We start from the raw sequence: 137980 nt of genomic DNA on the forward strand, positions 1-137980 counted from the left end.
GTACAATCCATGGGTCTGGCGACCAGCGCGGCAGGGCAGGGGGTGGTGGTAGGTGGGGGTCAACAGACACTCCGACCTGACATTCCAAGGACCAGAGCCTCCCGGCCCGCACCCTCCTGTTCCAGGAAAAAGTTACCAGGACGTTTGGGTTTAATTATTCTTTTTTCCTCTCCCCCTCTTGCCAAGGGGGCAAAGGAAAGCAGACAGCAGCCTAGGGTGGGGCCATCCAGCCGCTGATCCACTCCCACCACGGGGCCTGGGCAGGGGGCTGGCGGCCAGTTAGGGGCTGCTGGCAAAGCAAGCGAGGGGGCACTTTCCCTGTCTGACCCAGTGTTTCTGGTTTTCCTCGCCCGACCCTTGTCCTGACCCATGGCCTGCCACGGAGTGAGTGACCTGGGCTCACGGCCACTCAAGCTTTACCGCCTGCTTCCCTGATCCCTCAGCGTCCCCAGCCCTGACCCCTGGGAGACCCTTAGTGTTCTTTCCCTCCCCATCTTTCTCCTGCTTATCAGCCCAGGTAAGACAGGAAGACAGCAAGAGAGCATAGGGACGAGAGGCAAGGGCCATAAGACCAGGCTGGGGTGAGCCATGCTTCCTTTGTCCCGTCGAACGTTCAAGGAGTCCCTGAGTGGGGGCACGACTGGCCTCACTCACAGTGAACAAGGAAGGACCCCACCCAGATCCCCTCTTCCCAGGCTCTTTAGACAGGGGAGGATGCAGAAGCCAGACGAGGCTTGGCGGGGCTCACAGTCAGGCCGCAGCTGTTCTCCTCGCCCTTTCCCAGCTGCTGGGAGCTCTGGCAGCCTCCACCACCGCCGTCAAGGAGCCAACCCCTCACCCCTCCTGGGGTGTGCACCAGGCACCTTGATTTGGGCTCCAGTTCCTCTCGGGTGCTGCGCCTGAGCCACGACAAGAGCAGGTGGAGCCCACCACTGGCTCTCCACGCTGAGGCCAGGGGGCCCTCCCAGGTAGGGGTGCCTCTGGGAGGAACCCTTCACCATCCCCATCTCTCCATCTTGGTTGCCATAACCGGAGGCTGTGCCCAGTGCTTGGCGGGCCCAGGGTAGCCCAGGGGGTGAGGCGCGGACGGCAAAAATCTGGGCAGGGATGGCGAGGGGGAGGCAGGAGGGCCCTGGCCCAGAGCAACAAGGGCTGAGCCTCAAGCGAGGACCTGCTGGGTGGCAGCAGGGACCTGCCTGACCCACCACCCTGGGTCCAGGGGCTGTGACTTGGTCGTCCTACCACCCTCTGCTTCTCTACTCTTGTGTGATACCTGCTTTCTCTCTTGGGGGCCTTCTCTCCTCTGCTTGACTCTGCCATCCCCACCCTATAGACACGTGGCCCTGAATTCCATCTGTGACCCTCGAGTGGCTCAGGACCCCAAGCTCATCTCCACGCACCTGGGGAACAACCTTATTGACCCACACCACCTTCTCCTGCATCGGGGTCTACCCAGCATGGTCCTCTGGCCTCAGCAGGGGGAGGGGGCACCGGAGGGCTCCTAGGAGCACCCTGTTCCTTTAGGACTGGTGGGGGGGGGGGGCAAGCCTAGCTGCACTTGATCTTTGCACTACCGGGAGAAAGATCTGGAAGACACTGCTGCTTCAGATGCTCCCCCTTCCCTTCGACTGCTGAGGCCCCTTCACTCAGTGTATCGCACAGCAGCCCAGCGGGGTGGTTGGGACTTGAACACAGTAAATGCATTTCCTTCAAGCCCAGGAGCCTCCACCAGCCTGCCCCTGTCTCTCCTGGATTTAAGCTGCATTTGTTCTGCAAAGAGCCCCCAGGGAATAAACACAGCCTGGATCCAGAAGCTTCTCCAAGAGCATGCCCACCCTTACCTGCCCTGGCCAGGGTACTGAAGTCACCCTCCACAAGTATGCAGCAACTCGGCGGTTCAGACAGCATCAGTATCTCTCTTCCAGGAAGCATCCCTGTCCCAGGTGTGGACCCACAGAAACAGTGAGGAGGAGGAGGTGCCTGCCCTTTGTTCTAAAGCCGCCGTGCTCACACCGGCACCAAGGCCGGGGACGCCTTGCCTCTCCCTCTGCCCCGAATCCAGTTTCTAGGACCCTTACCCTGGTTCCCCCCAACCCTGGTGCATACATATCCCCCCCTGGCCAGTCTGTGGGTCACCAGGGCCCCACTGAAGGGCCTTAGGGACAAGGGCAGGCATGCAGTGACGTGGGTCCGGATGTACCCCTGTGAGACCTGGTGCCAGGGAAGGGTGGGGAGGGCGTGGTCTGTGGGAGGCCAGGCCTGGCCCTGGGAACCCAGGGGTGACTGCCCCCTGGCCAGCGTCGCAACCTGTCTGCCTGGTGGGGGTGGCAGGGGCAAAGACAGGCAAGCTGTGAGAGCTCGGCCCTGCCAAGCCCTGAGGACAGGACAGGACAGGACAGCTGGGTGGGGACACAGGTCAGCCTTGAAGGCTCATGATGCTGGGGAGGCCAGGAGCAGCAGAGAGCACAGCTGATCTAGCCCCTGGCCCCAAGGCGGCGGAGGCTCATGGTGGTCTGGGGGCCAGAGAGACAGCTAAGTGACAGGCATCAAGGACGCAGAAGGAGCAGGACCTGCCCTAGCTCTCAGGGCTCCCCAGCTGTGGGAGGAGTGAAGGAAACGGGACCAAGTACCCACTGCAGAGACCTTGCCCAGCCACCACCAACGGCTGGTGTCTGGGCCTGGGAACCTCGAGTCTTGTACGGGTCCCATCCTACAGCCAGGCCCCGACCCCCAACCCTCACCCCCGCTCTACCCCCAAATTTTCAGCAGAGAAAGGGCCAGACTCAGGCAGGGGGTGGGGAGAGGCCTGGGAAGCTTGGGAGTGTTTGCTTTGGACTCATCCTTGCATTCCTTCTTCTCTGGGGCCTGGGCCCACAGATATGGCACTTCCTGTTTGGGCTGGGTCAGAGGTCAGCAGCCCTCGAGGCGCTGGCCCCTGTGGGAGGGAGGGTTTGCTGCTTTCCCAGCTCTCATGACCCCTCCTCCCCAGCTGGCTGCCCGGCCTGGTCCCCTGCTCTCCTGCTACGGTCAGACCCTGGTCCCCTCGTTCCCCAGTCACAGAGGTCAGGGCCTGGCAGGCACAGGAAGTTCAGGCTGGGAGATGTCCCTCCCTTGCCGGCCTCTCTGCCTGGCAGCTCTCACCTCTACATGAGGCCCAAGGGCCTGGGACAAGTAAGGTCCACATCCCAGGGCCCACAGTTTGTCAGGGCAACCTGGCCTTGAGCTAGGACGAGAGGGACAGACAGGGGCAGCCCACAGGTGTTACTGGGGTAAATTCCACTGCAGCCTGGAAGCTCCTTGGCCTGTGGGGTGCTGTCAGGCGGACTGACCCCAGGCCTGGAAGCCAACCCTTGACGATCCACCCGCAGATGCGGCCAAGCCCCCATGGGTGTCGGCCACTAGGCTCCCCAGAAGCCCACTAGGGCTAAGAGGAAAGGGTCAGCTCACAGGAAGTTTACTGGGAGGCTCTTGGGGACACCACCTCGGGGAGGGGAGGAGAGTAGCCCAGGAAGAAGCTGGCCTGTATCCGAGGATGGCCCGGCCAAGCCCCACAGGCGCTCATTACGGAGGCTGCTGTGCAAAAAGTACAACTCTCTCATGAGGGCTGGGAGCTCACAGCAGGGGTAGTCAGCAGCTGCAGGCCAGGGGACTTCCGTCCTAGACGGGAGATGGCTCACGCAGCCTGGCATGGCCCCAGTGGGATGTCCCCAGACAGAGCCCCAGCCAGGGCAGCGAGCACAGTATGTGTGATGCCTGCTGGCAGGACCAAGGCCCCCCTTCACCACTACCACCCCACCAGCGCCCCGTAGCCGCCCCTTCTCCACCCATGTCCCTGACCCTGTACGCGCTGCTCGCTCATCAGCCCTTGGGTGGAGACAGGGGTACTGAGGTAGGGGGAGGGAGGGGATTCGGAGGGTAAGGACAGTGGGGACCAGGAAAGGGACACATAAGCCAACAAGTGCCATTGTAGAGAATGGGGACAGGAAGAAGACATGTACCAGTTGGGGCTGGACCGACGTCTCCTTCCAGGACCTCAGCAGAACCTTGTATCTCTGCCCACCCCTCCCAGCCACAGTCCCGGAGTCCTGGCCATCAGCTTCCAAATTCTTCTCCAGCTGGCCTACTCCTTTCTAGCCCTAGCTACCCCTGGTGAGGGCCAGCCTCCCCACTCCTTCGCCAGGCTCCCTGCCTAGCTTTCTGCACATTTGGTTCTGGGACTTCCTCCTGCCTCATACCCCACGTGGTGGCAAGCTCGGTTCGAGGCCCCCCGCATCCAGAAGAAACAAGCTCAGGAAGGAGCCAGGCTGTGTCTAACATGGGGTGCCCCAGGCCCTGCCACCCCCAGCCCCTATCCCTGTAGCAGTCGCCAAGATGGCAGCCACGCAGGGCCAACCCAGAGACACTGGTTGCCCAGCCCCCTCCCCTGTGCCTGTCCTTCCACACAGCCCCCACCAGAGCCTCCTCGCCCAGCAGGCAGCAGGAAGAGGCAGGCACACTCCTGGGGGCTGGCCTCCCCCTGGGGGAAGACCATGCGGGTGCCGGGGCGCCTCATGGCCTCCCTGAGTCTCATTGGCTTCGTGGACAGCCCAGAGATGCCTCCCTCATCTAGCCACACCCAGACCATGCCTCGCTAAACATAGCCAGACGCAGGCCCCGCCTCCGTGGAGACCCCTCTGGGCCCTGAAATTACAGCCCTGGCGGCCTGGGGCAGAGAGCCGCTGTGTGATTATGTCCTCAGGGAAAGGTCAAAAAAAGCTGTGGCATGGAGAGTGCCATCTTTCACTGGCCACACCTTAGCTATCAGCACTGGGAAGCTTCCAGAGAGTGGAGGCTCGGCGCACTCCGCAGCAGCTCAGCTCCCTCTTGGGTACGTCCAAAGGGTGGCCTCCATCGGGGATGGTTCCCAGCCCCCTGCACCCAGACGGTCTCCTGAGCCCAGTTAAGTATGTTACCTCACGGCTCCCAAATATCCAAATGTCTGAATGTTTGACTCTAGCCTCCAAGGACGCTCCGGGTAGGAGGGGCTGCTCCCTGGTGACAACGGGCCTGGCTCCCCGACTGTCGCTGACCCGCCACTGAGGGTGTGGAGAATGGGAGTGGATGAGGCCAGCAGACTGTGAGTGAGGCCCACATGTGAGGCCGTGAACTTGGAGATGCTGGCTTGGCTTCAGGGGCCACGGTGCCCAGGAGCCTCGAGGGCCCTCTCAGAGATCTTGGCTAAGTCCTGGGCGGGGTCACTTGCTCAAGAAGTGACCTCCATGCGTGTCTGAGCTATGACCCTGCTGGGCACCTCCCTGTTCTGTGGCCCCGCCCTGAGCACAGAAGCCAGGATGCGCTGGGAGAAGCCTGACCGTGTGGCTTCTGGTCTGGTAGCACGTGTGTCGGGGCGGGCCGGAGAATGGGCGGGCTGACTGACTGACTCGGTGCCCAGGGAGGGGACAGAGAGACAGATGGGAGATCTGAGGAAGGAGTGAGGAACCAGAAAGAACAGACGGGGGGGGAGGGGGTGGGGGGGGCGACGACGTGTAGAGGCAGACACAGCCCAGCAGCAAGGCCAGGAAGGCCAGAGAAGGGGGCTGGCAGAGGGCCCCTGGAGTTCAGGGCCGTACTGTTCTTTCCAGGCCCCAGAGGTTCATGGGACCAGCAGCTGGGTGGGCTGGAGCTCAGGGGGAGCTCTCTCAACTGCTGTTGCCTCGGTAGAGGCCCCTTTCAAGTCCCTGGACCTTGACCTGGGGGCCACGTCCCAGGCTTCCAGACTCTACACTCCAGGGAGCCCCACCAGAGGCAGGGTTTCCCACTGAAAGGGGGGCCATGACCCAAAGCCTGCCTGCTGTGTGCCCTGCTTCTCTCCCGGACCCCCCCCCCCCCCCCCGGCCGGGCCCCCCTCCCCCCCTCTCAGCTCCTTATCCTCCAGCACACGCCCCATTGTCTTAACACCCTTGCCCTTGCCTTGCCCTTGCTGGCCCTCCTGTCTCCTAACTACTACCCTGCCCTGCGACCTCCCTGCACCCTCCCTGCACTCTGGGGCTCTAGGCTGGCTCCTGGGGAGCGGGCTGGGACAGTGAGGGGAGGGCCGGATGCCCTGAGCAAGGATCCAGCAGGCTTGGCCAGCCCTCCGTAGCCCTTTGAGAAAAGTGTCCAGACTCGGGCTTTGGGGGCCTGTCTGGTGGTGTCCCGGAGGTCCAGGACATGCTGGGAGAGGGCCCTCGTCCCCCACGAGCTCATGCTGACCAAGGCTGGGCTCCGCCTCTCACAGCCCCCCTGACCCCTGTGACTTGGCCAGCCCGGTGTACCACGTGTTCTTGCGGAGCTAAGACAGCTGTGCATGGGCCTCCACAGAGCCTGGGGGCCTCAGGAAATGCCTGCGCTTCCTTCCGGCCTTGCCCTCCATGCCTGCCCTCCCCTCCCTCCAGCGGCCTCCTCCCAGCCTGGGGAAGCCAGAGCGCAGGGGGCCACAAGGACGGGCTGCTCCCAGCTGGGGTTCACGTTGTTCCTGGGCTCGCAGGGGAAAGCGGAGGCTTGGGGAGAGAGAGCAGGAAGGGGAAGGACTGGGGAACTGAGGTGCTGCCTGGCTGGTCTGGGAGTGGCCCCCAAATTAGAGGGCCAGGCTGGCCGAGTGACTCAGGGGCAGACTGCAAACCACAGACACGAGAGCCTTCCAGGCGCAAGAGCCGTATTTAAGGAAATATTGCCCCAGATGCATCCCCCATTGTCACCCGCAAGCTCCCTCCGGGGGCACGCCTGGCCAACACCAACACCTCCAGGGCTGTGCACTGTGCAGGGGACACTGCAGCTGCCCCACCTAACTGGGGTGATACTCTCTCCCCGCTACTCCTCGCTGTGTGCTAGTCCTTTCACTGCCAATGTTCTTCTTCCCTCCTTTTTCTCTTGTATATTTTAAGTCACTTCCTCTAGGAAGCCGTTCTGAACCTCTGGTGCTGGATGTAGGCCTGGGAAGGCAAGAAACAAGAGTGCCCCCCACACACAGGGCTCAGAGCTCAGCTCCGGAGCTCCCAGAGTGCCTTTCCCCAGCAGAGCTCCAACCACCGCTGGGACTCCTGGAGGCCAAGGACGTGAGTGTGGGCTCCTGGGGTCCCAGCCCCCGGAGCAGGGCAGGGCCAGTGGAGGGCGGCATGGGCAGGCGCACAAGGCCAGGTGGGGCCTCAGATCCAGCTAAAGGCTCCTTGGGGCAATGGGCGTGTCTTACATGGTGGGGTTCTTTTCCTTTTTAGAAAAAGCTTTATTAAGATACAATTCACATACCATAAAGTTCACTTATTTAAAATGTACTATTCAGGGCTCCTGGGTGGCTCAGTGGGTTAAAGCGTCTGCCTTCGGCTCTGGTCATGATCCCAGGGTCCTGGGATCAAGTCCCACATCGGGCTCCCTGCTCAGCGGGGAGCTGCTTCCCCCTCTCTCTCTGCCTGCCTCTCTGCCTACTTGTGATCTCTCTCCCTCTCACTCTCTGACAAATAAATGAACAAAATCTTTAGAAAAATAAAATAAAATATACAATTCTGTGGTTTTTAGCATGTTCAGTGTGCAACATCGCCATTGTCAACTTTAGAACACTTTCCTCAGCTGGCAAAGAAAACTGATATCTTCAGCTGTCACCTTCTATCCCACCCCCCACCAACCCTTACCCCCTGGCCCTAAGGAACCTCTCATACTCTTTCTGTTCCTATAGGTTTGCCTATTCTGGATGTTTCACGTGGAATCATACCACGTCTTTTGTGACGCGCTCCTTTCACAGAATGCGGTGGCGGGGCCGCTGCGACTGGGGACGCCGAAGCTCAGAGAGTTTGAGTGGGTCGCCAATAAACAGTAAAAAATAAACAAACAAGCAGACAACGATTCCCCTTGTCTGCAAGGTCATGTGTTCTCTCCCGTCTCCAGGTCCCAAGCCGCCTCAACCGTGAAATCAAGAGCTCCCCTCCCAGACCTTCTCCTCGGCCTGGAAGCTTCTTGCAGGCGGGCAGCGCAGCTGGACCAGGACACCCTGTGTCTCCGGTCCTCCACCGACGGCACTGAACTGATGCTGCTGCGCCTGGAAGGGGATCCGGGCCCAGCCATATCCCCAGGCAGAACCTTCTAGACCCCACCCACACGCGGCTCTGGACAGCAGGCCAGGTGGGCAGGACCCCTGTTCTCCCTTCTTGGACCCATCTGTCTTTCACTTCCCTCAGCTTCTGCCTGTGGAGCCTGTCGTCTCTCCATGCACTTTTCTCTTTTGATCTCGGGGGTGTTCTGTCCCAGCTCCTTGCCTGCCCCTACTTTTTTACTTTCTTCCCTCTGTTTCCTTTGCGGACCTCAGCGCTGCTCCCCCCGTTGCTTTCTGGCTCTGTGGAAACCCTCCCCTCGCCCGTGGGAGCCTTCCTCAGTGCGGTGTCAGCCTGTAACGGAGGCGGGCTGTGGCCCGGCCCTGCTGCATGCCGGCTGCACAGACCACGGGAGGAAGGGGACCCCGCAGGACAGGGAGGTGGGCTGCTAAGGCCCTGGGCTCTAGACACGGGGGAGCTGGGCTCCCAGTGGTCACGTGGGGCTGTGGGTGATGGTGGCCTCTTCCTGGGACATTGGGCAGGCCGGCCCGGTTCGCCGCTGTCAGCGGCCGGCACAGGGCTCAGCCCTGAGGAAGTGCCCACCCACAGAGCCTTCACTGGCTCCCGGGAGACGCACGATGGAGCAAAGAAAGATGACTCACTTTCCCACTCTCAGCTTGTCTGAGCCTCAGGGCAGGCAAGCTAGGGAAGACCCCCAGAGTCTGTGATGCCTTCCCGTCAGTGCCCAGCTGAGTCTCATCTCAAGTTCACACAGAGAAGACCAGTCCTCTTTCTGAGGGAAAAAAGATGAGTGGGGTAAGGGGACTGGGATGGCCAGAGTACCTGGGAGCCTCCTCCAGCCCTTCCAGAAACGCACAACGGCTGCCTCCCTGACTGCCGAGAACCACCTCCTTGCTCGGGAGGCTCTGGGCGGGCTCAGGACGGGATCCCAGGCCCCGCTCCTCCCTTCCCTTTCTGCCAGTTCCCGCCCCTCTCTGGGCCTCAGTGTCCCTATCTGGGCAGTGGAAAGTTTGACTATCTAAGGCTGTGCCGGCCCAGAGACACCAAGGGTCCTTGTGTGAGTGAGTGTGTCCCTTCCCCATGCGCCTGGGGCGGGGGGTGGGGGGACGCTAGCCCAGCCGTCTACAAGAAAATTGCTCCCTTTGAAGCTTCCAGGGGGGCCTGGAGGCCTGCCCCCTCCCTCCCTTCTTCCCTCCCTCTCTCCTTCCCTCTCCGCCCCACCAGCCCCCTCCCTCTTTTCCTCCCTCCCCGCCCCCTCCTGCTGTTGTCCCCTCCCTGTCAGCCAGCCCGCCCAGCCTTTAGCCTCCCTCCCACTGCCTCTGTCTCCCTCTCTCCACAAACTGCCCGGGAGTGAGCAGCCGCTCTCGGAGGGCGCAACAGAGACGGACAGACGCACTTACTGCCTGACAGCCAAGCCTGCCAACTAGCCAGCTTGTGCCCGGCCGCTTGTCCTCCCCAGGTAGGGCCCCCACGCCATTGTCCCTGCTGTCCCCTCCTTGTCTCATCCCTGGTTCCACTGCCCTCTCACCATCCTGGAGATGTCCCCTGTCCCTACGGCCCCCACACCACCCCTCCACATCCCTACCCTTGTCCCTGTCACCCACTTACCTCCCTCCCCTACTCCCAGGCTGCCTGCGGTCCCCACAATTCCCACGCCAATGCTGTAGGCTCCTGGCCCACACCACTTTGTCGCTGCCCTGCGGCTCCCTTAGTCCTTGCCCCTTTCTGCATTTTCTGCCCCCCTTTCCTCTCCCTTCTGGCCTCACTCAGCAACACTGCCTGCCTTGCCTGCCTGCCCCCCCCTGCCTCCTTGGGTTCTTCCCCCTTGATTGCCCGCCCTCCCAGAGCATGGCCCTGGCATGGCTGGGTGGCTGGCATCCCAGCTCTGCCAGTAGCCCTCTTCCTCCACTGAGAGTCCCTGAGTCCCCGAGAGCTCCCTGCACTTCGGCAGCCGGCCCTGCCCAGGACTAGTCCTCGGTGTGGGCTCACAGACTTGGTTTCCCCGGCACACTCCAGGCAGCCTAACCCACAGGCCAATTCCCTTCCTCCACCTCCTCCTGAGTGAGGGGTGGGTCCACATGGCCCTGACCACAGGGTCCCTGGGTGTGGCTGGCTTGGTGGCTCTGTTCTGCCTGTCCCCAGGACCCTCTTGGATTGAAACTCAGAATGGGGTGGGGGTGGGGGTAGGCGGAGAGAAACTCAGGCAACTGGGCCATGTTAGCCTGGGCAGGCCTGGCTTGGGGCCCTGGAGGGCTTCTGGGGACCCTGGGGAGGGGTGAGGCCACAGGTCCACTTCCAAACTCAGACATCGTTGTCCCAGCATGGGTGCCTTTAAGGATCAGTGAGGTTCAAGAGCTCTGTCCCCCAAAAGCAGCCCCACAGACTGGTGCATGGGGCCACTCCAGATTGGAGGGAGAGCCCCAGGTAGGAAGCAAAAGCGTGGCTGCAGGGTTGCTCCCAAAGTGCTTTGGGAGGAAAGGAGTAGCCCCTGCTGGTCTCACTCCCACACCCTCCAATGTACAAAGGGGACAAGTGAGGCTCAGAGACAGGCAGGAACCTGCGCACAATTGCACAGCAAGTCCGACACAAAGCTGGGGCCAGGACCCAGGGCTCCTGATTGACAAGCCCTGGCAATCGACGCTGTACCGCCCAGGGAAGCCTCACTTGGGCACTGATAATGACAACCTGCGGCCAACTGCATGGCACGGGGATTGGAGTGGGAGGTGACGGGGCCACTGGTCCCTGACCTGCAAGTTCCCAAGATGGCTGGCACGTTGAAGGGACTGCCAAGTGACCCAGGAGAGGAGCAAGGCAGAAGAGAGCTCTGTGCACGTGTCACCAAGTGCCCTGGAGGGTTGGGGGATGGGAGCACCCCCCTCAGGGCTCTGAGGGTGGGGCTGCGGCTCGGGCACTGGTCCATCAGGGCTGCCCAGGACGGTCCTGCGGAGGGGAGCAGGAGGCCCAGGGTACTCTAGGGCAGGGTGGTGGGTTAGGCAGTGCAGATCTTCAGGCCAGGGAAACTCTTCTCGAACCATGTTTGTTAAGGGCCACTCTGGTCGCAGATATGGCCAGTCCTGTCCTCAGCACGCTCCTGTCTCCACGCCCTCCACCCTGTAGAGACTGACCGGCGTTGAGACAGGCTGGAGATGCTCAGGCCTCCCTCAGTGCCAAGGAAGTTTCCCGGGGAGGTCCCTGCAGGGCCAGGGCTGGTGTGGAAAGAGAAGGCGCGGGCCGCCGCGACCACGCAGGGGAGTGCCTCCTGGACACATGCAGCTGCCGGGGCCTTCCGCTCCCTGAGACACAGGCTGCCCTGACAGAGGCCCCTTCATGTGAAAGCCGCCCATGTCTGGCTATGGCGGGGCAGTGCGGGGTAGCCCTGCGGGGAGGGACGGTGGGGGTGCATTGAAAGGAAGGCACCGCACTGGACGGCGAGAGCAGACTGAGAGCCTGCCCCCCACCCGCCCACTGGCCTGCCTTTAAGCCCTAAAAACCCAGGTCACAGTGGGCATTAATCATCCCACCGCTTTTGTGCCTTGCCCTGGAGCAGAGACCCGTGTGCCCGTGTTGTACATGGGGAGCCTGAAGCCCAGCTTTTTCACTGATGGGCTGGGGACAGTTCTGGGCAGGCTCATTTCAGGGGCCCAGAAAGTTGGCCTGCCAGTCCTCTGACCAAATTTCTTCCCCATCCTACCAGTGGCCCTGGCCCGCTGGAGGAGCATAAACGAGGAAGGCCAGGAGGAAAGGGGGTGTTTGAGAGACCCCAGGGCGTCCAATCCAGCGCCAGTGCCAAGTCCCCACAAGAGGGCAGAACCTTTCAATAGGGCCTCCCATCTCTCCCAGCTCCCCTGCTTCCTGGGCCCCCCACTGCCATCCCTCTTTCACTCCCTGGAGAAGCCCTGTGGAGACAGCACAGCACAGGACAGGACTGTCCCAGCGGTCACTTGTCCTTACCTGTCTGGGGACACAGTTGTGGCATGACAGAGTAGCAGTCTCCCAGGAGGCCCCTGGGGCACACAAGCAGCAGGCAATGGCCCAGGTGGCGTCCACCCTGCCCCCATTCCCCCCGCCCCGCCCGCAGATGGTCCCAGCCCCAGCCTCAGGGCCTCTGAAGCCTCATCTGCTGAGCGGCTGGGTCGTTTGTCTTGCACGTCTCTGGGGACCTTCCAGCACCCCTGATTGTAAGAAACATCTTCCCACCCCCACCACAACTCCCTCCCCACCCTCCTCATCAGTCACCCCAGGGTAAGAGAGCTTGATCTCTGCCCGGACCTGCCTTCTGCCACACCTGTTGGCCCCAATGGTGCGAGGGGACACACCAGCCCAAGGGTTTGGCTCAAATTGAGGGACGGGAGGAGTGATGGTGGCTCTCCCAGGCACCCTCCTTGTGAGCCGTGGAGTTGTGGGGGCGGGGTGTGAGCAAGAGCTCCCCCTAAAGGCAGGGTCCTGGCGGCTTTGCCCCCTCCTGTCAGCTGACCCCGGTGTCAATCAGTACCCCACCCCTCCATCCTGTTCTCTTCTGCTCAGACACTGGGGCCCACAGGACGCCTTCTGTAAATCCCACCTTAGAGGGAGGCAGTAAGGGGCCTGCCCGCAGGGGAGCTGCACTGGGGGAATGGGGAGGGTGTCTGCTCGGTCCTGCTCCCCAGGGCCTGAGACCCATTAAGGCTCACTGGCCAGCCCTGTGGTCAGGCCAGTCTCCCAGTGGCCCCTGGGGTGGGCGTGGGGCGGGGACCTAGGGGCCACCTCCTCTAGGGGGTGGGTGGCTGGGATTCATCCCCCTCACCTGGAGCCCTCAGCCCGAGAGCCCTCCCCCCCACCCCGTCAGGGCCTCCTTCACCGCCTCTGGGATTCCAGGCTCCTGGGAGCCGCCCCAGAGCCACCCCATTTGGCTTCTGCTGTCCCCACCAACCGCCCTGCTCTGGATCGGGGCCGTCCACAGGGTGGCCGTGGAGGATGCCTTCTCGCCTGGGGCCCAGCAGCCTCAGTTCCCACAGCAGCCTACAGAGCAACATCATGGCTTTCTGGCATTCCGGAGGAGCCAGGACACAGATGACTCAGCAGCCCCTCCCTGTGGTAACACATCTCTCGGCTTTAAGGGGCCGGGGTCTCTACCCAGTCTCCTAGCTAGGGCTCAAGGCCAGAATCCGCAAACATCAGCCTGGGGCCGAGCTGCAGGGCTCCCCCGTTTCTCTCCCACCATCTGCCCCTTGACAGACAGCTGGATGGCCAAGTGGAACACAGCATCTACCAGCCTAAGTGGCTACAGGATTTGGGATTTGGGGAACAGAAGCAGGACTTGAAGGAGAGAGACAGAGGGCAGCCCTACTCCCAGGAGACCGGAGGCCAGCGTGACTCTGAGCTCCTTGCAGCCTGAGTCCCCACTCGCCCTTGATTATGGTCCACCAGGGCCTCGGAGGCCTCCTGGCCGAACGGAGGTGTGCACGGGGGGAGCCCCTGGAGGGGCCTCCTGGGCCAACTACAGACATCTGGCTCCCACCCCCAGCCAGATCCCCTGGAGGAGAACAAGGAACCCGATGCAGGGAAGGGGCTGCCAGAAACCCTGGGAGGGAAGGACCTCACTTGGCCTGGCCCAGCCAGGGAGCAAGGCAGGTGGGACGCCAGGCTCTGGGAACCAGGCTGAGAACCTCTCCCTGTGGGGTCTGGTGCCTAATGGGACAGAAAATGCTCCAGGGGAGCTCTCCGGCCTGGCTGGGACGATGGCTTTTCCATGCCCCTGCAGACCTGGAGCAAGCGCCCAGTGGCTGTGCTGGGGCCACGGAGGGGCGGCTGGCCCTGCACACGGTGGGGAGCTACCGCTGGTGGCAGTGAGAGAGAGGCCAGAGGGTTCATGGGGTGGCAAGCAAGGGGACAAAGGGCCCACAGAACAGGGCTCAGCTTTCCCGCAGCATCACCTCCCAGTTCAGCTGAGGGAGCTGCTCGGGAGTCTTTTCCAGGGGCCCAGAGGCTGATCCAGCGCCCTGCACAGCCTAGGGAGTACAGGGTCTTATGGCTTTGGGACCTGTGGCACAGCCGCCAATGACAGAGGATGGGGCCAGGCACATGGGCAGGTAGACAGACAGACTGACAGTGAAGTCCAGTTCCACCATTTCCTTACTGAGTGACCTTGGGCAAGAGTTTTGGGCAAAGTCTGAGCCTCAGTTTACCTATTCACCAACTGGTAAAAACACCGCTTTCTTCTTTTGGTCTTTTGGGGCGGGGGGGTGGTTTGTTAAGAGATCATTTAAATCCCCCACCCCATTTCCAGGAGATGATAGCATCCACCTTCTTCCTCAAACAATCCAGAACACGCTGAGGAGGAACTCAGGGTCTCTTCAGTGAGTGGGAGGAGAAGGAAGGACACCTGCGAGAGGACCGGGGAACTCAGGACCCTCAGCTGACCTGGGTCCCCTGCTGCCTGGCTCCTGGCTAGCAGTTTGACCCTCCTGCTTTCCAGAGGTTTCCTCTGCAGAGTGGGGGAGGGATGGATGGCTTTCCTGAATACCGAGGGGAGAGAGGTCTGGCGCGCCAGCGCCGGCCCCCCTGCCGGCTCCCCGGGACCAGCCCCCTGCAGCCTATGGACCGGCTCCCTGCTGAGTCCTGGCACTGGCAGGTCGGAGCTCTCCCCGACGGCTGACAGAGCCCGGGGCCCACCGCACGTCCAGTCCCCCGGGGAGGCCAGGGCCATGGCAGGAAGGAACAGATACAGACGACGTGGGGCTCAGGGCCTGCCCCCTCCCCACTCCAGCCACGAGCCCCTCACACGGTCACCCCCTCACACGCACACCCCTGCATAAGCTTCAGCAGACCCACGGGGGGGCACATGTCCCCTCTCTCTGCTTGGCACCCAAGTGAAGAGGGTCGGTGGGGCCCAGGAGGGTGGCAAGGAGCAGCTGGGAATGTAGCCTGTTGTTTGAAGCTGGTCCCTGAGGGCTTTGGTGGACAGAGGAAGGGGGATACCCTGTGCTGCCTGTCCCCCTCCCACCCCTCTGCATCCACATAGTCCGAGGGCTTTGGCAGGGCTAGGTAGACGGTGGTGTGCACACCAGAGTTCAGGTCGGGTAGCTCAGTGGGGCCAGACGCCCTGGGCTGAGGTCTCGGGACGGTGTCCGGCGTCCGCGACTTGGCAGCGGCCGGCCACACACCAGACCTTAAGCCCTGCTCCCGCCACCCTTGGCCTGGCTTGAATGCCTGGCACAGCCCCTCCATGTTCTCAGAGGCTGCCAATGCGTCGTGTTTGGCATTGACCGGGAGCCCCGCTCGGAGGACTGCGCTGGCTTTCAGAGGGCTAGACAAGGAAGGCCCTATGGCTCTGGCGGCGCGGGCTCCGGGAAGCCCAGCCTTTTCCCTTGCTCACACCTGTGGGCACCGGGCCGGAGGCCTCATGGCCATGACCACTTCTTTCCTCTGCTCGGAGGGGGGAGGGGTCCAGCAAGCTCCAAGCACGCTTCGATGGCGCTCGAGGCCTGCCGTGAAGTCCTCCGGGACACCCCCTCAGGTCCACTGTCCAGCCAGCCCCCTCCTCCCTGGGTGACTCTACCCGCTACATCTGCTGCCAGCTCCCGGAGTGGAAATGAGGCTCTGCTGGGAAGCCTGTCCAGCCCCGACCCTGCCAGCCTGTCCACGGCCTGGGCCCGGGAGCGGGTGGTGGGAGAGTCAGCCCCACCTTGTCCTCAGCCCCTGTCATAGGGCCCCCAGTGGAGGGCCTCCAAGCCCTCAGCTTTGGGCTCTCCCACCACAATCGAGGCCGTGCGGGAGCCCAGGGCCGCAGCTCCGTGTCTCCATGGCCCCCAGACACAGTGACATCAGGCATAGCTGGTCTGAGCTGATTCTTCTCCTCTACAGCCCCCGTCCCCCTGGGACAGGTCCCAGGAGCCCATGTGGAGCCGGGGTGGCCAGCTTCCCTGGATGGCCTCCCCAGTGCCGTCCATCCTCTAGTCTGGCGGGAGGGCCAGATATGGGGGCTGAGATTCCCTGCAGAGACCCCCCCCAGCCCTCCCCAGCCCTCCCCAGCCCTGACAGGCCACCTCTTCCCACAGCCTCCCTGCTCCTGGCCAGACCACCCCAGCCACCCCCACCTATCCAGGTGAACTGTGGCTCCCAAGGCCTTCCAAGTCTCCCACTGGGCGGTCCAGCCCTGACTCATCCCGCCTGTGAGGTAGCGGCTTTGGCAGGGGTGCCAGGCAAGAAGGGAGCAATCTCCTCCCTCTCTCCCATTCCATCTTGCTCTCCTGCCTCCATCCTCCCCTTCCTGTTCTCTCCCACCACTCCTCCTCCTCCCAGCTCTGGGCGTCCAGTGTCTCCCAGGCGAGGGCCCCAAGCAGCGGCCCAGGCCTACCCTGCTCTGCCCTGGAGGTCGCAGAATCAGGGGAAGAAGGAGGGACACACTGCCCAGGTAGGCAAGCACAGGGCCTTCTCCCTACTTGGTCCCGTGACCTTCTGGGGGCTCCCCTGGGTCCTGCCTGGCCAGTCTGGGGCTGGCAGAACCTGGGGTATGATCGTGGGGTGTGGGGGCTTGAAGGAGATAGGCATACTGGGTGCTCCCCCTGGACATGGGGGTCCTTACTTTGCTGTGTGACCTGGGACAGGCACGCAGCTTCTCTGAGCTTGTCACTGCGGGCCACACTCAGGAGGGCTGTTGGGAGCTACTAGGGGTGCTCTGGGGCTGGCTGTCCAGCTGAGTCCACTGAACCATGTCCTGGGTCCGTGACCTCCACCAGCCAAGCACACCGCAGCCCTGGGTGCCAGAAAGGCTGTTGCATACTCTCCTGCTCTGTCCTCGGGAACGGTGGGAGCCAGGGCAAGCTCCATGACCCACCGAGGGGATGCCTGAGTGTGAAAGGGGGTGGCAAGACTGGGCTGGATGGGAACCTGGAGCATAGAGCAGTTGTGTCCAGACCCAGAAGTGGTGCTAGACCCCTGGCCTGCTGGTCGGGAAGGTTCCAGGGCAGGGGGGGTGGGCAGCCTACATCAGCCAGCCTAGCCCCACACCAGCTGGGCTGGCCCAGGAATGCAGCAGGCAGGGTCCTCCACTCCCTGGGGACCCCTTCCACGTTTCCACCCAGTAGGGAGGCTCAGGGGTCACCCAGCCCCACTGAAGACCCTCACAGCCCCTCCCCTATCCAAAATGGGCCCCAAGTGAGGAGGGTCCCCCTGGAGTGGGGCCCGGTGTGGGTCTGCAAGGAGCCCCTGGAACCTGGCCAGTCTCACCGCCCACAGATGCCCCCAGAACAACCGCAGACACCAGAGTCTGGGAGGGAAGCAGGGCAGGCCCACTTGTGCCTGTGTAACAAACAGGGAGATTAGGCTGCTGGGACTGTCCCGGGAGGTCTGGGTAGGTGAGGCTGGTGGGACCTTCCCACAGGGGGCCGCTGCATGGGAGAAGGAAGGAGGTGGGTAAAGACGGGCACCTGGGGCAGGTTTGGGCAGGACAGCTTCCCCCTCACGCCCACCCCGCTGCCCAGCCTGGGGGAGCCTTCAGACAAGCCTGAGCCCGCCTGCCACCTTGGCAGGAGCCTGGTCCCCTCTGGGGGCCTCTCCGGGGGGCTGGGCCACGGGCAGAAGGCAGGCAGGAGCTAAGTGCGAGCCCTGGGGCTCTGCAGGCCAAGCCAGGTGAAGTGTTGGGGGCCAGGAGAAGGTGCCGAAGCCCTGGGGAGCAACAGGGAGGGTGGTGGGGCCGTGCCCCCTCCCCTCAGTGACTTTGCCCCTGTTCTCTCTCTCTCCCCCCACCGCACTGCCTCCAGGGCTAGCCCGGCTCTCAGCCCCGCGTGCCCAGCCTGGTGTCTTGGCCTCTTGACTTTTCTTCGAAAAATGTGGGTGTGCTGCAAGGGGGAGCTCAGGCAGGGAAGGAAGTGACTCACGGTGGTCTAGCTCAGTGCTGACTGCGCCCACATCGTCCTGAGCCACAATTCAAACCCAAATTCTTCAAGGCCAGTATGGGGCGAAGAGTTAGTTGCCTTTCTGCCCTCCGTCCGCCTCCTCCACTCCGTTTGTTCCCCTCACTGACCAACCCACCCTGGGGCAGACTGCCAGCTGACTCAGTGGTGTGTGGGGGACAGCGGGGGAGGGGGCCAGCGCTGCCAACTCACCGACTGGCAAGACGATGCATCGCCCATGAAAGCCAGCATCCTGCCTGGGATCAGAGGAGAGCAGAAGGAGGGGTCCCTGCCTGCCCACATCCGCTCCCTCTGCTGCCCCCTTTCCTGCCGCTCCTACCTTGAGGTCCGTGAAACCTAGGCTGCTGGTGTTTGGAGGTTTGCCGGGACAGGGCCCGGAGAGCAGGTACGAGTGCCGAGTGCCAGCTGGGCCCTCCTGACAGCCCCTTCCTCCTCCCAGGCATGCCCACCATGCTGCCTCTGTGGCTCCTGGCATCCTTGCTGGCCATGAGCCAGGCCCTTCCCTTCGAGCAGAAGGGTTTCTGGGACTTCACCCTGGACGACGGGCTGCCCATGCTGAATGATGAAGAGGCTTCAGGTGCTGAGACCACATCAGGGGTCCCGGACCTGGACTCCCTCACGCCCACCTTCAGCGCCATGTGTCCCTTCGGCTGCCACTGCCACCTGCGGGTTGTTCAGTGCTCTGACCTGGGTCAGTCCCGGGACCAGGGGGAACGGGTGCATGAAGGCGCAGGCCCAGCCTGAGTGCCCCACTGAGGAGACACGGGTCCGTCCTGTGGGAGGAGCCTGAGAGGGTGGGGTCCGGGATGGGGTGAGCCCACACCGGCGTGGGGATCCTTGTTTCCACGTGGAATGGTGTCCATCTGTCTGGCTGCAGGTGCATGGGGAGTGAGAAGGGCCTTCCTCTGTGGCAGAGCCCCTGCGCGCGTGTCTGTGTGCATGTGTGTGAGTGCGTGTCCCCGTGCTCAGAGTCACTCACGCGGGCGACGGTGGCCCTGGCCCCCAGGTCTGAAGGCTGTGCCCAAGGAGATCTCACCCGACACGACGCTGCTGGACCTGCAGAACAATGACATCTCCGAACTTCGCAGGGATGATTTCAAAGGCCTCCAGCACCTCTATGTAAGCCCGGCCCAGCCCTGAGGGGCTTCGAGGAGGTGGACCGTCTTCCCCTAACGAGTTGGGTGCTTGTGGGTGTGTGCACGCATGTGTGCAGTGCGAGAGGGGCCTGGGGGCCCATGGAGTCCTGCGAGAAGTCTGCACAGCTGCAGGTCCCAGGTCGCCCTCGAAGATGTCAACAGCCGTAGCAGCCATAAGCCCAGGGCAGAATTGCTCAGCCCGGTTCCCTTCGCGGCTGAAAACTTTCCGTTGTATCGGGGCATCGCAGCAACCCGAGAGGGACAGATTTCGTCATAGCCAGGATGCAAGTAGGGAAGTTGAGGCTCAAAGAAGGGGGATGCCGTGCGAGGCAGGAATGGCACAGCCGGGCCTGGGGGACCTCCTCGAGGCTGCACTGGCAGCCCCCACTGATCACCAGCCCAGGGTGGGTAGGCAAGGGAGGGAGAAAGTGAGGAGGGCGGGGCGTGGGGGGGGTCACGGGCACCTTCACTCGCCACACCCTCCCCGTCCCAGGCTCTCGTCCTGGTGAACAACAAGATCTCCAAAATCCACGAGAAGGCCTTCGGCCCCCTGCGGAAGCTGCAGAAGCTCTACATCTCCAAGAATCACCTGGTGGAGATCCCTCCCAACCTGCCCAGCTCGCTGGTGGAGCTCCGGATCCATGACAACCGCATCCGCAAGGTGCCCAAGGGCGTGTTCAGCGGGCTGCGCCACATGAACTGCATAGGTGAGTGCGGCCGGCAGGGGGCGCTCGCGACAGGGCCTCTTGCAGCTGGGGCGGCTCGGTGCCCCGGGCAAGCCTGGCGGGCCTCCCAGAACATTCTGAGAGCCTGCCCCGGGGCTGCCTCAGCAAGATGAAGAGAAACCTAGGGACCATAGAGAGAGGGAAGGAAAAGGGCCAGCCAGCTGGGGACCATCTGGGACCCAGCCAGAAGAGCTAAGCAGGCTGGGGTGGAGCCCCACCTTGACCTCTGGCTCCCCTCCCTTTCCTACTGCTTCCCCTACCCCCGGAGGCCTTGCCCCTACCTCCCAGCACCCTTGGGAGCTAATGGTCTTGAACAGTTAGGAGTCTGCAATCAGCCCAGTAAGGTAGCAGAGCTGTTTTCAGGGGCAACTGGGGAACCAGGGCCCATCGGGCCAGCCCAAGCCAGGAAGCCCACAGGACCTGGAGCTATGCGGGCGGCCACCCAGATCCGGCACCAGGGCTGAGCAGGGCCTCTCTCCTAGAGATGGGCGGGAACCCCCTGGAAAACAGTGGCTTTGAGCCCGGAGCCTTCGATGGCCTAAAACTCAACTACCTTCGCATCTCTGAGGCCAAGCTCACCGGCATCCCCAAAGGTAGGAAGGTGGCCCCTTTCCCCCACACTGTCAGGCCTCCATGGCACAGATGGGCACGGATGGGGGGCGGGGTGCTGGAGACGTCTGGAACCATCAGTCAACTCAGGGAGGGCTTTGGTAGTCCTGTGCTCGAGTCTGCCCCCCACCCACATACAGACCAGGCCACACACGTGGCCTCCCCTCCTGCACTCCATCAGAGCACCCTCTCTTCCTGGCAGATCTCCCCGAGACCCTGAATGAGCTGCATCTGGACCACAACAGAATCCAGGCCATCGAGCTGGAGGATCTGCTCCGCTACTCCAAGCTGTACAGGTGTGCCGGGGGTCCAAGCGGGGCGCGCCGCCCCCTGCTCTTTTCGCCTCTACCCTTTGGTGCATCTCGCCTGCCCTCCGCAGATTGGGCCTGGGCCACAACCAGATCCGCATGATCGAGAACGGCAGCCTAAGCTTCCTGCCCACCCTGCGGGAGCTGCACTTGGACAACAACAAGCTGTCCAAGGTGCCCTCTGGCCTTCCGGACCTCAAGCTCCTCCAGGTGAGTGTGTCAGCCCCCGCACCAGCTGCTGTAAGACAGCATGGCTTAGACCTTGCTGTGGTCTGGCCAGCTCCTCCCGCTCTCTCTGCCTCCACCTCCGCATCTGGAAAGAAGCAATCGCAAGGATCCGTGCCGAGGAAGGAGGGAAGGCGAGCGGGGACTCCACTGTGGATGGCAGGGAGGGCAGGTCATGGGCGGAGAGGTGTGAGGCGTGAGCAGGAGTTGGCCTGATAAATATTGTAGCTCAAGTGTTCCTAGGTGGGTGGGACACCAGAAAGGCATGGCAGAGCCTGGGAGGTCAGGGGACAGTCTGGCCATGGGAGGTGGACAGATTTGTGGCAAGATAGGTTCAGCTCGGGGCAGGATATAGACTGATGGGGGAGGTGCAGGGTCTTGCCTGGGGTTCTTTCAGGGACCCCTGTCCCTGGCTTGGCTTCCAGTCTCTTCCTCGGCCCATTCACACTCTCCAGGACACCTGTCATTCTCACAGGCTATGCAGCCAGAGCCAAGTCCCAGACCAGCCCTGCCCGGGTGAGGGCGTGGGAGACGGGTCAGCCCAGAAGCAGCCGCAGGGAGGCCCAGGCCCGGCTAAGCGCGCCCTCTAGCGGCCGGTGTCCTCTCTGCCTCTAGAGGGCGCAGTTGCAGTGTGAGCGCCTCACCACCGTCCTGGCGTTCCCTACCCGCTCACGCCCCCTGCTTCCTCTGTCCCTCCGCTAGAGAGGGACTTCAGGAAGTTAAGGGCTGCTAAAAAGCAAGCACCCCTGGGTACTGGAAGGAAGAGGAGGTCATCTGCTAGCTCTTTCTCCTCTCACACCTATGGGTCTCTGAAGGGAGAGGCTGCTGCCCAGAGCCAGGCCTGGAGTTTGGGAAACTCGGAGAGAGGGCCAGAGACCATCCATGAGCCCAAGGAGCCATCTTCCCTGCATGGAGACTCACACCCCCAGGTCCCTCACTTCCCACCCACCACACACCACGTCTGGGTCCCTCGTTCCAGCCCCCGGTCACACACCAGTACCTGAAATTCCCCCCACACACCACCTGACACCCATACCCAGGCCTTGGTTTGCTGCCCCCAGCCTTGGAAGAGTCACATTCTGGCCCTCAAAAGGGCAAGCACTACAATGAAAGCACCCCCAAGGGGTGGCCAGGTGGGACCCAGCTGGGAGGGAGGGCCCAAGCCTTCTGTTATCTACCCTCGACGTGGCCCAGCCAGGCTGGACCAGATTCCAAGCGCCGTGGTGGTAGGGGGCGGGGGGGGGGTGAATCCTCCGCCCTGGCACTGGGCCTGAGCCACGTCCCTCTGCCCCCAGGTGGTCTATCTGCACACCAACAACATCACCAAGGTGGGCGTCAATGACTTCTGCCCCGTGGGCTTCGGAGTCAAGCGGGCCTACTACAACGGCATCAGCCTCTTCAATAACCCTGTGCCCTACTGGGAGGTGCAGCCGGCCACTTTCCGCTGTGTCACTGACCGCCTGGCCATCCAGTTCGGCAACTACAAAAAGTAGGAGCAGCCAGCAACCGCCGTGGTGGCCTGGGCGGGGTCTCTAGAGAGCCCAGCGGACATCCTGAAGGGGAGGGCAGAGCGAAGGAGCAAAGTCAGTGCCCAGCTGCACCCACTCCAGCCCCGCCCTCGATCCTGGACCCCAGCTCGCTGCCTCCCAACGCCCTTATCCTGGCTCCCAAGCATGCAGATGGGGCACAAGACCCAGCCTCCATCACATGTCTCCAGCTTCACAGCTGTCCCTGCCCCCGCACCCCCAGCATAGCCACTCAGAGGCACCCTCATAAAGCTCTCTTCCCACTCACCATGAAATCAAACTGCCCAAGGCTCCAGCCCAAGAGAAACGGGCCCTGGGTCAAGGGGCCGGGAAGGGGCTAACAAGGATGGAGACAGCCCACCCCATCCGCCTGGGACACATTCCTCCTCATGTACTTCCAGCTTCCTGGGCCTGGCCTGCTACCCTGGGCCTCCCATGCCCCCCCAACCCTTCTGCAAGACCATGGCCCATTCATCCAGGCCTCCTTGCCCTACTGGCCTCTAGACCAGTATTTGCTTCTCTGGCACTCTGGCTCTTTCTCCCCCTCTTTCTGTCTCCATCTGTCTCTCTCAGCCTCGCTCTCCTCTCTCACATCTCTGAGCTGGGTCGGTGTCTGTCTCGCTGGGCTTCTGCCCAGCCCCTACCCAGGCAAGCTAGGGGACAGAGGGCAGCTGCCTCCCAGCCTGCCCTGCCCAGGCCTTGAGCCCAAGTCTGGACAGTCCTGGAGGGGACCAGCTGCTGGAGGTGATGCACCCCGCATACACCCCATAGTCTGAAGGGGAGCATTGGCCCTGGCAAGGGCCTGGCATCCTACTGGAGCCCCAGCCAACTGTCCTTGTCCCTCTTTCCCCCCATGACAGCTAGTTGTCCCCTCCCTTCGCCTTCCGGCCCCCTGGTACGGTGGGGCTGCTTCTGAGGTCGGTTGTTGTCTTTCAATTAAAGAAACACTGTGCAGTATGGCTCTGTGTGCTGCCACTCATGGGGTGGCCCTGGGGACTGGGCAGAGAGGGGAGAGCCACAATGGGCCATGGTGGCTGGCTCCCAGACTCTGCCCCTCTGTGCCCACTCTGAGCTGCGGGCTTCTTCTCTGTTGCTCTCCCTGCCCGCAGGCGAGAGTCCTCAGTGCCTCCAGATCTGACACTGGACAAGGGGGCCCCTTCCGCTTCCTTCGAGGTGCTTCCGTTGCCCTAGCTGTCCTTAGACGGGGCTCCTAAAGCAGGCCCGGCTGAGGGAGACTCTGCCCTTCCGGAGCAGAGCATTTGCCAAGCACCTGCCATCTTCAGAGCCCCAGATTAGACCGTCACTCTGAGAGGGGGCCTGGAGATCCCAGGGGCCCTGCCAGCCTATCCTGATAGGATCTGGGGGCTCAGAACCATGCGAGATCCAGGCTATCAAAAATTGTGCACAGCACCCAAGTCAGCACCAGGGGGCGCCACCTGGCAGGACAGGCCTCAGAGACCAGGCAGCAAGCTGGGCTTGCCCACCCGCGCTGGCCTGGCCTGGGTCCCAAGCAGAGCCTCCCCCACGGCGGGTCCCACTGGGTGCCGGCAGAGCCAGGCCCAGGTTGCCACGCTCTGTCACTGGCTCCCAGGAAAGCATCCAGGACGGAGCCTGAGAAAGGGCAGCATGGGCAGAAAGGGCAGCATGGGCCTGTGAGGAACCATCCCCGGAGCAGCGTGCCCTCCGACGGCAAGGCCGGCAGACGGACGTGGCGGCAGGCTAGAGCCTGCTGCTCGTCCTCCGTTCCCCACAAGGGGCCCTGGCCTCAGGCAGTGGGGGCCGGGGCTTTCCCGGGCAGCCAGAGGCCGCCGATGAAAATAGAGCAGGCAGGGCCCATGAGGAGTGCCAGCCCAGGAGAGAAGGAGCTCAGAGGCTCCACGTGCTGGCTCCAAGCACAGAGCTGCATGCCCTTCCGCCTGGCCTGGCACCAGGGTGCCCGGCGTCCCTGAGTTTCCCCTTTTGGGGACAGGAGGCGCCGCTCAGCATGGTGGCCCCGTGACAGAATGTCAGCCGTCGGCATCATAGCACTATTCTGGGCCATGTGCTCCACAGCCCAGCAATCTCTGCTGAGCTGGGCAGGCTCGGGGCAAGGGCACTGGCCAGGGGCCAGGAGACTGGGCCTCGTCAAGTCCCCTCACTGGCTGGGAAGAGGGACAGCCAGAACTGGGGCCTGGAGGACACAGAGACACGGAGTCCTCAGGCCATTTGCCAGTCTGGGGCACCGAACTGTGTCAGGCAGGTGCCACGCAGCCCCCAGAGACCTCCATCTTCCCTCCCAGCCTTGTGGGTCACCCGGCACAATAGGGGACAGCGCACCCTGCAGGCAGGACCCACACTCTGCCCAAACCGGAGGCCCCCAAGGCACCCAGGGGACAACTTGGGCCCTGCGGCAGGAGCCCAGGGCTGTGAACAGGGCCACACCACAGAAGAGCTGATGAGTCCTGGTTGGAAAACTGTTCCACGCCCACAGCAGTGGGCACAGACCTGGTCTCGCTCCGCTGTCAAGTGTGCTGCAAACTATTAGATGATGGCGACAACGACCATACCCAAGTTGGGACTGCTTGGGCTCAGGAATAAAAGCCAGGGCACCATGAAGATGATCCGGCCTGGTGCCCCAAGAGGGCCCTCCTCGTGGAGCTCGGAGCCTGGCTGCGGTCATAGGGAGACACGGGGTGAGCTACAGGCAGATGGAGGGGCTCAGGGGGTCCAGGTACAGAGCCTCCGCTGTGCCCCCAAAGCCACAGCAACCGAGGGAGGAGGAGCCAGCTTCCAGCCGCTGGACTTGGGGACAGATTGGACGTGGGGTGACAGGCAGCAGGCAGGCTGAGGGTGTGGCACCGCCCCCCCCCCCCCCGCCGGTCCGAGGCCCCTGGAGGAAGAGGAAGGGGCCGCAAGAACAGGACCTGAGGGCCAGGAGACCCCAGGCGCTCTGGGGGTGTGGACGCAGCTCAGAGGACACATCTAAGTGAGAGAGCGAGCCGGGGCAGGCACAGGTGCGCAAGCACACACACAGGCGCACACACAGGTGCACACACACGCACCCACACACAGGCCCTGAAAGTCACGGGAGCAGCTCACTCAGGGAGGGCTGTCCTATGGGGGAGTGGCTGCCAAGGAGCATTCTCAGAGACACGGGGCTGGGGTGGGGGTACATTTCCAAGTACTTACTGTAGGTCAGGCGCCTTCTGGCCGTAGCGGGGCCCAGCTGGAGCCTAAGCTGAATCCATTGCTTCGGTTTAGACAAGTTAGGGCTTGTCGGAGGGGCGGCCCGCCAGGCGTCCCCAGACCATGGCCGGGGATGGGGGCAGGGCACCTCAGAAGGTCAACCCCTCCTTGAAGGACCCCAAGGGGCAGCTGGAGGGGCCGCTCTGAGAACTTGTTCATTCACTTCTGGTCCCCCCTGGGGTCTCCAGGCCCCCTCCCCGTGGGCTCTGGTCTCGGGAGGGCGGGGGCTGAGCGAAGAGGCAAAGCACGGAGCCACAGCGGCCTGCGGCCCTGGAGAGCCAGGGCAGCCCTGACATTGGGGGGGGCCCAGGGCCTGCTGCTAGCCCAGGAGACCGGAGCCTGGTGGCAGGAGCAGTCGTGCCCAAAAGGCCATCTCGCCCTTGCCAGACCTGAGCTGCTCCTGAAAATGAGAGAGGAACTGGGGTAGAAGCTATTGAGACCGAGTGCCTGCAAGGTCCTAGGGGAGGTCTGTGGGCACCCAGGACTTGTTGGGGGCCAGGTCAGGGGCTGATAGGAGATTCCTGGAAAATCAAGGTGTCAGCAGGGCCATGCTCCCTCCAAAAACTCGAGGGGAAGCTCCTTCCCGCTTCTCCCAGCTTCTGGTGGCTCCGGTCCTTCCTCCGCTTCTGGCTACCCCTCCAGGCTCCGCCTGTCTTCACAGGGCTTCCTCCTGTGTGTGTGTGTGTGTGTGTGAGAGAGAGAGAGAGATCTCTTTCTGCCTCTCTCTTATAAGGACACTTGTCACTGCATTTAGGGCCTACCCAGATAATCCGGGATGATCTCTCCATGTCAAGATCCTTAACTTAATCCCACGTGTGTGCGAGGGCATTTCATAGGGCCGCAGGTGTTGGCTGATCTGGGAGGCCCCAGCACGATGGTGGCCCCCAAGACCTTGGAGGAGGGGAGAAGGAAGGGTCTATGCTCTCATTTAGGGAGACAGTGGACACTCAGAAAAGAGAGGGCCCTGGGGCCGGGCCAGGAGTTCCCCTACTTCAAGGCTGGGCTGAGGAATTCCTGTCCCCAGAGGAGACTGTGACAGCCACACCAAAAGTAGCAGGAGGGAGACCAGGCAAGGGGGAGGGGAGGCCGCTGCTGGGCGCAGGAAGAGGGGTGTGGTGAAGTGGTGCCGGTTGGCTGAAGACCTGGGAAAGAAAGCAGGCGGCAGTGGGGGAGGGGGAGCGCTGGAGGCAGGTGACAAGGAGGGGGTGGTCAGTAGGAAGAGGGAGTGTGGGTTCCTTTTATGCAGTGAGTGGGCAGGCTGGAGGGAGACGGGCCTGAGGGCGGGCCTCTTGTTCTTGGCTTTGTTTCTTGGGCCAAGAGCACCTTTGAGACGTCCTGGGTGGAGGCAGCTGACCATGTAAGAGTCAGGCCTGGGGCTCCTGAGGGGGCAGGAAAGGGTACCAGCACAGCGGGGACTAGGTGTGGGGCTGGAGGAAAGGAACAGAGGAGGGTTCAGAGAAGCAGGGAGGTCTGGGCCGCTCAGCCAAACGCCTTCTCCTGCCGCACCCCGGCCCGAGTTGCAGGCCTCCCTGGAGCTGCCCCCTTAGCATTTCAGTACAGGACACAGGCCTTGATGTAAGGAAGAACTTTCTAGAACTTTCTCCCCACCCACCTCTGTGCAGATGGAAAAACCAAGAGGGGCTGGCCAAGGAGCAGAGGCCATTGATGACAGTGGGAGAGTTTCCCTGGCACCCAGGCTCCCTCACATCCCAGGTCTGAGACCTCTCTCTTGACCTCAGGCCACAAGGCTGGGGACCAAGAGTTTTGAACCACAGGAAGGGGGCCATCCCCTCTCCTGGCTCATTAGCTTTTTGGGGATTGCCATTTGCCGGAGACTGGGCATTTTCAGGACACCCCGTGGAGCTGTGGTCCAGTCCCTTCAGCTCTACTGAAGGCCACATACCTTGTTCCTTGGCCAGCTGACTTTGGCCACAGTGGGCCTCATCACAAAGGCGTGTGGCACAGCCAACTCCGGCCCGGGCTAGCCCTTGGCAGTACCCTTAGGAAAGGGGTGAAGGGGTGGTGGTGAGTGTTCCTTGCCTCTGATTTTTCTCCCCTCGACTCATTTCTTCCCTCTGGGTGTTCAAGGGCGACCCCGGCAAGAGGTGGGAGCCGGACGGACTTCACATGATGGCACCAATGCCCCCACGTGGGCAGGAGCCATCGGCGATCAGTAGGTCCCCTGATCCCGAAGGAAGGCGGTGATCCCGTCCCAAGGGAGTCCCAGCTCTTTTCTTCAGCCACTCCTGGGCCTGCGAGTGTGAGACTCTCCCCTCCCACTAAGCACCCATTTCTTCCCCGTTCCTCTCCTCCCCGAGCTGCCAACACATGTCTGCTGACCAATAACTGAACGTTTGCCAGCAGCCCAGGACCTCAGGCCAGGGACCAAAGGACATGCCACCAGGCCAGACTGCAGGAAGCCTGCCACACTGGGCGTGGGGACCCAGCTTGCATCCGTAGGATAGAGGAGGCCATAGGCTCTCAGGCGGTGTTCCCACCACTCAGGGCTCCTCTCCCCTTTTGCGGATGCCCTGGGAGGTGGGCCGGCACCTTAGCTGCACAATGGGCTTCAGGTGGGGTCCGGGGTCGCTCTGAGTGTGGGGCGGCAGGAAGAGCAACTCCAAGACGGTGGGAGGCTCCACAGGCAACGCTGAGCTCGAGAACAGAAGCTTCGGCTCTGGGGCTGTGGGGCCAAGGGAGCCAGACTTGCTGCAAGCCGCACCTGCTGGGGCAACCCCCCACCTGTGGGGACACCTGCAAACCCACAGGAGAAGTGCACAAGTCATGTGTGCAAGTACGTGTGAACGAGCATGTAAGCGTGTGTGAGAATGAGGGTGTAAGAACATGGGTGGACAACTGTGTGAGGCTGGGTGTGAGAGCTCGGAGTGTGAGTGTGTGTGAGAGTGTGCACAACTCAACTGGCGAGCGTGGGCGCGAGCATGCATGTATGTAAGTAATTGTGCATGAGTGTGAATGCAGTCAACTAGGTATATGAGTGTGTACAAGTAAGCGAGCATGACAGCATGTGACTCTACATGAATCGTTGGGTGTGAGCGTCTGCACGTTGGCTGGTGAGTGCTCACGAGCATGTGTTGGCACCAGTACGTGTGACTGACCTGTGAGTGTGTAGCGCGTGAGTGAGCAAGCGTGGGCTAGATGAATACGGTCTTGTGTGTAAATGTGAATGCGATTGAGCACATATGCATGTGTGAGTGAGTAGGGGGGTGAGCATGTGTGTGTGACAGAGATACATGAGCATGCCGGCATGTGTGAATGAGTGTGTGTGTGTGTGTGTGTGTGTGAGAGAGAGTATGCGTGTGACCTCTGCCTGCACTGAGAGGTACCAGATGTCAGGGGCTGTTCATGGAACCAGCTGCTTCCTGCAGGAAGGACAAACTCTGGGGAGCAGACCCTTCAAGTCCTATAGGTCTCTGTCACAACAAGCACCTCCTCCTGGAAGACTTCCTTGAGCCCCCCAGCACCATCTTTCGCTCCCCCCATCAGTATTCCCTGAGGGCTCTTACCCCACTTTTCTGACCGCACATTCACTCTGCCTGCCAGCAACCTGTTCTGTGGCCCCTGCTGTGTCCCCAGTGCCCAGCATGGCCCTTGCACACAGGACACCTTGGGGCTCTGCTTGTCCGAGGCAAGAAAGAATTTGTGGCTATGTCCAAGTGTCTTCTACCTGCCTCATTCTTGCACTCTGAGCCCTGCCTGCTCTGAGGTGGTGAGGCCTACTGTGGGCCTGTCACTTCTCTTTCCTACGCTCAGCCCTCTGGGGATTCTGATGCCCTCAGATGGTGGCAAAGGCCTCCTCTGAGTCTGCAGGCCCCCACTGTCCCTGGAACTGGGAAGCTTGGGACCCTAAAGACCGGGGGCACCTGGCTGCAGGGTGTCCGTGGGCACACACTCGATGACGGCCCAGGGACGTGCCAATGTGTGTTGGTGGGGATGGGTCTTCACTACATCAGGGCTTGTCTGTGTCTGTCTCCACTTGTGCCTGGAACGTATGTGTCCCTGTGCGTCTGTCTCGGGTGTCCGTCCACCTGTGTGCAGTAGCTCTGCGTCCTGTGTAATGGTGTTTATGTGATAACCTTTTGGGGTCACCAACTTTGAAAATCTGCCATAAGCTCCAGTTTCCTCCCCAAAGACGCTTTTAGTTGTCATACTCCCAATAGCAGGCAGCTCCAAGAGCATCACGACCCCCTGGGAAACCTCAGGCGCCCAAGAAGCCCTCGCTACCAATGAGCAACCCAGCTCCACACTCCACCTGACTGTGAGGGAGAGGACCCCGAGGACAGGGGTCTTGAGAGGGAGCGGCAGTCCGGGTGCCCCAGTCACATGCTCATCGCTCTTTCCCTGCGCTCCCAGGTGCCAGGGCCCCCAGGTTTCCAGCCGAGCCCACCTCTCATCCACTAGCGCCCTCCGGGGGCACTGGCAGACCCGGAAGGACAGGCACCCCAGCGCATCCCGGGGGACAGAAGGGCGCGCTCCAGGAGCGTGGCTCTGGAGCCCCGCGGCCCCCGCGCGGCGCGCCGCCCCCCGCGCCCGCCCCCCCCCCCCCTCTCCTCCCCCCCCCCCTCCCCCCCCCGCCTCCTTCTCCTCCCTCCTCCCTCCCTCCCTCAGCGCTCAGAGCTGCGGCTGGAGCCGAGCGCGCCGCGTCGCCCGCCGCCGCCGGTGCGGAGCGTGAGGAGCACTCGGCCGCAGCTCTCGCCTGCCGCGGAAGGTCGCGCCCGGCGCCTCCGGCCAGGTCGCCCTGTGCCCGGGCCTTTCCGTCCTTGGAGCGGATCGCTGCCCGCCGGGAGCCCGTCTGCAGCGACAGCAGCCGCTGGAGCAGAGGCCGCGGCGTCGGCCGTGCCCGGGACCGGGTAAGTGGTGCCTGGGGCGCGCAGGCAGGGGCGGGCGGGGCAGGCGGGGCGGGCGGCCCAGCAGGTGGCGCGGCCGGCAGGTGGGGGGACGCGGGTTCCCGCCCACCGCACCTGCGCCCCGCGTCCGGCCTGCGTGTCCTTGCGGCGCCGCGCGTCACCCCGGGGGCCCTGGGCTGGCGGGCAGCGCCCCGCACCCCGCGCCCCGCATCCCGCGCGCACGCGCATCTCCGCCGGTGGGGGTGGTGGGAAGGCCGCCGGGGGCTGCGGGCGGGGTCCTAGGCGGGCAGAGCCTGGCCTCCGGGGCCTGGGCTAGAGCCAGGTTGCGCTGTGCACCTTCCCAGAGTCTCTCGACACCCCCTCCCCCCGCCCCGCGCCCTCGCACTGTGTCATCTTCCCCCAACACACTGAGAACCCCCCACGCGTTCCTACACTGTCCCCCGCACGCCCACACAGCTGCCCAGCAGACCCTGCCACCTGCCCGGGCAGCGCCAACAACAAGCCTCCCAGGCCACACTTGGGTAACTCCTTTTCCATCCTTCCACGCGCAGCTGTCCTCCCCCTCCTCACCTGTGTGACCTTGGCCAGATGGCTTCTTCTACTGGGCCTCAGTGTTCTCTGGGTTTAGGATTCTGGAATTTGGAGGCTGGTGCGGCATCTCCCGAAGGAGGGAGACCTGGGTCTCTGCCTTGGACGGGCAGAGTCTCTCTCTAGGACCTGGTCCCTTTCCTTCTGCTGGTCCCTGCAGGCTTAGCAGCTGGCCCTCTGAGGAGGGGTAGCAGGTAGGACAGAGGCATGGCCCGGGGCTGAGATGTAGGGAGTCTTGTGGTGGGGGCTGGGAAGAATGTGTGGAAACAGTACCTCAAGGGGCAGGGCAGGACCAGCACCCCTCAACGAGGAGCTTGACGCCCCCTGGGGCCAGGCAAGTGAGTGTGCCCCCTCAGTATTTCAAAGATGAGGTCATTGAGCTTCGGACCTAAAGTGGGTTCCCGCTGGCCACAGGGAAGTGTTCAGCCTTGACCCTGGCCATCTCAATCTCCCCTGGCTCCCAGCCTGGAAGGCACCCCCCCTCCGTTCACCCACTAGCTCTGTGCCCCCTTCACTGCCATCACCCTTCAGTAGTCCGTGAGCATTATAAGGCAGAAAGCCCTTGAGTGCCCAGCATAGGCCTGACTCCAAGTGGGTACAGGTTTCTGTGTGGCACGTTCACGACCTTGACCTCACTGAATCTGCAGAATCACCTGATGAGGGAGGCAAGGCTGGGCTCTTTGTTCCCATTTCTCAGTTGGGGTAATTGAGGCCTCGAGAGAAAGAACTTGGCCCTACCTTGACTGGATGGATGGATGGATGGATGGATGGGGACACTGCCAGGAGCCTGGTGGGGCACAGCGCCTCACACATGTCCCAGCACCATTCTGAGCAGGTTCCTGGACACCCCCCCCCCGACCCCCGGCTGAATCTCTCTATCAACATCACATGTAAGGCGCGCTTTGCACTGCCCCCTTTCACAGTCGAGGAAACCAAGGCCATGTGGCTGGTAAGCAGGGTGCTGGGAGCCCCTACCAGAACTGGCCCACAGAGGAGAGGGCTGGGGGGCTGCCAGGGCCTTAGGCTGGCAGAGTGTCTGCGGGTGGAGCTGGCCCCTGGAGAGTGAGCCAGTTGGAAGGGGCTGGACAGTTTCAGTCCCAGGGCATTGATTGTCCCTGCTGTTGGCCTGGAGGACAGGGACGGCCAAGGACACAGCTAGTCTTGATCAAATCAACCTGGTCCCTGCCCAGTGCTGCCAGGTGGTTCGAGGAAAGGGGCAGGCAGCTCTGGCACAGAAGTGTGTGTGTGTTGGGGGGGGAACGCAGGCAGATGGAACTGGGGTGGCGTGGGAGGGGGCTTTGCACAGAGCCAGAAGGAAAGCCATTCCTTGGGGAAGGAAGCCCCCAAGGGTAAGAGCACCCTGGGGAGAGAGCTACAAGCAGCAGGGGTGCGGCGGCAGGACCCTGGCGGGCGAAAGTGGCTGGAAGGGGGCGTCTTGGCCTAACCAGGAGCTCTATTTGGGTGCCAGCTCTGGGCTTGATGGTCTTTGTGACCTTGGCCAAGTCCCTTCTCTGCTCCAGGCCTGGGGAGGGTAGGGGTGGGTCTCGGAGAGTCCGCTGACATTTCAGGATTCTGAGCCGGAGCTTCAGAGGTTGAATCATTTGTGAGCGGAGAGGCCAGGCCCTGAGTCAGTGAGCGCTCTCCGTCCCCGAACACCTTCTCCCAGCCCAGGAAGGCAGCCAAGGGTGCTGGGGTCAGCTTTGGTCCCTCCCCCTCCCCCAGCGTGGCTTATAGAGGGGGCCCCTCGTGATCCCGGTGGACAGGACAAGTTTTAAACTGAGGGCTGCAGTCTCCAGCAGAGATTACGAGCACATCAGATAACGGCAGTAACGGCAGTAATAAAAACGGCACTCGCCTTGTGCCGGCTACTCTTCTTCCCAGGGCTTTGCGACACTCCCTCGCTTCACCGGAACAACAACCGAGTGAAGCAAGAGCCGTTACTATCCCCATTTTGCAGATGAGCGGACTGAGGCCCAGAGAGGTTAGGCAACTTGCCCAAGGTCATGCAGCCAGCAGGTGGCAAAACCGAGATGGGAAGCCAGGCCAGTAGTTGTGCACGTGAGCTGATTATCGAGGGCACCTCTAGCCCAGGGAAGACCCTGCAGCTCCGAAGCTGAGCCAGCTGGGCCCCCATCTGTCCACTGAGAGAAATGGACAAACCATGGATTTATAGCGATCCAAAGCAAGTTGGGGGATGATCTACTCTTCATTAAGTCTGCGTGGCCCCTCCAAGTCACCTCTACGAGGTGACAGTCTCGGTGTGCGTAAATGGCAGCTGATAGACGGGGACCTGGGCTGTGGCAGCAAATGTAGATGCTCAAATCTGACGGCATGCCGCCTGAGAGCCTCATCACTGCCGTCTCCGAGTTGGGCCCAGGAGCCAGGCTCTGGCTGTACCTTTGCTGGGCAGGGCAGGCAGAGACCTGGAACGTGCACATATCTCCTCCCCAAACCCATCATTTCCCAGAAGGCTCATCACTGCTCCTCTCTTCCCTGCCCTGCCTGGCTGGAAAGCCCTCCCCTGCCTGTGCGCCTTCTGTTGGGTGGGAGGTGCTGGAAGGTGGCCTGGGGTACCGCCTGGAGAGCGGGATCTGAGCCCACACGTCACCAGGATGGAGGGAAAGGGGATCTCAGATGCAGGAGTGAAGGCTGGGCATCCTGCATTGCCAAGGTTGGGAAGGGGATGAGGTCGAAGGCCCATGGCTGAGGACGTGGCAGAACCCACCAGAGCTACAGGATGAAGTGGAAAGGTCCAGGTGGGAGGAAAGTGCTGGAGAGTTCTCATGATTCTCACCTCCCTGGGACTGGCAGGGGGCTTGGAGCACAAGAGGTTTCCAGAGACTTGGGTTGAAACCAGAGTTGGGTGGATGGGGTGCTAGGTCAGTGTTATTGGAGAGCGCCTGATGTGAAGTGGTCCTGAGCCTTGGGGTCTGTAGGTGGGTCCCTTAGTAAAAGGAAGCCCCTTTTATCCAAACGAGTAGTTCTTTCCTGCAGCACCAATCTTGAGGCACCGTGTGGGGCTTTGCAGTCCAACACAGTAGCCACTCGCCACAAGGGGTAATTTAATTAAAATTCAGCAAAATTTAAAACTCAGTTTCTCAGCCTCACTAGCCACACTTCAAGTGCTCAGTAGACACACACGGCTATTGTATCAGACAGGGTAGATTGAGAACATTTCCATCATTCCAGAAGGTTCCGTCACATAGCGCCCCTTCAGAGCTAGGGCAGACTCCAGGCCTCATCCGTACCCTGAGCTCACTGCCCTGCCCATCCCCCGACGGCTCCTTGAAAGGGAGTGGGTCAGTGGGTATGGATGGCTCTGGGCAGCCTGTCTGTCCCCTGGAGAGTCTGGGGGCCTCTGCCACCACTGCCAAGGGCTGGCTCAGGTGCCCCCACAAACATGGTGAGAGAGCGCCTCATTCTGGGAGCAGACCTCCACGAGGCCCTGGCACATACTAGCTTGGGGCAAATGTGGATCTGGCCTGGCTCCATTCTGATTAGGCTCCTGCCATGTGCCTCAGGCTCGCTCACCTGGAACATGCCGGCGGGGCCATGCAGCTCTCACAGATGGGCGAGGTTCTTGGGTTTAAAACAACAACAACAAAAATAACATTGACTTCCTTCCATTTCAAAATAATGCTCTTAACATGAAGATTCATAAAACACGGAGAAGTAGAAGATGGAGGAACTCCCCCATCCCATCCGCAGAGCGCCAGCCGGTGTTTCCATCTTATTTCTTTGCAGATACCGTTTATTTTCACATTACTGTAATTACACCACGGGCACGACTGTGTGATCTATTTTTTCCTTCACAGAAGCACTTTCTTTACTAATATAATCCCTTCCTAAATGAATTTTTTCAAAATGGATATAGTTTAATTTTTTTTTTTTTAAGATTTTGAAAGCAATGAAGCACTTATTGCAAAACTCAAGAAAGAACTTGACCTGGGCAAAGAAGTGACTCCAAATTTATCCAGCACCCGGGACGTACCGAGGCAGTCCTTGGGGCTGTCATTTACCATTTTAAATGGCCGAATAATACTCTCTCAAGAGATGACCATTTGCTTAATTCTTTGGCTATCTGCGAAGACCCAGGCAATCAGACCCGCTTTGGGGTCATACGTGAGGCTCTGCCGAACATCTTGGTGGGTGATACTCATCCTGTCCCGAGGAGCGAGCGCCCAGACAGAAGCTCTCTCTGCCAAGCTGTTCTCCAGAAGGGCTCTTTAGTACATCCGAAAGACTGACTCACGGAAGCTTTGCCAGCGTTACATGTTATAAGCAAACAGCCGGGCATGAGTATCTGGGGCCAAAATTTCTGCTTCAGTGTCTATTTCTTTAATTGCTCATCAGAGTGAGCAATTCCCCCACACGTTTATTTCATTGTATCTCTCTCTCTCTCTCTCTCTCTCTCTTCTAGTGACCTGTCTTTTCTCACCTTTATTTGTTGAGACACTAGGGTTTTTCTTGCGGGTTTAGACAACACTTTACTCATGAACGATATTGACAACGTAGCATACTTGTTGCAAGTGATTTTGAAAATTCTTTGTTCTTTGCCTTTGAATTTTTTTCGTGTACGAGATAAACACTTTCTGTGTCACCCGTTTTTGTGATTTCTTCCATTACTTCCGGGCCTGCAAAATCCCTTACAAAAATCTGAGAGCCATCCATTCCTTGGTCTGCCCTGCATGTGTGCGTGCACGTGCCACTGTGTGATGCCTCCTTAGTCGAGATGGGTTCTGATGTGGAGTAGGGCCTATTTCTGAGCTGCCCATCTCGTTCTATGGACCTGTCTGTGGGCTCACACCTTGCATCTTTTAATACCTGACCTACAGGTCACACCTTAGCAATCTTAAAGCAGAACAAACCTCCTTTGCTCTCCACAGACACTGCGGGTCTCCCTAACAGACACACACAGTGCGGGCAGGAGAGTGTGCTCCGAAGCAAAGGCTCACAGATGAGGATGGCCAGACAGCCCAGGAGCACCAGAGCCTCCTGATTAAGAAACGGAAAAACAAAGCTGGCAAGCCGGGAACCGGGGAGCTGTGGGAATCGCCCTCTCGCGGGCTGCCAGGACTCGGGACTCAGACGGTCTTTGGGCTTTCTTCGGGAATCATATCTCTGGCTTGCCCCCAAGGCAGGAGTATTCCAAAGAGCTACCGCAGTCCGTTTTCCCCCTAAGCGGCCTGGGAACACCAGCAGTCCCTGAACCATCCCGACCCTGGGCATCCACGGGCGCTGCCGTTTGGGTGCAAACCCTGAACCGGGGTCGAGACGCGTGGAGCGTAGGCTCTCTGCCGACCCACTGTCTGCATGATCGATCGCTGACACGGGCCTGATGGTGGCGTGGGATGTGACCAGGCACGGAGGACCCTTCTCCACAGTCGACCAGCCTGGCAGAAAGCGCTCAGCGCCCCGGGTGCGCAGTGTGGGGAAGTGTTGGGGCGAGTGAGTTCTGGGCCACGTTCAAGCCTCCACCTGCCACGCCAGGTCCAGGGGACCTGCCCTGACACCCTCCCCTTAACGGGCTTCAGGTCTGGTCCTCCTGAGAGAATTCAGGGGCCGAATTTCCCATCTTGGTTTGGAGCCTAGGAGGGAGGCACTCAGTCCAGGCACAGGCAGTCTGGGCTTCTCGGGCTGCTGGGGTCCCTGAGCCCTGCCCTGTGAGTGGGGTCACCTCCGCAGTCAGAGGAAGGCTCGTACCTGATTAGCCCAACACCTGCAGTGGGACAGGAGCATAGGACACAGGCACAGGCACAAGCCAGGGCAGGGTGCCCCCCACCCCACATGCTTCCTCCTTCCCGTGACCCCTGGGTCTTTGCCAATGGGTGGGGGTGTGGGGTATGCTGGGGGGAAACTCAGACCCCACCACGTTCTTGTCACAGTCGAGGTGCCCCAGCATGAGAGGGGTCCTGCAGGATCTTCATGGAGTCCTCGCAGGCCTTTGCAGGAAATGCCTTCTGGCTTTGTGTGCTGGGGTCCTCCGCCAGAAACAAGCTTTCGGTCTCTGGCCGGGCTTGATCTTTCAGGAGATGGCAGCCAGGCCCTTGGTGACCTTCAGGTCCTGCCAGAGTCGCTGGTCATGGTTGGTAAGGGGGCCTTGCAGATAGCCCTCCCTGTCCATCACTCTCCTCTACCAGCACGTTTGGCCGCAGGTGCTCCTCCAAAGTTAGCCTGGAAAGGTGGTGCGAGCGCGTTGGTGTCTGGGTCGTAGACGGCCAGCTCTACTCAATTCCCATCTTTAGTCTGAATACAGCTTCTCTGCTTCACCCAGCACCCTTGCCATTCCCCTCCCGAAGGAATGGCTAAGGCCAAAGTCTTTCCTAAGTGCTTGGAGTGATCTGCACCTAAGCTCCCCATGTGGTGACAGTCCTAGCCAGCCCTTCCTGCATGTCGTGTTGGCTCTATGGACCTGGCTGGATCCTCCAGCCCAGTCAGGTCCTACAAGGGTGGAGCCTAAGTTTGCCCCCACATCTCCCATCCCCAACTGACGCCTGGTCTTCCAGACTCTCGCTGGCCACAGGGAAGTGGGTCTCCTTCCCTGACAGTCCTCCTGGCCCCTGACCTTGACCCAATGACTCTCCCCAAGCCTGTCTTCCGAACGGCTTCAGCCTATTTCCAGAAACCAGATCCTCTCCCCTCCAGAACCCACGGTGGGGCCCCTGTGGAGCCTATCCCCAGGAGGGATGTGTGTGTTTCCCGGTCGTCTCCTTGTATTTAGTCACCCCTGGGCCTGCAGTGTCCCGTGGCCATCAGCTGCCCATAATTTCAGTGGTTTGCAGCTGGCTTAGGGGATTGGAAGCTGGTGGGGGGCAAACAATGTGGTAGCACAGATGGAGTTGGGGAGACTTGGGGGAGGATTGGGATTAAGGACCCCCCCATTCTACCCCTGTGTCCTCTACGAAAGCCAGGAGGACGGGGCTCTGCTGCCTCCCAGACCCCACTTGGAGTTGGAAGCATGCCCCAGAGGCCAGCCACGGTGTTCCTGGGTCTCCGCCCACCTGCCCCTCCTGAGGCCACAAGCCAGCCCCCGCCCCCCCGCCATGCTCTGTGCTTTGCGGGGCAGGCCCGGGACCTCACTACCCACCAGCTGCTTGTGGGATAGAGCTGGAGGGGTGTAGGCCACCATGAGCCAGACCATGAGTATGGGGGGGAAGGGGCGCCGGCTCAGGCTCCCTGCTGCAATGCAGTCCCCTCCTGAGCGGCTGTAATTGGATAATTAGTGTCATTACAGCTCTTGTCTCCTGCTCTCTCTCTCGCACTCTCCTTCTCCAGCTCTCGCCTTCTCTGGCAGGAAACAAATGACCGCCTTCCCCAGGCAGAGTTGCGACCCCTGTAATGACTCTTCAAGGCCCCAGCTGGAAAGGGCCCTCTGAGAGCCACCCGTGGGCGAGTGTAGACTTCCCTCGAGAAGCAGCCTGGGGAGCTGGTGGTCGCCACGGCGTCTAGCAGTCTTCAGGAAGGATTCATGGCCCTGGCCAGCTTGAAGTTGACCCCAGAAATGGGGAAGCCTCCAAGCATCTCCTGGTGCCAGCCCCTGACGAAGCAGAATGTTCTGGCCTGGCTAGTGGAGTCCGGTTTGGACCTATGAATTCTGGGATCTGGGTGGGCTCAGAGAGAGCTCAGGGCTTTGGGCAGGTGGAGGGCAGGGGGGCGTGGCAGAGGGAGGACTCGATAAGGGGCATCCCCTACCTCATCTTCTTTCTGGGGAAACAGGCACCCAGGGGACCTTGCCGGGTGTGCGGATGTGGTGACACCCTGTCCCTAGAGCTCACAGCAACCCAGCCAGCAGGAAGAAGAATCCAGATGTGAGAGTGGAGACCCAGGGAGGTTGAGTGCCTTGTACCGGCAGGGACAGCCAGCCCTGACTCCGGTGGCCTCACTCCCGAGCCCTGAGGTTTATGGGGACAGATTTCCTGTCTAGCCACTTTGTTGAACTCTTTTAATTGGTTCTAATCATGTGTTCATTGCTTTTCTGGGGTTTCCTGGGCAGTCACTTGGCAGAGGAGAAGTGTAGAATTCTCTGGAGCCAGACCACTTGAGTTCATGTTGGCTTCTGCTCCTTGCCGGCTGTGTGACCTTGAGTGAGCTCAACCTCTCTGTGCCTCAGCAGCCTCAGCCCTAAAGCAGGGCCAGTAGCACCGAACAAATTGGTTACAGTGTAACTCCATCCAGCATGGAGAACAAGGTTTCGTGCCGCCCAGGTGCTTGGCATTGCCTGTGACCAGACTGTTATACTGTCTCTTTCAATCCTCTCACGGTTCTGTTTGCCGCTTTGGCTAGAACTTCCAAGACAGTGTCCAATACACACGTGAGAGGGAGCCCCACTCTGGGCCATCATGTGTCCCAGGGAGCCCACAGAAGTGTGGGCCTTTGTTAGGTCGTGGAGACTTCGGGGAGGCATGGGGGGGCAAGGCAAGCAGCTGGTGACACTCCTTCCCTTTAAGGACACAACCGTGCCATTGACCCTATCGTCCTTCTGCCCTATGTGTGGTCCCAAGTGTAGTCCAAGAGGAAGCTGCGTCCCTGTCCCTTTGCTTGAATCCCATCGGCCGGGACCTAGTGTCACATGTAGCTGCGCCCGAGTTGGGAGAATGTAGTCATTTTGCTGATTAAAAATTAAAATACAACGTTGGCAAAGAGGCGCAGAAATCGGGGAATGTCTAGCAAGTCTCTGCCACAAAGTCCTGGGGGTTCGTTGGTGCTTCCTAAAGCCATCTCGCACAGACGGAATGCAGACGTGGAGGCCAGGCCTTCCCCAGGTATTCTGGCCTGTTCTGGTCTCTCCTGAGGACAGGGTGGGCTCAGTACCTCTAGAAAATGCGCATGGCGAGTGGGGCCGCACTTCTTCCAGGTAGAAGGGCAAGAGCCGGTGGCGGTGGCCACCAGTGAGCCCAGCTGCGCAGCTTCTCTGCATCTCTGCCACCTAATGGGAGGACCACGGAGCTGCAGCAGGATGTGGATGGTGTCAGAGGTCACTGAGCGCAAATGGAGGGGTAGGGCAAGCGTGGAATGGTCCGCTAGGGTTTCCATTTCAGATAGTGGGATGCCTGCCATCACTGGACCCAGAGCAAAAAGGGCCGTGAGACCCGCTCGGTTTCTTGATTGTGGTTAAATACAGAGCCCATCCACTGTGCCACCTTAGCCATGTGCAAGCACACAGGTCCGCGGCACGAAGCGCATTCCTACGTCGAGCAGCGCGGTCATCTCCACGATCCTTCCCCAGAACCTTCCCATCTTCCCAGACTGAGGCTGGACACCGGCGCCCCCTCAGTCTCCCCCAGCCCCCACCCCGGTGCCCACCGTCCCGTGCCCCGTCTCTCTGCGCCCCACTGCTCCGGGCACCGGGTCGGATCGGACTCCCGCGGCACCTGCCCTTTCGCGTCCGGCGTCCCTCGCTCCTCGGAATGGCTCCCGGGCTCAGCCGGGTCGCGGCCGGTGTCCGAGCTCCCGCCTTCTGAAGACGGAAGAACGTTCCTCTGCGTGGAGAGACCCCGTTTGGCTTCTCCGTTCACCCCTCGATGAGCCCTCGGGGCCTTTGGGGCTGCTACTGGGACTCATGCTGCTACGAACATGGGTGCACATCTCTCCCCAGCCCCTGCTTTCACTTCTTTTAGGTACAGACCCGGACACGGAATTGCTGGCTCCGATGCCGAGTGTCTCGTTCTTTGAGGAGTTGCTATACCGCCTTCCCCAAAGAATTGGAGAATTCTGGGCCCCCCCAGGAGCCGCTGAAGGCAGGCAGATGTGTGGCATCAAAGCCGGCTGGGCCCTAGGATCCCCAGGCTGAGGACTTTGAAGACTCCCAATGCCACCCGCTTCTGACTATGATGCTCCGACTGGGACTGAGCGTTTTTTAAAGTCCCCTAGTGCACCTCCACGTCTGGCACCCACTGCTGTAGATTCAAGTCCTGGGCCATGAGCTAGCCAGGGTACTGTAGAAGTTCGCCCACCTGTAGGCAGGGGCTAAATCAGGTGAATGGAGGTTTCTCTGGCTTCCAGAATCCTCCTTGGCTCTGCTCTAATTAACAAGGACTTCCAATGCCTGTAATCTGTACATCTGTCTTTCTCCTGGCCTCAGACGGTCCTTTGAGTCTGGACTAGGCACTGGATGGAAAACATCCTTTACCCTTGCTGGTAGCCCCCAGGGAGTCCCCGAGGTGGCCCTCTGGCCTGGCTACAGCCTGACAGCCCCTCCCTAGGGGCAGCCCTGCAAGGGCAGGGGGCTGTGGAGGTGGAGCGGCAGTGAACCGGGTGTGGGCGGGCGTGTGTGCGTGAGTTCATGAGTTCGTGAGTTGTGAGTTCGGGGAGAGGGTGCCCCGGGGCTGGCGGGGAGTGGGGGAGGCGGGCTGGCCCTTTTCTGCTCTTACTGTTTTTTCCCAAAGCTATTCCCCGTGAGAGCTCCTTGGCGTGCGTACAGATTGTACCAGGAACAGGGGGGGGGAGGGAGGGGGGGGGGGGGGGACTGTCCCTTTAAATCTGTTTTCTCTGTTTTATTTCCTTCTTTCTACCCATCCTCCTCCCTGGGCTGTGAGGGCTCAGGAGCTGCAGTGAGGTGCCTCTGAAATATTAATGAGGCTCTTCTCTGCCTCAGCTCCCCCGCTCCCCGCACGGGCTTCCTCCCTGCTCTGCTGAATGCAGGCCTCATCCTGGGAGCCCTCCTCTCCCCTACCAGGTGCCCAGCCAAGGTGTGTCATGCACTGGGAAGGGGCGGAGCCAGGCAGTAGGGAGAGGGCCTGGCCAGGGAGGGGGGCAGCGTGAGAAGGGGTGCCCAGCCGCATCTTCACCTGCCTGAGATTAAAACCAGGCCCAGGAGAGGGCAGGGCTCTGCCGCTGGCATTTCCAGGGGGCCCCTGCACCCAATCCCCACCTCCCCCCTGGGTGGCCACAGCCCACATCTGGGCCAGCCTCCGGTTGGTTAGGGGGGGTGGCTTTTGCTCTTTTTTTCAAGAAATCCCCACAGCAAGTCACGTTGCTGAGCTATGGATCCTTCTGGAAGGCATCCCTTCTCGGTGGGTCTGTCAGGAGCTAGCAACGGGCAGTGTGCCTCAAGGAGGGCTGGGGTGGAGGGCACGTGCCCACGTGGGCCCTCGGGCCCACATCTCTCACCCTCTGACCCCACCTCAGGTGTGACTTGGCTCTGCTGGCTTGCGTTGGACAAGCGCAAGGGGAATGTTCTTGTCACCAGTTTGCTGACCCCAGGGCTGAGAGCACTGTGACTTGGGAGTGACGCAGATGCTGGGACTTCCCGGCTTCTAGTCGGTGCTGCCAGCCATGCTGCGTCCATCCTAGGGACACATGCCCACTCTGACCCCAGCAACTGCACACTGGTGGCAGTGAGCACTGGCTACAAGGGGACCGGGCTGCCACCTTTGGTAACGGGCTGAATTCTAACACATCGCCCCCTGTGACTCGTGGGATTTCATTCCCTATTCCTTGTCCCTTCCATAAAGGTGAGGGTGGGCCACCCACATGGAGGAGGCGGCTGGGTAGCATGGGACCAGGCCCCCTGGGGGAGCACAAGTCTTCTCTCTCCTGGCAGCCAAGGGGCTTAGTTGCTACCAGTGTCATGACTCTCCTCAGGAACACGGCAAGGAGGGCCAGGAGGTCTGGGATCATTGAGCCTCCCTGAGCCTCAGTATCTACATCTGTGAAATGGAAAGCTATGTTCTTGCCCCCTTGCTTATGAGTTGCAGTGAGGGATGAAGACTCCTGGGTTTCCCATCAGATCCATGCGAGTCTCGGGGCCTGGGGACAGGAGGCGTCAGGGTGGCAGTTGTGTGACAGGCCTGAAAGTCACAGGGCAGGAGTGAGGCAGGCCAGGGAACCTACCACAGATCTGTACACTAGCCTTGTGCCAGGAGAGAGCAAATATCAGGAGGCACGAGTCCGTCTCTGAGGAGGTTTGCAATTCAATTAAGCCAATTAAGGTCTGAAAGATGAAAGAGTACCAAAATGGTACGTTCCCTTCACTTTTAGTGCCTACAAACCGTTCTAGGCAGTCAGCCCAGGCCAGAAAGTCTCTGTCAGGCCTGCAGAACTGATAGGCCCGGTCACTTCTGTTCTTGGCCATTCCAGTGATGGCTACTGTCCTTATTCAGAATGAGGGAGGCAATTGCCCAGGCTTAAAGAGAACCCAGAATAGTATATGCCATTTGGTCTCTACAGCAGCCAACAGTCACGCAAGACAGACTGATTTAACTGATGGCTCCTGTCTGCCTTGTTGCCTATAGAGTGAATGAAGACGAGGAAGATTAGCATAAGCACAGTGTTCCCCGAGAGGGGACCCCCACGCCCAGACCTGGGTGGAGCCCCTGGGCACACTGAGAGTGACCTGCTGGGGGTCAAGGCATTCTCGCGCCTCGTCCCCTTGCCCTCCCTCGTGCTCTTCAGGATGGCAATCCCCCATAAAAGGCCCCTGTTCACTGACTCCTCCAGGGCCCGTCCCTGCCCAGGGCTGACCGTGTAATGGACTTCCTGCCAGTTCAATAACCGCCTGTCTCAAAAAGCTTGCGACCCCAAGAGCAGGGAAGACACGCTCACAGGTTACTGCGATGCTGAGCAGAGTGGGATAGGGACAGGGGCCGGATTACAGACTCATCAGCGATCAATTTTGGCAGAGGCTCTGTGGAGAATGTTCTGCTTGAACTGCCGCTCAGATTTGTCAGAGGTCATCAGGTAGAGCGGGGACAGAAGGCCATGCAGGGCAGGGTGCGTCCGGAGCGCAGGGGGCTGGCCGGGCCATGCACTGGGGCAGGGCGGGTGGTGCCACGGGTACGCCAGTGTGAGGTCCCGGCGGAAACAGGGTGTGGGGCTTTCCAGAAGCCAGTGCAGCTTGGAGGCAGCGAGAGTGGCAGTGCGGGAGCCAGGAGAAGCGGTGACCCAGAGCAGGGTGGTGACAAGCTGTCCGACAGGAGGGAAACCGATGAGGTGGGAGATGGAGAGCTGGGGCCTGCTTGGCAGTGGGGGTTGGGGGGCTGAGGGCGAGGGAGTGCCCCCAGCGGCGGGTGGGGTGCCAGGGGATACCAAAACTCAGAGGGACAGCAGCGCCGGCTGACAGGAAGTGGTGAGGGCAGGAGCGCCCTGCGTCCCACAGAAGGTCAGGCTTCGTCTCTCTGCCTGGTTCCCTTACCATGAGTCACCACAGGCCCAGTAGGCCCAGTGATGACAGCACAGCAATTCGGAGCAGTTCAAGGAACCTGTGTGGCTGTCTGGGCCACTGCTGTTGCTTAATCGAGGGCAGGGCCGCGCTGGGGCCACAGTAGGGCCCAGGAGGGGAGGACAGAACTCACCTTCAGGGAGCCCTGTTTGTGGGGGGCGTAGGGGATGAGAGGGCTGTGCCTCGGGCATGAGCAGGTGATGACGGTGTGAGCTCCACCAGCATCTGCCCCTGAGCCCACCCACCTCTGGATCTTTTCCTCTGTCACCCCCCGGAGCCCTCGAATGCCATCCGGGTGGGGCTGGGCACCTTCCAACCGAGTCTTCTCCAAGTGGGTATAGAGGTCAGAAAGCTAAAAGGGTTCCAAAAAGGAACAAAATCATTCATCTGGCGTCGCTTCTCGAAAGAGCCCCAGGGAGTCCCTAGGCAGCTCTGTGGGGCCACGCAGGCACCTAGCTGGCCCCTGGGGCCCTGGGGCCCGAGTGGAAGGTGTGGAACGTAGGCCAGTGGCCTCCCTGTTAGATGCATCGGAGCCTGGGGTGAGCGTGGCCATTGCCTCAGCCTGGGAGGGGGCATCCACCTCCTGGGCTGACAGCATTGGGATTCGGCTCAGGGACAATTGCCACACATTCTTGCTAAATGCCCCCCTACCCCTAGCCCTGCCAGGGCTCACACCTCACACAACCCATTGGTTGGTCTTCTCTCAGCGGCCCTGTTGGCCTGGGGCCTTCTCCCAGAGCAACCTGTGCCTCTTGGTGGGCTGAAACCAGTGCCTGCACAGATGAACCAGACCCTGTCCCCTCCGCTGGGGATGCGGACCCAGCACTGCTGGTTCCCCCAGGTCATTGCGTTGGGAAGGGAGAGACATGGCAGCGGCACCCAGGGTCAGAGAAAGGTGTGCCCAGCAGGAGCACTGTCCCGGCTTCTGCCCCTCCAGTCTGTCCCTACCTGGCAGCCCTGTGCTCCGTGATGGCCCGTGTCACTGGTGGCCCCACGGGATCTGCAACCCCTGGCTCCCTCCGACCTGTCCCTTTACCTGCCTTCTCGCTAGCATCAGGCTCTCTTCTCTCAATGTGCACCTTCCAAGAGGCCTTCCCTGGCCACCGCCTCCCCCGCAGTGAAACCATTTTCTTTGTCAACTCCTTCCTCCGCTGGGGACCCGTGTCCCAGGCAGAGAGCACAAGAATCCATTCAGTCCTGTCACCTCTCTGTCCCCAGGACAGACGGCCAGTGCGGGCACATAGTAGATGCTCAGTAAGGATTTGTCAGATGGCAAACTGGAAGGACGGGCTGTGGGAAGATGCGTGGGAGTGGAGAGGACAGCGTGTTCTCTTGTCTGCCATTTTGTTCCCACATCTTCCAGCCATGAAGGCTGCTCCATGGGGAAAGAGTCTGGAGGATTAACACTTAGGTTCCCAAACTTAAAGAATGTTGACCACTGTGGGTGGTCATTTTCTGGGCTGCCTCTCTGCGTCCCAGACCTCACAGGTAGGTGCTTTTTCTTGACAACACGGAGCCAGCATCCAAAGGAACTGAGGCCCCCATGTGTCCCGAGGCCCCTCGGGGTTGTAGGCATATGGAAATGGTCCTATGAATCCGTCATCATGGGGGGGCAGAAGGCTATGGAGGGGAGCGGATGGCTGCGTGCTGTGGCACAGGGTGATGGGGAGTCACCGGTGACCTGTCGCTGCTTCCCACTTTCTCCTATGTGCCCTGTCCACCACCTCTCCCTTTCTACTCCCTTTCTCTCCTCCTCCCTATTCCCCCTCTCCCTTCCCACTCCCGCCCTCCTTCTCCCTCCTTACTCCCTCCCTCCAGGCCACCCCACCTTTCTTACCCCAGCCCCCCAGGCACCCTCAGGGCAGCAGAGACACCCTGCACACTAAGCCTTGACCTGGCTCCCAGCTGGCCCTGTCCATGGTGGCTTGGCCTGCTTCCCAGACCCCACACAGCCCCAAGCCTGAAACTGTGAGCCACAGAGGCTGAGCCAGAAGACCGCTGCCACCACCACTGTAGGGGATTTCTACCTGCCATGGTGGGCCAGTCCTAATCAGACAAGAGCAGGGAGTGTGATGGAGTGGACAAGCTTTCACTCAAGGTGGGGCAGAGACATGGGGAGAATTGTGGCACGGATAACCCCCCCCCCAACCTGTGCCACCGTTCAACCCCAACACATCACTTCTGCTTCAGTGGGGATTCCTAGACGGATTGAGAGGTGGCTGCGGACCACTTCTGGGAGACACTAAGGCTTCCTCCTGCCCCACCTAGGCAAGTCCTCCTGCCTTGGGTGTTCATGCCGGGAAGGACCAGGGGTTGGCCTGCCAGGTGGGCCTGGCAGGGCATGAGGGCCACCAGCCCAGCCTCGGAGGCAAATTTTGCAATCAGCAACTCATGGCTCAGGCTGAGTGCAGATCTGCAGAGAATTCTGGAAGAGTGGACCTCAGTTTTGTCTCAACTTCACCCCTGGCTTCTCACCTCTCTCCAGGTGTCCGTGTTCAGCCACGTCCCCACCACAGCTCCCTCCACAACACTTCACCCAGACCTTGGGACGCCTGGCGGCCGCCTGCCCCTAATACACCTGTGAAGAGGTCGGGCACCCTGTCCTCCCAGCACAACAGGCAGGATGGGCGACATGGCCAACAGTTCCATCGAGTTCCACCCCAAACCCCAGCAACAGCGGGAGGCCCCCCAAGCAGGTGGCTTCGGGTGTACCCTGGCTGAGCTGCGTTCCCTCATGGAGCTCCGAGGGGCTGAAGCACTGCAGAAGGTCCAAGAAGCCTACGGGGATGTCAGTGGGCTTTGCAGGAGGCTGAAGACCTCGCCCACAGAGGGTAAGACTGCCAGCAGAGCCCCAGCGCAGGCCGCGTCTGTGCCAGGGACATAGGGCCATGGGCCATCTGACACCCCCGCCCCTGTCTTCAAGGGGCATCCTGAAGATGTTCTGTACCCCCTCCCCAGGGCAGGCCTGGCCAAGGTGGCGCTCCTGACCCTGACTGTGCCCTCCCGTAGCAACTGTACCCCACCCCACCCCCCAGCAAGAGATGCTCTGTGTGGGGCGAGGAGGTCATCCTCTGCGCACCGGGGGTCCTCGAGGAGCTGTGGCCTGAGCCCCTCCGTAATCAGCAGCTCCTTGCTGTCGCCTCTTTGGATTAAACAGCCATCGAGCAACAGAGAAGGGGAAGGAAGAGGACAGCACGATGTCGGCATGCGCATGCGGGCTGGGCCCCCAGCTGGAACCCCAGAAGCTCTTCTGAAATGGGGTGGGACAGCCTCCCAGCGCAGAGGAGGAGGAAGACAGGGCCCCTGTCTGTATGTCCCAGGTGCCCTGTGTGCTCAGCCCTATGTCCAGTTAAGGGGCACAGGAAGAGGCAGGGGTGTAGGGGGGATGTCTCTGGAAAACGAGTGGAGCAGAGTGCTGAGCACAGTTGCTGCTGGCCGCCGGCCATCCCATAGAAAGGCAAGCCTGAGGCAGTATGGATCTGAGAGGAGCTGGTGCAGGGAGCTTAAGGAGGCTGAGGAACCTCCTCTAGAAGGTTCCAGAGGCAGAGGCCCAGTGGCCATCTTGGGTCCCTGCCGCTACCCTGGAGCCCTTTTCCCCCTGCTCTGGAGGCCAAGCTCTGGCCTGCCCCGCACCAGCCTTTCCCAGCCCTGCCTGCCCGGTCTGCCGGGAGGCTGGGACCCCCAGGAGCCAGGTTTGGCCCCAGACTCCAGGAGTTCCAGTGTTTTTCTGCCGTGGCTGGCTCCTCCCTGGCAGGACTGCTAGGGCCATCCCAACCCAGTGCCACGCCTGTTTGCCACCGCTGATCGATCGCAGCTGTCACACCTTTGTCTACCCCAGGCCCTGGTCATCCTCGTCCCCTGCTCCCTGGCCCTATCCATCTGTGGGGCCACATGGGCTGGAGCAGGGGGCAGAGATGGCCCACCCAGGACATGGTGGGCCCAAGGGCCGGGTGAGAGTGTTCCCACCCAGCCAGGCCAGGAACTTCCAGCCTCAGTGGCCTTCCCAGGGCCGCCTGGATCTCTCTTGCTTGTGCTCTAAAGGGATCCAGCCTGGTGTGTTGTGTTACCGGGGCAGATGGCTTGGCTCAGGGCCAGAGGGATCTCTCTCCTTCCCTCCTCCTTACCCCTCCCAACCAGGATTTGGGGCTAGGGGGGAGGCTGGGGTGGAGGGCCATTTAGCCGCAAGGGCTATGGCCTCTCCCAGATAAAAGGAAGCAGATGGGCTTCAGCTGGCAGCTCTTTCCTCTGCCTGTCAGGCCTTGTTAAATATTTAAAATGTCAAGGCCCCTGGGAACCTGCCTGATTCTGCCACAGCGCTCTCCGGAGCTTGCCTGGTGCCTGTGGAGGGGAGGCATGGAGAAGGGCAAGCGCCCAGGTGGGCGGCCTGGCTGCAGCAGAGGGATCCAGCCAGGCCTGATCTCCAACATGAAGCATGAGCACTGTGATGACGACCCCTCCCATCCCCAAGCCCGGGAGCCCCAGCCCCCACCACACCTGCTGCCTTGGCCCCGGAATGCTCCTCCAGATGTCCCCACTCCTGCCCAGGCACAGTGGCCTCGGCTTTGGGCCCCTCCCAAAACTACATCCCCAGGCCCCCACATCAATGCCCTGTCAAGGTGTGCTGGCAGATTGGTGCTTTGGGGAAGGCGGTGAGTCTAGGGCGGTGCGTGGTGTACCGGGGGAGGAGATTCCAGCCGTTCCTGGCCATAAGCACATCAATGGACTCAGCCTTTGTCACTATCCAAGAGGATTCCAGAAGCCAGGGAACCTGGGTCTTGGGCCAAGCTCAGTGGTAAGCCCCCTGGAGGGACCCGGGTCCCAGCCCTTCCCCTGTCTGGCCTTTACCAGCAGTCATGGAAAGGAGAGGGCAGATTATGCAGGAACCACACGATGTGGGCCTAATCCAATTCCGATGGCATCTGGCCTCAGCTCTGGGTAGGGCGCTCATCTGTGTCTATGCCAACCAGCCGGCCCCCGCCCCAGTGCTCTGGCCCTGGGCCACCGTTGGGGGCCTGCTGGTCAGGCACATGCTTAGAATGAGAGGGGCTGCGCCTGCCTTCTGGTGCCCACGTGAGCACCTGAGCAGCTGCCAGGACCCCTGAGCCCGGCAGGAAGACCACAGCCTTGGGCTGGTGTAGAGCAAGGGAGAGAGAAGCATTGGTAGAGCATCAAGGGCAGCTCAAGGCCAAGGAACAGGCTGACGGTGGGAGGGAGAGAGGGAGGGAAGGGGAGGGAGGAGGGACTGGAGCAAGCTTGCTCCTGGGGAAGGGGCCCCAAGGTCCTGGCTTCTGTAGGGGATAAGCCATGCCGGGCGAGGTAGGCAGGATGCAGACTTACGGGGCCATGGGGACCCGTGCCCTTTCTCAGGCTGGGATCATGGATATCCTGGGGGTCTAGGAGAGCCAGGGTTCATAGTGCCTCCCTAGTACTTACCCCACATGTCATATGTCTTGTAGCTTAAAGACACAGGCCTCAGTCAGGAGTGGGGCACAGGCCCTCAGCTAGAACCCCAGCCCCTAGGAGCCGAGGTCCTGATCTTCTCCCAGACACCCCGTTGGAAAGGGAAGAAGGGCAGGGACAGCTGCGGCTCTGCTAGGTGGGGGGCACAGCGTGTGATCGTCACCAGCTGGGGAGATTCCAGGCTCTTGTCAGGCCTTGTGCCTCAGCGGGGGGTCCCACCCTGCCCCTCCCCCAAAGTCATATGTCCCCGCCCAGTGGACACCCACCGTCCTTCCTCCCAAGGTCTTCTGCATCCCACTTAGCACTTCCTTGCTTTCAGGTCACCTGGGGGCCAGGTCCCGTGTGCCTTCCCAAGCCAGCTGGGAGCACCTCATAGGGTGGGGACCCCCACCCCCATCTGCCCTGCTGGTTGCTCCCTGCCCCCTCAGGAGGCCGAAGGAGTCACAACTCCTCAGGACTGGGAACTGTAAGCAGCCATCTGTCCACTAGGTGTCAGTGTGGGGCTGGACACTTGCCGGGCAGGCCCAGGGGGCTGTATCCCATCTGCTTACCTCAGGGGAAGGTGGCCTAGTGGGTATCTGGCCTTGGGAGGAGGTGACGTGGATGTCAGTCCCACATGGAAGTTTCTGGTAGCTCTAGAGGCAGAGAGGCCCAGAAGACTCAGTGCAGGCGTGGGTAGAAAGTGGAGTGTCCCAAGAATGGAAAGTAAGGTAAGGGCCCAGCTTCCAAATGCCAGAGCTCACCCCTTTGCGGGTGTTGATTCTGAGTCCTCCATCCCAGCCCCAACACAGTAGCTTGTCTGGGATGTGGAGGGGCCTCCCAGCGCTCTGAAAGTCTAGATCAGGCCCCTCTCAGCCCCTCAAGCCCTCCTCCACCATGCATTATCTGCTCCGGCCACAAGGGGTCCCCACTGGGACTGGCTTTGTCATCCTTGACCCTTCTCGTCCTCCGCCTGGTGGCCAGGGGACACCGTGGCATCAGCACGAATCACTGACAGTCCCATTAGCCTTATAGATGTTCCCACCTGCCACATGTGCAGTCCCATAGAAGGCAGTAGGTGCTCTGAGCTGCGGGACACAGTGAAGGGCAGGGATGGGATGTGCCATGGGTGCCAGGTCCATGCTCAGCAGCGTGGGAGAAACAGACAAGGTCTTTGGGCGGCTGGAGCCCAGCCTCCCCCAGATCGGGTCAGATGATAAACACTCTGTGTCCAGCACATGTAGTTTGGCTGTGCCCCCCTCTGGGTGGCTTAGCCTCTGTGAGGCTCCTGCCATCCTGGCCTGGAGTTGAGTGCCCAGGACAGCACAGGAGTCCTGGGCTGCCAATAAGAGTTCTGACTCATGGGTACGAGGCCCTTTCCTCCTCTGAACCCTGGAGGGTTGGTATGAACACGTCGGCCCACTCACAGCACCCCCGTTCCCTCCATCCCAGTCTCTTACCAAGCCCTGCACCCCTGGGAAAGCCTTGGCTGTTCCCATCCCAGGCCCAGCTGGGTCCCCTCTGTCCGCTCCCCACATCTCTGTCCCATCCACATCCCCGGGCCTATGAGGGGAGGATCTGGTCCTCGGGCCCACTAGGGGCCCCACACCATTGTTTGTTGTGTTCGGGCAGCTGGAGTGCCCACACTCACACATACATGCCCTCAGAGTTTGTGGAAAGGACCGCGGCACCAGGCCAGGGCCGGTCCGCCTTCCAGGAGCTCTCGGGCCGGAGCCAGGGCTGGGCGCTGTGGGCGAGCGGGGCAGGAATGGGCAGGGCCTCGTGCTGCTGGTCTCACCCATCCTTCTTCCAAGTCCCTGCTCTCCATTCCTGCACCCCCCAGGCCTGGCCAACAATGCCAACGACTTGGAGAAGCGCAGGCAGATCTACGGGCAGAACTTCATCCCCCCCAAGCAACCTAAGACCTTCCTGCAGCTGGTGTGGGAGGCCCTGCAGGACGTGACCCTCATCATCCTGGAAGTGGCCGCCGTCGTCTCCTTGGGCCTTTCCTTCTATGCGCCGCCGGGAGAGGAGAGCGAAGGTGAGCGGGGAGAGGGGGCCCGACGGGAGGGCAGGGCCGGGACCTGAGCCAAGGGACCAGAGCATGACTCTCCCGGCACCCCATCCTTCCCTGCCGTCCTCTGGCACAGCATGTGGGAACGTGTCAGCCGGGGCGGAAGATGAAGGGGAGGCCGAGGCCGGCTGGATCGAGGGAGCCGCCATCCTGCTGTCGGTCAGCTGCGTGGTGCTGGTCACAGCCTTCAACGACTGGAGCAAGGAGAGGCAGTTCCGGGGCCTGCAGAGCCGCATCGAGCAGGAGCAGCGGTTCTCAGTCATCCGGGATGGCCAGCTGCTGCAGGTCCCCGTGGCCGCCCTGGTGGTGGGGGACATTGCACAGGTCAAGTACGGTGAGTGCCTCCAGGGTGGGCCTTCCCCCGCCCCCCCCACCCCCCACCAAGGAGCACGTGGGCCTTCACCTGTGGGGGTGCAGGGGCTGAGTTCAAGCTGGAGACAGAGCCTCAGAAGGGCAGGACGACGGGGCTGGGTTGGGTGAGTCTTCCCCAGAAAGGAGGAGACTGAGAGAAGCGGGCCCCACACACTGGGTTCGAGACCTCCCCTGGGGCAGGGGGGAGGCAGCAGGGAGGGGGCCGCCTGGATCCACACCCAGCCTGTGGTTCCGGCTGCCCGGCTGGCCCTAGGAGACCTGCTGCCTGCCGACGGCGTGCTCATCCAAGGCAACGACCTCAAGATCGACGAGAGCTCCCTGACCGGCGAGTCGGACCACGTGCGCAAATCAGCGGACAAAGACCCTATGCTGCTCTCAGGTGAGGCCTCCGGGCACCGGCCAGGCTGCCTCCCGGACCAGCTCAGCGCTGCACGGCCTTGGAGGCCACCTGGGCCGGCCACCCCCTCAACTGGGGCCTCCTGAGTAGCCCTTCCGGTCGAAGAGTCTGAAGATTTTGCCCTGTCCCCAAAAGGGGCCAGAGCAGACTGTGGGAGGCATGATGGGGCAGCTCCAGCCACTGGGACAGGAAGGGGGTGCTCCCAGCCCTGAAGAGCCCCTGATCTCCTGACCACAGCCCCCAGAGACGAGGCCTGGCTCTGGGTCAGCACAGTGCTGTGCTCCTCCCCAGCCCAAACACTCAAGAAGAGCCAGTGGGGTTAGCGTTTCCTTTCCAGAAGGTTTGGGCTTAGCCTGGGGTTTATCCCTGTGGCAAATGCAGTGTGAAGCAGGACTGAGAGGGTGGAGGCCCCAGGTGGGCCCTGAGAGGACCTCATCTTAGGCCTCTGGGCAAAGCAGCTGCTCCTGTGGGGCCTCCAGGTCCCCTCTGAGCCAGGGATGAGGCTTCAGCCCAGTCTTAGAGTCAACATAGCCCCCAGGGGCCTCCAAACGCTGAGTCCCTGCTTCTGGGATTCCTGCGAGAGAACCTGTAGGTGTTCAGCATGCCTCCTACCAGCAGAGTAAATCTCTGTCCTGGTTCCCCTGTGTTGCCAGGTACTCATGTCATGGAAGGTTCTGGAAGAATGGTGGTGACTGCCGTTGGTGTGAACTCCCAGACAGGCATCATCTTTACCTTGCTTGGAGCCGGTGGAGAAGAAGAGGAGAAGAAGGATAAGAAAGGTAAGGAAGCGGTGACCTCCAGTTCCCAGTGCCAGCTGTCTCTGCAGCCTGCTCTTTCTTCCTTTATATCTTGCTGGCCTAATCCCCTACTCCAGCTCCAGGGAGAGCCAGCCCTCAGGGGTGGGAGGTAATACCCGCTCTTCTGATTCCTTTTGGGGACCCCTCTCCTGGGGTCATTGCCCCAGAGCCAGCAGGTCGGCAGGCTCCCCAGTTCTGTGTAAAGGCAGCTATTCCCCGAAGGCTTTCGGAAGTGTGTGCCAGGGTGGGGGAAGTGCCCTGGCTGGGCAGGGATGGGGTTGGAGGGACAGGGGCCAGCCACCTTGGCTTGGGAGGGCGCCACCAGTAAGGTGCTAAGGGCCCCCACCAACATGGCAGCCAGGGAAAAGGGGGTCATACAGCCAGAGGTAGAAGGTTCCCAAGCAGAATGGACTGGACTCCCCAGAAGCCTTCCCCAGGACATGGCCATCCTGCTGCCTCCTCTCACCATTGCTATGTGCCCCAGGCATGGCCGTCCTCAGTGCCACTGCCACGCCAGAGTCCCAGTCCCAGAGTCAGGACCCCACCATCTTCTTTGATTAGGACGGGCACCAGCTTACAACTCACCTTGCTCTAACCTCGGTTTCCCCTCAGGCTGCTCCTGCAGTCAAACCAGGTGGGGAGCGGAAGTTTCTAGATGTGTGCCTTGAAGAGAATTCACTCGGGCCCACAAGAAGTACGAAGAACCCGCACATGTGTGGGGAGAGCACATGCTGGAAGCCTGTGGCCACCAGGCCCGCTCAGTCAGTTAGGGCCCCCAGAGCCAGAAAACAGGCAACAAAGGGGCAAGTCAGCAAGGAAGGATGTGCTGGTGTCCCCAGCCCTAGGCTGCCCTGCTCCTGGAGGCAGTGAGAGAGGAGACAGATGACCAGCCATTGCCTAGAAGCTCCCATGGGCCCTGCCCACCTTTGCCACACCAAGCCTCTTCTCCCTGCAGGGCTCAGCCTAGTTGCTGCCCACGGCAGGCAAGCGCGTAGGGCAGTCAGCCCTGGGCCTCTGCTGGGGCTGGGCTGGAGTCCCCACCCTCCGTCCCGGGAAGCCGAGCTCACTGCCTGGGGTCCCTCCATTGACACCGTGATGGCTGGTTGGCAGGGTGCTCCTTCTCCCCTCCTTCATGGGCTCCCCCCCGCCAGCTCTGTCCCTCAAATATTGGTGGTCTTCAGGACTGAGTTCTGGGCCCCTCCTCTCCGACCTTGACAAAACCCCCCAAGGGGCCCCAGGGACCCCAGGGACCCCAGCTCCCGCCCTGGCTCTGGCTCCTCTGCCCCCTCTCCATCAGCTCCCCTAGGCCAAGCACCTTCACCAGCAGGCTTCCTGGAGGAGGGGAACTCTGACGGGGGCCCAGGAGGGAAGCAGAGCTGGCCAGGGTCTGGGAAGGGGCAGCAGCACCCACAATTCCCCATCAAGGTCTCAGTCCAAGGCTTAGCCACTCCAGCGGCCACTCCCAGTGCGTTTCCCTGGCCCGCGCCCTCACCTTCGCTGCCTCTCGACTTTGTCTATCAGCCCAGCGCTCCTGGCCCACCTGCTCCCCTCCGACCGGCTTCTTGCCTTTCGGCCTTGACTCCTAGTCACCCTTCTGCTTGGGATGTCCTACTGCCCCTCCTCCCCTCCCTTGGCTTCTGTCTTCCTCTTCCTATCGTGCTCATCCCACACCCGCTCCCTCCTCTAGAGGCCTCCCTGGGTCCTGTCTGCAGCCTCTGACCTTTCTGTGGGCCCTCACGGCCCCAGAGTTTTCAACAACAACTCCTCACTGCGCTGTATGGTCACCGTGTGTCTACAGGCATCTCCTCTGCCCCCAGAAATCTCCTTCCCTTCGGAACCTCCCCACCCTCACAGAGGGCCCAACCTCCAACGCAGCCCAGCTGGGTGTGGGCAAACTCCCCACCAGCATTCTCCATCTTGGCCTTGGAAGCCACTCACTGCCCCAGTCCCCAGCACCCGGCTGCAGGCTTTGAGGCGGCCACCCTGCCGGTTCACGGACGGCCACCCCCACAGGTCCACCTGGGACCCAGCGCGTCCCACACCCTGTCGCTTCCTCCAGGGCTAGGTGCCCAGCACCCAGGTGCCAGGCGGGCACCTGAAGCTGGCAGGTTTCCAGAGTCTCGCTGCTTTGTCCCTCCAAAGCACTCATAGAGCTAGCCGCTGGGACCCCGAGGTAAAGCGCTTGGGCTGCTTCTTGGGGGCAAGTGCACATCGAAGCTTGGGGGCCCTGCTCAAGGTGGCAGAGCTGGGATGAGACAGCTGGCGGCTCCAGCTCCACGTGGTGGTAGGCTTTCTAGAAGCCTCCCATTGCCGGGTCACACATGGCCCACAGTTTGTCCGGGGCTGGCACAGGGTGGGGGGCGTTCACTGGAGGGCTGGGGCCTCAGTCAGGAAGCCCATTTCCCGAGAGGTGGTGATGGGGCATCAGAGGATAATAGGGGGCCCTGAGCCTTCCTCACTGTGTCCCTGTGCCCCGTCGTCCCGTGTGTGTGTGCCAGGACCACACGGATGTTCTCAAGGCTTCGTGTCTGTTGTTCCTCTTCCGTTGTAGGCAAGCAGCAGGACGGGGCGACGGAGAGTAGCCAGACCAAAGGTAACGCGCGCCCTGCGCGCAGGGTGGGGCGGCGCAGGGTGGGGCCCAGGGTGGGGCCCAGGGTGGGGGGCCGCCCGCTTCACTTCCGGGAGCAGCACCCGGAGAGCAATTGAGTGAGGCCAGAAGCCCACGGGAATTGCCTGCGAGCTGGCTTCCTGGCCAGGCGACTGAGGCTTAGGCCTGTGGGTGTCCCAGTTGAGCCGGACCTTTGAGGCAGGGTGATGGGTGGCCATCTGACGCCCATTTTCCCCTCAGCCTGGTCGACGCTGAGCCTCCGCGATGGGACGGGGGTTGTCCACGGTCAGGCGCAGGTACTGGGGAAGCCAAGGTGGCCGAAGCAAGGTCACAGTTCAGAGACACAGACCCAGGGGCAAGACTCCGGTGCCGTGTGGGACCTGGGGACCCAGAGACCAAGACAGGGTCCGACAAGGAACCTGGAGTTTCAGAGGAGAGCTAAGGTTGGGTCGGGGGGTCAGCCTGACGGCCACGGTCCCAGGCCGGGGTGGAGAGGGGCCGTCGCTGGCCGGGGACCGTGAGGCCGTGGTCTCAGGCAGCCACGGGGAGAAGGCACGGGTGGGAAGACCGGAAGCATTATGGAGCAGCTGACAGCGTGACATGGCGGGAGGCATACGGAGGTGGTGTCAGGAGCACCGAGAGTTCCATTGTGTGGGGACAGGGGTAGTGACAGAGAAGGATGAGTGGTGGGGTTGGGTGCCCCCTCGAGGTGGGGCATGGACAGGCCACCTGCTCCAGACCGAAAGTGGAGAGGCAGCTAGAGGAGAGTAGCAAAGGCTCCGTGAGGAGAGAACAGGGGTCGTGTATGGTGAGCGGGGGTCCTGACGGAAGTCAATGTGCCCGCTCAAGAGGCTGCTGGGAGAACAGACACCAGTGAGCTAGTGGGTCAGCTCAAGGTTCTGGAACGTTCCCAGGGCCCCAGGCCTCTGCTGTCAGGTATCAAGATTTGGGGCCTTATGGGACCGGCCACCCTGTCTGTGTGCCCAAGTTGCTCGTGCTTGTGTCTGTCTTCTTTCCCCTGGGAGGCCCCCGGAGAACCACATCTGCCCCAGCAAGGACAGCGCCGGAGCCTCCCACCCCGGTCAGGAGGGCCTGGGCTGCTGGCGACAGGAGGGAGAGGAGAGAGCCCCTGGGCTATGTCACACTCAGAAAACAGAGAACCCCCCCTCCAGCCCTGTTTCCTCTCAGGGAGCGCAGCTTTCCTTTGTCGCTGCCCACCCCCCCTGCCCTAACTTCGGCTGTGGGCTTCCTCCGTGTGCAGCTAAGAAGCAGGATGGGGCGGTTGCCATGGAAATGCAGCCCCTGAAGAGCGCGGAGGGCGGGGAGATGGAGGAACGGGAGAAGAAGAAAGCCAGCGTGCCCAAGAAGGAGAAGTCGGTCCTGCAGGGCAAGCTCACCAAGCTGGCCGTGCAGATCGGGAAAGCAGGTGCGGCCGCCATGGGGTGCGAGCGAGGCGGGGCCGCAGAGAGCAAGCGGGAGTGGGAAAGGGCTGTTATGGGTCCTGTGGGCCAGGCCATCGGGGGACCCGCCAGGGCCAGCCGTGGCCATCAGGGTCTACAGCAGCCCCCAGTCAGAGAGCGTGGGTTCCAGACCTCCGCATGGCTGGGCCATGGGAGGGGTGCGTCAGCCGGAGCTGACGGCCTCCCTTACACCTCTCTCGCTCTTGCTCTCTCCCTCCCTCACCCCGCTCACTCCCCATCCCAACCCCACCCCCTGTGGCCCCTGTGGCCCCTGCGCCTCCGCCCCCGCAGGACTGGTGATGTCCGCCATCACTGTCATCATCCTGGTCCTCTACTTCGTGATTGAGACCTTCGTCGTGGACGGCCGGGCGTGGCTGGCCGAGTGCACGCCCGTCTACGTGCAGTACTTCGTGAAGTTTTTCATTATCGGTGTCACGGTGCTGGTTGTGGCCGTCCCGGAGGGCCTGCCTCTGGCTGTCACCATCTCCTTAGCTTACTCCGTCAAGGTAATAAAAATAAACGCAATTGCAATGAGAACCCGCTGATGCCCGGATACAGACCCAGAAAGCAGACTTGGAAGCCATTCAGCAGCTTGGCGTGACATGGACTGGAGAAAGTTTGGGATCAGTCAGGGGAAGGGGAGGTGCGGTGGGACAGACCTGACATCAGTGGGACGAGGGCAGGAACTTGAGGGTGCAGAAGTGGGTGATCAGGAGAGGGCTGAGGACACTGGGAGACAGTGGGTGGAAGATAGTACAGACTGGGGATGATCTGAGAGGGTTAGGTTAAGGTTAAGGTTAGGTTAGGTTAAGCTACAGGTAGAGGGTTTGTCCCGGGCAGCAGGGAGGCCCCACTTGCGCTCTGGGGAGAGTGGCCTCCCAGTGTTGACTGCTTGGGCTATCTGATGAGAGTCCTCCCAGCCTGCAGCCAGTCCAAGCTATGTCTTTAGGCACTGCTGTCAGCCCACCAGCTCATCACCAGCCATCTGAGCCCCCCGCCCCCGGCTGTCAGTGCCACGCAGAAAGCCAGCGGGGCAGAACAGAGTCACACATGACATGCTGACGACCTCTTGCTCCCCTATCCTGTGGGCCAACCTTTCCGAGGCCAGCTGGCTACCCAAGCTCCTATCTGTGCCCTTCACAGAAAATGATGAGGGACAACAACCTGGTCCGCCACCTGGATGCCTGTGAGACCATGGGCAATGCCACTGCCATCTGCTCAGACAAGACGGGCACACTCACCACCAACCGTATGACCGTGGTCCAGTCCTACCTCGGGGACACCCACTACAAAGAAGTTCCAGCCCCCAGTACCCTGACCCCCAAGATCCTTGACCTGCTGGTCCACGCCATCTCCATCAACAGTGCCTACACCACCAAAATACTAGTGAGCAGAGAGCGAGCAGCCGGCTGGGCCAAGCTGGGGTGGGATGGAGGAAGGGGCCAGGCCCGAAATTGCAGCAGGAGCTGTCCCCAGAGCCTCCCTCGGCTCTCCTGAGAACCTGTGGCAGAGCTACAGTGGTCTCTGGGATGTTGACTCCTGTGCTGGCTGCTGGGCGAAACATGCAGCATCTAGAAACCCCTTCCAAGCCCAGTGCATGGTGGGAAGCCTGCCCATCTAGTCCCCATGGAAGCCGTCCTCAGCTCCCTGGAGACAAGGTGGCTGCAGCCAGACCGGGGCGGGGGGGGCCTAGGGTACCCCGGTCTGGGGTAGACTCGGGCCCTGTTGTGCCATGCAGCTACTCCTTGCCTCGTAGCCTCCAGAGAAAGAAGGTGCCCTCCCACGCCAAGTGGGCAACAAGACGGAGTGTGCTCTGCTGGGTTTTGTCCTGGACCTGAAGCGGGACTTCCAGCCTGTGCGGGAGCAGATTCCAGAAGATAAGCTTTACAAAGTCTACACCTTCAACTCCGTGCGCAAGTCCATGAGCACAGTCATCCGCACGCCCGACGGCGGCTTCCGCCTCTTCAGCAAGGGCGCCTCGGAGATCCTGCTGAAAAAGTGAGCGGGCGCCGAGGGCCAGTCTAGGGCCGGGCACCCCGCGGGCTGGTGGCCAGCCCCACGATGCGGGCTGCCGGGGTCACTATCACGGTAAAGTAGACGGAACGTCACATGGGCCGCTTTAATGGCTTTAAAATGTACAGAATATATTCCCAGAGTCGTGCACTGTCATGGCGCTTGCAGGATGTTCCCATCACTCCCCCAAAGGAAACCCTGTCCCTGTTAAACAGCCACTCCCACGTCCCCTCCCCAGCCCCTGACAGCCCCTCATCTCCTTTCTCCGTGGATATGCCCGTCGTGGACACTCGCTACCATGAACAGGGGTGGACATGTTTTTGTATGAATATATGTTTTCAGGGCTCATGGGCCTATTCCCAGGACTAGAAGCGCTGGGTCCTGTGGGAACAGAGTTTTACCTTCTCAGGAGCCACCAACATGTATTATTCTCTGTTGATAATTACGATCACTATTATCGATATGATGATCGTTATTACAGCCATCCCAGTGGATGCGAACTTGGGTCTCCCGGTGCTTGTGTCTGCACTTCCCTGACGACCGGTGATATTGGCACCTTTCCATGCCCTCACTGGCCGTTTGGAGAAAAAGCTATTCCTCTGCTCATCTTTATTGTTTCGTTGTTTTGGGGTTTTTTATGCTGAGGTGCAAGAGCTCTCGATTATGCCGGACACTCGGTCTGTAACACACCTGGTTTGTAAATATCCACTCTCACCCCGGGGGCTGTCTTTTCACTTTGCCAATTGGATTTTTTTTTCTTTTTACCCTCTTGATTCATCCCCACATTCACCAGTGTCTTCCAGCGATGAAGTTCAGTTTATCTCTTTATTTCTTGTGTCGCTTGTATAGGGTTTCTGTTAGAGGTAATGAAAATGTTCTAAAATTGGCCGTGGTGACGGTGGCACAGCTCTGTGACTTATATCCCAATAAAGCCTCCAAGTACCCCACCCCCCAAGTCCACCCTTCCTGCCGAGTCACCTGCTAAGACTCAAATGTTCTCCCTCAAAAGTCTGCCCAGGCACAGACTCCTCAAGGGCAAAGGCCACCTCCTCCCTGAAGCCATCCATCCACATCCCAGCTGGATCAGGAGGCCTCAACCTTCTTTCCGTGCTTCCCTTCTTCTCGGGCTAAAAGCCTGGTTTCTGTAGTTGGGCCCTGGCTCTGCTCTTTGCTGGCATGTGAACGTCAAGTCACTCCCCTGCCAGAGCCTCCGTTCCCTCCTACACGGACACAACACGAATACTTCCCTCTCTCCTGGGAATGTTGTGAGACTTCCATGAGTGAATCTGCAAAAAGGCGCTCTCCTCGCCTACCCAAGTCTGTGAGTTTCCAGTTCCTGGGGCTCCCGGGACCAAGGACCACAAACCTGACAGCTTAAAAACAGAGAAACCTGTTTTATTTTCTTTGTTTTTTTTAAAGATTTTATTTATTTATTTGACAGAGAGAGACACAGTGAGAGAAGGAACACAACTTCCCGGAGTAGCCTCCCTGCCACACAGGATGGAGGACTCAGACTCTCAGTTGGTCCAGCTCCCCTTGCCTCACTCACACCAACTCGCATTGCTGTGTCCCCACCCCAGGTGCACCAACATCTTAAACGGCAATGGTGAGTTACGCGGCTTTCGCCCTCGGGACCGGGACGACATGGTGAAGAAGATCATCGAGCCCATGGCTTGCGACGGCCTCCGCACCATATGTATTGCCTACCGGGACTTCTCTGCTGCTCAGGAGCCCGACTGGGACAATGAAAACGAGGTTGTGGGCGACCTTACCTGCATAGCCGTCGTGGGCATCGAGGACCCCGTGCGGCCCGAGGTAGCCACCCACTCGTTCAAGAGCAGCCCAGGTTGTTGGACGGGTGGAGGGGCAGCCCTTCTTCCCGTCAGGCCTCCACAGCATGGCCCCGTTCTCCTGCCTTCCCTGCTACACACTACTTCCTGCTGGAGTCCAGAAAGGTCAGGAAAGGTGGGCCAGGGCAGGGCCTCGGGGTCCTCCAGATCAGACATCCCCGGCACACGTGATCTCCCTCACCGTCGCGCCCTTGCCCCCATCCGGGGCCTCTAGGCCTGTCTCATGCTCTGCCTCCAGCAGGTGAGAGACGGCGCCAGTAGAACCTCGACGGCTGTGACCCCCGCAGGACTGATGGACTGGAGGGAGTGGTGAGGGAGAGGGAAGAGTCAGGCACCACTCCCAGGGCTCTGGTTCAGAGACGCGGGTGGATGGCTGACCCATCACTGGGCTGGGAGTCCGAGGGGACACAGGTTTGAGGGGCAGGGGCAGTCCTCGGTCAAGGATTTGGTTGGGGCCAAGTGAGGCTCAGGACCTCCCCATGGAGACGTCAAGTAGGAGTGGAGTGCTCAAAGCGGAAGGAAGGTCCTGGCAGGAGAGAGATTCCAGAAGCATCCTTATGTGAGGGCACAGCTAGGACAGATGGAGGCAGGAGCCTTCAAAGGGACATGGAGGAAGGGTCTAGGCCGGAAGCTGACCTGTGTAGATGTCTTTACCAAGAGCTCTTCTGCAGAGGGAACGGAGAAACCGGGCAGCAGCTGAACAGGCCGTAGAGCAAAGGAACAGTGGGGAGGCCTGTTGCTCCATAAAGATGGGAGATCCCCGGAGTGGATCTTCCCACAGGAAGAGGGTGAGGCAGGGAGGGGCCGCCCTGATCCCACTGATTAGCCTGGAAACATGAATGTGCATGAGCCACCCTTAGGGCTGCTGACGACAGCAAGGAGAAGCTTCTGGGCCCTCCTTCCAGAGACGGTCTGCATTCACACACTGGCTCAAGTACCAAAGACCGTCGATTCAAAAGTCAGTGCTTGCTACATCCGGACGGTGGCTGTGGGCCGTCGGTGATGGTGCACCCCTGTGTTCCGAGGAGACTGGAAGCCTGCCTGGGAGGAAGCAGCAGCCGGAGGGACAGGTCTAGCTAAGGGGGACAGCGTGGCGAGCAGCCTAGGAGAACACTGGGACAGGAAGAAACTGAGGCACAGAGGAGGAGGCCTGCGTCCGCACAATGAAGCGGAGTTGCAGAGCCGCGTTGCCCTTCGCCGACCTGGCGGCCTTTCCCTTCTGAACAGAGCTGCTCGCCACCGCCCCCCCACACCCCTGCATGGCTGCAGGCCCCTGGCTGGCGTTCGGTGCTGCTCCTAGGGGGCTGGGTGTCAGAATGTGCCACAGACCCCAGAGGCCAGCGTTCCCATACTCCCAGGACCCTGACCACCACCCCCAGCCGGCCCCCCTCCACTTGCTCCATGTCCACTAACGAGTAGGGACAGTACCGTATCCTGTGAGACCTATGGCTCTAAGCGTCTCGGGGTTTATATTGGGCGAAGGAGGAGGGTGGAAGGGGGACAAGTGAGAGGGGCCCAGAGTGTGGCCACGAGCCAGCTGATAGCCAGGAGCCTGCCCCAAGTCAGGATCCCAAAGGGACAGGCCTGCCATCAGCTTTGCCATCTGGCAGGGTATCTGGGGACACAGGTTCCTTTCTCATTCTTCCAGAGCTGACAGGGCTCAGCAGCCCTGGGTCTCCATTTCACATGACTCCAAAGGCGCCCCTTACTGGAGGTATTGGGGCCTGGGTCCCAGTCGTTGCTGGTCCTGGGGCCCAGCCCAATGGAGGGGGCACCCAGGGGTAGGGAGGGGTGCTGAGAGAAGGAAGGAGGCGCTCGGCCCAGTGTGGACCAGGCAGGAGAGCAGACAAACCCCCTTTCCCCACAGGTCCCCTTCAGAGGGAGCATGGTTGGGTGAGGGCGCTGCACATCTGGATGGAGAAGGGACAGCCTAGACACAGGTGTGTCTTGTTACAACGGCCACACCCACCTCTCTTGTCTCTTCCAGGTCCCCGAAGCTATCCGCAAATGCCAGCGCGCTGGCATTACAGTCCGCATGGTGACCGGGGACAACATCAACACAGCCCGGGCCATTGCGGCCAAGTGCGGCATCATCCAGCCTGGGGAGGACTTCCTGTGCCTGGAGGGGAAGGAGTTCAACCGGCGCATCCGCAACGAGAAGGGCGAGGTAGTTCCCAGCCCTGCTGCCCTCCCCACTCGGTCCCGGGTTCTGGCGATCTCTCCCCCCACCTCTGCTCAGCACCCCCAATCCAGGCGTTGCAACATCTATGTGCTTCCCTCTCCCAGATAGAACAGGAGCGTCTGGACAAGGTGTGGCCCAAGCTGAGGGTCCTCGCCCGATCATCTCCCACCGACAAGCATACTCTGGTCAAAGGTAATGGAGCTTGCCCACGCTGGCCCGCCGCTGCCCCTTCCCCCACACGGGGTGCCATGCCCCTGGCTGGCTGTGGTCGGCCCCCAGACTCCCAACGCCCAGCTCCAGGGCCTGCCTAGGAAGTGGGGTCCCGGGCTATGGACGTGCCGAACCTCAGTCTCCCCGTCAGGGAAGTGGGGCTAATGACGGCTGACATACCAGGGCCCACCCCTTGGCTTCTCTGGGCTAACAGCATGAGTGGAAGATGCCAGTAGAGGATGGCCTCTCGTTGTAACAGATGGGGAAACTGAGGCCTAGGAAAGGGAGACAATTCTCCAAGCCACAGAGGGCTGAGCCCCTGTCCTCCACCCAGTCCCACCCCCGGGTATCATTTCGCTAGGTGGTGGGCCAGGGTGGGATGGAGGGGAGCAGGACTGCTGCTCAAGGCCCAGGGAGTTCACCATGAAGGCGGCCAAAGCACGGAGGACTGGGGGCACTTGGCCCAGTCACAGTCTTGAAGGGTTTCCCGAGTCAACCAGGAATCAACCAGCATTGGTTGACTGGTTCCAGCCCCCAGGCAGAAACCCAGGGCACAGACGCCCCGCTCTGCATTCCAGGGATCATCGACAGCAACACTGGCGAGCAGCGGCAGGTGGTGGCCGTGACAGGGGATGGCACCAATGATGGGCCAGCCCTCAAAAAGGCAGACGTGGGCTTTGCCATGGTAAGCCACCCAGCACCGACCTGGCTTAGCACACCAGGTAGGGCCTCGTGTCTCTCTGTAAATCCCAGCCCTGCTGCTCAGGTGGCCATCCCCGGCCCCAGAGTCTTCTACAGCGAGCTGTGCGGAAATCCAGTGGCCCCTTTCCCCACCACTAAAGAGTACTTGTGCTCTGCCACACTGACGGTAGCCCGTGGACAGGCGCTAGGGGCCCAGGCCAGTCCTTCCCAGAGTCTGGGGCCCAGAAGGTGACCAAACTGCCACCCACTGGCACCCTGAGCCCCGAGCTGGGTTGCCAAAGGCGCCCCCGCCCAGGCCTCCCGGAGCTCCTTCTGTAGCAGACTGACCCTGGACAGAAGCCTGGTCAGTGACCATGCGGTGGCGGCCAGGCCTTGAATGTGAGGCCACATTGGTGGCCCTGGTGGCAGCTCCCCTCTTTGCTTATCAGCAAAGCCCCTTCCCTCGCCCTGAGACGACCTGCCGCTTGGAGTGGGAAGTCCGGCCGGATGTAATAAGATCTGTTTCTAGCTGGTGGCGAGCCTTGTTTGGAAGCCAAGTCGGGCAGCAGGCCCCGGTGGGTTGAGTGGTCACGGCGGCTGGGGAAGGGGCCCACGGACACTGTGTGTGTGACCCCCCCCCAGGGCATCGCAGGGACTGACGTGGCCAAGGAGGCCTCAGACATCATCCTGACCGATGACAACTTCACCAGCATCGTCAAGGCCGTCATGTGGGGCCGCAACGTCTATGACAGCATCTCCAAATTCCTGCAGTTCCAGCTGACCGTCAACGTGGTGGCCGTGATTGTGGCCTTCACGGGTGCCTGCATTACTCAGGTGGGCACTGGGGGCCGCTGTGCCCAAGGAAGACCCTGGGCTCTCCCTCCCGCAAGCTCTCCCTCCCTCCTTCCCGGACCCCTCCTGCCTTGTGCACTTGGAGCCCGGCATGGAGATCGAGCCCGGGAGACCCCAGGCCGATGAGTGCCCGCCAGGGGGCTTGCTGCGAGAGCCAGGCCTTTCCTTTGTGGCGCGCTTTTTTTTTTTTTTTTCTGTAATTGAAATAAAAATCACATACCAAAAACTTCACCATTTGAGAGTAGACACACTTCGGTCGCATTTCATACATTCACCGTGGGTCCTGAACATTTTCATCGCCCCTGAGAAGACCCCATCCCCAGTAGCAGTCACTCCCCTTCCCCCAGTCCCAGGCCCCCATGGAACTACTATCTCACTTTACAGACTTGCCCATTCTGGAACATTCCATTCAGATGGAATCAAATAACATGTGGTCTTTTGTGTCTGGCACCTCTCACTCAGCATCGTGTTCTTAAGGTCCATCCATGGCACAGCACGGAGCGGCACTTTGTTCCTTTCGATGGCAGAATAAAGCGCCATTGTTTGGAGAGAGCGTGTTTCATTTGTCCCTTCCTCCATCAGTGGGCATTCGGGTCATTTCCACCTTTTGGTGACTATGAATAACGTTGTCATGAACATGCGTGTACAGGGCTTTGTGTGGACCTTTCGCTTCTCCCAGAGGGCGAGTGCTGCTCCCACGGGAACACCGTGTTTGAACCCTTGGAGGAGCCTCTTCCCCGTTTTCTCTCTCTCTCTTTTTTTTAAAGATTTTATTTATTTGACAGAGAGACTCAGCGAGAGAGGAAACATAAGCAGGGGGAGTGGGAGAGGGAGAAGCAGGCTCCCCGCCAAGCAGGGAGCCCGATGCAGGGCTCGATCCCAGGACCCCAGGATCATGACCCAAGCCGCAGGCAGACGCTTAACGATGGAGCCACCCAGGTGCCCCTCTTTCCTGTGTTCCACAGTCCAATTCTCCCCATTAGTGAGTGTCCGGAATTTGTCTCCCTTTGAAAGGTTCTTTTAATGGAGATAAAATTCACATCACATACCGGGCGCTGTAACGGCCATTTGGAAGTACGTGGTTCAGTGACACTTGTTGCATCGGCAGTGTCGTGCCCACCAAAGCTGATACGCCCTCTTCTTTCCCCCAGCTCCTGACATCCACTCACCTACTCTCTGGCTCTGTGGATCTGTCACTTCTGGAAGTTTCGTAGGAATGGAATCACAGGCTTATTTCTAACCGACTCGGAGGTGATGAGAAGAAAGGTGCAGGGCATAGCCCCTGGGTGTAGGAGCTCAGGAGAGCACCCATCGCAGTCTGGGGCAACACACGGGCTTGTGAACATCCCGCTGATGGCCGGGAGCCCACCTCTTGGGTCACTGCTACCAGGTGGGAGAAAGGAGACTGGCCACATTTTAAGAGCAGGAATCAGAAAACGTGTTATGAACCGTAACAACAGGGATGGGGCTGTCACAGTTTTCTGGGAAGGTCGTGCCAGTGACGCGGCCCCCAGGCTGAGTGTCTGCCCCAGGATCCATGGGTCCACGTGAGGGTGACTGCCTCCTCTCCACAGGACTCTCCTCTCAAAGCCGTGCAGATGCTATGGGTGAACTTGATCATGGACACGTTTGCCTCTCTGGCCCTGGCGACGGAGCCGCCCACCGAGGCGCTGCTGCTGCGGAAACCGTATGGCCGGGACAAGCCCCTGATCTCGCGCACCATGATGAAGAACATCCTGGGCCACGCGGTGTACCAGCTCGCCATCATCTTCACGCTGCTGTTCGTCGGTAAGTCCGCCCCCGGGCGTCGCGTCTAGTGGTGCAAGGGGCGGATGATCACCAGGAACCCAGGTCCCCGTGAGGACCCCTCCCTGCCATCACTCTCTGCGTGCGCCCCGGCGAAGGGTCACAGGCCCCCCGAGCCTCTGAGAAACTGTCCACGGCTCCATAGAGCAGACAGCGTGTCTCAGCCTTCACCCATCCCTCCACGCATCCAACGACCACTTCTCCAGGGGACAATGACAAGAATGCTGTGCTGGAAGCTGTGGGAAGAGGAGGATCAGGAGAAAAGAGAGGTGGCGGGAGATGGAGGGAAGAGGAAGGATAGGAGAGAGAGCGGCAGCAGGAGGTGAAGCAGAGGAAGGAAGACAGAGAAGAGGAAGGAGAGGCCGGAGCAAAGGAGAGAGAAGGACGAGAGGAGGACTAAAGAAAGGGAGGAGGAGGGAGACCCAAGGGGGAGGATGGATGGGGACAAGGAGGAGGAGGAAGCTGAAGGGGGATACAGGAAGGGAGGTGAAGACGGAGAGAGGAGAAGGGAGGAGGACTGAGGGTCAGGAAGCAAGAAGGGGGCAAGGGCAGGAAGAGAAGGCCGTCCGGGGAGTCCGGGGAAGCCCAGGGCGTCACCAATGGCAGCTCTGCTGCTGCTGCTGTATCTGGCAGTTTCCCTCTTTCGCACCAGGGCGGGGTCTGTTGGTCTGTCTGTTCGTGGTCCCTCTCCCTTATGTCAGGGCACTCCGGTGAGCTACCAGGGCCGCCCTCCAGGACAGTGCTTGCTGAGGGACAGGAGTCACAGTGGGTCAGGACTGCAAATGTCTGGGTCAGGGGTGGGGAAAATGTTCCTGTCAGCGGGCTGTTCTCTGATTTCTTGGGAACAGAAGCCTCTTGTGCCCTGCCTGAGGGCCTCCGCCTGGCTGCCCAGGCTTAGGGACGGGGCCGAGGAGGGCCAGCCCACAGCCTCGGATGCCTCCCCAGCCCACGCCCACCTCAAGTGGGCATGCACGGTTTGTCTTGGCGTTTTCGTTCTGCCCTGCGCTTTCTGCAGCAGAGCCATGGGCCAGGCCTGGGCTGCGAGCTCGTGCTGCAGGGTGAGAGTCCGTACTTTCCCTTCTTCGGCCGTCTCATGCCCGGCACAGAGGCACCCGCCCCAGCATCCCTCAGGTGGCACCGGCTGGAAGCCGTGTCTGCTCGGGGCTCAGCTCCCGCCATGTACCCATTGGCTTGCAGGGGAGCTCTTCTTTGACATCGACAGCGGGAGGAACGCACCCCTGCACTCGCCGCCCTCGGAGCACTACACCATCATCTTCAACACCTTCGTCATGATGCAACTCTTCAACGAGATCAACGCCCGAAAGATCCACGGCGAGCGGAACGTCTTTCACGGCATCTTCAGCAACCCCATCTTCTGCACCATTGTCCTCGGCACCTTTGCAATTCAGGTAGGAGGAGCGACCCTACTCTTACAGCAGATGGGAGAGCAGGGGACCGTACCCCGCCCCAGCCAGCGGCCTGCCGGTCCCGCTCAGAGGCGCCTCTGCCCCTCCTGCTTTCCCAGCCCCTGCTGGCATTGCCTGTGACCCCATATCCTCTGTCCCCACTTTCAAAACTTTTCAAAACCCGCCAGGTTCCAGAGAGCCTCAGTGGGCCTTACTCAGAACAAACGAGACTCCTTGTAGTACCCTCTGAGTCTGCCACTCCTGTTTCCAGCATCTGATTCCTTGGTGGGAGGCCACCAGAACTCCAGAAGTTTCCTTTGGACATGCTTTCTCTCCCCGGTGCCGACAAACCGGCCTCGGCCTGCCGCTGTGCTGTGGACAGGCTAGACAGCCAACCCTTCGGGAGAAGCCGAGCATTCAAAAACAGGGGGGCATTAATAGAAAACATGAGGTCTAGTGATGGCAACAGGCCAGGATAGTTGCCCCTCACAGCGCTCTGCCGTGCCATGGCGGGGTCCACCCAGGGGAGCCCCGGGTCAGTCAGGAGACAGAGGGGGAGCTGGGAGCCTTTACTGTGGTTTCTAGGGGAGAAACTTAGGTGGGGGTGAGGATGAGTAATTTCTGGAGGACACCTGGGTTTCACGTGGTCTGGGTCCTGGCCCTGAGCAATTAAAGCAGGAGCAGTGGCCTGGGAAGAAGAGCACACACGGGGGTGCTTGGAGCGTGGGCTCTGGACTGGTTGGTCTGTATTGACGAAACTCATCCCAGGGAGGGAGGTTCTTCCCCAGGAAGGCGCAACAAGGCAGCAGGAGGCCCAGGCAAGGCCAACTGGGCAGATGTTAAAGCCTCAAGTTTCTAGAAGCTGGAAATGTGGTCCCTGAGGGCTGGAGGAGGGGCCTCCATAGCTATGCCCAGCTGGGGCCCACAGCTGGACCTGCCTCCCTCCCATCCCACCCCTGCAGATTGTCATCGTCCAGTTCGGCGGAAAGCCCTTCAGCTGCTCCCCCCTGTCCATGGAGCAGTGGCTCTGGTGCCTGTTCGTTGGTGTCGGGGAGCTGGTCTGGGGACAGGTGAGTATCTGCCTTGTCCTCCTTTCCCAGCCCCAACCGTTACCTGTGTCCACCACAGCACCAGTGGCGGCCATGATGTGGGGGTTCGGGGAAAATGAAGACAGGCTTTGAGATTGGAAAGCAAGAGTCAGACACCTCAAGGCCTTGGCTTTTTCTTTGCCGCTTGGAGGATGCAGCTGGGTGTTGCTTACTTCCAGCTGTATGGGCCTCAGGGCTCACGGCAGCCAAAGATTGCGTTAGGAAGAGACAGCCCCGGCCACAGGCACACGAGAGGCTTCCAAGGGCTCTAGAGCCAGAGGTCAAGCCCATGACCCACTTCGCCCTATGTCTCCGTCACTTCGGACACAACAAAACAGCACAGACAGGGCTCAAACAGCTGTGGAGGCTGGAAGTCCAAGATCAAGCCTATGCAGGGCCGGGCCTGGAGAGACCAGGCAGGAGCTCCTGGGCCCCTGGCCGGCAGGGGCGTGGGCCGGGCCATTTCTCCCACGGCCGGGGGTGACAGCCCGCCCCGGGCCCCGGGCCCCGCCACCAGGGAAGCCTCCCTGAACTGTGCTGTCGGGGGACTTGAGCGCGGGGTCGGTCCCATCAGCCTGGAGCTCCTGCGGGGCTGACCTCGGTCTCCACACACCCCCGTCCCCCTGGACACGAAGCTGAAAGTGTGGCCCAGCTCAGCCCCAGGGAGACTCTGGGAGCCTCTGGAGAACAGCATTTGGCCCCAGGCAAAGCTGGTCCAGGCACGCAGCCTCGGGGAGCAAAAAAAGGACGTGTGTGTGCGCACGCGTGCGCGCGTGTGTGTGCGTGTGTCCCCACCTAGGTCTGCCTGCAGGGAAGAGACATTGAAGAAGCCATGCAGCATAGACACTGGCCTCAATCTCTGTCACGAGGAGGTGGGCGATTTGGGTCCCTTGCCGGCCCCAGCAGAGCTCCCACAGTGAAGGGACCAGCCCTGCTCTGACAGCCTCCTGTCTCTGCTGTCCCTCACCTCTTGTCCCCCAGGTCATCGCCACCATCCCCACCAGCCAGCTCAAGTGCCTGAAGGAAGCAGGGCACGGGCCTGGGAAGGATGAGATGACTGACGAGGAGCTGGCCGAAGGGGAGGAAGAGATCGACCACGCTGAGCGGGAGCTCCGCCGAGGCCAGATCCTCTGGTTCCGCGGCCTCAATCGAATTCAGACGCAGGTAAGCCGCCGCACCACTCGGAGGCTCTGCCTTTCCCACCTTGAGAGGGCGGCAAGCAAGCTAGAGGCACAGAGTGGGTGAGACGAGCCCCCTACCGGCAGGGAAACCCTTAGGTCTTGCTGCCACAGGGACAAGGGCCATCCCCAGGTGCGCCTGCTGGTGGGCATGGGGCTGTGACGGCCTGTCTCTGCCACCTCCCTCAGAGCCCAGGGAACCCTCCCTGTGCTGGGGACAGGCGTCAGCTAAAGGTGTGTGCTGTGACCAGTTGCTGCTTCTTAGAGGGCACTACGCACTGTCTGCGTAGCTGTGGGCCTTGCCTGGTTTGCTGGGAACAGCCCGGCCACAGGGAGGTGACGTTCTTGGGAAGACACAGCTGCCGGTTACAAAAAGTCTTTGGTGAGCTCCCCATCGCGGGCTCATTGTGAACGCCATGCGAGCAGACCCCGGCCACAGACTGGGGTCTTTCTGTGCATCTCAGTGATCACGCATCAGAACTGGTGCAGCCCAAGGCCTCGGTAAAGTCAGACGGTCACAAGGACCACTCGGCCATGGGCAAACTCCAAGGCTTCACGAGCAAACCCTTCCCGGCTAGCTTCTTGCCAGAATGTTCTGTCCTCGCTGGCTTTTTACATCCTTTGCACACACTCACTGGTGATCCCACCACAGCCTGGCCTCTGCCCTCAGCGTCCCAGAGGCAGTGATGGCCAAGGCCTACAAGACCTGCTCCTAGCTCCCTCATGCGGACCATCCCTCCGTCCTGCATCAATTCCCGGCGCCCTTCCCTAAGTGCAGCCCTGCTCTCTCTGGTGCCTTGCTGTCCCCTCCGTCCCCCTGTCTGCTCCTCAGCCTCGCATGCCGAAAACCCCACAGACCCTGGGCCACTGGACCACATAGGGAAGGAAGGAAGAGCCCCACTGTCTCTGCCTCCCGAGCCCCCAGGGACATCTGTCACTCTCTGCCACTTCCATGCCTCCCAAAGCCCCACCTCCGATCTTTCTCCGTGTTCCGTCCAAGACCCCCAACCCCATGCCCCAGACCTAGTCGCAACTGCTTTTCCTCCCCGGGAGTCCCACCAGTGCAAAGAACAGCCCGTGCACTTAGCCCCGCGCCCCCCCCGCCCCAGATTCCTGCAGGGGGCTGCTGGGCCTGGGACGTGACCTGAGAGCACATCTCTCTCCAGATTTGCCTCCAGCCCAGCACACAGGCTCATCGCAGAGAACCTTTTACACAATTCGCCCGAAGTGCCGGTGCCTACCCTGCCCGGGGTCTGACGCCCCAGTTGTTGCTGTACCATCCCCGGAAGCCTCATGGAGCTCAGGCTCAGCACCCCCCGCCACTTCTTTCCTCCCCAGGGCCCAGCCTCAGCTCCCACCACACGCTCTCAGCCTCCCACCTGCTTCTCCAGCCTCTGTTCTGCTCGCCCCTCCAATGACCCCATCCACACCATGGCCCCTGTATCCTCTCTTCGTGTCTTAAGGGTCAAGTCCAGAATCCTGACCGTGGCCTTCAAGCCCTTGCCTCTTAGCTTCATCCCACCCTCCCTGTGGCCCTCTCACCCCTGCTGCTTTTCCAGATGCGCATTCGCTCTGCCTCTGTGCTGGTCACCCATCGGCCTGGGGCTCCCAGCTCTCCCTGTGTTCCTTTGGGGTGTCTCCTCCTCCCGCAGCACGACCTCGTGAAGCCTTCTCAGAGTCCACTCCCTCCCGCCCCCGTAGGCCCCACGCAGCCATCAGGGCTCTCAGCCCAGGGTACTGGAGTCAAGGAGGAGCCGAGTCCCCCGGGGAACTTTCCAAAGCTGCAGTGTCCTGGGTTGCTCCTAGTGCTTTGGGATACAGTAGGGGCAGGTCCATGTTGAAGGGGCTTCTCGCCAGCTCTCGGGCTCATCCCTCTTCGCGTCCTGAGCCCCTAGGCCAGCGTGGCCAGGGAAGACTGTCTCAGGTCCGAATGGAACCCTGAGTGCCCAGGGGAGGGGCAGGAATAACTTCGTAGCCAGATGTCCAGGTGTCCCCTCACTGCCTCACACCCAACTGTGAGTCCCTGCCCACGCCATCCTGGCCCCATGGGCTCTTGTCTGTCACGCTCCGGTCCAGCTGCGGAGCGGAGAGCCAGCCTGAGATAGCTGGAGCAGGGTGTGGAGCAGCACCGCCCAAGATGGTGGTCGCTTTTCCAGCAGCTGAGATAGCAGCCCTGCCCAGGGTGAGGCAGCTGGGGGTGGGTCGGCGGGGGCTGGCCAGCTGTGTGTCAGTGTCTTCCGTGTGCCTGGGGGCTCTCCGGCTGCCTGGCTAGTGGAGCAGGTCTCCTCACTCAGTCTTGGAGTTCCAGGCCTTTCTGATTATCACCGCCCATATAGACACTGGCTAGTCAGATCACTACTTTGTACACGATGAAGTGGGGCCCAGAGAAACGGGGCCTCACCCCAGCTCACCCAGTGAGCGTCTCTGTCCACTGATCCAGTAGCATAAATTCATGCTCCTCAAGAACGCTGAACCAATTAGCTACTTTTGCTAATTTAAGAGCATCTGTTCTTTTTGATTCAAAATACCTGCTTGAAAAACAGAAATAAAGTCCCCCAGCTTGTATGTGTACCCCAAGCCAAGGGAGTTGCCCTAGATTTCTGGATTTTGCGAACAACAGAGTCACTCCCCAGACTGCGGAGGCCAGCACGGCTTTTCATTTTGCTAAGTGAAGGCATTCTGTAGAGCCTACTACCTGCTGTCACCATCCTTTCATACTAACATAGCAATACGCCAAAGAGTTGGGGGGGCATTCCCAAATAAAAAAGAGTCCTTAAAACCGAGCACACGGAGCTCGTCGAAGCGGTCAGAACGCGGTTATGAACGAGTGAGAAGCTCCAGCAGCACCTGAGATTTTGGGGGCTGGGGAGCAATTTTGAGGTATTTTGACTGATACCATCATCCCATCGGGACACTGGGAGGAGAGGCCAAATCAGGGGCAGGAAAAGCATCTTTTCCTTCCCTTGTGGCCTTTGCTGCCATTAGGAATGCCCTCTCGAGACAGTCTTTAGAGACCTTTTGGCCATCTAGGGAGGAGAGGCGCCCCCCCCCTCCAAAGAGAGGGTGGCATGCGGCACGGGTCCTCTTCCTCCAGCGCATTGGGGCACAGAAGAGACTGTGCCAGCCCCCTGTGGCCGCTCAGTGCGCCTTATGCGTGGGTCTCGGTGGAGCTCGGCGGCGGCAGAGGGCGAAAGTCTTTTCCACCGCGTGTCTCGGAGTCGAAATGATACACATGTTCATTTTGGTTGGGGTGAGGGAAGTCTGAGCACTCGAGCTGCCTGCTTCCACGAAGCCTGGCCCCGTGTCAGACCCCTGCTGAAACTAGCAGTCCCACAAAGGCAAGAGTAGGTAGCCAGCGTGCATCAGGAGCCAGAATTGCGTATCTGCTTTGCTGCTCATGTCATCCTGTGAACCATATGACACTTTCCAGAAGTCAGATCCACCTTCTAAGGTCAAAAGATTCTGCCCCCCGCCACCCCCCCTCCCTGCCGCCAACTGCATCCCTGCAAGGCATTCCCAAAGAGGAAGCCAAAAGTGTGCCATGCGGGGCTGGCCTCCCACAACCTGGGCACACAGTCTCCAAGGAAGAAATATTCAGCCACAGGTCTGACTCACCTCCCAGAGCTCCAGGCCAGTGAAAGATGGGGTCAGGAAGTCAGAAGACACTGGGACTCCTCGCGAGTTCACCACATGGTTTTCACCACCCATAGACCCAGTTCCTTTTCGACAGCTGGGAAGCTTCGAGGGCGGGGGACAAAGCAAAAGCCATCTTTGCTCACTGGACCCTCCGGTCGCTCTGCTCTCCTTCCTGCCATGCCTGATACGACAGAGCAGGTGCTTTTGCAAAATCTCCCCGCTCTCTTTTTAAGTCCCTTCTTCCCCTGAGGCTGCCCGCAGGGGAGCTCCCTTGGTCACTTGGAAGGGGCGACGGCCACAGCTCCGCATGAGGCAGGGCAGGCCAGCATAGTGAGAAGCAGTGGACTGTTGCTTGGAGCGCTGTCAGCCGAGGAGGGGCTGGGGAAGGGCCCCCGTCCCCACACCCTCGATGAGCACAGCCGCAGGGACACTCGTCTTAACAGGAGGGAGTGTGCCCTACTCCTCCCGTCTGTTGGGTGGACATGTCCTGACCTAGGGGAACAGAGTGTCGCCAGACACACGTGCTTGTTGACAAGTGGCTTGCAGTGAGCACAGGGTGACCACAAACGGCTCTTTCTACAAGGGTTGCACTGTGGCCCCTGATGGCTCTCCAGCCCCCCACCCCCGGTGTCCCGGGTGCTCATGATCCGCTCTGCAAAGCCTCCCTCTCTTGGTGGCGACACAGAGGCCGGCCTCAGCCTTGCCCACGCCCCCGTCAGAAGCACGGGCCCCCCCGGGGGGGGGGGGACCTAGGGGGGGGCTTCCTTGCCCCCACGGGCCCCCCCCCCACGTGCCCCCCACCCCGTCCTCACCCAGCCCCACCCCCGTGCGGTCGCCGGGACAGCAGTGCAAGCCAAACTTTATCTCATTTTCTCTCCCACAGATGGAGGTAGTGAGTACCTTCAAGAGAAGCGGTTCATTTCAGGGCGCCGTGCGCCGGCGGTCTTCGGTCCTCGGCCAGCTCCATGACGTAACCAATCTTTCTGCCCCTACTCACGTAATTCTCTCCGCCGCCCATCCCACCAGTGCCGCTGGGAGTGAGTCTTGAGTCCCCTTTTCTCTCATAAATGGCATCTCTGGGGAGAAAAAGCCTCCCCGCCTCTTCCCTCTCTTCTCTCCGGTCTTGCGGCCTCCGCTCATGGTCACGGTGCTTCCCTCCGCGCCGCCTGGCCCGTCCTGCCCCGACGGCGCGTTTCTCCGAAGCCATGTTGTTCCCTTACGAAACGGAGTGACTCCATGGCACTGCTGGACCTTCCGTTCTTTCCTTTGTTTGGTTTTTTGGTTTCATTCAGTGCTCCTTCTGTCCTTGGTTTTCTTTTCTCGAACTTGTCTGCATTTGCCGATGGTTCTTCACGAACTTGGGCCGCTTCTGGTGGTGTCTGCTGTCGGGGCGGGGCCTTGGCCGGGGTTCCATGGGGCAGAAGGGAGGCCTGCGGGCTCAGGGCTGCCTCGCAGGGCCGGAGGGGGAGGCAGAACACTCCAGGCCGCCGGCTCGGGACTAACGTGGCAGCTTCCAGAACCCTCCTTGAGGCTGGTCTCCAAAGGCAGTAGACCAGATGTGGGCTTCGGGAGGCCAGGGCCTCATGTTCCCGGGTGGGCTTGGTGGCAGCCGGTTGCTCCTGCCTTGGCCCTGAGCCCGTGGTACGAGAGGTGTCTCTGCCACATTTCCACTTGTTCCCGAAACACCCTTGCTCTTTCCTGAACAGGCCTCAGGATTGGAAGGTCTTAGCCTGATCCGGTCCACGTTCTCTCTCCTCCTTCATCCGAGAAGCGGGGAGAAGTAGATTCCCTTCTCTGTTCCGATGAAAACTTTCCACCATGTTGGTCACTTTTTTTTTTTAAAGATTTTATTTATTTATTTGTCAGAGAGAGAGAGAGCACAGGCAGACAGAGTGTCAGAGGGAGAAGCAGGATCCCTGCAGAGCAAGGAGCCCGATGTGGGACTCGATCCCAAGACGCTGGGATCATGACCTGAGCCGAAGGCAGCCGCTTAACCAACTGAGCCACCCAGGCGTCCCTTGGTCACGTTTTAAAGGGAACCCAAGGGCTGTCCTAAGAGAGGTAGAAACTTCCATGACTGTTCACATCTTTTTGCGAAGAGTAAAGAACGACTACCAGAGCCCCGAACCCGCCACCCCATGGCTTCCCTAGCAAGCGAGGGAACGGTGTGGGCCTTGCTCCCTCCCAGGGCCTCCTGCTTCTTGTAAAGATCAAACAGTAAACCTTCCAGTATGAGCCCAGAGCCCCTTCTGGGATGGTTCAACGCTACCTCTTTCCTTTCCTTCCAGTGAGACCCGGCACCTCTCACCTCCGTGAACACATCACTTCCCCACAGACAGCAGCCGTTAACTGTGCCTTTTTCCCTCACCAGACTCTAGGATTTTCTTTTTGCTTGATTTCTTCTCTTTCCCTTTTTTGCTTTTGTCTTGTCTTTACCCCCCCCCCTTTTTTTTTATTTTTCTTCCTCTTTTCTTTTTCTTTTTCTTTTTTTAGGAACTGGTGAGAGGTCCCCCGTGGGGCCCTCCTCTTGCTTACACTGTCGTTTCAGGCCACTCTGCCCCTTCAGGAAGGGACGTGGGCCACACCCGCCCCCGCCGGACCTCCTGTCCCCTTCGGAAACAGCATGTAGATGCGCACACACCCACCCCTTCCCCGGACCGCAGGCCTCACACACCTCCAGCTGCCTTGCACACTCACTGGGCCTCCCCACCTGGGCCACAGATACTGACCATCCGCCATCACCGATAGGCTGGAAAGCTCTGGCCTTGTCTCAGAGGGGTCTTGCCACCACTCCACCCAGGGGGTCTGTGGGAGGTTCAGCTACAGGCAATTAAGGACAGAAGTGCTCCCTGGTCTCTTGAGAGCCCCTCAGCTAGGGCCTGGCTGAGGCAGCAGCACCTTCCTTCCTGGAAATGAAGGGACAAGAGGGGGCGTGAGTCTGCCCAAGGGGCACAGAGCGACCTGCCCCATCCCTCCCTCTCCCTTGACTTTTTCCACACGTTTCTTTGCCATCTCTCTCTGCACTTCCTGTCTATCTGTCTGTCTGTGCATCTATCTGTTGACTCGAGAGGGGAGGCAACTGACAGAGCCTCCACTCCTCATGCCCCTCAGGCCTTCTCCACTCAAGCCTTCTCCACTCCAGGGCCTGCCCGGGCCTCCCCTCTGGGAACCTGGCGAGGCCCACTATCTCTTGGCTCCCTTGGAATTCCTTGGCCTTCCTCCCTGGCAGTAGACTCTTTCTCTCCTCTCCTCCTAGCACCTTCCTTCCTTCTGCAGCCATCTGTCACCCTACTTCCCACTTTGGGGAGCCCAACAGTGCCTGGTAAGAACATCTCGAGAGACACCACCCTTCCCACGGGTCATGAGCCTCTCCAGGGGGATAGAGCTAGTGCCTGACCAGAAAAGGGGCCACTGTCCCATCCGCACCCCCTGCTGCTGGGTGAAGAACAGATGACAGGGCCCCGGTGAGAGGAAGGTGTCTGAGGAAGGTGCTGGTGTGGCAGCAAGGGGGTCCCAAGGTCCCAACTCACAGGGCCAGCCTCAGGGCTCATCCCATTTGAGTGGCAGCACCTCAGAAAGGACCCCCCTCCCCCCAACACACACACACACACACACACACTGTGCAGGAAGTTGCTGGTTGGAGGACCTGGCAGCACCAGGGGACATGCCGGCTTCTGGAAGCCACCAACCAAAACCACTTCCTGCCAGCATCACTGTGGGACAGATGGTTTGGAACTCCAAACTGCCCCCCCATCCAAGCAGTGAGGACCTAGAGAAATCATTCAGCCCAGCGCCTTCATTGTACAAAACAGGAGAAGGCCTGGCACAGGGGGCCGGGGAGCCACTGGCCCTCACCCTCTCTTGGACCTGACCAGAAGGAAGGCAAGGTGCAAATCGCAAAAGAGCCCCGAGCCGAGCCACGAGGCAGCTTGGTAGAGGGTGCAGTGGTGACAGGCCACGAGGTTTTCCCAAGGAAAACCCCAGCTCTTTCGAGAAGCCTCCTATCCTCTTCGCCCCCAGTCCAGCTAGTCTGGCTCTCACCCACATGCTGGAGCAAATCTCTCCAACACACCAGGGCCTCTGGTCTGACATCACTTCCACTGAGACCGCCGGGCTCTCTAGGCAGAAGGCCCAGCGCAGGGTGCATACACGGAGCCCCGGGGCCAGAGGGAGCGGTAACGCTGTTCACCAGCATAGGTCCCTGCCGTGGCACCAATGCTAAGAGGTGGCAGGAGGACATCCTCAGAGCCGGAGGGAAAGGAGAGCTCCCCAGAGGGGTGACCAGGGAGGGTTAGAGAGGAGAGGTCTTTGGGGCTCAGCACACCCACACTCACACCCGCACACCCTTTCCAGCCAAACCCCGACCCCCACAAGGCTTCCCACACCCACATGTCTTTGCTCGCCCTGGATTTGAGAGCCCCACACGGCACCCATTTCTTGCAGCCCCAGGATGGCTCCCTCAGCCTTTCCATTCTCAGCTGGGGTGTCGCACCTGCCCTTCATGGCCATCACCTCCTGGCGTGGGACCTCAGCTTATCCCCCAGAGGCCAGGCCCTGTGAGTGGCTCACTTAATCAGCACTCTGGTCTCGTGAAAACTAACAGGGAGCGTGATCCTGTCCACCCCCTCCCACCCCCGCTGACCCTGCCGCTAGAGCTGCGAGAAGCTTGGCCCATCCCCCTGGCTGGAGGGTCCAAAGGTGTGGCCTGAGATGGGGTACTGTGTTCCCTCAGGTTTATCCCCAAGCAGCAAGTTGGGTGCCAGATGGCTGCCTCCTGTGGGGTGAGCGGAGACACATAGTCATGCCCCAGCGCCCCCTCCCGAGCTTGCCCCAGGGCCTCCCCCATCTCATCAGGGCCCTCCTGCCATAGGCCTGGGCCTCCATAGTGGAACAGAGAGGGCTCCTGAACCAGCCAGGTGACAGGGCCCAGGGCAGGCAGCGAGTTTGGTCAGATGCAGCCAGAAGGGCTCCCTCTGGGCCGCTGAGCTCTGACTGACCACGCCAGAAACAGATCATAGCCGTTGCTCTATTTTAATCGCCTTCTGCAACCAGAAAGCCTTCCATCCAACTTGGCAAAGCCGATGCCAGGTAAGCCCCGACAGTCTCCTTGGGCACCCTGTCCCGGAGCCCGGGACAGCGGGCTCCACACACACCGGCAGGGCAGCCGCTCCCGGAATTAAACCAGCCCCGCGGAGGAAGGAGCCTTGCACAGCCAAGGCAGTCTTGCTCGCCGGCGCTGGCGCCTTCCTCGGGAAGCTCATTGATTTCCAGCCAGGCCTCTCCACTTGTGCTCCCGAGGACAGCGCGGGCGCTGCTCGTCAGCGATCTGACAGCATTGTTTCCGCGTTAGGAAGGGCATCAACCCTGCCTGGCCCAAGCCTTCCTGCAACCGTGGGCCCTACAACAGAGAAGGGCCTTCCGGCTAATTCCCAAAGCACATGCTTGCTCACCGCCTATGGCAGACCCCAGAACCCCTGCTCCGAGCCCCGCCCGGTAGGCACTTCCAGGCCGACTCCCAGGGTGGCAGCCAGAGCCCAGGAAGCTCAGGCCTTACTCACGGCCCCACAGCGGGACGTGGCCAGGACAAAACGCAAGGCCGGCCACCTTAGAGGTCCAGGACTCAGCCCATGCCTGGGTCCGCCCAGGGCCACGGAATGTTGCGATCAGCGGAGGAGCCTGGGCTCTCCCGGTCCTGGCACAGGTGCGTTCCCGCAGGATGGGAGGTGATCTCCACAGAGCTTGCTGGCCGTTAGCATTCGTGACTTTTGCTAACAGGCATGGAGTCCGTGCTTCGCTGGTTTGGGGTTCGAGCCTCAGTGCAAGGGCCAGCTCTGGACTTTGCGTTTTTACATTTCCTAATTCCATGGTGAGGAAAGGGAAGCTTCCTCTTGGATTGTGGGTCTGTCTCTGCACACCTCTTTGTGTCGCGATCAAGCCCTGAGCCACTCTCATGCCCACAGGGATGGTTTGGGACCTAGGAACCCCAAAGTTCCTGGAAAGCGGTTCCCCTGGCTCTCCCCAGCTGCTATGTTCAGAATTTGCTGTAAACCCAAAGCCTGAATACCAGGAGAGCAGAAAGTCCCCTCCCTCCCGCAGAAGATTCTGGATTAGTGTCTGGTACAGAGACAGGCATGCCCATCAAGCATGAGGGGGCTTGGAGGGAGTAGCAGTGAGATAGAAGCAGAGGGTGGGAAGCATGATGACCCCTCCCCACCCCCAGCCTGCTGGTCCCACGGTACTGAGGAGAAAAGGCCAAAAGGTTGTCAAGCACAGTTTCTGTTGTTTCTGTTGTCATCATTGTTCAGGAGCCTTGGCTTTTCTTTTCCTCTTCTTTTCTTTTCCTTCCCTTTTTGCATTTCTTTACTTGGGTGGGTGGTCCCTGGGTCCTTCCCTTGCCTCCCAGTTTGTCACACCCCCTCCCCACCCTCGTCACCGCCCGCCTTGCAAACTTGAGCACGGGCGGTCAGAACAAAAGTGGAGCACAACCACTTTCAGCCATGACCTTCGGCCCCTCTGCCCTTGCCCCACGCACCCCTCAGGAGTGCAGTCCTGTTGCAGAGTGTGGCACAGGCATCCCTTCTGCTTTGGCTCTGGGCCGCCGGAGCAGGGCTGTGGCTTCGAAGCCTCACCAAGCCTGTCCCCGTTGACGGAGCTCAGGGCTCTGGGGAAGGCCGGCCAGCGCTTACCTGTGAGGGCAGAGGGTGGGCAGCAAAGAACGGAGAAGTAAGCTCATGTTAAGTGTAGATGGTCACAAGCCGCAGAAGAGAAGAAAGCAGAGCAAAAGAAAGGTGGGGGGTGCTGTTTTAGAGAAAGGTTGTCTGGGACAGCCTCCCAAAGGATCGATGTGTGAGCCAAGTTCTGAGGACAGAGAAAAAGTTCACATGGGACACTCTGGCAGACGCATAGTCTAGACAGGGGAAAGGGCAGCTGTGACGCGGCTGGGGGAGACTCGAGCTAGCTGGTGGGAGGCACTTCCGGCAGCCGCCCGCTGAGCTCTTGCTGGCTGCAGGCACTGTGCTGGGTGCTGGGAGCTGGGGAGGTCAACGAATGGGACAGACTCCAGTTTTCGAAGGCCTATGGAAAGGAGATAGAGGAGAGAATAATGGTGGGGGTGGTGGTGAATTGAAGGTGAGCCACAGCGGGAGATGGAAGGGCTGAGACTGAACAGAAAAGGCGAGGGGGAGCCGTGAGGCTCAGTGGCAAGGAGCCTTCCCAGCAGAGGGAACCGCTTGTGCAAAGGCCCTGAGGCAGGAGTGTGCAGGTGGTGTTCGGTATTCATACAGTCAGGAAGCCAAGGCCTGAGGCAGTAAAGAGGAATGAGAAAGAGGATGGCCTGAGGCAGGCCCTGACTTTGCAGGAGACACCTCTAAATAAAGGGTCTTTAGACCCTCCGAAGGGTGTGACAAGTTCTGGCTTTTGTTTGAAAGGATTGCTTGGGCTGCTCTGCAGAGAATAGACTGCAGAGGTAAAGGGCAGGGGCGGGGAGACAGGGAGGAGGCGCAGGGTGGAGGGTGAAGGGAAGGTGGCTGGCAAAGCCCCGAGTCTGGAGATAGAGGTGTGGGACTCACTAGCAGACAGATGGTAGTTAAGACTTTGGCTGACCAGATCAGTTAGGAAATGTGTGGCTGTAGAGGAAGGAGAGAAAATGTCCAAAGATGAGCCCTGGGGCCCTCAGATGTGAGATGGGGAGAGGGCAGAGAACCATCTGAGCCGGGAAGCAGGGGTGTGGCATGAAGAGCACTGCATTCCCAGATGGGGAGGTCCCTGGGGAGCAGGGGGTCAGGAAAGGACCTGTGGCCCCAAGAGAGTCTCTTTTAAGATAAGACAAATGAGTAAGCTAGGCAAGGGAGGGGACAACATCCTTGAGTGGGTGCAGGGGTGAGGTGCCCAGGCAGTGCAGGAGCAAGACATTGGGAAATGGGGGGCACAACAGGCCTCCGTCGGGGTGGGACAGGAAGCTGTGAGAGAGCCCTCCCGCCCCAGCCTGACCTGATCCTCCTTGGGTCTCCCAGACGCCTTGGCTACAACCCGAGGGAGGCATCTTTATTGGAAAGTGCTTTTCCTGTCTTTCTTTTACTCTTAAGTTATCTGACAGTAAAATGGACTTTTTTGGAGGGGGGGGGGGCGGAGTTCAGTTCGGTGAACTCCTGTACTACACGGAGTGGACCCAGGGCAGCCCCATTGCCTGCTGGAATGCTTGGAGGCCCCCACCTGAGCCAGGTTGGGGAGGGTGGGTGTGATTCGACAGTCAGAGAGGAGGGAGGCTATGAGGGACCCCGGAGATGTGAGCCACGCAGGCGGGAGCCAGGGAGGACCGCAAGAGCAGGCAGTCGGGGTCTCTGCCCTTGGGGGTTGTGAGAGGCAGAGAGGGCCCCGTGGTGAAGAGGGTGGGGACCTGGGGGCCATGGGACATGCTGAGGCAGGGCTCTGGGGTCAGGAATCGAGGCGCCTCTGTGGTTTGGCCAGAGCCCTGCACGAGGATGGGAAGACTGGGGCTGACCTTCAGCCTCCCGCAATCTGATAGACCCGTCTGCCACCCAAGGGACATGAGGGACAGCAGGGAGTGCGGGGAAGGGGTGTGGCTGGCTGCAGACATAGGGGGTACGAAGGGTGTGTATATAAGCTGGACCTGACAGCCTTGAGGGTGGCAAGGTCCCTTGGGGAGTGGCAGAGATGGAGAGATGGCCCGAGGGACTCCCCCTGCAGCTTGAGGAGGTGCTCCTTCCGCTCGGCCTTGGTCACTCTTTTGCTGGGACCCCCTGAACTCTGCCGTGGGGGCGTTCCGAAGCCCCCCGTGTGTGAGCTCGGGTCTCCGGGGCAGGCATCTCTTCTCGAAACATTTACCGGTTCTCACCAAACCCATCCCAGGAGGTCGCGGTGCCCTTCAGGGTTGGGTGGCCTGAACACACCCCATCAAACTCCCAATACCAAGCAATCTGTTAACAGCCCGAGGCTTGAATGCGGGAAAGTGGGACCTGAAAGAGACTTGGGATGACACAGGTCTGCGTGAGCAGCCCTGGGCCCCGCTTTGGGTACTGAGCGACGGCTACGCCATGCTCTGTCTCTGTCAACAGGACCAGACCAGTGACAAGACCATCATTAAAGTGAGTCTGATTATACTTGGGAGGAGCACCCTGAGGGAACATTCCAGAGCTGCAGAAGCTGGAGAGGGAACGGCTGGCTGCCCTTTTTGGACAAACACTTTGGAGTTCAGCCAGGCACAGGGAGTCCTGAAGATGGGTCTGACTTTGTGACCCAGGTCCAAAGGAGGGGACAGGCTCAGCTAGAGGAAAGGGTGTAGCCGGGATCATCAGATCATTGCTGCCAAACTTACCACAACGGCGCCCAGGGTCAAGGGCAGCAGGATCCGGCTTGCTGTCCTTTCTGTGGCTTGAGGGGCGCTGCCGACAGCAGGAGCAGGTTCTCCACCACTGGTGCGCCAGCCGCAGCAAACATCCTGGGAGCCCCCCACCAAGTGCTGGCCTCAGAAAAGGCCCAAATAATGAGGCCACATCTGCAATGACAAAAGAATTCTCTTTCATTAAAAATATGAACGATTCTCACGTCAACTTCTGGGTTACCCCTTTCTCAGAAGCCAGTCTGGGAGAGTTAAGAAACTGAGGGCAAATCGTTGGCCATCTGTAATCCAGAAGGTGTGACTTCACTGAATTCAGAGACAGTCCTAGCCAGATGTAAGATTTGGCTGACTTTGTGCACTCACAGGGCTGCGAGGCTCACAGGGCTTAAACTGATTTTGCAGCGCCGTGCTTGGCCGCGCTCGGACAGCTCCAGGACTCAGGCCCTGGAAGATCCAAGGGGATTCGTTGTCAGCGGTGTGATTCATGGTCTAAATGTCACCATTTAGGTGACAGCATTTAGGGGGGCAGCAGATTTCTCTTATAAAGGCCAGGTCTCTCTTGCAACGACCCAGCTCTGCCCTGGGATCTCAGAGAACCCGGAACCAATGAAGAAATGAATGGTTGGGGTGTGGGGGCTGAGAGCCTGTGTTAGCCCGTGGGCCACAGTTGGCCAACACCTAGTCGAAACCAAGAAAGCCAAGTCCTAGAACCTTTGATGTGGAAATGACTGTGGAACTGATGCTATGTCCACCCACTCACACAGGGAAGAGCCGGCTTTGCTGCTGGCTCACGCGGGGTCCAGCAAAGGCCTTCCTGTCAACTTGAGCTTCTAGAACCAAGAGGGAGCCCAGGTGGAGGGGGACCAGGGAGGGAACGAGGGGGGGCCTCAGCTCTGTGGCTCGTAGACCTGGTGACGTGAACACTCATATAAGTGAAGGTGGGATCGAAGAGACTGAGGGGAGCAAAGACCTGGGAGCAAGATCTGGCCGGGGGGGGGTGCAAAGGGGGCCCGAGTTCGGCTTGGGACAAGGGCCACCGTAGCTGGGGACCAGGGCACTGTGGGAAGCTCTTCTGTCAATGCCAGTGGAGCAGCCAGGAAGCGAGATCTAGAAAAGAGGGAGAATACGGCAGATTCCAGGGACTGAAAGAAGTTATGTGGCTTAGAAATTGAAGAGGAGGAGGAGCGCGCAGGGTGAGAAAGGCTGGAGGGGCAACGAGCGCCAGATTGCAAAATGCCTGTGATGGCAGGACATGCGAAGGCCGAAGTGTCTGCGGACGGAAATGACAACCAACCAGAGGCGCCCAGGGGCCTGATGGAGGCATGAGGTTGCGTTGGCTCAGGGCATCCAAGCAGGACGGGCTTAGTGGGTGCGGTCAAAAGTGGAGCCATTTTCAGTGGAGGCGGTCAGGGCCGGGAGATGGGCCGGGGCGAATGAAGCAGCGCTGGGGCTCTGGGGCGCCATGAGACAGAGGAAGGAGAAGTGGGGGAGACAAGGCCTGAGCACCCAGTGATATAGGAGTAGGGCCAGCAGTGGCAATTCAGGGAAGCCGGGAGGAGTTTCCAGACGGAGGGTCCATCAGCTGTGTTGGGTGCCCTGAGAAATCAAATAAAACGGAGACAGAGAAGTCGCCCCTGAACATAGCAGCAGGAAGACTGATGGCCATGTGGGTCTGGGCACGATGGGGGCTGGTGACAGTCACGAGAGCCAGAGGGACAGAGAAGAGGTCTATAGAGAAGCCAGGAAGGGAGACCCGCTTGGGAAAGGCCAGCAAAGTGCCCACAGACTGGGGATTTCTCTTATCAGAAAGTTCTGCGGACTTTCTGGTAGGAGGAAGCGGAGAGGCCACGCTCCAGCATTCTCCCTGTTTTAAATCATCTTCCTGTTCCACGAAATTGGAATTCAGATTTACCAGAGGGCCCAAGGGCCCCCTCAGCTGGTCCTCCCCTTCCCAGGGCTGGCAAAGGGGAGGTAATAGCCCAGAGTCTCACACACTGATCGCTCTCGAGCTCCGAAATACCCGCCCGGGTCGGCCTAGAGAAAGCCACTGCCACTTGTCCTGCGTGTGGATCAGATGACGAGACGTGGACCCAGTCCTGGGAGCCCTTAGCGCGACCAGGCAGAGCGGCCCCAGTTGCTCCGTTCCGGTGGAAGGACCACTGACGTGGGTGGGAATTGCCAGCACCAGCGCCACTGACTGTCTCCTTCCTTCCTTCTTTCCTTCCTGCCTGGCTGCCTCCCTTCCCCCCTTCCTCCCTTCCTGCCTTGCTCACACCCTCCCTCCCTGCTCCCGCCTCGTGCCCCTGTCCTCCCACCTCCCACTCCAGATCCGGGTGGTGAAAGCATTCCGTAGCTCGCTCTACGAAGGCCTGGAGAAACCGGAATCCAAGACCTCCATTCATAACTTCATGGCGACGCCCGAGTTTCTGATCAATGACTACACCCACAACATCCCGCTCATCGATGACACGGACGTGGACGAGAATGAGGAGCGCCTGCGGGCCCCCCCGCCCCCGGCCCCCAACCAGAACAACAACGCCATAGACAGCGGCATCTACCTGACCACGCACGGCACCAAGTCAGCTACCTCGTCAGCGTTTTCTTCCAGACCCGGGAGCCCGCTCCACAGCGTGGAGACGTCCCTCTAGGGGAACTGCTCTCAGCACGCACCGCACACACGCGCTCGCGGCCGGCCAGCGCGGGCCTGCGAGGAGGGCACGGCCAAGGCGGCTGCAGGGGTGCTCGCGCGGCACTCGCGGGGGCTGCTCCACCCGAGGCTTCCTACCTGGCACTGAGGAGGAGGAGAGAGAAACTAGAACGTGAGCAGAGCTGCGTTTCCCTTTTTTCTATCGAAGCATTTTTTTTAAACGAACACTACAATTCCACCAGACGTTCGCCGTTCGGGCTGTGCGGTGGGGCGGGGCGCTGCGCTCGGCTGATGGGGCCTTGCATCGCACCCACCAGAGAGTGAGCGGACCGACAGGTTCGCGCAGGATGCCTCGCCAGCCCCCCGCCTCCCCGCCGGGAGCCGCCCGCAGACGGACCTGCACCACGGAGCGCCCCTCCCCCAGGACACACGTGCGGTCTGTATGTGTGCGCGTGTGTGTGTAGCTGTGTGTGTGCGTATAGACATATACGTACATGTATGACCCGATGCATATTTAAAGAATAAGGAGCTATTTATCAGCATGATATTTCCATTCCTCTTATCAGGTGTTTTCATTTTGGAAATTTCATTATTTACTGTGGCAGGGTTTCTTCAGGGAACGGGACTGCGAGAGTATCTTTTCAGTTGCTTGGCCCCCCCCACTGCTGCCCCCCACCTTCCGCCCAGCCTCCGTGCTCCGACCCGGTCCTCCCTCCCGCATGGTTCCTGGGAGTGTTGCTGTGCAGATTCCTGAGAAGGTCAGGGAGAGAGACACGAGGCCGGGGCGGTTAGAATTGGAACTTTCGCGCTTTGAGACCCCTGCCTATGGGAGCGGGGCCCTTTCGGTGGAATTTTTTATTTAAAAGGAAAATACCAAAGTATTGATGAGAATGATCCCCTCCGGTAGGTGGAAAGGGGAGTTTTGCTTCTCGTGCCCTTCGGTTTCAACTCCAAGTCCTGAATTCTGGTTGGCGGGCTTTCTTTGTCCATGCCCAGCTGCCGCCCCCTCGGGAGAACCCGGAACCCGAAGCAGCCCCAGGAGAGCCAGGTCCGGAGGTGGGATGGGGGTGGGGAGAGCACCAAGAGTCAGGCAGAAAGTGGCAGAGGAAGAGATACGGTCCAAACCCAAGAGGAGCTGATGTGACCGCAACCAAGAAGTTGGGCCAAGGGGTCCATCAAGTGACTGGGGTCAGTTCTCAGTCACCACCTGCCAAAGCACTCATTAAAGGACAACTATGACCCATGCAGGCGTGGCTCTGTGTGTGCAGCCACCCACGGGGACATGGGGGAAGCCGACGCGGGAGCAGAGCCCCTGGGGGCCCCTGTGGCTCAGCCCCATGAGCCCAGAAGGCTGAGGAGGTGAGCTTTGCCGTGCCGGCGGAGCACCCTGTCTGCGGGCGGGAGAGCTGGGCCTGGGCTCCCCAGACGGTTCCTTCGGGGACCTCTCCCTGCCGTATGGGCACTCCTGGTGCCAAGCCTCAGTTTCCCCTGAATGCACACTAACCAGGGAGGGAAAAGCAGAAAATGCAGAGGGTCCTTTACCTGCGGAACGCGGCTGTCTCGTGTTTTGCCCAGAGGCGGTTGAAGCCCGACCTGTGCCTCTCACTTGGGCCTGAGGCTGAGCAGGAGTAGTCAAATCTCAGGCAAAGGAGTTCCAGTTAGACAAGAAAATCCCACTTAAAATGCCAGCTACAGATAACTTAAAGCCATCCCTTTATTCCAAAGGGCACATTGAGAATGTTACCCATTTGTAAATTGTTCCCTAATGTCCTTGTTTAAACAACAAAAAGGGCAACTCAATCTGTTGAGGGTCTGTGTGTTCTTAAACTAGAAATAAAATTGGAAATCTTTCAACTGAAGAAGATAAGGGGCGTATGCTCTGCTCATGGGCTTCTTTTCATTCCCTGTTAGAGACACCTCAGTAGAACGAACGGTCAGCATAGACCAACCGCCCTCACTGCTGCTGTACAAAGTTGCCTCCTGTGTGTGTCCATTGTTTAGTCCCTAGGTTGCCTTTCCTTGGGGTATGGGGTTCAGAAAAGGGGCGCTGTGACCTCCGATTGTCGCTCTGGCTAAGGGACCTATCTTGTGAAGAAGCCCCCCTCTATCGAGCATATAATACGGAATGGCTTGGTCAGCTGTGTTCAGTTATTAAATATGTTTTACATTCTTATCTGCCTGTTATAAAGATGAACAAAAATTATCTTAATGAGGAAGACCAGATGCATAATAAATTAAAGTCTGTAGTTGAATTTCCTAATTTAAAGAATAGACCAAAATTTCTGTGTATTAAAAAAAAAAAAAATGAAAGGCTCCTACAGTCCCAGTCTGGGTAACATGTGTGATTTATTAGTTGGTGAATTCTCATTTGCAATGAAAAGGAGGTGTCTTCATCTGCTTTGCCACCACTGAGATGAGCCCCAGGGATGGTAGAGCTCCCCCCTCCACCCCGGGTGTGCAGTCACCGGTCCACCCTTCTGAAAGGAAGAAAGGGCTTGCCTGCCCTGAGGGGGTCAGAGGCACTGTTAGCGAAGGTTTGCATGGCGGTCGTCTAACTGTCTGGACCCAGAGGGGCCTCACCTGAAGGTCCAGGCCGGCGTCCTCCAAGGAAGGTGAGGGCAGGGGCCACCAACCCAAATGCACATTTTTTTTTCTTTTGACTGTGGCAAAATACATACACCATAAAAGTCACGCTCCAGTTGTAAGCAATGACGTGAAGTACTTTCACGGTGCTGTACAGTCATCCCCCCCCATCCGTCTGCAGAGCACTTTTATCTCCCCAAACTGAAATCTGCTCACAATGGACACTAATTCCTCGTCCCATGCCCCACCGGCCTTTCTGTCTCTTGGGGTCTGACCGCTCTCGGAAACCTGCAGCAGTGCAGGCGGACAGCAACTGAAACTGGCTGACGTCCTCAAGCTTCATGCGTGTTTGTAGGCTGTGTCAGAACTTCCTGCCTTTTTAAAGCTGAAGAACATTCCATTGTATGGCTAGACCGTATTTTCTTTATCCACTCATCCACCAGGGGACACCTGGATCGCTTCTACCTTTGGGCTACTGTGAATCACGCTGCCGCGAACACGGGTGTACAAACACCTGGTTGAGTCCCTGCTTTTGGGTCTCCATCCAGAAGTGCGATTGCTGGGTCATCTGGTAATGCTAGGTTTAATTTTTTGAGGAGCTGCCAAACTGTTTTCCAAAGCGGCTGAACCATTTGAAACCCCACCACCAGCAGCAGTGCACAAAGGGTGTAATCAGAATTCCTCTTTAAGGCAAGGCCGGGGAAAGAAAACCCATTATTTCTGTCATTCACTTGCTCGCCAGGTCATTCCCCTCTCCATCCCTTCGAACACCTACAGCGGGGGACAACTGTGCCCTGCGACCCAGCCCCTCTACTCTGCCAGCAGAACCACAAAGGCAGCTCTGGTCCAAAACTTGCAAATGACCAGCACGGCAACCAGGCCAAGACTACCCACATCGCCTTTGCCTGTGTTTCCATTTCGCCACTCCACACATCACCCCTTCAAACTTGGCAACGCCAGTGGATGCCTTTTCCAGGGAAGCTGCCAAGAAAGGAGAAAAATGGCTTCCAAGTTCCCTCCCAACCACCAGAGCCCATATGTCTAAAAAAGGCAGAAAGACCAGTAACAGCAAACAGCAGACAAACAAATAGCGAAGAGCCCTTGCTTCACGGAGGTAGAAGTCCACTTTGAACCGTAAGGCCAAGCAAGTCTAGATGGGGGCTCCACGCCTTGGGCAGGGAGCTGGCACCTTACAGAGGGTGTTACGCGCCGCCCCCCCCACATCGCTAATTTCTGCCATGGGAGACAACTGGGCAGCACTACAGCACCCATCCCTGCACAAAGCTGGCCGACAGTTCACCACCCAGGAGCACCCCTGGGAGCAAAGGTGCAGCCCAGGAGTCTGAGGAAGGCCCGGTAGGAGTTGACAATGGTGGTGGCGGGGAGGGGGGCAGCAGGGCGGGGGCCTAAAATAACAAGGCCGTCACCCACCCCCTGCTCCGGGGGCCAGAAGGCAGGAATCCAGGTGTGGGCAGGGCGGCCCTCCCCCTCCCGAAGGCTCTGGGGGCTGATCCTTCCTTGAGTCTTCCAGCGGCTGGGGTCGCCACAGTCCTTGGCCTGCCCTGGCTGGTGGGCGCCACTCCTCCTGCCACCGCGGGCCTGCCGCCTCCTCCCTCCGCATACTGACAGTAGCTACAGAGAACCTATTCTCAAACAAGGACCCATCCCCACGTTCCAGGAGTTGGGACAGAGACACATCCTTTCAGGGACACCATTCACTCAACCGTGGCTGGAAAGGAAGAGACCAGCCAAGTTCCTCATAGAACCCGGATTGCCCCCTCCTTCCACCCGTTTATCACTTTACAGTAATTAAGATGTGCTCTGGACTAAGAAGCTCCTGGAAGCTTTGGGTTTTAGGAAATCTCATCACCACCCCTCACTGCTGACCAGCGCCTTTCCTCCATCTCCCTCCCGATGATGATGATGATGGCGCAGAAGGGGGAGCTCCCGGCCCCGGCTGCATCAGGGAAACAGAGACAACCCCCACGGGGTAAGTGCTGACAGGACAGGCCCGGAGGCCAGCATGCGAGGCCTGCAAGTCCCACCGAGCAGCACGACAGGCACAAGGGTGGGTTAAGGGATTTTAAAATAGCAATCAGAAAAAAATAAAATAAAAAATGAAACGAGTGATCAGCAATCCCAGTCTGGGATCATTTGGTCCAACCTGCTCTATATACAAAGTGGGAAACTGAGTCCCATAGAAAGAAAAGAAGGGGTCTGCTATGCAGTCATCATAAAAGGAAACCTAGAGCTACAGGAATCTCTAGAGCCTGCCCCGAACCCCAGACCAGAGCCTCCGGAGCCACTCTTTCCCGGTTCGGAAATGGGGCCCTCAAGCCGGGGGCGGGGATGTTCACCAAATCCCCAGAGAGCTTTAGTCAGCCGTCTTCCCTTCTTTCTGGTAAGTCCTGGGACAGGGGTGGGGAGCAAACAGACGGGAACAAGCGCATCTGGAAAGAACTCTCCAGAGGGTTCTCCCATACCCTCCACCCAGCCCTCCCACCAGGGCAGGGCGCTCTGCTTTCTGAGAGCTGAGCAAATGACCTCGCATCAAGTGTGTGGGGGCAGGCTGCCTCTCTGGAGGCTCAACCTTAAGAGAGCCGAAGAAATGGAAGCTTCTATAAGAGCCTGTGATCTAGGGACGCCTGGGTGGCTCAGTTGGTTAAGCAGCTGCCTTCGGCTCAGGTCATGATCCCAGTGTCCTGGGATCGAGTCCCACATCGGGCTCCTTGCTTGGCGGGGAGCCTGCTTCTCCCTCTGTCTCTGCCTGCCATTCTGTCTGCCTGTGATCTGGTCAGGGGAGAGAAGACAGAGAATCCAAAAGTGAAACATCTGTTACCCAATTCCATTCAGACCAGCAACAGGCACTGGCCAAGGGCAGCGCCAGGTCAGGGTGGGACGGGCAAGGCTGGGGTCCAGGGGGCGATGCAGGGGCCCAGCCTGTGGAGAGGAAGCGCACGAGGCAGAAAAGGTCCTCTTTAAATAGCGGAAGACAGAAAGGAGCAGTGAGAGCCAGAGCTGCTCCCAGAGAGAGGCCTAACTCCTCGCCACCCGCTCTGCACTCAGAGCCCCGGCTCCGAGCACCAGCCTTGTCCTCAAAGAGCTCCCAGTTGCGCTGGGCGAACAGATATGGAAAGGACACAGTAGAAGAGTGGACATTTACTCCGATCTCTCATCCTGAAGACAAAGAAGACGGTTGCTAAGCAAACTCAAGCAAGCCAGGCTGCCTGACTTGTGACCAGTGTGGGACACCTCCGTGTGTCTCCTCCACTGGAGACGAGCATTCGGCGGCAGCCGGATGGACCCCGGCATTCTGGCCAGCTCCCACAACAACCTAGGCTGCTCTGTTTCTCTAACGCACCCAAAAGCAGGTCTTCTGGAAGAACTGCCCTTTGAGTGGGTCAGGAGTGTGTCATGGCCAAGGTTCTCCAGGCTCTCCGTCCAGACTCCCTGGCTTCACACTTAAGAAAAAACTGTCAAGTACTTTCTAGTTACATTTTGGTCAGATCTGGGTTTGGGGAACCCAAGTGATGCTCCCCAGTCCCTCTCTCCAAAACTGATGCTCGCTCACTGAATGGGACGGGCGCCAAGTTCTGCAGATGTCCCAGTGGAGGAGTGAGGACATGGGGACTCCTTCGGGATCACCACCAGGATGTGAGCACACACTCAGACACCAGGGCCTCAGAAAGCAGTGGAGGCACAAGGGGCAATTCCATCCAGGGAGAGCACTTCTGGGGAAACCGAGGCTGGAGAGCCCCCAGAGCAGCCTGGGCCACAGAGCAAAGACAGGGCGTCTCCGATGATTTGTATCATCTTTTATTATACAAAATAAAATTCCATCTGTGTTGCACATTCATACTTCCTATAAATCTGGCTTTAAAAAATCCCCAAGGGTAAGTCAGTCTCGTCTGTTCTTTGATTTTGCTTCCAATGACGTCACACCTCAACTGCAGTCAGCGTCCTCTCAAAGGACAGAAGCAGACACGGATGCCTGGGGGGGCCCTTCCCCTGGTGCACCCCGGCCTGCCCGCAGGAGGCACAGTGCCCATCACCGTCTGGACCACAGCTGCCGGGGACAGTCAGCATGAGAATCAGAGTGGCAGCAGGTCATCGCCTTCACCAGCCCGTCTCCAGCAGCACAAAACCAGTCCTCCCAGCTGGTCTTCTGGGGACCAGCCGTCACAGCGACGTGGTGATGCCGTCCCCAGGCAGCCGAGCATCCCGGGCTTCTTGGGGCAGGCCTGGACCAGGGCCTTAGGGGATCTCTGTGTCCATGGTATAAATCTGAATGAGATCAGACACAATGTTATCAATGATTGGCTTGGTAAGGTCGTCACTAAACACCTAGAAAGGAGAAGGAAAACAGGTTCAGATTAGACTCCCTCTGTGAGAAACAAGGTACCCGCCACTAATCGCCGAACTGCACTGTACAGGGGATGGCACAGAGGCTTGGCGATCAGACATGACGGCAGCTCTCTGCAAAGCCCGTCCGCTTCCAGCCTTGCTGACCACAAAGCAGAGACCACTCCAGATGGAAAAGGCCTCGGGGATCATCTGCCCAGACAGGACAGGGGGCTGGTGACAGAGCTGGGCCAGGGGTTCATTTCCAGAAGTAAACAGGCTAAACCACTGAACGGCACTCCACCCCGGGCTGGCCCTGGAGCACACCTGCATCTGTTCCACAGCCTAGACCAGCCAGGCTCCTGACTGTGCTGCGGAGCTTATAAAATCATCAGGTGAACCCCTAGGGGCCCAAACCAAGAGGGGTGTGCAGCTCAGGGTGAACGCCACATGTTCCCAAGGAAGTTTTGGTCCCTGCCCAGCCCTGGGGAAAGGATCTCTGGCCCCCAGGATGTCCTGCCCCATGAGAGGGTCTCAGTCCCCCGGGGGGCGGAGCTGGACCACACCTCTTAGCTTCACCTCCGGGGAGGGGGCAGGGGGCAGAGATGAGCATCCGAGGTCAGCCCCATGGGAGCTCCAGGCCCATGGGACTGACCCCGATCTCAAGTCCTCTGACAGCACCGCTCAGAGAGGCCTCCCTGGTGGCGGGGCCCGGGGCAGGCTGTCACCCCAGGCTGCGGGAGAAACGGCCCAGCCCACGCCCCCGCCTGGTCTGTCCCGGCCCCCCGCCCTACGCTCCTTGCATCCTTGCCGATTCCGAACTGTGTGCTTCCACTGTCACTGACCACAATGGCCGTGACCAGGAGCCGCTGTACGGCTCTTCTGAGTTCTGCGAGCCCTCCTAGTGAAGCATCGAGCCTGCGGGTGCTCTCGGGGGCCCCTGATGACATGGGAAATAAAAAGCACAACAAGGAGATCTCGGTTAGATGCTGTGGCCTCCTGGGCCCAGGGGTTGCTGCCTGGGGAACCAAGGTACCAGTAGGGTCAAGACCTTGGGTCAAGCCAGGGCAAAAACTAGATGTGAGCCCACCCCCTCCACAGCCACCAAAGAAATCCGGGGCCCTCCATAAGCTACTGCCACAGGTAGGGAACTGTGGCCCGAAAATCCCAAACCCTGGCCGTGAAGATCGGCCCTCCCACCCCAGACTCTAGGTGGAAAATCAATGCTTCCAAAATACAGGCTTGGGCTTGCTTGCCAAGGTTCACTCCTTGTGTGTTCCTGGGGACCTCAAGCCAAGAAAAGATTTAAAAAGTAGTCCCAGGCCAAAAGGTGGAAGCAATCTGAGAGTCCATCCTGGAGGAATGCACAGTCACAACGTGGCCCATCCGTACCACGGAACAGTGCTCAGCCTCCATAAGGACAGACATCTGACCCCCGCTCCAGAGTCAGTACTTCGTCCACCCGGAGGCCCCACACAGCTTGGGACAAAGGCCTGCCCCTCTCACCCTCGAGTACCCGCAGGCTTCTGGTGAGACGCACTCACGCTCTCCTCCCAAGGCTCCTGACCAGCATGGCAAAGCCCCAGCCCCCGGGGGACAAGGGACGACAACAGAGAGGCGGTTGCTGCAGGGAGTGGCGAGCAAGGAGGAGAGCGAACAAGGAGGAAAAGTATTTCCCAACTCAGACATCAGCATCCAGGGCCAGGTGGGCGGGCAGGCGTTTGGGGGGGGCGGTGAAGGAGGCATCATCCAGAGCCATTTCTCGTAAGGCAACTGGTCCTTGCACATCACAAACCCAAAAGGCCCCCCAATTCTGGATGCTCCTGGTGCAAATGGCCCAGAGCCAGGCGGAAAAGGTGAAGAGCTGAGTGGAAACGAGTCCTCCCCACCCCTTCCCAGTCTTAACAATCACTTGTAAGCCGGTGCTGCCCAGAAAGGTGGCTGCCTGCGGTGGCTGCCTCCCAGCACCGCCCCTGCTGAGGGCAGGGAGTGGGAGGCAGAGGCGGTGAGGGGGTGACCAGGGTCGCTCAGGAGCAGGGGAAAGGAAAGGAGAGCAGAAAGGCAGACACACAGAGGAGAGCCAGACAATGGGAAAGAGGGATGAAATCGCAGATCCAAGCAGCCAAGATGGCAGGGGCTGCCATGCCCACCACACACCCCTGGAGAGCAGGGCCGGGAAGTGGCAGCCCCTTCTGCCACCACCCATAGAGCCAAAACACTATGGTCACACGATCTGGAAGTCCCCAAGAAACCCCAGCACGGAGCACTACTTTCTGTCTACGCAGACCCCTTTCAACCCCATGCTGTCAGAGCACGTGTGTCTCACCTGAGATCAGGGCCACAGACGTGTCTGCTCGAAGACACACAAGCACCTACTATGTGCCAGGTCTAGGCACTGGGCCTAGGGCGGCTGATAAAGCAGACAAAATCCCTGACCTCCCGGCGCTTGCTACCTTGGGTAGCTGAAGGGGTTGGACAGACAGTGAAGGATAAGAGAACGAACAGCGGGAGGAGCCGGGTCTCCGCAGAGGGCCCGCCGGGGGAGGAATGCCGGGAAAGGAGGGCCACCATGGGAGCCACAAGCTGCAGGAAGGGCAGGGGTGCCAGGAGCAGACCCAGGAGGGCCCCCTCTCTTCGGGAAACAGAGGACACCTTTTAGAAGACTTCTGGCCACTGGTGGTTGTCCAGAGAGGGAGGGCGCCCAAGGAGGAGAAACCCTCAGGGACTGCAGGCAGCGCTCACAGAGACCCTCCTCCAGGGCCAGGCCGGACTACGAGGTGTTACACGAAAGGAAGAGCAAACTAGACTCAGGTCTAGCACGGGGAAGGGAAAACCAGAAATGGTCTCAAAATTCCACTGTGAGAAACTGGGGCCTCCTCAGGGAAGCTCGAGGGCAGCCCTTCCCCCAGACTCGTGCTCTACCAACGGTGCTGTGGGAGGCCGGCCCATCTCGTGACCTTTAGCCTCGTCGTCTGCCATCTAGCCATCCACCCGCCAATCATCTTCTATCATCCATCTGTCTGTCCACCCCTCTATCCTTCTGTCAGCTACCAGTCCATCTATCATCTATCTGCCTGTCCATGATGAACCCATCTTTTCAGAGGATCCCCTATACTTCTTCCGATGTGAATCCAAGTTTACGAAACCTCAGATCTGTGGCAAGCTCCCACTCAATTCAACAGCCGGGGCTGACCCCCACCCTGGGACACTCGGTAAGGTCTGGAGACATCTCTGACGGTCACGACTGGGGCGTCTACCGGGCAGCACAGGATGGTGTCGCCATGGAAAACGATCCAGCCCCAGACGTCCACGGTGCCAAGGGGGAGAGCCCCTGCCTTAGACAATCATGACGGGGTGTGTTCAAGCATCAGTATTGCTAAGCAGCCCGTATCGTCCTTCCTGGACAGTGCCTACAAAGAAACATGGACGAGTCCTCAGGCGAAGGAAAGGGGGACACACCAGCAGACTGAGCAGTCACCTCACCTGCCACCATGGCTTCTCGGCCTCGGCCTCGGCGGGCACCTCCACCCCATAGGCCTGCAGGGCCAGGTGGAGCACTGCCACGGCTATGTGCTGAGCCCGGAACCGGAGGCACAGCCCCCCGTGGTAGCTGTCCCGCAGCAGGGCCCAGGCAGTGACGGAAATGGGGGTCCGCTGCCAGCTGTAACGGTTCAGCCAGTTCTTGAGGGAAATCAGGTAGTGGAGCAGGTACTGCAAAGACACACCAGTCAGCCAATGGGCCTTTGGGGCTCCAGCCCCCAGGACACCTGACTCCTTGCTGGGAGGCACTGTGCCCCCACCCCACCGCCCACCCGCCACTCTGCCCCTAAGCTGTCTCAATAGGAATAAAACACAAACCGGATCAAGTCGTCTCTCTGTTCAAGCCCTCCAACAGCTCCCTGGGTCCCTTAGATAAAAGCCCCAGTGCCTTCCACTGGCCTCCAAACCCTGTGCTGCCCCACCTTCCCACCGCGTTTAAACAGGCTGAGCTCGCTAACCCCTCCGGCCTTGGCATTCGTGGCTCCCTCTGCCTGAAATGGTCTCTCCCTCTGGCCCCGGGCCCGGGTGCCCACCCACGCTCAACTCCTGGCCCAGCTCCTGGAACTTGCGCGAGCCTCTCGCGATGGCCACCCCTACCACAGTCCCTCTCCGTCACCTGGCCCTGCTCTAGCCGCCGTCAGAAACCATTCTGCTGTCAAGTAAATAAATAAAATCTTAAAAAAAGGGGGGGGGGCTGGGTGGTTCAATGGGTTAAGCCTCTGCCTTCGGCTCAGGTCATGATCCCAGGGTCCTGGGATCGAGCCCCGCATCGGGCTCTCTGCTCAGCGGGAAGCCTGCTTCCTCCTCTCTCTCTCTGTGCCTGCCTCTCTGCCTACTTGTGATCTCTCTGTCAAGTAAATAAACAAAATCTTTAAAAAAAAAGAAAGAAAGAAAGAAAGAAACCATTCTGCGTATCCCCTTGCCCAACTCAATGTAAGCTCTGGAAATAGCGTCCTCGTCTTCCAAACAGAATGCGGCGCCCGTGTGCCCAGCCTCAGGCCAGGGGCTGCCAAGGGACAGGACACCCGCTTTCCAGACTAAGACTGGCGACCATGATTTCCGGGAGTGCTGGGCTGCAGACTCAGAACGGCTTTTCAGCTCAGCTCTCTGTCCCCGCTCTGGGAAGACAGCCGCTTTGCTGAACCGCCCGACCCACGAACACACTGACGAGCCCACTGCACAGGCCTGAACACACACGCATGCGACCCCAGCCTGCCAGGAAGGGGGGCTCATCGGCTCCCGGAGACCCCGTCCCGACCTGACGTGAGCAGCAGGGCGCTAGGCTCGGGCAACGCTGAACCCCACTCCCCCACCCGACAGCCCCCTTGGCAGGTGCTGTTCCTCCCCAGACCCTGAGCCCAGCCAGCTCCTGCCTTCCCCTGCATCAGGTGACCGACTAACCGACCGACCGGAAACACGACTATTTTAAATCTCTACCAGGGGTTTCCGGGATTAGAAAGGCCGTCTAGAAGGCCGGGGTGAGACTGTAAGGAGCCGTGGTGATGGGAGTTGCTCTGTAGTTCAGCTGTGGCCGCGGATATATGCAGGGGCATATGGAATGAAACTGTGCAGATGACCACCCAGCCACCCCAAGAGTCCCCAGCAGAGCAGTGGGGTTGCCCCAGTGCCAACACCCCTGCCGACACATTGGAGTTCTGCGAAATGTTTCCACTCGGGGAGGCTGCACAGAGTGTCCATCTCGGGCAGGATCTCTGCGCTCTTCCCTCCGACTGCACATCTATAATCACCTCAGTGCAAGTCTCAATTCAAAACAAAATGAAATCCTATTCCCAACCCATGTCCCAACCCCCTTGTCCCAACCCCCGCATCCTGCCCTGCAGGCCACCCTCCCAAGCTGCCCACATGGGGGCCTGGAGCCCCCAAAGTGTCACATCCAAGTGCTCCAAGGGTCTCACATATCCCTTCGGCTGCCGTCAGAACCCGTTCTACTGGGGCTTCCGCGCTCTTAGCGGTTAAAAGTGCGCCCGCCTAACTCTGAGACTCTGTGACTCAGCTCTTCTCATGGGTCTCGAAGCACAGCTGGGCGGCATGTGAGCTCTGAGGCAGAGGAGCGGCTCTTGGGGACAGGAACCCTGGGGCATCACGAAAGCAGCCCCGCTTCCCTGTGGCTCGCTGAGCACACGATCTGTGTGGGGCTGCAGAGTCACACGGGTCCCAGCTCACGGCCTCAGCCAAGCGGGCCGAAAGGCAGAAGCTGAAATGAGAGCCGCCGGAGGAAACCCGGGGCACGTGACCAGTCACGGCGCACAAGCAGCCCCGTGTCCGGCTGCAACTCTGCTCTTCCTCTCGCGGCCCACATGTTTGGGAGCGTTCGGTGGGGGCCGTCTCCGGATAAGGAACGAAAAGGCTCACGCCTCTAGAAAAGGTTGCCACTCCCCCCGGCAGGTACCTTGTGCGGGTGCTGGAAGGAGACTTGGAAACGCAGGACCCTCAGCATGAGGAGCTCACACTGCACTATGCTGTCCCGAAGAGCCCAGAAGCGGGAGTCCAGCTCCAGCGGCTCGCCACCCGGGTGAAAGTACCTGCGCAGAGAGACAGCGGCATTCGCGGCGGCTGGGGAGGTGCCCCCAGGGAGCCCCCCAAGTCCCCTGGCGTCCAGACCCAAACCCCAGGGTTCTGCCGTGGATGGGGCCGGTTCTACTGACGGGTTTAGAAGTCACTCTTAATCTACGGGCCTACGACAGAGGACAAAAACAGCAACCAGCAGAGGAAAAAAGCCAGCTTCTCGTTTCAGCCCTCATGGGCTGTCCCATAGCACTCAGCAACATGCCCAGCGTAAAGACGAGCTCTTTGCGACTGCTCCAGGAGAACCGAGGCTCTAACACCCTGAACTGATCGTGCTTCCCATCACAGTCAGCTGGGATCAGAGACGGGGTTTACCGCCCAGGATGGCAACGCCCAGGACTCCTACTCTGGGCCCAAGGAAGGTCCTAAAACATGTCATGGGGTCGCTATACACAGAAGAATAAATGTAGTTCAGCTTTATGTTCCCAGACTGTCTTTCCTTTGTTCCAGATCCTTCTGTCCTTATTTACGCCATATATATTCATGACACTCCCACCTACGCATGATCACCAAGATGTAAGAGAACAGGATTCACACTCAAGTGATCAAAATTCTCTGCCAATGACTCAGCCTTCCTAGTTTCTCGATCCTTCTGCAACTTCGCCACAGAACCCCACCCAGGTGCTCCTGTCTAATTAGCGGTCCAGACAATTTCCCCTCTACCAGCACCCCCTGCCGGGGACCTGGCAATTACAGGTGGACTCCTGCGGCTCTCCCTTGGTTCCCTCTCCAGTTTTTCTCTTAGGCTTTCATGGTACACTATGAACCTGTCATGCTTAGGGGGCAGGGAGTGCTCTTTCTGTTACCTGTTGATTAAAAGAGAAGCAGCACAAAACAGTTTTCTTTCCTAATGATTAGTTTCTAAAAAGGTTACACCATACTGCTAGTCAGTAACTTTCCACAAACTGCTGGGCCCCCTGGGTCTCAGTGCAGCCTGGCCGGACCCCCATATCTTTCCCCAATAGGAACACAGCTGCTTGGACCCACGGGGGCTGCCCACAGAGCACCATGCCCACACCAGGCAAGAGATGCTTGTTAGCGATTCTGACTTGGTTTCCCACACCATTTTAATAAAATAATTGCCCAACTGGGTCCACACCCTCCCCTGCCTGGGAAGGTCCTGCGGGTCCCACAGAACACAACTGGTTCCATCCATCCTGCCCAAAACTCCAGACGAATCTTGACACATCTCTCCAAGCTCCCTATGTTCTAGCCAAGCTCCCCTCCCCAGGACCCCAGCTCCCCTACACTCTTTCGGGCCTTTGAGACATCCCTTAACCCAGCCCCGGTTTCTCGTCCACTCACCCCATTTGTGACACAGGAACGCGCCTGCCTTTGCTGCCATGCTTCTCGCCCTGGCTCAGGACCACCCTGGCCTTCCTTCTGAGCTTGACCGCTGTCACTGGAGGTCGGGGCTCAGCGGGACCCTTCTCTGCCCTCCCACTTGGGTGAACACCAGTGAGTCCTCCCAAAGGGCCTGGCCTGGAAGCTATTACCTGTTGGACACATTGATGATGTCCCGAGTGCGCAGGTGCTGTTCCTCCACTTTGCCAGCCAAATAAAGGGAAGACATGGCGACCAAGTAGGGGTCGTAGGTGTCCAGGTTGATCTCGCAGAAGAACTTATGGTAAATGGTACAAGCAGTAGCGATGGGAATGGACTGCATCCCTAGCTTGACTCCTACCAAGAGAAAGCAGGCGGGAGAGCTCAGGCCAGGCTCACCCTCTGCCGGAGCAGGGCTGCAGCTGCGGAGTGGGGCCCTGAGGGCATACAGCCCTGCTCAGACAGGACCAGGAGCCCGGAGCCCGGCTGGCCGCGGCTGCTGAGTCTTGCACTGGGTCCTCTATCTGAGAGGTTTCAAGCCAGGCCTCTCCGATTCTACGGGGCTGACAAGCCGCCGGGGTTCGTGCTCCAATGCAGGTCCCCTCCAGCAGCACTGCAGACCCCACACTTCTGCCAAGCCCTCCCGGTCACACCTGGCATGTCAGCCTCTGCACAACATTCTGGAAAGGACCACACACTGTTGTGTGTCTGTTTCTGCCTCAGAAACCATTTAACCAGAGGTCACCCTCACTCCCACAGCTCACGGAACAAAAATCCTGCATTGAACAGACACCACAGAGTCCCAGGGTTACAACTGAAGATTATACTCGGCCCCGGTTTCCTTGCAACTGCAGGCAGAGCAGGAACAAAGCAAAACCTACGGCCCCCGCAGGTACCAGGGAAGAAGAGCGACACACAGAAAAGGGAATGGCTCAAAAACCAGAACCCGTGGTGGTCTGATTTAACCGTTTAACCCACGCCCCAGCCCACCCCATCTCAGCTCTGGACGGCTCCCAAGGAAATCACTGCACTGGGGTAACAGAACCCATATAAATTCACAGTGACCAGGGATAACAAGAGAAGGTTAAATGACATCCAACAGACTGAAAGAAGTGGGGGGCAACCAAGTCATTAAGATTACAGTCAATAGGGGCGCCTGGGTGGCTCAGTGGGTTAAAGCCTCTGCCGTCAGCTCAGGTCATGATCCCAGGGTCCTGGGATAGAGCCCCGCATTGGGCTCTCTGCTCAGCAGGGAGCCTGCTTCCTCTCTCTCTTCTGCCTACTTGCGATCTCTGTCAAATAAATAAATAAAATCTTAAAAAAAAAAAAAAGATTACAGTCAATATCCTCTCCCCATGGTGCCTTAGTTCCCTGGGGCTACTGCAGTGAATTACCACAAATGACACATACTGTTTCTCTTACAGTCCTCATGGTCAGAAGTCTGAAATGAGTCCTAGGGGTCTAAATTCAAGGTGTGGGCAGGGTGGGGGTCGGTTCCTTCTGGAGCCTCCAGGGGAGAATGCTTCCTTGCCCTTCCCAGCTTCCAGGCATCCTGCAGTCTTTGGCTTGTGGCCCCTGCCCCCCTTGTCAAAGGCAGGGGGAGCATCTTCTAATTCTGCTTCCCTCATTCCACGGCCTTCCACAGCCTTCCACTCTGCCAGTCACTCCTACCTCCAAGGATGTGATAGGTGAGATTATCCTGGGCCCAGTGAATAATCTAGGGTAGTTTCCCCATATCGAGATGCTAATCCCAGCTGCAAAATCTCCTTTGCTGCATGGAGTACAGTCAGAGGGTCACAGGGTCACAGGTTCGGGGGATTAGGATGGGGTCATCTTTGGAGGACCCATGTTTGGCCTCACACAGAGAGCAGGGGCATATGCAACACATTTTATAAAGAAGTCCTTGGAGAGTGGTACCTGGAAGAGCTTTTAGCACGTCAAGGTTTAAACTTCAGTTACATAGGCAGTTCCTACACGAGACTCTTCAGTCCCGAGACGTCAGATACGGAGCCATAGCTGCACATGACCCTCCAAGCCCTGTTTCATGTAGCAAGTCCTCAAAGGGCAGCACGCTGCCCTGGTTTACATGGACCCTCCAAGCGGATGCATGGCAGCCTGTGGGAGGCCACCGCCATCCTTCTTCGGACCTCGTGCAACTTCCTGGAAATTAAATGTACACATCCCTGGGCTTAATGGTCCTGCATCATTTCCCCCAGACGGCCGACTTGGACTTGAAAGCCGACTCGCCCAAAGCCCGCTGGCACAGACTGTGCACAAAGTAACAAAGATCAAAAGTAACCGGCCGCCCCCAGCAGATACTATTGCCAGAGAGAGATACAGTGTTTCCACAGGATCCGATTCGCTTCATTGTCTCGCCTTGGAAGCAGGGGCACCCAACACCTCCGTGAACACAGCCTGGAAAGGGTTTTCAGAACCGGAGCGGCACCCCGCCTGGGTCCTCGCTGGGACGGGACCTCGCCGACGGGGCCCGTCATGAGCCTCACCAACGGCGGCCCCCGAAAGGCTCCGCGAGACCAAGGGCGCGGGGAGACAGATGTGCCTGAAGGCGCGGGGGAGGGGGGGCAGCAAGCCGCGGGCGCTGGGATTCGACCACCTTGTCGCTCGCGCCAGTCCCTGTCCACGTCCTCTCCTTGGGCCCGCGCGCCCGTCCGCGAGGTGGTAGTGACCGTGTGTGTCCTCCTCGCAGCTCAAAGCCTAGCACACAGGGCGCGGCGGGAAGCAGGGGCCTGCACCCCTGAGCCGGGCCTCTCCCCGCCCCCACCCCGTCCAGCCGCGCCCGCTGCCCGTCCTGCGCGTCCCCTGCTCCGGGAAGGGGGTTCCCGCAAGGCCGGGCCTCTCCCCAGCGCGGTTACCTGCCTCCATGATGAACCTCGTCACTCGGAAGTGCACCCTCGCCTCGGGTGCCGGCCGCCCCTCGGCACCCCGCGCCGTGCACCCCCCTCCGCAACTGTCCAGGCCAACGGCCTCCATGAGGCCCGCGGCCCGGGACCCCCCGCCAGAAGGAAAAGGGGCCCCAGCGCGCGGCCACCGGCTCCGGGGGTCCTCGCGGCGGGCGCGGCCAGCCGCCCCGCCCCGCCGCCCCACAGCCCCGCCGGCCCGCCCCTGCCCGCGCCGCCCCGCCTCCCAGCTCCCTGCCCGGGGTTGGCGGGCGGCGGCGGGGGAAATGACTCCGCGGCTCCGCGCAGGCGCCGGCGCCGGCGCAGACGCGGACTCGGCCGGGCGGCGGCTGGCTGGCTGGCGGCCGACCTGCCCCCGAACGGCGCGCGCCTCGCCCTTGAGAACCGCCGGCCGGTCCCTGGGGGGCTTACGCCCGGCCCCGGGAGCCGCCGGCCGGGTACCCCGCGGCCGGAACTGGCTGGGCTGCGTCGCTAGGGCGCAGCGAGGTCACGGGCACCCCCGGGCATCTTAGCGGCAAGTCCCTGCGGTCCCACTCGGGCGTCGCTCCAGGCTGGTGGCCCAGCGTGCTTTAGGACTGGGACGGCCGGTGGGGACTGCCAGCTCCCGGGGCGAGGGGCGCTTGCCTGTGAGTGGTCTGCGACTCCCAGCGGGAGAAATCCTGTGGCTCAGTGCCCGCGTTCGCATCTGCCGCGTCTGCAGACAGGTGGACGAGCCCCGGAGGACCTGTGCGAAGAGCGAGTGTGTTGTGGGGTCCTGCCTCTGGGATTTTCCTCTGCATCCCTTGGTGATCTGGCTTCTGCTCACCTTCCCAGGCTGACGCACACTAGGAGCTTAAATGAATGAATGTTGTTGAATATCCAGCTCACGATGCCATCGGACGCTTCGTCCGTGTGCCTTCCACAAGCAGGGTATCCCACGTCAGGCATTAGGGATATAGAGCACCAGAGGGACTCCCAAACTAATGACCCAGTCATCCGGGTCATTCCGGTATCATCGGATGGTTGCTATGATTTGAGAGAGCTGCGAACTTTGAGAGGAAAAGGCACTGCTCCCAAGCTCTTCCACCAGGGTGACTGGACCCCAGTGAGGGTCCTGATGGCTCTACCTCCTGACCCACCCAGGACTGCCTTGTCTCCTTCCTCCACTCCCCCATCCCTCTCCCAACCCAACTCCCCCCAAGTCTTTTTCTCCACGCCAGCCATGGTGGCTGGCTTCCTGTGCCCACTGTAACAAAATGACCATGAAGCAAGGGACTGAAAACAACAGGAACTCATCCTCCCACAGCTCTGGAGGCCGGAAGTCTAACATCCAAGTGTCTGCAGGGCCACGCTCTCTCTGCAGGGGACAATGCTTCCTTGCCTGTTCCAGCTGCTGGTGGCCCCAGGTGTTCCTCGGCTCGTGGCCATGTCACTGCAGGCCTCTGCTGTCACATGGCCTTCCCTTCTGTGTGTCTCTGTGTCTCCCCTCTTACTTGTCTCTGCATTTAGAGCCAATGAGGAAATCCAGGGTGATCTCAGCTTGCACCCTTCACTTGATCACATCTGCAAAGACTCTTCACCGATCCCAGCTTCCAGGGATCACAACCTAGGGGGCCACCGTCTGGCCCGGAACACCAGCCGCCAGCCAGAGCGAGCCTCCTAAAATGTAAGCCTGACGGGCTCTGCCCTGCCTCCCATCTCCCAGAACCCCTTACACTCAGGAGAAGGCTGAGGCCTTAGCCTAACATGCCAGTTCTCAGGGAGTCACCCTGTCAACTGACCAACCTCAGATCTCACCACTGTGCCACTCATGGCAACACCCTTGTGCAACTCCCTGGAAGTTATAACCTCCCGCCTATGGGTCTTCACACAAGCTCTGCCCAGTGAAGGGATTCCTGCCCCAAACCCCTCGCCCCGACTCCCTGTCTGAGGCAAGGCCCAGGCCTCTGGGCTGAGTACCTGTGCGTGTGTGGGTGCATGCGTGTGCGCGCACATGCGTGCTTGCCCACATGTACCCATGTGCATATGTATGGAGGGACTCGGGGCCCCGAGGCCCCTGTGCTAACACCTGTCATGCCTTGAGCACTCTGTCACTGCTGTCCCCCAGCCAAGGCTGAAACCCAGACCACCCAGAGCACCAGCACACACACACCCCTCCCCACACTCACATGCAAATGTACACACACATCGGGCAATCCCCGCACCACACGCACACACGTCCACACGCCCAAGTCGTCTCACTCACTCTTCCCTCCGGGCCCTGGCCCAGTGGCCTGCCTGTCACCTCTCCACCCCCTGTGTTTGCAGGTTAAACAGCACAGCTTGAATTCCTCCTCCCCGCCCTGGGCCTTTTGTGGTGTGAAGAATCTGGGCTCAGCAAGTAACAGGCGCCCATGAACGTGAGTCAAGGGAATGACTCAATGAACACATTAATTTTTAAAAACCCTGGGTCACAGGGCACCCTCCCGGCAAGCAGCCTGGACAAGGTGGTTGACAAATGAATAATTCACTAGCCACCAGTGGGAGCCAGCAAACCTCTAGGCAGGGCTTCCTCTCCCACCATCAAGCCACACCCACTGCATGGGCCCTCCCTTCCTGTCACACCTCCCAAAGGTGGCATCCCCCCGCCCCCCTTCACCGCCCCCACCATCCCCTGACCTTGCCCCAGGGATTATCTCCAGGCCCTGTACGGAGAAGATGATCAATACAGGAGGGGCGGACAATTCTATGGGAAGGGGATTCTATGGTATTTGCCAAGGCCGCCTTATCTAACCTTTATTGTGCACCTCCCACTGAGTACAGCCGGCCTCCTCCTCACCTAATGAGCGAGGGAGCGAGCCGGGGCTCAGGCCGAAGCACAAAGGATGAAGCAGAGAACGGGGAGGGGCCTTTGGGGTACAGAGGCCGGGCCACTGGAAAGCCTGACTGGTCTTCAAGGACAGGGGAGGATTTCCAAAGTGCTCACCCTGCCCACCTCCTCCCCAGTGGCCTTCGCCCTAGGGTGGTCATGAGGAGCCCCTTCATCCAAGTCCAGTCCTGTTGTGTGTCCTCGGAACCTTCTTGCAACCTGAGAACCTCACTCCACTGTCACCCCTTCTTCCCCACCTCTCCCCAGCTCTCCACAAACACCTTCTGGGCCTCCGATCTCTCCCCACTGGCTGTCCCAACCACCTCCCCATTTCCACTGCCCTCTGCCCTCCCACCCTTCTCGACTATGCAAGCTCTGAAGCCACATGTGTCCTGAACTCCACAGCCTGCTGCCTGCCCCGCCCTTGCCCCCCCCGCGCCTGGCCCCCGCTGGGTGAGACTGTCCCCCCTCCCACACCACCCTCATCTTAGCCCACTTGGGCTACTAGAGCAAAATACCACAGGCTAGGTGACGGATAGACAGCAGACATCTCTTTCTCAAATGTCAGGAGGCTGGAAATCCAAGATCAGAGTGTCAGCATGGGTGGGCTCTGGTGAGAACCCTCTCGCGGTTTGCAGAAAGCGAAGTTCTCACTGTGCCTCCCACGGTGGAACGGGCACACGAGCTCTCCGGGGTCTCTTTGATAAGGGTACTGGTTCCATTCCTGAGGCTCCGCCCTCTGGACCTGATCAGGTGGCCCCAGCCCAGAGCATCAGGGTCACACCTTGTGAGCTCAGAGGAGGGGCGCGTTCAGACCCTGGCGCCCACCAAGGTCACGTGCTGCTTCCAAGCTGCCTCCATCCAGCAGCACCGGTTGCTCCTTGTTTTAAATTCTCAGTGCTGACAGCTTTGAAGCCTCACCCTCCCTGTCCCCTTGTGCCCCACATCTGGGCAAACTCCGGAGAAAGCTGGAGTGCTCCCTTCCTTGGCACCAGAGGGGAGTTCAAACCGCACGCAGGAGCCCTCACCTCTGCCCTAGCACAAGCCATGACAAAGAACCCGGCCAGTCTCCTCGCTGTGCCCTCCCAAGTCATTTTCTGGCCAGGCTGGGGACTTGCCCCACTATCCCCAGAAAGCCTCAGCGCGTGAGTAAGGAATCTTTCTGTAACCTCTTGGCGGGGGCGGTGCCCTCAGTCTCCGAGGCCAAACCAAATTTGGGGTGGGAGGTCAATCCTGTTTCTGAAGAGTGACCATGACACGCTCCTTCCTGCCCCAAACACCTTCCTCTGGAGGATCCCTCACCCCCACTCTCCTGGCCCCCTGCCTCCTTCCCTCATTGACAGAGCGCCTGCATGAGCGGGGCTCGGGCCTGGTGCTGGGATGAAGCAGACAGGGTCTCCCTTCTGGAGCCTTGCCCTCCTCCCCCACCCCACATGCTCCAGACAAAGCAACCTTTGTGAAACCAAAGCCTGATTGGGGCCCTGCCTTCTCCGAGCCTGCCAGAGCCACACTACCTGGACAGGGCTCTGTTTCCCGGGCGGGCCAGGGCTCAGTCTTACTAAGGAAGGTGGGAGTTGCCAGACCCGTGGAGACACTGCGGGGATTATAGCTTTTGGTTAATCTACTATTACCTGAGATGATTTCCTTTTTCAAAGTTTTGAGTAAAAACAGGCTCAGTAAAGAGAAAGATTGAGCAAGCTCTGAACACCCCCGGGGGCTTGTGTGTGACCAAGGCAGACCTCTGCAATGTTGGAAGTCAGCACAAGGGTTTGAAAACCCGCCCGGCGCTAGATATGCATGGACAGGCGCTACAAATCCAGAGACAGAATGTAGATCCATGGGTGCCAGGGGCTGGCTGTGGGGCTGGGCGAGTGATGGAAGTGGCTGCTCAAAGGGAAGTGATCAGAATGTTCTGGAACTGGATTGTGGTGAGAGTTGCACAACTCTGTGAACATATTAAAAACCATTGCACTAGACAGTTTCAATGGGTGGGTTTTATGGTGTGTGAATTATATCTCAATAAAGCTGCAATAAAAAAAAAAGGTCATGGGCAATTGTGCCATCAAGGACAAAACCCCCCATGGCGAGAAGGGATTTCATAAAGAAGAGCCAGAAGACTGGCCAGCAAAGAGAGTCAGGGGGCAAAGCAGCACTGGTGGAGGGACCACGAGCCGTTTACGTAGCCGGGGAGTTCTTCAGAGCGCTAAGGCTCCGTGTGGACGAGTGAACTCACAAACCCATGGAGCAGAAGCTGAGAAGCCAGCGGGACAGCAACAGCGGGACAGCTGCAGCGAGGCTGGCAACACTGTGCTAGAGAAAGGCCCAGGCAGCCTGGGTCGTGAGAAGACAGGGAGAACTCACCAGCTGTGTAAATAGCTCGGTGGAGAAAGCTTGAGCAGACTGCTGGAGATGCGGGACACCCAGTCTAGGGGTGCGGGTGGAGAGCCCCGCTCTAATTCTGCACACTGGAGGCCCTCCCGCCAGACTGGAGGTTGATGGGGACATCCTGACCCAAGTCCGTCTCATGGGTGGCCTCCCTGACCCGTGGGCCACTTGAAGACAGAAGCAGGGACTAGAGTGATGGGGCCACAAGCCCGGGGATGCCTGGGGCCACCAGAAGCTAGGAGACGGAGAAGGATCCTCTTCTAGAGCCTCCGGAGGGAGGCCAGCCCTGCAGATACCTTGATTTCAGATGTCTGGCCTCCAGAAGCATGAGAGAAGAGATATCTGTTATTTAAGCCACACAGTTTGTGGTCATTTGTTAATGGCAGCCACAGGAACCTCATAAGTGGGGGGGGGGGGGGTGTCAGGGAGCAGGTGGTTGAGACTGTCCCCTGATGTCTGCTAATAAACTCGAGACTGTGGAGAACAGGGAGGCCGGAGCTGCTGCCCATGCACGGGCCACTCATAACCCTGTGGAAGGGAAGAAGGCCTGGGGAGGCATAATTCATCCCAGGGCATGGAGAAATAAAACAAAGGGAAAGAATGCAGATGAAGAAATCCAATCTGAGAAGGTCAGGCGGCTTCTCAAGGTCACCCCGCGCAGGGCTGTCCTTCCAAATGTGGGGCTTTTAGCTCCTGGCACAGCACTTTCTTCATTATCCCAAATGCCCCCCACCAAGGTTGGAAAGTGAAGTCCTCACCAGTTTTGTTGTCTGTGCCAGCCCCTCCTGCCTGTGTACTGTGTCATCAGACCCCATACCTCTCGAACTCTAGCCCTCTTGCTGTTTCCCCCAGACCCTCTCGGGGTTACTGCGCACAGAGCCTTTCCTGCGGCTGGGATCACCGAGGCTTGTGGCCAGAACCACCCCCTTCCTCACTCCCCTATCTTTGGCCATGGGACCAGCACGACCCAGACTTTCAACCATGTGCCCACCATCATTTGACCAACTCAGTCTCCAGGTTCAAAGTCCAGAGGGAGACTTTGATTGGATGAGCCTAGTTAATGAACACTCGCTCTGAAACAGGAAGCCACCTTTGGTCCCCTGGGGCAGTCCAGTGTATGTACTGGTTCCTGTGGAGGGGCCTGTGTGAAGCGAGTCAGTCCAGGAGCCCAGGGACATCCATTTGGCAGGACCGCTCCACGAGCTCCACGAGCCCCTGAGTCCTTTGCTTCGTGCACCCCTTCCTTAAACCTAGAAGAGGACTCAGCGAAGGATGAGTGGAGTCAGTCAGAGATCTTGGGTCTGCTGAGTGTTTACTGGGCAAGGAAGTTAAGCCCTCAGCTCTTGGCAGGCAGTGGATAGAGAAGGTCTCAATGGCTACATGAAGAAGTAGCTGTGGAAATCCCTTATCTACGGATACAGAGGCAGCTACTAGAAGAGTTACAGTGTTAAGAAAAGGCAACCAAATGATAACAAAAGAGTGTCTGCGGTGGAGAGGGGGCGATAAAACTCTCTATTCACAGATGACACAATCATGTATAAAGAAAAGCCAAAGGAATCCACAAAAAAAACCAAAAAAACTGTCAGAGCTAATAAACAAGTTCAGCAAAATTGCAGAATTCTTGACCAATATACAAAAACTGCCTGTATTTCTGTACACTATGAGGGAACAATCCAGAATGAAATTAACAGTTCTATTTATAATGGCATCAAAAAGAAAAAAATACCCAGGAATAAGCATCACAAAAGAAGGGCAAGTCTTATACAACCATATACTATTGAAAGACATTAAAGATCTGTGTAAATGTTATTTATGGATCAAAAGACCTGTTGTTACAACGACAATACTTTCCAAAATGATCTACAAGCTCCACACTGTCCCTATCAAAATTCCAGCTGGCTTTTTCTTTCTTTCTTTTTTTTTTTTTTTTTTGGAGAAATTGACAAGCCAATCCTAAAATTCATATGGGAATTCAAGGGACCCAGAATAGCTAAGACAGTCTTCAAAAAGAACAAAGTGGGAGGACTCACACTTCCTGATTTTAAAACTTACCACAAAGCTACAGGAATCAAGACTGTGCAATACTGGCACGAAGACAGACACACAGATCAATGGAATAGAATTGAGAGCCCAGAAATAAACCCATACTGCTATGGCCAACTGAGTTTCAACAAGACTGGCAAGATAGCTACATGCAAATGAATGAAGTTGGACCACCCCCACCCCCCGCACCCCACACCATATACAAAAATTAACTCAAAATGGATCGTAAACCTAAATGTAAGAGTTCAAACTTTTTGGAAGCTCTGGTGGCTCAGTCATTAAGCATGTGCCTTCGGCTCAGGTCCTGATCCCAGGGGCCTGGGATGGAGTCCCACGTTGGGTTCTTTGCTCAGCAGGGAGCCTGCTTCTGCCTCTGCCTGCTGTTCTCCCTGCTTGTGCTCACTCCCTTGCTCGCTCGCTCTCTGGCAAATAAATAAATAAAATCTTTAAAAAAAAAAGAGTTGAAACTATAGAACTCCTTTAAAAAAAAAAAAAACAACCTAGGCATAAATCTTCATGACCTTGAAAGAGGCAATGGTTTCCTAACTGTGGTACCAATAATACAAGCAACATAATAAAAAATAAATTGGAATACACAGCTCTGTGATGCAAAAGACACCACTGAAAAACGATCCATAAAATGGAGGAACTTATCTGCAAATCATGTAGCCAATAAGTGACTTGTACCTAGAATATATAAAGAACCATTACAACTCAATAAGAAAAACACAAATAACCTGACTAAAAGGGGCAACAGGTCTGAACAGCCACTTCTCTGAAGACCGTCCACCATGTGCCCTGAGTTTACGAAAAAATGCTCAGCATCACTAGACATTAGGGAAATGCAAATCAAAATCACAAGATACTACTTCCTACTCACGAAGGTACCTATAACTAAAAGGACTACTGACAAATAACAACAACAAGAAGAATAACGAATGTCGTCAAGGACATGGAGAAGTTGGCACCTCGCTCATTGCTGGTGGGAATGTAAATGGTGCCGTCACTACAGATAAGTTTGGCAGTTCCTCAAAAAGTTAAATACAGAGTTATCATATGGCACAGCAATTTCACTCCTAAGTATACACCCAAGAGAAATGAAAGCACATGGCCACTCAAAATCTTACCCATGAGTGCTTATAGCAGATTTATTCATGACCGCTAAGAAGTGAAAAGAACCCATATGTCCATCAACAGACGCATGGACACGCACAGGGTGGTCCCTCCGCACGATGGAGTACTATTCGGTCGTGAAAAGGAGAGAAGCATGAACAGACGCTACAACACAGATGAACTCTGGAAACATTATACTTAGTCAAAGAAGCCAAACACCAAAGGTCACACACTGTATGATTCCATTTGTCGGAAAGGCCAGAAAAGGCAAATCCATAGAGGCAGAAAGGGGAGTCCTGTCACCACTGGGGGAAGCTGGGGGAAGGGTCCACACAGGGCCCTCTACTGTCTTTGGAACTTCCCATGACTCTATAATAATTTTGAAACAAAACCAAAACATAACAAAGATGTCAAGTGGGTCGGCTTTCATCTAGAGGCTCCCGAAGATTCTCCGTTCAGGTTGTTGGCAGAACCTAGCTCCTTGAGGCCTCTTGGTCTTCTAGCCAGCAACGGTGGCTGGCATTCTTCTCACTATCTTTGACTCTTTCTGACTCCCATCTGGTCTCAGCTGCGAAAGTTCAGCGTGTCAGGGTTCCTGTGACGACATTGCACCCAGCCTGTAATCTAGGCTAATATTCTTATATTCGGGTCAGCTGGTTAGTAGCCTTAATTACCCCTACAAAGTCCCCTTGGCCATGCAACGTGACGTAGTCACGGGCATAACATCAGAGGGCAAAGGTCACAAGGGCCAAAACTATGCCTCCCTCAAGTGGATTATTTAAAGCCATTTAGTTGTATGGTGACAGCTGGTAGCTCCCCATGCTGAGCACAGTGTAACGCACAGAGATGCTGACCCACTGTATTGTACGCAGGAAACTAACGTGTCACGTTATGTGCCGGCGATACTGAAATTAAAAATAAATAAATAAAATAAAGATTTTCAAAAGAAGTACATGAATGAATGCTATTTGGGATGTGAGCCCCCCAGAATGGGTGAGGAGTCGGATGTTGGGAAGGAGGAAGAGGGACATCAAAGAGTTGTTCCCAGTTTGGGGCAATCCAAGGGGAAAGGTCTGGGCAGACAACGAGAGAAAGTGGAGTCACCCAAGAGAGCGGGACAGGAGGAGAATGGCTGGGTAGGATCCAGCTGTGATCCCCTCCCGGGGTGCTTTCCTCACCCTGCGATTTTCTCCTCGCACCCAGCTTCGGAGGGCCAGTCTCCCATCTGTCTCCTTCATCGCCAAAGACCTCCCTCCTAGGTCAAAGCTGGAAGGAATCCCCTTAGAGGCGAGGTGGCAGCCCGCCCCTCCGAGCCCCGTGTGCTGGCTGAAGCCTACCACTAGGGGGCAGAGGAGTCTACACTAAAAGCCGCACAACTGGCGAGTGTGCGGGTGTGTGCGGACGCTTGCCCGCGCTCTTGAGCTCCCGCTCCTCGCTGGGTGGAAGGGACTCAACTCAACTCAGTTCACTCCCCCACCACGTCAGAGCTTCCTCCCCGCAGCCAGGTGGCTCAAAGAGTCCCCTCTGCTGATAGCCCCGAGAGCAGTCTCTTAGTATAGAGAGAAGTCGGTGAGGGGGAGCCCAGCGGGCTCCGTCCCACCCCAGTGACCTCCAAAGCACCAATCTTCCCCTTCTCTGCCTGAAGAAGGGATCTAAGTGTGGGTAGAAATTGAGTCTTGTGGCAGCACCAACGGCCTAGAAGGTGGGGCCAGGAGTTGTGTCCCCTTCAGAGAAAGAAGGGGAGCGTGTCACTTATCCAGCCCCCTCGAACTCAGCCCCAGCGGCCTGGATGCCAGCTCTCCAGAATTGAAATTCACAGCAAAATGCAGAACTAGTGAATAACTGGGCTCAGGTCCCAGAAATAGGCTGCCCTTTCTGCGGGGTGACGGGAAGATCCTCCCAGCTTCCCGTTGCCATGGTTTCCACTCTGCTACCAGGCAGCGGCTCCGGGGAAGCCATTTCCTGCAACGGGGATGCGGGCGCAGCTGCCGGTGGCCAAGAGAGCAGGGTGGGGAAAACCCTGGTCCCAGAGATCCCCCAGGCAGAGAGTAAATGTCGGGGCATCACACACTCCTTGAGCACACCGATCGAGAGGCCTTGAAGAGAGACAGCACGGAAAAAAAAATATAAAAATGTTAAAGTTAACACGCGCTCTGGCAGAATGAGCGCTGGTTTGGGTGGAGGACACGCGCGTCCTGGGGACAGGGGAGCCCGTGGGCTCTTCAGGCGGGAGAAACATAGCAAGAGGGGAGAGCCCTTAGGTCACCTTTCCCACGGTAGAGTGTCTTGGGGTGCCCAGCCTGCACAGCGCAACAGACTGAGGTCCACCTCTGTTAATGCTCTGACATTTGGAGTCAGGAAATTGCTAGTAGGTCTGAGCCAGGGCCCCCAAGGGCTACAGCTCCCCCGCTGAGCCAGGCCTGTTTTCCAAGGGCCCAGGCATGTCCACCCCAGGCAGCCTGCCACCCTCCCAGAAGAGTGGACAAAGATCTGAGTCCCTCTGGTCCCCAGACCCACAGGGGGCCCCATGCTGACTCAGGGACCCTCTCACCTCTGCCCCAGTTTGTCCTGAAACCACAGCCCCGTGACTTTCTGTCTACACTGAATGTCTCCCCACCCTGCCCACCACTCCCCCCAGCCTCAGTTACAAGAAATGTCTCCTGGGGCTGCAGGTCATCCTGGCTTGGCTTTTGGAAAATAGAGAGTCCTTTGGAGGTGTGGCCCGACTGCTCCCAGACCTCCATTCTGGCTGCCTTCTGGGAGAGGCCCCTGGCCCTCTAGGCTGCAACGCTCCTTCCTGCTCCGCCCCAGGGCAGCCCCAGCGTGGAGGAATAGGGTGCAACCCCGGGGCCTGCAGCTCTACCCCTCCCCCGGCACTTCCAGGGGCCCCACCAACCATTCCAGACCTTTCTGCAGGCTCAGCTCCGGACTGGCTTTGTTCACGCTAGCCAGGTGCGTCTGGCGCCTCCCACGACCCCCCACTCCTTCACCCCTGACCATTAACTTCTCTGGTTCTTTTGGGTGATTAAAATTCAGCCCAGATTCACATCCTATTCAAAACCCCCCTCCCCATCCCCAGGACTGGAATGGACTGGAACAGAGACAGGGTGCTGTGACTTCCCCCTCCCTCCCAACCCCCCACTCCTGGGCTGAGGCAGGCAAGGCCTTGTCTCCAGCCCAAGGTCGAAGGGGGGAGGGTATTCCATCTTTGCCTGCGGCTCCTGCCAAGGGGGTCACCTCTTTTCCAGGGTGGGCTCAGCCCCCTCTTTGCTAAGGATTCTTTAACGCTGGCAAGCCCTGTCCTCTTCAGGCCCCAGCCATGTCCCCAGCCCCCACCCCAAGTGAGTGTCCCCTGCAAGGACAACTGCCCCCTGGCCCCAGGCTTCCTGCCCGCAGGGTGGAGTGGAGCCGGGGTACGGGTTCCCCAGCGCCCTTGCCAGCACACACCCTCAGTGGCTCCTGGCCCAGCCGGGCGGCTCCTTCAGCAAGCCTCCAGCGTCCAGAAACCCCCACGGGCAGATGCAGGCACTCACCCATGAGTCCAGTGTGCACCCCATTCCCAGGGTCGCAAGCCCAGCTCCCCCTGGAGTTTTTGCTCCCCATTCCTCACTTCCTGCTTGGAAGGCAGCCCGGAAGTGGGTCTTCAAAGACAGCAAGGGGTCCTTCTCCTTAGGTGACACTCTTTGAGTCACGTCCTCAATGGGCTGGGGATCACCCGCCCCCCATCAAGCCATCAGGAACTTCTGTGGGAAGGACAGCAGAGGAGGTCTTGCCCCGCAAAGATGGTGGAGGCTCATGGTAAGTGAGAGCTCGAGGAAGGCTTCCAGGGGAGAGTAGTAAAGGAAGAGAAGGATCTAGAGACCACAGGAAGGCAGCCAGGGCTGCAGTGGAAGCTACCCAGAGGCTGGAGAGAAACCCCCCACTCCCTCACCCCCCAACTCCGCCCTGACCCAAGCCCACCCCCGCCCCGCGGCCTTCAGGTGCATCCAAGGGGCTCTGCATCTGTATCCTGGGACTTATTTTTTCGCAACTTTTTGGCATTTTAAGGATTTAAAAAAAAAAAAAAAACAAAGGAGGAAAACCAAGCATTCCTCTCAGGGCAACTCACTTTAATCTGTGTTTCTCCTGCAGTTAAAGTGGGCCTCCGGGCCTCCATGGCGAACAGGAAATGGACGAACTCCTCCTCTGAAGGACACATGGTTCTTGCCCTGTCTCCCGAGGAAGAGGAGGCTGGTGTGACTTGTCCAGGTCAAGGGCCAGTAACAGCAGAGTCATCGGGTCCAGAGGCCCGGAGAAGCCTGGAAGACACCCGGCAAGCGCGTTTGCCGCCCCCGCCCCCGCCCCGGGCTCTTTTGCCTTTTGGTATAAAGATCTTTTCCTGAGGTTGTTTTGTTCTCGGCCTAAGTCTGTTCTATTAACATATTGTACGGTTTGTGTTTCACAGTCCTGTTTTCTTTGTGAGCTTGACTAGCTGTCCCACTTGTCCCTTCAGTGGGCAAAGCTGGTGGCGTGGTGGCTGGGGGTGGCCTTGCGGGGCGGTGGCAGGGGTGCAGCGAGTGCCCCCCCCCCCCGTGTGGCCGGAGCTCCAGGGCACAGCCAGAGGGAGGCCACGCTGAGTCCGGGGGCTACTGGGCAGCCCTAGAAAACCCCGCAGTGCGGAGACGCTTTTGCCGCTGGACGTGCAACTTGGGTCAGGAGAGCGGGGACGCCCTGACCCAGCAGCAAAGCCACCCTTGGAAACACACCACAGAGATAGAAGCCCTTGGTGAATCGCTTTCAAGTGCTGCATTTTTTTTTAATTGGGCAAATTGATCATTAAAGGACTGATTAAGCTGCAGTTACCGTTAGAATAAGAGGTGAAAATAAACGCCTTCATTTGAATTCCAAATCCCGGCTTGGAGGTGACCAGGTAATTAGACCAACTGGTCACGAGGCAAACTGGCTGTGGGTGGCCTGGATGGGAAGCGGATCCGGTTGCGGAGGTAACCTTGAGTCTTCTCTCCTCCAGGAGTGGGGGTGCTGGGCCTTGCTGAAGAGTGTGGGGGGGTTGCAGCATGAATATTCCTTGCACTTGACCCCAGAGGCCCAGGCAGGGAGGCTGCTCTGGGGCTGGAACAGGACCCAGAAAGTGAGCGCTGGTTAGTTAGGGAGTCGGGATGGGGGCAGGAGGCCTCCCCCAGCCCCTGAGGCGAGGCTGGGGCAATCAGCAGGTGGGAAGCATTTGAGGTGCCCCTGCTGTCAGCTGCTGTGACCCAGACCGAGGGTTAGAGCACCGGGCCCGCACCCCCGGACTGAGGCACCAGAGCCCGAGGGCTATTTCTGAGGTCTCTGCACGTAATTGCGGCCGAACTCTCCGGGTTAAACATTGTTCCTGTTACCCACTGAGAAAACACAGAAGACGTGTGAGTGTGAGGAACAATGCCATGAGCCCCTGTGTGCTCCCACCCCCCGACCCCGGCTCGGGGGCGGCGGGGGGGGGGCGGGGAGAAAGGTGACATTACCAGCGAAGGACCTTGAGTGTCCCTCCCCATGCCCCGCCCCCCCCACTCCCCCAACACCCCTTTCAGAGGTTAACCTCTTCCCTGAATTGTGTGTAGGCCAGTCCCATGCTTTTCCTTGTAGCTTTGCCACCTTCATATGTGCCCCCAAACAACACATGGTTTCATTTTGCCGGATTCGAACTTGACACTGAGGAATGACAAGTGATGGCACCAGCACCCAGGGGCACCTGCAGGATCTAAGTCTTCTTGCAGTTCCCCGGATTGCCAACACCGGACGCTGTCAGACTTTGTTTACCATGTGCATGAGCGGTTGTCCCAGCGTTACCTGCTGAAAAGCCTCCCCTTCCTCCACTGAGCTGCAGCACCAGCTTTGTCAGAAACGCCATAAGGGACTTTCTGCACGTGTTTTTTCTGCTTCCGCATTCTCCCTTCTGGCCCTCTGGTCTATTTGCCCATCGTTTTGCCAATACTGCACCATCTTAAATGCAGTACCTGTAGAATAATTCTTACAATAATTCCTCTTTAGGAACATTTTAACTCTCCTTGACCTTTTGTTCCTGCATATAAATTTGAGAACCACCTTGTCAAGCTCCACTTAAAAATGGCATTTAAATTACAATTGCATTCAATCTATAAATCAAATGGAAGGGAATTGGCATGTTCAAAACATTGATTTTTTTTGAGAATTCTGGGTAACCAAGATAATGGCAAAACCCTCAACATAGCTTCCAAATAAAAATCAATTGAAAAACAAAACAAAACAAAACAAAACCAAGAACAAATAAAACCACACAAAACCCATGGCCTCAGCATCACTAGAAGACAGAGAGCATCTGAACTTCAAATTACCTAGAACAAATAAAATCACAAATTTGCAGGGTATTATGCAAAAATGAAATACCAATGGAAATAAATGGATGAAGATAAAAAAGAAAAAGAAATGAATACTGAACTCTAGAGAATAGGGGTGGGAAGAAGGCTGGAATGAACCTGGAATTAGAGGTGTCACTATGAACCCACACAGATGGATGGATGGATGGATGATAGATAAATATATAGATAAACAGAAATGTGTGGAAGCATACATACATGTATTTTACTGCTACATTTATTAATAAATGTGCATATGTATACATATATGTATGGGGTGTGTGTGATTTTCCAAAAGGTTTCTTTTTTTTAAGATTTTATTTATTTATTTGACAGAGAGACAGAGATCACAAGTAGGCAGAGAGGCAGTTAGAGAGAGAGGGAAGCAGGCTCCCCGCTGAGCAGAGAGCCTGGTATAGGGCTCGATCTCAGAACCCTGAGACCATGACTTGAGCTGAAGGCAGAGGCTTAACCCACTGAGCCACCCAGGCGCCCCGCAAAAGTTTTCTAAGTGCAACTACTCATTCAAATTGAACTAGGGATCCTAGGACAAACGGCTAATTCTAGGAATGGGGGACAGGAAAAGTGTAGAGGAGCTTAGAACATCTTGTTCTTCCAGAGGGTAAGGAATCTCTAAGTCTCCATTGATATAAATAAGTAAGTTAATGGGGAGAAAAGCAGCTCTTCCTCATAGGAGAAAGCCAAATGAAAAAGGTAGAAGGAATGATGGAAAATCACCATTTGGCAACCAAGACAGCAATGATTGATTGATTCAAGCAAAACTGATCAATGGATGAAAAAAGAAGTGGGTGGAAGTTTGATGAGGAACTGGATATTTAAATGGTCTCCAAATGCCTCCGCACAAAAGGAAAATAATAGCAACCAAAGCTACTATCACCAGTAAGAGAACAAACCACCACTGTGTGCCTCTAGATCGAGGATACATCACTTCTCTGGCATTCCTATCTAACGTGCAAAACCTGAATCTAATGGTGAGAAAACATCAGGCAAAACCAAACAAATGGACACTCCGCAAAATAACCGCCCTGTGCCCTTGAAAAATGCCAATGTCATAAAACACAAAGACCGAAGAGCTGCTCCAGATTACAGGAGACCCAAGAGAATATGACAACTGAATGTCATGCACAATCAGAGGTGCTCCTTTTCGGGAAATGACATTATTGGGACAATTGGCAAACTGTGGATCAGGACCGTAGATTATGGTATTGTATCAATGTTCATTTCCTGATTTGGGTAACTGTACTGTGGTTCAGTAAGAGAATGTTCCTTGTTCTTAGGAAATACACACTGAAGTTTTTAGAGATCAAGGAGCATAATGTCTCAACTGATTTGAAAGGTTCAGAAAATAAGTGTGGGCATGTGGGGGGGGCGCGAGGGGGTGTGTGCAAGGGTGTACATATAGAGAGGCGAGAATAAAACAAACTTCATAAAACGTCAACATTTGGGGAATCTGTACGAAGGGTATAGAAGAAATCCATCTACTACGCTTTCTTTAGCAGCTAAATTGAGATATAATTCACATGCCATACACTTTATCCACTGGGACTATCCCTAGGAGTGAAATTGCTGGGTCATACGGACACTCTGTACTTAACATCCTGAGATACTGCAGCTGTACCACTTACATGTTCGTCAGCAACGTATGACGATTTCAATTTCTCTAGATCTTCACCAGTATGTTTCGTACGTCTTTTTGATTCCAGCCATTCTAGCGGGTGTGGAATAAAATCTCATGATGATTTTGATTTGCATTTCCCTAATGACTAATGATGTTGAGCATCTTTTGATGTGCCCATTAGCTCATGAGATCTTCTATGGAGACACACCTCTTCAAATCCTCCACCCGTTGTTAGAACTGAGTCATGTATCTTTTTATTGTGGAGTTGTAAGGGTTCTTTATATATTCTAGATACAAGTCCCATATCTGATACATGATTTCCAAATGTTTTCCCTCATTCTGTGGATTGTCTTTTCCTTTTTTTGATAGTATCATTTGCAGCCATTTATCTAGTTTGTCTTTTGTCGCTTGTGCTTTTGGCTTCATATCTAAGAAAACATGGTCTGATTCAGGCTCATGAAGATTTACAACCATTTTTCCTCTAAGAGTTGCATAGGCTTAGTTCTTACATTTAGGCCTCTGTTGTGTTGTGTTGTGTTGTGTTGTGTTTTGAAGACTGTATTTATTTATTTGACAGACAGAGATCACAAGCAGGCAGAGAGTCAGGCAGAGAGAGGAGGAAGGGAAGCAGGCTCCCGGCTGAGCAGAGAGCCCGATGCGGGCTTCGGTCTCAGGACCCTGAGATCATGACCCGAGCCAAAGGCAGAGGCTTAAGCCACCCAGGCGCCCCCTCTGATCTGTTTTGAGCTACTTTTTGTGTGTGGTGGAAGGTAGGGGTTTGACTTCATTCTTTCGCATGTGGATACCCAGTTGTCCCAGCACTATTTGTTGAAAAGACTGTTCTTTCTCCCATTGAATGGTTTTGGCACTTCCTGTTGAAAAATTAATTGACCATAAATGTCAAGGTTTATTTCTAGACTCTCAATATCATTACACTAATTTATAAATCTATCCTTATGCCAATCGCACACAGTCTCGATTCCTGTAGCTTTGTACTAAGTTTTGAAATGGGGAAGTGTGTGTCTTCCAACTTTGTTCTTCTTTCTAAACATCGTTTCGGCTATTCTGGATCCCTGGCATTTCCATGTGAATTTTAGGATTGGCTGACTGGTTTCTGCAAAAACACCAGCTGGAATTTTGATTGGCACTACATTGAATCTGTAGATGAGTTTGGACAGTGTTGCCATCTTCATATTAATAATCTGATTCATGAACATGGGGTGTCTTTCTGCTTATTTAGATCTTCCTTAATGTCTTTCAACAATGTGGTATTGTACAAGCCTTGCCATTCTGTATATTGGCTTTATTTCTGCAACCTCGCTGGACGCATTTATTAGTTCTAATCAGTTTTTAGTGGATTCCTTTGGATTTCCTGTATGAGATCATGTCATCTGTTTAATAGAGATAGATCTGCTTCTTCCTTTCCAATCTGGATAGATTTTACTTCTTTTTCTTGCATAATTTCCCTGACTACAATGTCCAGTACATTGTTAACTGGAAGTGACAAGAGCAAACATCTTTGTTTTGTTCCTGTTTGTAGGGAGCAAGTTTCCAGGCTCTCACTATTAAATATGATGTTATCCATGGGTTTTCCATTCATGCCTTTTATTAGGTTGGAGATGTTCCCTTCTCTATTTCCACTATTCTTGTAGTATTTTATAAATTTAAAATTATGTTTAAGAAAGTTAAAAGGAAGGGCCACCTGGGTGCCTTGGTGGGTTAAGTGTCTGCCCTCGGCTCAGGTCAGGATCTCAGGGTCCTGGGATCAAGCCCCTCATCGGGCTCCCTGCTCAGCGGGGAGCCTGCTTCCCCCTTCTCTCTGCCTGCCTCTCTGCCTACTTGTAATCTCTCTCTGTGTGTCAGATAAATAAAATCTTTAAAAATAAAAGAAAGAAAGAAAGTTAAAAAGAGGGAGGCCTGGCTGGTTCAGTTGATTAAATATCTGACTGTTGATCTCAGCTCAGGTCTTGATCTCAGGATCGTGAGTTCAAGTCCCAAATTGGGCTCCAGCATGGAGCCTACTTAAAAAATTTTTTAATTTTAAAAATAAAGTTAAAAGGAAAGAAATTATGTGTTCCTGGGACTCCTGGGTGGCTCAGTCGGTAGAGCATCTACCTTTGGCTCAGGTCGTGATCCCAGGGGCTGGGATCGAGTCCCGCATCAGGCTCCCTGCTCCACAGAGAGCCTGCTTCTGCTCTGCCTGCTGCTTCCCCTGCTTGTGCTGTCACTCTCTCTCTCTGACAAATAAGTAAATAAAATTATTTAAAAAAAAGAAATTATGTGTTCCAATCCATGAACATAGCATATATTTTTATTGTTTTTTATTTTTCCTTCACTGTCTTTCAAACTATTATAAGTTTCTACATAATGGTTTTGTGTGTCTTTATTAGATTCAGTCCTGAATGGTCATATATTTTGTGCTGTTATAAATGTTATCTTTTCATTTTCAAATTATGTCTCTGTTGGGGCGCCTGGGTGGCTCAGTGGGTTAAAGCCTCTGCCTTCGTTCGGCTCAGGTCATGATCCCAGTGTCCTGGGATTGAGCCCCGCGTCGGGCTCTCTGCTCCGCAGGGAGCCTGCTTCCTACTCTCTCTCTCTCTGTCTCTCTCTCTGCCTGCCTCTCTGCCTACTTGTGATCTCTCTCTGTCAAATAAATAAAATCTTTTAAAAAAATTATGTCTCTGTTAATTTTATATGTTGATTTGTATCCCAAAAAATGTGCTAAATTTTCTTATTAATTTGAATAATTTATCTTTAGATTTGGGGGATTTTTCTTACATAAACCTTTATAGCATCTGCAAATTATTTCTCAGTCTTTTTATTTGCCTTGCCTTACTGCACTGGCCAGGTACTCAAGTACAGTGCCAAGTAGAACTGGTATTAACTAGTCCCATTATCTTGTACATGAGCTCAAATATAAAGCTTTCAGTATTTCACAATCAAGGAATTTGGTTTTTAGTTTTACCTTGATGTATTTCTCTTCACTTATTCTGCAGTTTCTAAACCTTCCTTAATTCTGTGATCTGAGGTTTTCCCCATTTTTAGAAAATTGTCAGCCATCATATCTTTTTTAAAGATTTTATTTATTTATTTATTTATTTATTGAGAGAGAGTATAAAGGGGAAGGAAGGAGGGGCAGAGGGAGAGAGAGAAGCAAATTTCCCATTAAGTGGGGCACTGACATGAGGCTCGATCCCAGGACCCTGAGATCATGACCTGAGCCAAAGGCAGAGACTTAACTGACTGAGCCACCCGGGCGCCCCACCATCACGTCTTCTAATATTGCTTAGACCCCATTTTTTTTTCTTTCCTTGTCTTCTGGGACTCAATTTACACATATGTTATATTCTACTGTATCCTCCTTGTCTCCTTCTCTTTTTAAAAAAATTTTTCCATCCCTTTGTCTCTCCCCACTTCATTCTGGGTAGTTTCTTCTGATTTACCTTCCAGTCCAACACTTTCTTCAGCTGCACGTATGCTGCTATTATGCCCATCCATTCATTTCTTAATTTTGGTTGCACTCATATTTAGTTCTAGAATTTTCAAATGGCTCTTTTTTATAGTTTTCGTCTTCTGCCATAATTATCAATATTGCCATTTATATCTTTGAACACTGTGTGCCTAGCTATTTTAAAGTTTATACTTGATAATTCCAATGTCTGGAGCCACTGTGGGTCCTTTTCTATTGTCTGTTATCACTGTTGGTTTTCATTCCTATTGCCTTCTCTCCTCATCTGCCAACGTGTTTTTATTGTTTGCTGAACATAGTAATTGATAAAAAAAAAATGTTTGTAGCAATAACTTGAAGGTGAGGGTGAAGTCCTCTTCTACTAGACAAGATTCCACTTGGCTTTGTAAGCTTCTGAGCAAAATGTGGCTTCTCTGAGCAATGTAGGGTCATCTTAACCCAGTTTCAGGGATTGAGAGGCTAAAAAGCTAATGAAAATCCTAGGAGACTCTCTATTTCTGGATCACCTTACTCCTAGGGAGCAGCTTTTTAGGGTCTCAACCAAAACAAGGAATATTCAGCAGGCTGTTTCTTCGGCAGGTCCTGGGTTCTAATGCCCATCCTTCCAGCCCCATGTAGCTGTCGACAGCCCTCTGCCGTCTCCAACCTACCCATTCTAGACCCTGCAGACACACTCAGAGGATAATCCGCTCTAAACACCGGCTTCACCTTCTTCAGTTCCTCTTCTTTTTTGCATCCTGGCCTGGAAATTCCTTATCCTCTGTTTTCTCTGTGATGCCTTCAGGTAAGTGACTTTTCTATTTTTTCATCTTTTCTAATTGTCCTCATCAGGAAGTAGGCATGAATTAACTAATTCATCATTACCAGAAATGGAAGTCCATTGAATTTATAAACTCTGTTTTATTTTTCACTTTTAGGAGTATTATTTTTTTCCACATATATTGGGTTGCTTTTGTAGAGTTCTGCCCTTTGTTACGTTTTCAATCTTTTTTATTTCTCTGAACATATTAAACATGCTTCTTTTATCCTCTGTGTCTGATAATCCCACCATTGGAAGTCTTTGGGGGTTTTATTCTGTTGTCACTCCCTCATGGGGCTCTGTTACCTTTTACAGTTGTTTTTTTTTTAAAGATTTTATTTATTTATTTGGGAGAGTGTGTAAGCAAGTGAAGAGACAGAGAGAGAGCAAGAACAGGGGAGAGAGAGAAGCAGACACCCCTTGAGCAGGGAGCGCAGTGTGGGACTCCATCCCAGGACTCCAGGATCATGACCGGAGCTGAAGGCAGACCCTTAACTGATTGAGCCACTCAGGTGCACGTCCGCCTTTTGTCACTTGTGTGTTTAGATTTTCGGACTGTTTTTATTCCTTAGAACTTCGTAGTGGGAACACCTTGAAACCTACATTGAAGGTGGATTCCTTCCGAGAGCATTTGTGTGGGCTTCTGGTGATTTTCTGGAGGCCCTGCAATCCAGAACCGTGTTAAACTAAATTCTCAGTTGAAGGACTTTATGGACTACCCAGGTGTTCCAATTCCAGCCGCAAATCCATATGGTGCTCACGCCAGGTTTGGAAATAAGCCACTGTCCTTGCAGGCTCGTGGACAAAGGGGTGGTGGTCAATGTCTCTAGTTTACCTCTCCAACGATGACTTAACCTTTTATGTCCCACCTTCATGCAGCGGGGGGGAGGTGGATGAAGGTTTCCTATTTTGCAAGACTTGGGCTTTGTGGCCTGTCCCCACAGTCCATAAGGCCATGAAAACTGAAGCTTAAGGTCACCAGGGTCCACAAATGCCCTCAGGGTAAAAGTTGGCCTCAGTGCTCTATTTACCTCTCTAGGTTCCTGTCTTGACTTAATTTTTGGACCCTGGGATTCCTAACCTTTTCGCCGTCTCACTGGTGCATTTAAAAAGATGATTTTAACGTCTTTTCCTCAGCAGTTTTGGTTATTTTCAACACAAAGGTCATTCAGAGCATGTAGGTTATAATACTGAAGGAAACAAATCAACTTGTATCTTTTGAAATGTCAAAAAACTTACGTGCATACTAATGTAAAAAAGTTCCTTCTTGGTTTTCTCACTGCAGCATTCCGGGTATGCTCATCAAAGATGAATCTTTCTCTCAGTCTTGGTTTTGTTGTCATTGATACTGAGGGGTGACCTGGTAGGTTTGTTTTGTTTTGTTTTGTTTTTCCATAGACAATTTGGCAATACCAGTTACACACTTACTTACTAGCTGTGTCATATTTAATGGGCTGTTCCCCCATAAGATAATATCAGAGACCTCATCTGTTTTGCTTTTCCCTCTGTCCACTGGGATTAGGTTTAGGGATACACATGAGAAAAAAACTAATAATAATGGGGACTTAACCGAAGAAGACCTTTATTTGTCTTGTGTGTTAGCGAAGTCCAGAGGTAAAACATTCAGGGCTAGTATGGATAGTCCACAAAATCATTAGGGTTCAAAGGTCCTTCCAGATGATTCCAGTTTACTAATATCTAGGGTGATGGCCTTTACCGCCTTGATCCAAGATGGCAGCTAGTGCTCCAGCCGTCACATCAGAACAAAGATGACGCAGGGAATAGAGCAAAGAGTGAATAAGAGGAACAAGAAGAATACCAGCGTCTCTGAAAGCAGTTTTCCAGAAGGTGCTATATAAGACTTCCAGTTAAATCTCACTGGCCAGAACTGGTCATGTGGCTGCAACTAGCCTTAATTCAGGCAGGCATGGGCCTAGCTAAGAATCTGTCACCCACGAAGAATGGGCGAACCCAGGGGAAACAATGACGGATCTCCATCGTAATCATGACACCCAGGGAGCCTGGCCCAGTGTTTGGCACATGGCCAGCACCTTGCATGTGTTGAACTAATGAAGGAGGGAGGGAGTCTCGCAGACCTATCGAAAGTAGGTACTTCTTAGTAATGACAAATGACTGGAAACCAGCCACCACCCACTGCACAGGCCTAGTTGAGTCAGCTATGCAAGGCTGGCCTCTCAGAGCACTATGCAGGTGGATAATGGGTCCAAGAGAGCTCCTATACCTCCTGCAAAGCCCCAGGATGTAAGCATATATCCACACGCGAGGTACGGCACAGCATGTAATAGTATCTGTATAAGAAATAGGAGGATATAGGGGCGGCTGGGTGGCTCAGTGTGTTAAGCCTCTGCCTTGGGCTCAGGTCATGATCTCAGGGTCCTGGGATTGAGCCCCGAGTCGGGCTCTCTGCTCAGCAGGGAACCTGCTTCCCCTTCTCTCTCTGCCTGCCTGTCTGCCTACCTGTGATCTCTCTCTCTCTGTGTCAAATAAATAAATAAAATCTTTAAAAAAAAGAAATAGGAGGATATAAATATACAAGTATTGCTTCATGAAAAATTGTTTCTATAATTGAAAAAAATTAAAAAGGAGACCAAATCATTCCCTAAGCGTGAAAAACAAGCAGAAACAAATGGACAGTTTCGGCATAACCATGCAAAAAAGAAGTATTTCAAGTGTCTCAAAAACATGGAGTTTTCATCATACATACCTAAAGGGTTACATGTTAAGGAGAAGAAGAGCTACGAGGACATCTGGACTGGATTCAGCAGTGTCGAGGTGTCTCTCTACCACCTCTCTCCAGCAGGATCCGGACCAGGCCGGCGCGTGCGCATGAGCCCCGGGCGCTCTGCTATGGCAGGAAGTGCGGGGGGGCCTCAGGCCACAAGCGCCACATTGGGTTACCTGGGAGCCCCCTTGCAGGAACTCCCCCAGGCCACAGATGGATCCATCTGAGCCTCAAAAGGCAGAAATGATGGCAATAGCAGATGCATATTCAATATGGAAAAGTCCAGGCATTCTGGAAGTTGCTAGGGGACCGAGTCATTGCTCTGAAGGGGAGTAAACAGAAAGAAGGCTCGTGCGTCTATGCTGCTACTCCAGGATTGCTTGTGCTTCATGACAACCGAATAGTTGATGAGGGAAATTTCTTCCATTACTGAATTCCAAGTAGGAAATGCACGAAAAATGATCAAATCAGAAAATTACCCTTTTGTAACCGTGATGAAAGGCTTGGCTTTTCCAGCAAGTAGATGGCACAGAAAAGACACACGAGGTCTACCCAGCCCAGGCTGAACAAACCACCGTGAAAAGGCTTCTTTGAAACAATCAAGAAAAGTGTATATTAGAGAACGTTAAGGACTTATTTCTAATTTCAGTCGTTAGGTGAGATCATGACATTGCAGGGTTGTTTTTAGAAGCCCCCATCTATGGGCAATCCACGGGTAAGTGTTTCTGTGTGACATGACATGATGTTGAGCATTTATTTTTAAATGCTCTGGAGTAAAAGCAATGTGGGGTCCTGGAAGGGGTCCTGGAACAAAAAAAGAGACATCACTAGAAAAAGTGGTGAGATGTGAATGAAGTCTGGCCTTGAGTCAGGTGAGGGTGAGGCGTACCCGGAAATTCTGGGTAGCACCTCCATAGCATCTCCGGAAAGGTAAAATTATTCCACGGTCAAGAGCTCATTGTTTCAAGAAATACTGCATGGAAAAGGGGGGGTGGGCTGTAAATGAACCAGATGGGCAAAATCCAGCAAACAATGTACTTAGAAAAATTGACAAAAAAACATTTCACCAAACAGGCCATGTGAGGGGCAAACAGGGGCGTGAAAAGGTGTTCGACTTCACCGGCCTCAGCACAAGATGAAATCCCAAGAGCAAGCTCACGGGGGTTCTCTCTTGTGCCCGCATTTCTTTTTTTTTTTTTTTTTGTGCCCGCATTTCAGAGACGCGCGCGTGCGCACGAGGGCACACCCGCGTGCAACCGGGGCGGCTCCGGGCTGACCCGGCTGTCATCTGCTGGAAATGCGAGGCGCCGATGCTCGCGGCAACTGCCTGCGAATCAAATGATTTCCGAAGAGTTGATTCTGAAAAATACTCCGGGAAACAAGGGTTAGAGATGAGAGCCAGCAGCAAGTTGCTGATAACGGCTGATGCTGGGGCCAAAGTAGGATTCTCTCTACCTTTGTTGCAGGTTGACAGTTTCCACGATAAACAGTTTTCTTAAGAAATGTCTGTTGAATGAAGAAATGAAGGATTAATGAATAACCCCAGTCTAAACCCGGGCTGCTACAGATAATGGGAACGAGACTCCGGGAGGGAGAGGCCCGCTCAAGGCCGCACCGACCGGCGGAGGCCACGCTGGTCCTCAGCACTGGGGCTCCTGCCCGCCAGCCAGCCTCGCTCTTTTTAGATATATTTTCTTAAACCTTACATGAGCAGTACAGAAACACATGCTCATTGTTTAAAAAAAAAAAAAAGAGGAAAGGAAAGGAAAATTGACCGTAAGCTAAGGTCTCCAAGAGGGGGTGAGGGAAACAGAGCTCCCCTGTGGTGGGGGCCAGGCCGGAGGGCTCCAGCAGAGGGAGCTTCCCGTGGGGGACGGGTCCCAGGCAGCTGGACAGCCTGCGGCCAGTCAGAGCACTCTGCCACGAGAGATTTTGGTTAAGAAGAAATTACTAGAATGTCGGGCATGTTTGATTGTCTTGAGAGAACGTTTACACACCAGGACGCGACTCAGGTTGAATTAGCGATAAGTGCCCGGGAAGCTAAGCAAACAGCCAGCCGAAGGACAATTATTAACTCCTGGGAAAACAAAATGCTGTGCGGAGAAGAAAAGTAACCATGGCTTGCATGGCTTGACTGTGAGCGGCACTGATGTCGCTGCATAATGTTCAAGGATGGGGAGATCGGAGGGGGCGGGGAGAACCGAGCCGGGGCAGGGGGCGCGCGGGAAGCCCGGGGCATGGGTGCTGGATGGGCGTCCGGTTGGGCAACCTCGGGAGCAAAGGTCTGGTGGCGGGATGGAGGGAAGCCTGCAGACCGGCTCTCGGGATGTGGCTGGTCCCTTTTCCAAAATGCTCCTGGGCTCGAAGTAGCCTCCCTTTGCTCTGCACACTGCTCCCCCCACCGCCGCCACACACCCGCCCCTCCGGCCTCTTCTGGAGCTGAGGAAACAGAACCCCCCGCCCCACCCGTGCTGCTTGCCCCTTGCTTCATCCTGTCTGTCCTGAGGAGACGACTCCCAGGCGGCTTCGTGTTGGACAACTGCTAGGTGACACGGCAGAGGGGGATGTTCAGCTCCCTGGGGCCAGAGCAGGGAAACGGAGGAAGAGCCTGTGGCTTTGGTGGCCAGCCCCTTCCAGCCTTTGGCGATGAACAGAGTAGAGCCCAGCCATGGAGCCGCTGGGGCCACCTGAGAACCCCCATGAGCCGTTGTCCTCAGAGGTGGGGTGCCTGAGCCGACAGCACAACGTGTGGGGGGTGAGCGGGGGTCCCCGGGAGAGAACGTCCACAGCCCGGACCCTGTGAATGTGACTTTATTAGGACAAAGGGCCTTTGCAGATGTGATGAAATGAAGGATCTGGAAATGAGATCTTTCTGGAACACCTGGGTGGACCTGGAATCCAGTGACCAGTGGCCTTGGAAGAGACAGGAAAGGACTAAAGAGAAAATCGTGTCAAGACAGAGGCAGGGACTGGAGCGGCGTCTCCAAACCCGAGGACACCCGGAACCCCAGGAACTGGAAGAAGCAGGAAGGGTCTTCTGTTCGAGCCCCCAGAGGCCCTCCAATGCTTTGATTTCAGACTTCTCGCCCCAGAACCGTGAGGGAAGGCATTTCCACTGTTTTAAGCACCCCCCCAACCGTCCCTCCAGTCATGGTGACCTGTTAGGGCAGCCCCAGGACATTCCTACAGTGAGAGAAAGATCTGCTTCTGACCTGGGAGACAAGGGCCGGCAGCCTCCCCGCTCACTAAGTGGCCCGGGTACAGCCCCCCTGTTCTCCCTCACTCACTGTGAGGGCCAGGCTGTGGCGAAGGAGGCACGGGGGCCCACGGGGCTCCCCTCCAGCCACCACCTTGTCCATGACCCTCCTCCCCGCAGGCCTGACAGCCCACCTGTCCGTCCATCTGTCTGAGGCCTCAGATCTAGGATCTCTGGCCTGTGCTGGGGATGGGGATAACAGAGGACGCCAGGGACAGGGTGACAGGTTTATTCTCTGAGAAGTCCTCGGGTTTGCATGCAGACACGGGGGCATGGCACTGTGGACAGGAGGAGCACACAGAACATTCCTTCCTTCTGACGCACAAGGTGGGGAGGGCCATGAGGCTTCCCATGCAGGGGCTGGCAGGCCTAGAAAGGCTGAATGGATGAAGAAGCTCCCACATCCTTCTCCCTCTTTGGGGGTGTGTGGGGGGTGGCCAGGGATCAGGGACTTGGCTGACAGTGTCCCAGGGGCAAGGGGCGTCCTGCTCTAAGCCCCACCACCTGGAGACAAGCGAAGGCCACAAGCGAAGGGGCCCGGCCTGGCAGGCGTCTGCCCCCTAAGGGAGGCAGAGAAGCAGGGCTGTTCGGGGAAACACATGAGGAGGACCTGGGGAGAAGAGTGGGGAGCTGACAGGGTTAAGGGTTTGCTTTCCTCCTCAGCCCCTGGAACCCCAGCTTCACTCCTTGTCTGAGCTGGGCTCGGGGAGGAGGGGCGGGCGAGGTAGCCAAGGCCCGGGGGAGCAGGGGTGTCTCAGCACCCTGGGGGTCCCCGGCCAGGCCAGAGACTCCCTCCTAGGGGCAGGCCAGCCAACAGGAGCCCACTCTGCAGCAGGGAAGGGGCCCAGAGAAGAAGTTCGGGGGGAAGCCACGCGGCCAACGGAACGTGAGTGAGCCCCCCCGGAGGGAGAGGTCGAAGCCCGCAGTGCGCCAACTTTGCAGGGAGCAGCCCCCCCCCACCCCCGCAGAACGGTGCCTGCAGCCCGAGGACACCGGCCCCAGAGCCACAGTGGCCGTCATGTGGGCAGAAGGAGAAAGTCCGTGGACACATCAGTCGGCGCCAAGAGCACAGGGCTACCGTGCTCCATCTCTCTTCCCATCTGCCTCCCACACTGGAGCTGGGGAGGCCTGGTACCTTCTGGAAAGAGGTGGGCACAGATGGTGCCTGACTCAGAACCTTGGCCCACACCTCCGCCAACCAACGCGGGCCAGAGCGGGGCCCTAAACCAGGCTCGGGCTGCTACACGGAGGTGCCCAGGAGCTCTGAGGTCGCAAATCAGCCCCTGGTCCCCCCACGGGACCAGGTCAAAAGCCAGTGTGGGTGGGAGGTGTCTGCAAGGGCCCAACGGGGGAAGCAGGGTTCTGGGGCGGGGTCCTGGGGAGCGGGCGGCCCAGACAGCAACAGCCCTGGGCATTTGCCCACACGGGGAGGCAGAGTCAAGGGGAAGCAAGGTTGAAACCAGAAGAGAAGGAATGTGCGTCACCGTGGTGCAAAGGTCAGGAGCCTCTAGGGTGGGCAGGAAGGAGGCAGGGTGTGCTGCCCCTGGGGCCTTCTCCCCCACCACCGGCAACTCCCTGTGCCTAGCCCAGGCTCGCAGTGACCCCCAGACCAGTGGGCCCCACAGCCCACCTCCTTTCTCATGGGAACGCCCCAGGAAGGCCTGATGTCCTCCAGCCTGCGAGGGAAGGATCCTTCACACACCTTCACCAGCCAAGCACTCCCGCCAAGCATCCGAGCCCACCCGCGATGCCCAGGGCACCTCCGCCCGATCTACATCTAATTCAGCTCCAGCTGCGATTGCTTCCTCCCGGGCTCGGCCACTTCTCTCCACACCTGGCAGGTGTAGTCTTGGGGGTTTGTGGAACGCTCTGCCCTTTCCCTCGAGCAGTACCCTGAGGGGTTGAGCGAAGATGGGGAGACACACATGTACATCCACTTTTGCCTTCGCATCCATGGGGGAAAATCATCTGATCCCTGTGGCAGACAGGCAAGGAGGCGGGGCCCGGCAGCCCCGAGACTCTCTGCACAGCCAGATCTTGGAAGAGGACCACTCCAAGGGACCTGCCGAATGATCACCATCCCACTGGCCTGGGAGGGTGGCTAGTCCCAGGCCTGAGCTTCTCAGGTGAGGACTGAAATGCCAGGGCCCGCAGCGCCCTGCCCGACCTTGCCCGCCCTCCCCTCACGCACCCCTTGGAAGGTACAGAGAGCCAGAGGCATTCGGGAACCATCTTCCACGTCTTGAACAAAGGTGGCAGCTCCCGCCAGCTCCCTTCCCCCAGCCCCCTCTCTGATACGGCAGCCCGGGGCCCTGTGTCTGGCTCTGCTACAACTCCAACCTCATTTTACTCCCAGTAACACACATGCGCGCACGCCCCAGGGCAAGAGCATGCAGGTCCAGTGTGGGTGGGAGGTTAACTGAACAGGTTAAGTGTTTCCATGCCTCCATGCTCTAGGCCATGCCGTTCCCTCTGCTCCCCCTGGTGAACTCCTGCTTCAAGACTCCACTCTGAGGCTCACCGTCTGTGGCACAGACAGACAAACAGACAGACAGGATCCTGCCTGATCTGGATTTTGCGGGTCACTTGTTGAAAGCCATCTACTTCCTCCCGGGTCCCCAGCCACCATCTCAATAACTCTAGAATATTCCTGGAAGCCAATCGAGTGCATTCATCCGTTATTCTACAAGCATGCGCTGGTGCCTCTGCCCAAAAGACAAGTTCTCGGTCAACATGACTATCAAGTGCCACATTGGGAAGCATGTTTAGAAAAAGCTATCCTTTACAGCAAGGTTTAAAGAAATGCCATAAATTAAGAATAGACTAAGGACCTTGTTTTAATGTGAGCTAGGAACCACTCGTTGCTTCTAAGATGTGGGTCCTTCTTGGAGGTGGAATGAGCAAAAACCTCTTTGTGGAACTTCCAAGTTTTCTTATCAAAAACCCTCGTCCCCATCCATGCTTTTATGTTGAGATTCCAAGCAGGTGGGAATGTTCACCAGGGTCTTCCCTTCTTTTCCGTGGAGAGGGGCAGGCTGCTCCCCGTACAACTACAACTGAGCCCCCAAAATTCATTTGCATAAAACATCAAACCAAAATATTCATTTCAAGAATGACAAAAACACGTGCATGTCCATTTAGTGCAGGCAGCAAAAACTGGTAGGGCTGGAAGGAGAAAGAGACAAACCCATGATTATAGTTAGAGACCTCAACAATTAACAAAACAACCAAAGAAAACATCAGGAAGACTCTGGAAGGACACAAAAACACTGGCAACAAAGAGGATCTGAAGAGCCCTTGCAAACCGCTCGACCCAACACCAGCAGCCATGGTCCACGTGCCGACACAGACCATATCCCAAAGGTCACAGAAAAATCTCCAGACTCTCAGAAGCCACATAGCACACTTTTGAATGATCCAGCAAACGAGGAGGAAATCCAGAGAGAAATTTGTGAAGATACTGAAATAAATGAAAATAAAACTACAACATGGCAAAATTTGTGGCATGCTGCTAAAGCAGTACTGAGGAGGGACATTCATAGCAAAAAAAAGATTGACTGCTTTTCTCCCGAAAAAGAGATCAATTTTTCAGAGGTAGGACAAGGCATAGAGCAAGGGGTGGGCTGTTTGTCTTGACTCAATCAACCAAATCTATCTGTCAGACCAAAAGCTTCCAAAATGTACACTTTAGGGGCGCGTGAGTGACGCAGTCGCTTAAGCATCTGACGCTTGATTTCGGCTTAGGTCGTGATCTCAGGGTTATGGGATCGAGCTCCGTGTCAGGCTCCGCACATCGGGGGGCAGTGGTCTACTGGAGATTTCCTCCCCCTATCCCTCGGCCCCTCCCCCCAAATACATTTTGAACATAAATAAATCTTAGAAATATACACTTTATCCACACCCCACTCTGAAATACACACCTTAAAGTAAAATTACAATACAGTTACATCAGGAAGTGGGGAGACTTTAGACAACTTAGGTTTCACTGAATCTAGATTTTAAAATCAGAAGAGTTGTCTTGAGCCCTGTGCAGGCCTACCTCAAACTGACTGAATTACTCGAAGCAACTCAGTCAAATGTGCTGAAGCTTAGTTTCTTCATCTGTAAAATGCTAGGATTATCCACCTCATAGGGATATTTTAGCTTTCAATGATACAACAGAGGAGAAAGCATTTTGGAAGACAGAAAGGCTCTGTACTCGTTTGCAGAGCTGTTCTAACAAGGTACCACCGACTGGAGGGCTTAGAACAGCAGACATTGACCGCCTCCCAGTTCTGGGCTGTTCTCCTTCTGAAGGCCTAGGCAAGACTCTGGTCCAGGTGTTTCCCCTAGCTGCTGGGGACATGCTGGTGATCTCTGGTGTCCTTGGCTTGTATAGTTCTGCCGCCCTCCAGCTTCCTGCAGTGTTTTCATATGAGTCTGTGTCCCAACGTCCCCAGTCATTCCGGATTACAGGCCCCACCCACTGTGGGACGAGCAGACCTTTATTATATCTGTAGCAACCCTATTTTCAAATCAGGTCACACTCACAGGTGCAGGAGTTGGGGGGGGACACAATTCAACCCATAAGAAGCCCTATATTAATATTATCTTAGAACATTTTCATCTTTTGGATTATTGTCCCTTTTGTTGGCTACAGCTTATGTAGTCCAATTAAATCATAAGAAGTGTATACACACACACACACACACAGTATAGATCCCCCCCCCCCCCCCCCCCCCCCCGGGGCCCTGCAGCCCCAGGAGTCAGCCACATTCTCCAAACACATCTCTGGGTCCGTCCTGTGGGATTCTGGGCAGTCACACAGACACCCACGCCTTGTCCCTAATGCTCTGCTTGTCTTCTCACTCCCAGGTGACGAGCACTCCCATGAGGGTTCAGTCTCTGCAGTACGGGGTACGTCTTGGGGACCACTGATAGGACCACATAGTGGCTCACCTCCTCCTGCCCTGCCTTTCCTCCTCAGCTTGTGCCCAGCAAGCGCACGCTCAGACTTCTGAGCAGAAACAAAGACAAGGCTAGAGACAGCCACTAGGTCTGGGCCTGCTGCTTGCAGCAGAAGCGGGATGGGCGGGAGGGGCGGGCAGCCGAGGGGCCTGGGAGAAGGCTGCAGCAGAGGAGAGGTTTGGGGGCTGGGCCTTGCCCCAGGAATTCCGAGTCCTCACCTGGAGGCAGGACAAGGCCCCAGGAGGGAGGAGGAGGGGAGCAGCCCCTGGGCAGGGACTGGTGCTGGAGAGTGGCATGGGGGCCCCATGTGGGCACGGGGTCTGGTTCTCAACCCTCTCTGGACCCCCGGTGGGCCAGCCAAGAACCAGCCACAGAGTGGGGTGCTGTGAAGGTCTGTGCGTGGTTTCCCGGCCACGGCAACTAGATCATTTTCATTCAGGAGACACTCATGGAGCCTGCTGCGCCCAGGCCGGATGCCAGGTTCACTGGCCTCCAGAGGTGTCTGCAGCATCTCCTGGCCAGCCAGCTAGCCGGGCGCAGGGTACGCAAGGGGAAGCCCTGTGACATGCGACAGAGGCGAGGGATTACACCTGAGGGAGGTGCTCCCAGCTGAGGGGTCGAGGAGGGGGAGGAGGACGGGGAGGAGGAGGAGAAGGAGGGGGAGGCTAGGGCTCTGCAGGCAGAGAACATCCCGTGTGCACTGGTGAGGGTAAGGCTGGGCTACCATTGCTAGCAGCTTCTACGGGACCCTGGAGCCTCCTGATTGAGAAACGGAAAAACAAAGCTGGCAAGCCGGGAACCAGGGAGCTGTGGGAATCGCCGCCCCCGAGCGGGCTGCCAGGACTCAGGATTCAGACGGTCTTTGGGCTTTCTTCGGGGGTCAGGTTGAAGTCACCCAGCAAGCCAAGCTTTTGGACCCACTTGCTCCCGGGGTCTACAAGCCATGCTTGAGCCCATCTAAGAGCCCCTCTGGGCACGACATGAGATGGCCACTCCCCTCTAAGCAGTCTCTCAACTCACTGAGGTGGCTCCCCGGGTAAGAGCCACAGGGGTCTGGAGCTGGGAGGACACAGACGGCCTGAGCCAGACGGTCCCAGAGAACAGAAGAGGGTATGCCCTTGCCGGGCAAACAGGGGCCCGCAGTGGTGACAGGCAGTGCACATGGCAGGCAAAGCCTTTGCCAGATGGCAGGGTGGCGGCCATGGGCTCACAAAACACAGGTTCACCTCCACGGAGCCTCAGAACGCGCGCGAGCTTATTTACAGTAAGGGAGAGGGACACAAGAAATTCTGGTACATTCTGGCCACCCCCAGCGGAGACCAGTGGCCTACAGTATGCAGACTTTGTCCTCAAGGCCCCTTGGGGCCACTGAAGGGGGCTGGGGGAGGAACGCATGATGCCGTCCTCGTCCTCCGCATTGTGGGGGGGCGGGTAAGGCTGAGCCTGGAATCTTCCAACAGTGAGGAGGGGGCAGGGCCTGGCCAGCGACAAAAAGTGACACACTTGCAAGCTCTTTGGGTGATAGACTCATCAGAAACTGCAGGGCAGTGGAGAGAGAAGGAACCAAACTCTGACGTCAGGATTTGGGTGACTTGAGTGGAGACACGCTGCATCAGACTGGTCATGGGGTGCTGTGACTGTGGCCCCCAAAAGATAGTGTGATGTCACAGTCATCACCCGGGAGAAGAGCTGAGGTCATCCAGTGGGAACACATAGAAGGGAATGAGGGCCATGATGCCTGAGACAGACTTGGGACAAATGGCCAGGAGGAGAATGTTCCAGCAGGACAGCACCGAAGGTCTGGCTAAGAGGGCACATCAGCAAGCCACCGATGGGGCAGACATGGTGGGGGACAGGAGAGCATGGATGCAGGTGACTGGGCGGCTTTGACCGGGGAAGGGCCTTAGTGTGGGAAGCTCTCACCGGACTGGGCTCCGGGGGACCGGTGCAGGGTGGAGTGGCCACAGGGGACTGTAGGACGGAAGGTGGCCAGGAGCAAGGAAGGCATCGTACAGGCTGAGTAGATGGGGCCGGAGTCACAGGACGAGCACTGACACACAGAGGCTCAGTGGGCCATGTTAAGGATGAGGGCTGGCACAGCAGAAGAGAGGCCGTGAGCCCAGAGTCGGGGCCCCAGGAGTGGACCTGTCAGCAGGGGCCGAGGAGTGAGGAGGAAAACCTCACAGGTCCTGGAGTGTGACAAGAGGGGGTCAAATCGTGGGGGCGTCGAAGCATGTCTGGAAGCCACAACCTTAGGAAGCCAAGTAATGCCGACTGGGCCTAGACTCTGGGAGGCAGGTGTGGCCGAGCGTGCAGTGCCCCCAGGCCAGAGGTCCGAAGAGAGCCTGGTCACTGAGGTGTTGGCCTCATGGGAAGACTGGAAGGGCCAGCTAGGGGCCCAGGCAGAGGCAAGGCTGGTGTTGGGGGTGCCGGGGGCCAGTGCTGGGGGTAGGGCCCCAGGGACAGGAGCCGTGGGGGAAGGGTAGGCTTGGCTAAGAAGGAGACGGCATTCTGGGCACCACATGTCCCTCTTCCTGAAGACGATTTCTGGATAATTCTATGCCTTATCATCTGCAGAGCCTGTGTAGGCCAGCGGTGGATGGGGCCATCACTGAGAGTGAAGCACAGGACGTTTGCTCTGAAGATTGGGAACTCGTCTTAGGCTTATAGCCTCCGGGACCTCATCCTCGACACCCCCTTTCTCCTCTGGGGCTGCGGAGAACA

The 137980-nt window shown here is 57.9% G+C and overlaps 3 protein-coding genes across 15 annotated transcripts; 2 read left to right on the forward strand and 1 right to left on the reverse strand.

Moving 5' to 3' along the window:
• Positions 1–9106: 9106 nt before the first annotated feature.
• On the forward strand, positions 9107–23439 carry LOC111139187 (biglycan). Of its 2 annotated transcripts, none has more exons than XM_022491378.1 (8): positions 9107–9117; positions 18393–18644; positions 18960–19072; positions 19583–19796; positions 20297–20407; positions 20626–20719; positions 20803–20941; positions 22252–23439. In XM_022491378.1, exons 2-8 carry the CDS (start codon positions 18395–18397, stop codon positions 22447–22449), a joined length of 1119 nt encoding a protein of 372 aa, XP_022347086.1. In that variant the 5' UTR covers positions 9107–9117; positions 18393–18394; the 3' UTR covers positions 22450–23439. The 2 variants fall into 2 exon arrangements, with proteins under 2 accessions (XP_022347086.1, XP_022347084.1); XM_022491376.1 differs by lacking the exon at positions 9107–9117 and adding an exon at positions 9391–9519.
• A 23503-nt stretch (positions 23440–46942) lies between these two features.
• On the forward strand, positions 46943–86374 carry LOC111139156 (ATPase plasma membrane Ca2+ transporting 3). Of its 6 annotated transcripts, none has more exons than XM_022491314.1 (20): positions 46943–47150; positions 51602–51799; positions 51909–52166; positions 52458–52583; positions 53255–53401; positions 55950–55991; positions 57268–57432; positions 57758–57972; positions 58610–58852; positions 59223–59464; positions 61060–61294; positions 63317–63496; positions 63616–63703; positions 64300–64406; positions 65045–65236; positions 66829–67042; positions 68258–68469; positions 69429–69536; positions 70536–70718; positions 86054–86374. In XM_022491314.1, exons 1-20 carry the CDS (start codon positions 46943–46945, stop codon positions 86372–86374), a joined length of 3684 nt encoding a protein of 1227 aa, XP_022347022.1. The 6 variants fall into 6 exon arrangements, with proteins under 6 accessions (XP_022347022.1, XP_022347023.1, XP_022347026.1 ...); XM_022491315.1 differs by having other exon boundaries at positions 53255–53380; XM_022491318.1 differs by lacking the exon at positions 86054–86374 and adding an exon at positions 75252–75481.
• A 6382-nt stretch (positions 86375–92756) lies between these two features.
• LOC111139168 (cyclin Q) lies at positions 92757–103836 on the reverse strand. 7 transcript variants are annotated; one of them, XM_022491345.1, is made up of 6 exons: positions 103620–103676; positions 102664–103461; positions 100920–101103; positions 99248–99380; positions 96781–97008; positions 92757–93300 (listed from the first exon to the last, which is right to left on the reverse strand). In XM_022491345.1, the coding sequence occupies exons 3-6, from the start codon at positions 101087–101089 to the stop codon at positions 93211–93213; spliced, it is 621 nt and encodes a 206-aa protein (XP_022347053.1). In that variant the 5' UTR covers positions 101090–101103; positions 102664–103461; positions 103620–103676; the 3' UTR covers positions 92757–93210. The 7 variants fall into 7 exon arrangements, 6 of the variants coding, with proteins under 6 accessions (XP_022347053.1, XP_022347051.1, XP_022347049.1 ...); XR_002640077.1 differs by lacking the exon at positions 102664–103461 and adding an exon at positions 94143–94237 and having other exon boundaries at positions 93284–93300; positions 103620–103836; XM_022491343.1 differs by lacking the exon at positions 102664–103461 and having other exon boundaries at positions 92757–93240; positions 103620–103836.
• Positions 103837–137980: the final 34144 nt, after the last annotated feature.

Source organism: Enhydra lutris, unplaced genomic scaffold, assembly GCF_002288905.1.
Source record: "Enhydra lutris kenyoni isolate GAN:26980312 unplaced genomic scaffold, ASM228890v2 scaffoldscaffold96, whole genome shotgun sequence".
NCBI lineage: Eukaryota > Metazoa > Chordata > Mammalia > Carnivora > Mustelidae > Enhydra > Enhydra lutris.

Coding starts and splice junctions, on each gene's coding strand:
- LOC111139168 (XM_022491341.1), bottom strand. CDS start 103,737: ATGGAGGCCGTTGGCCTGGACAGTTGCGGAGGGGGGTGCACGGCGCGG. Junction 101,104..103,619: donor GAGGTTCATCATGGAGGCAG/GTAACCGCGCTG, acceptor TTCTCTTGGTAG/GAGTCAAGCTAGGGATGCAG. Junction 93,301..96,780: donor CCGAGAAGCCATGGTGGCAG/GTGAGGTGACTG, acceptor TCTCCTTTCTAG/GTGTTTAGTGACGACCTTAC.
- LOC111139187 (XM_022491378.1), top strand. CDS start 18,395: ATGCCCACCATGCTGCCTCTGTGGCTCCTGGCATCCTTGCTGGCCATG. Junction 18,645..18,959: donor TGTTCAGTGCTCTGACCTGG/GTCAGTCCCGGG, acceptor CCTGGCCCCCAG/GTCTGAAGGCTGTGCCCAAG. Junction 20,942..22,251: donor CGGACCTCAAGCTCCTCCAG/GTGAGTGTGTCA, acceptor CTCTGCCCCCAG/GTGGTCTATCTGCACACCAA.
- LOC111139156 (XM_022491314.1), top strand. CDS start 46,943: ATGGGCGACATGGCCAACAGTTCCATCGAGTTCCACCCCAAACCCCAG. Junction 58,853..59,222: donor CCTACACCACCAAAATACTA/GTGAGCAGAGAG, acceptor CTTGCCTCGTAG/CCTCCAGAGAAAGAAGGTGC. Junction 63,497..63,615: donor TCCGCAACGAGAAGGGCGAG/GTAGTTCCCAGC, acceptor TCCCTCTCCCAG/ATAGAACAGGAGCGTCTGGA.